Source organism: Emys orbicularis, chromosome 4, assembly GCF_028017835.1.
Source record: "Emys orbicularis isolate rEmyOrb1 chromosome 4, rEmyOrb1.hap1, whole genome shotgun sequence".
NCBI classification, from domain to species: domain Eukaryota; kingdom Metazoa; phylum Chordata; order Testudines; family Emydidae; genus Emys; species Emys orbicularis.
The window spans coordinates 101778137-101922315 of NC_088686.1; the positions used below are offsets into that span (position 1 = coordinate 101778137).

At 47.1% G+C, this 144179-nt stretch overlaps 1 protein-coding gene across 1 annotated transcript; it reads right to left on the reverse strand.

Moving 5' to 3' along the window:
- Positions 1-22746: 22746 nt before the first annotated feature.
- ZNF143 (zinc finger protein 143) lies at positions 22747-108246 on the reverse strand. Its single transcript, XM_065403089.1, has 16 exons — positions 108184-108246; positions 84881-84999; positions 83980-84072; positions 83318-83401; positions 82994-83074; positions 73019-73215; positions 70432-70506; positions 64516-64635; positions 62134-62209; positions 58955-59080; positions 45234-45413; positions 34583-34810; positions 32846-32994; positions 29208-29369; positions 27954-28097; positions 22747-23505 (listed from the first exon to the last, which is right to left on the reverse strand). Exons 2-16 carry the CDS (start codon positions 84990-84992, stop codon positions 23422-23424), a joined length of 1911 nt encoding a protein of 636 aa, XP_065259161.1. The 5' UTR covers positions 84993-84999; positions 108184-108246; the 3' UTR covers positions 22747-23421.
- Positions 108247-144179: the final 35933 nt, after the last annotated feature.

Here is a 144179-nt window from a genome sequence, read left to right on the forward strand (position 1 = left end):
TTAAATGGCGCACAAAATGTGTGTAGACAAGGCCTCTTTTGCCAGCAGAGCAGATAAATCTACTAGGATAGGGTGACCAGACAGCAAGTGTGAAAAACTGGGACAGGGGGTGGGGGGGTAATAGGAGCGTATATAAGAAAAAGTCCAAAAAATCAGGACTGTCCCGGGACATCTGGTCACCCTACATTAGGATATGAGAGGGTAATTATTCCTTTTGTAAGTCATAAACAGGAACACTTCCATAAAATATCAAACTTTTACATACTTCTCATGTTCTTTAGTGTGCTTAGAGTTGAAGTCTCCTTTTATTTACCGAAAGGCACAGTACAGGTGGTGTCAAACCACAGAGAGCCTCCAGAGGACAATCTTTAGAAGATGGAAACTTTGGGCTAATATGAAGGTAAACTATCAACAACAACAAAATAAAAATGGCCTGTTAATATATATATTTAAAGTACTATTAAAAGGGCAAATCCTGTACTAGGAAGTGAGGTAACATTGTCTCCATTCATTAGGCCATTAGTTTAATCTGTTCTTGATATGTGGGGGGTATTGGGTGCCCATATTTGTGTTTAAAACAGCCTACCTTCCTGCCTACAGCTCCTATGCCACATCCCCCGTAGCTAGCATAAGGGGCCTGATGATCCCTGGCTGCTGGAGTGTCCTTTTGGGGCTGCTGGCACTGGTGCAAATTGGAGCATGTTAATGGTCCCAAGATGGGGGGGTGGGGGTGGAGGGGTTCAAAGGTGGTTTACAGCCACCTGTGTACTGACCCCAAACTCCTAACTTGTATCAAGTGTTCCTTAGCCAGATCCCAGGATCCAACCCAACATATTTACATTCCCTTATGACTGTAGATCAGTGAATGCATTTATTAATTTATTTGGAAAGCATTCACTTATTCATTTGTTTCTTTGCCAAGCAAAGAATCTCATCTTCTAATTTTCACTGACAATGATTTTTTTTGTTTTTGTTTTGTGTAAATTGTGAGAAATGTAACCATTTTCCAAAGTTCTGTTTCACTAAGACAAGAATTATTTGATCAAATAAAAAAAAACCACTGAAAATCGACACACTTCTTGCTTCAGTTTCCCATCCTGTTTCTGCCCATCCTGTTAGTATTACCTTCTCAAAGTAAAAGGAGGTTTTAAAAGATAATCTATATTAACTGCTAAGAAACCATTAGCAGTATTGGATTAAACAGCTTTTAAATCATCACAATACTGGATAAAACAAAGATTGATATAAACAATAACATCTTGGTAAATTCCGTTCCGCATGCTTCCTAGATCATGGGTTTGCTGTCATTACTAAGGCTAGGTCTACACTACCCGCCTGAATCGGCGGGTAGAAATCGACCTCTTGGGGATCGATTTATCGCGTCCCAACGGGACGCGACAATCGATCTCCGAATCGACGCTCTTACTCCACCAGCGAAGGTGGGAGTAAGCGCCGTCGACAGGAAGCCGCAGAGGTCGATTTTACCCCTACAGCGGGGTAAGTCGGTTGCGATACGTTGAATTCAGCTACGCTATTCGCGTAGCTGAATTTGCGTATCTTAAATTGACCCCCCCCTGTAGTGAAGATGTAGCCTAAGAAGTTTGCTCATCCACTTTAACAGTTCAGGCCACAAGCATGATCTTATGCTCTAAGATTTTCCCCCATAGAGAATGCAGAAAAACCTGTAACTGCAAACAAAGAAGTGAAGAGTTCGTCAAATGGGTGTAAAACACAAGCTCTTTGGATTTTTGGATGTCAGAGTGAAAAAAACAACAATATGCTTAAATAGAACAGCATTGTTTCTCCATATGATACCTTTGTTAAATTGAAGAATCTCATTAAAAGTCTTGTATTTTTCTTTCCCATTCTTTATTCATGCTTCAGTCAACAAAGACTGTTCTTGCCACAAATAGCCAGTACATTGTGTTAAAATGGTGCGAAATTACACTGTAATAACTTTGAACAAGATATTCAAATTCACTTTACAGAAAAGGTCTGACCATCATGACTCACAAGGGCCAACGGAAAGGGCAAGTCATGTAGGCTCTTTTTTGAGGGAGAAATAAAAAATAGGAGGCTCAGTGCAGATCTTTGTGCAGAGGCCAAACACCTAGCCCATATGCCAGCTCTTACCTGCGTGACATTTTCAGATTCAGCAGAATTTAAGTTTTTGATTAAAATAAGAAATAAGTTTATAGCCCTCACAATTGCAAAGTTCCCCTTCCAAATTTGGCCCAAGTGTAACCAATAGTGTTGCCTTCCTGAGTCTGCAGGCAGTCTGGAATAATAGCTTGTAGAGGTGTAAATGGCCTCATACCCCATTAATCCATTGAGGTATTTTTACTTTAAAGCCTAATTACAATACTTTAATGTAAGCATTAACTGTTTAATTGCTGACTAGCAGAGGGAATGTGGTGAATAATTGGCAATTGCTGCAGGAAAAATAGAGGGGAGACCCAAAAAAATATGGATGAGTGAGAGGGAAAAGAAAGAATGGTGAGAAAGGAAGAGAAATAAAGGGGAAAAATAGCAGTGGTCCTAAAAGAAAGCTTATTTTTCCACTGAGTGAGGCTGAATGAAACAATGATGTACTAACCAAATAATGATAATGGAAGGTTTGTTACTACATGTTAGTCATATATAGACACTCTGTACTTTGTGCAGACCTCCCCTCCCAGTGAGACTCAGGAGACTATGTAGTCCTACATTTATATACCTTGCCCCATTAATCATAATTAAAAATGGAATTTGACCATCTCCACAGAATAAGTTTTGACACTCTTGCCCTAGAGGATAGATTCCACATAAAAAAAGCTACTTCCACAGTTTGCACCCCTGTTGACAGCTTCAGCAAAGGCACCATAGAGTGAATGGCCTAAACCAATGGTTTTCAAACTTTTTTTCTGGCAACCCAGTTGAAGAAAATTGTTGATGCCCGTGACCCAACGGAGCTGGGGATGAGGGGTTTGGGGTACGGGAGGGACTGAGGTCTGGGGCAGAGGGTTGGGGTGTGGGAGGCGGTCAGGGCTCTGGGCTGCGGGTGCAGGCTCTGGGGTGGTACCAGGGATGAGGGGTTTGGGGTGCAGGAGGGGGCTCTGGGTTTGGGGGGGGCTCAGGGCTGGGGCAGGGGGTTGGGGTGCAACAGGGGGTCAGGGTTCTGGGCTGGGGCTAGGGGTGCAAGAAGGGGCTCTGGGTTAGGGGGAGCTCACGGCTGGGTCAGGGGATTGGGGCACGGGCTTACCTCGGGCAGCTCCTGGTCAGCGGCGCAGCAGGGGTACTAAGGCAGGCTTCCTGCCTGTCCTGGCACCGCGGACTGCGCTGCGCCCCAGAAGTGGCCAGCAGCAGATCTGGCTCCTAGGTGGAGGTGCACAAGCAGCTCTGTGCGGCTCTCACCCACAGGCACAGCCTCCCCACCCCCCAGCTCCCATTGGCCAGCAGAGCCAGTGCTCGGGGTGGGGGCAGCACACAGAGCCCCGTGGCCTCACCACCTAGGAACCAGACCTGCTGCTGGCTGCTTCTGGGGCTCAGCATGGTGTCAGAACAGTTAGGGACTAGCCTGCCTTAGCCAGGCAGCACCGCCAATGGGACTTTTAATGGCCTGGTTGGCAGTGCTGACCAGAACTGCCGCAAACCAGTGCCTTACATTCCAGGTTGCAACCCGCAGTTTGAAAACCACTGGCCTAAACCATGGAGATTGTCTGAAGGTCATTGTGAGCTGGAGGCAGTGCTGGGGAAGCTTGCACTGTGTTGTGCTTAGTGGACCAAACTGATCCCAAATTCAGTGAACCCAATTAAATAAATTACCCCCAGATAAATTGAGCTCTTTGGCCTTGAGGATCTTGCAGTCTAAGGCCCCAGTCCTGCAAACAGATGCACTATTAGTGTTGACCTTTATGTTCATGCAGTGTCCCACTGAAGTTCACAGGATTCCAGTAGTGTAAGGGTCTGCACCAATGCATCTATTTGCAGGATCAGGGCCTATGTTTTTGCATATAAGTTTAAATCAATTTTGAAAAATTAAACAATATTGGAGCATGGAAGCCTTAATAACCAGACATGCGTCTCTGGGCCTCCACAGACTTGCTGACAAATGCGTGCTTTTAATTATAGGTTTTGAAGCTCAAAGGGAAAACTTTGTTACTTCCTTCTGTGGGTAGAAGAGGAACCCTAATGATGCCAAAAGGGAAGGGAAATATGTGAAAAAATTATTTGTGCTGTAGGGGGAAACTGACACAGAAGTGGGTGTGGTGCCATCTTGTCAAGGTTTTCTGCATTTACAAGATCAGCCACTGTCCCTAAAACCACTTATGGCTAAATTAGAGGAGCTCAACCAAGGTTTGGATGGTGTCCAGTCCACAGCAGCCAACATGGACTTAAAACTGGTTAAACTGGTGAGAAAAATAAACAGCTTCCAAAAAAGAACAGCTGGAGAGCCAAATTGCACAAGTGAGAATCAGAAGCAAGTAGAGGAAAGCAGGACAACTCTCAACCCTGATGACTAATGTAATGAAAGAAAATAAAACAAAATGCTATGCTTTATAGTGGTTATGCTTGAAAAGCAAGTTAAGATGCATAATCTAAACAGCTGCCTGACATTTTACACATTGCTATAAGCGATGACCCTGTTTTCATTGAGCAATAGACTACTCTGTCATAACCACGCAGCCTTGACTAAGGCCTGGTCTACACTACGAGTTTAGGTCGACTTTAGCCGCGTTAAATCGAATTAAGCCTGGACACGTTCACACGACGAAGCCCTTTCTTTCGACTTAAAGGGCCCTTTAAACCGGTTTCTTTACTCCACCTCCGACGAGGGGATTAGCAATAAAATCGGCCTTAGGGGGTCGGAATTGGGGTAGTGTGGACGGAATTCGACGTTATTGGCCTCCGGGAGCTATCCCACAGTGCTTCATTGTGACCGCTCTGGACAGCACTCTCAACTCAGATGCACTGGCCAGGTAGACAGGAAAAGCCCCACGAACGTTTGAATTTCATTTCCTGTTTGCTCAGCGTGGAGAGCACAGGTGACCACGCAGAGCTCATCAGCACAGGTAACCATGATGGAGTCCCAGGATCGCAAAAGAGCTCCAGCATGGACAGAACGGGAGGTATGGGATCTGCTCGCCGTATGGGGAGACGAATCAGTGCTAGCTGAACTCCGAAGCAGTAAACGAAATGGCAAAATATTAGAAAAGGTCTCCAAGGCCATGAAGGACAGAGGCCATAACAGGGACGCACAGCAGTGCTGCGTGAAAATTAAGGAGCTAAGGCAAGCCTACCACAAAGCCAGAGAAGCAAACGGAAGGTCCGGGGCAGAGCCGCAAACATGCCGCTTCTACGCGGAGCTGCATGCCATTCTAGGGGGTGCAGCCACCACTACCCCAACCGTGTGCTATGACTCCTTCACTGGAGAAACACACAGGGAAGCGGGTTCGGGGTACGAGGAAGATGAGGATGGAGAAAATGTAGATAGCTCACAGCCGCAAGGAAGCGGAGAAACTGGTTTCCCCAACAGCCAGGATATGTTTATCACCCTGGACCTGGAACCAGTAACCCCCGAACTCACCCAAGGCGTGCTCCCAGACCCTGAGGGCACACAGGGGACCTCTGGTGAGTGTACCTTTGTAAATATTACACATGGTTTAAAAGCAAGCCTGTTTAATGATTAATGATTAATTTGCCCTGGCAATCGCGGCCAGTACAGCTACTGGAAACGTCTGTTAACGTGTATGGGGATGGAGCGGAAATCCTCCAGGGACATCTCCAGAAAACTCTCCTGGATATACTCCCAAAGCCTTTGCAAAAGGTTTCTGGGGAGGGCTGCCTTATCCCGTCCGCCATGGTAGGACACTTTACCACGCCAGGCCAGTAGCACGTAGTCTGGAATCATTGCATAACAAAGCATGGCAGCGTATGGTCCCGGTGTTTGCTGGCATGCAGACAACATCCATTCCTTATCGCTCTTTGTTATCCTCAGGAGAGTGATATCATTCACGGTCACCTGGTTGAAATGGGGCAATTTTATTTAGGGGACATTCAGAGGTCCCCGTTCCTGCTCTGCTGAACAGAAATATTCCCCGCTGTTAGCCACGCGGTGGGGGGGAGGGGTGAAGTGATCATCCCAGAGAATTGGGTGTGTGGGGGAGGGGAGTTAGTTGGGTTTTTGCTGCATGTTAACCCTGAAACCGCAGCCCCTCCTTTTACATTGCAAACCCATTTTAAATGGCCAACCCAACGGGGGCTTGGTATGGGAAATGAGAGCACTACTGTTTGAAACCATTCCCACATGTTAAGAAGGTTAAAAAAGCCAAAAGACTGTGTCTTACCATGGCTGCCTGCAAGCTGAAATCTGTGGCCTGGCACTGCGTGAGTGATCTCTCACACCAAACCGGCAGGCCCTCAATATAAGAAGAAAAATGCGACCTTGTAACGAAAGCACATGTGCTGTGTAATGTGAACAGCAAAATTTAACGTGAAAGAGTGTACCCATTGTTCTCTAAAATGTGTCTTTTTTAACCACCTCTCCCTTCTCCTCCACCAGCTGCAAATGTTTCTCCTTCACAGAGGCTAGTGAAGATTAGAAAGAGAAAACATAGGACGCGTGATGACATGTTCACAGAGCTACAGATGTCCTCCCACGCTGACAGAGCACAGCAGAATGCGTGGAGGCAGTCAATGACTGATTACAGAAAAGCACAATATGAATGAGAGGAGAGGTGGCGTGCTGAATCACGGGCTGAAAATGATAGGTGGCGTCAGCTTGCAGACAGAAGGCAAGAGTCGATGCTCCGGCTGCTGGAGCATCAAACTGATATGCTCCAGCGTATAGTTGAGCTGCAGCAAAGGCAGCAGGAGCAGAGACTGCCGCTACAGCCCCTGTGTAACCAACAGCCCTCCTCCCCAAGTTCCATAGCCTCCTCACCCAGACGCCCAAGAACACGGTGGGGGGACCTCCGGCCACCCAGTCACTCCACCCCAGATGATTGCCCTAGCATCAGAAGGCTGGCCTTCAATAAGAGTTAAAGTTTTAAACTGCAGTGTGTCCTTTTCCTTCCCTCCTCCCCCACCCATCCCGGGCTACCTTTGCAATTATCCCCCTAGTTGTGTGCTGAATTAATAAAGAATGCATGAATGTGAAGTAACAATGACTTTATTGCCTCTGCAAGCAGTGCTCGAAGGGGGAAGGGGAGGGTGGGGTGGTTGGCTTACAGGGAAGTAGAGTGAACCGGGTGGGGGGGGGGCGGAGGGTTCATCAAGGAGAAACAAACAGAAGTTTCACACCGTAGCATGGCCAGTCACAAAACTCGTTATCAAAGCTTCTCTGATGCGCACCGCGCCATGCTGTGCTCCTCTAACCGCCCTGGTGTCTGGCTGCGCGTAATCAGCGGCCAGGCGATTTGCCTCAACCTCCCACCCCGCCATAAATGTCTCCCCCTTACTCTCACAGATATTGTGGAGCGCACAGCAAGCAGCAATAACAATGGGGATATTCTTTTCGCTAAGGTCTGAGCGAGTCAGTAAGCTGTGCCAGCGCGCTTTTAAACGTCCAAATGCACATTCCACCACCATTCGGCACTTGCTCAGCCTGTAGTTGAACAGGTCCTGACTCCTGTCCAGGCTGCCTGTGTACGGCTTCATGAGCCATGGCATTAAGGGGTAGGCTGGGTCCCCAAGGATCACGATAGGCATTTCAACATCCCCAACGGTTATTTTCTGGTCCGGGAAGAAAGTCCCTTCCTCCAGCTTTCGAAACAGAACAGAGTGCCTGGAGACGCGAGCATCATGTACCTTTCCCGGCCATCCCACGTTGATGTCGGTGAAACGTCCCTTGTGATCCACCAGGGCTTGCAGCAGCATTGAAAAGTACCCCTTGCGGTTTATGTACTCGGTGGCTTGGTGCTCCGGTGACAAGATAGGGATATGGGTTCCGTCTATCGCCCCACCACAGTTTGGGAATCCCATTGCAGCAAAGCCATCCACTATGGCCTGCACGTTTCCCAGAGTCACTACCCTTGATATCACCAGGTCTTTCATTGCCCTGGCAACTTGGATCACAGCAGCCCCAACAGTAGATTTGCCCACTCCAAATTGATTCCCGACTGACCGGTAGCTGTCTGGCGTTGCAAGCTTCCACAGGGCTATCGCCACTCGCTTCTCAACTGTGAGGGCTGCTCTCATCCTGGTATTCTGGCGCTTCAGGGCAGGGGAAAGCAAGTCACAAAGTTCCATGAAAGTGCCCTTACGCATGCGAAAGTTTCGCAGCCACTGGGAATCGTCCCACATCTGCAGCACGATGCGGTCCCACCAGTCTGTGCTTGTTTCCCAGGCCCAGAATCGGCGTTCCACGGCATGAACCTGCCCCAGTAACACCATGATTTCCACATTGCTGGGGCCTGTGCCTTGTGAGAGGTCTATGTCCATGTCAATTTCCTCATCACTCTCGTCGCCGCGCTGCAATCGCCTCCTCAGCTGGTCCTGGTTTTGCTTTGGCATGTTCTGGCTCTGCATATACTCCAGGACAATGCGCGTGCTGTTCATAGTGCTCATAATTGCCGTGGTGATCTGAGCGGGCTCCATGATCCCAGTGCTAGCTATGGCGTCTGGTCTGAAAAAAGGCGCGAAACTAGTATCTGACGGACCAGGGGAGGGAGGGAGGGAGGGGCGAGTGACGACATGGCGTACAGGTACAGGGAATTAAAATCAAGAAAGGTGGCTGTGCATCAGGGAGAAACACAAACAACTGTCACACAGAATGGCCCCCCCCAAAGATTGAACTCAAAAGCCTGGGTTTAGCAGGCAGTTGATTTGACGGAGGGAGGGGGAAGCAAATGAATACAGAACAAATCTATTTTTTACATCTTAAGACGACGGTGCAGCATGACTGATAGCCCTCGGCATCTTCTGGGTGCTTGGCAGCAAATACTGGGCGCTTGGCAGTTAGTGTACTAAGACTGATAGCCACATTTTTCCTGTATGACGACGATGGCCTTCAGGCCTATTGCACGATCTGCTGCTCAGGGAAGACTCTGCTAATGTGTGATGATCCAACTTGTAATAGGAAAAGACTACGGTTACCAGTCGTAATACACCATCTACTGCCAAAAGGCAAAAGGCTGGTGCAATGCAGCCCTACGGCTGCCAGCACCCAGATCGCCAATGAAGGCTACCAGTCATGCTGCACCGTCTACCGCCAAAAGGCAGTTAGCTGCTGCTGCTGTGTAGCAATGCAGTCCCACGTCTGCCAGCACCCAGATGACATATGGTGACGGTGAGCTGAGCTGAGCGGGCTCCATGCTTGCCGTGGTATGTTGTCAGCACAGGTAACCCAGGTAAAAAGGCGCGAATCTATTGTCTGCCGTTGCTCTGATGGAGGGGGAGGGGCCTGACAACATGTACCCAGAACCCCCCGCGACACTGTTTTGCATCATTCGGGCATTGGGATCTCAACCCAGAATTCCAATGGACGGCGGAGACTGCGGGAACTGTGGGATAGCTACCCATAGTGCAATGCTCCGGAAGTCGACGCTAGCCTCGGTACTGTGGACGCGGTCCGCCAACGTAATGCACTTAGAGCATTTTATGTGGGGACACACACAATCGGCTGTATACAACCGATTTCTATAAAACCGGCTTCTATTAATTCGACCTAATTTCGTAGTGTAGACATACCCTAAGACTGTTACTGCTAGAATTACTGATGTTTCAGATAAAATCTGAACCCTACAAGCTGTGCAGAAAAGCGCACACTGTGTAATAGCAGCAAAATTCTTATTTTTCCAGATCTTGATCATAGACTGCTCTAATTTATTCCAAGTATTGGCCCAACCCTGCAATCAAACAACTATTAAGATAGCTTAAAGAAATCCTCACCTCTCCCTCTGTCTTGCACCAAACACAGCTCACATAGACAAGAAGATCTGGCCTTCTGACTCACAAGTTCTTGGTGCTGAAACTTAAACAGCTTCAGACAGAATTCCACCCATTTGGAATGTGCTGAGTATAGAGAAGGCTTCTAACTTTCACAGAAATCCTTAATATTACTCAGTACTGTAGTACAAAATAATTATATGGTGGTTGAGATTTTCTAGTAGTTTTATAAAGCCTTTATTTTTTACCTTTATGCATCTTAAGATCTGATCCTGTCACTCTTACTCATATGAGGAGTCAACATGAAGTCAAGATAAAAGTTAGTGAGTAAGAATAATTGAAAAGAATTATTGCTCTAACATCAACAGATACTGTGACTATAATATAGAGTTAAGATGCTTTATTCCTTTTTTAAATGATTATGGTTATAATGATTTAACATAAATGGAAATCAGCATTTTGTATCGGTAATTAAAAATTATTAAACAATTTCCCAATGCAAGCTAAACAAATCTAAGCAATCACAGTAATTATTTCACTAGCTGTTAGTAATAATTTTTCTTAGTGTATGTAAAACCCTAAATAATTCCTCTATCTTCTTGGGGTTTTCACGATTATTATGTTTGTCCCTTTAGCCATATCTTATACATACTATACAGATTGAAGGCCAGATTTTTAAAGGTATAGGTACAGATAGGTGTCTAGTAGGATTTTCAAAAGTGCCCAGGCACCTAACTCCCACTGAAATCAATAGGAGTTAGACACCTAGGCACTGCTGAAAATCCCCCAAGCTCATATCTGCATCTTTAGATGCCTAAATATGTTTACAAGTTTGGCCCTTAGGTCTTCTAATCTTTGCTCACAAGTCAGTCCCTTTCCCAATAACTTTGTTGCAATTCTCTGAACTCCGTCCAATTTGTCAATAAGGAGGGGACCAGAAAGGAATGCAATAGTCCACATAGGTGTAGTCACACCAAAAAGGGGCCTATTTCCTCCCTCCTTCATGACATAACACTTCTGCATAAGCAGCTCAGAACTGCATTAGTCTTTTAGGCTGCCATATCATATGCAAACTCATCACATTGCCTAGTCATTATCACTTCTAGATTTTCTTTTTAAAATTACTGTTCCAAGTTTCTCCTTCCCATTGAATATCTGTGCTTCAGATTATTTTTCCTTAGATGTACTAATCTGAATCTCATTTTATGTTCTGGGTATGCTTCTAACATAAGTACCTTTGTATTATGTCCCTGTCCTGAATGGCATTTGCAGTTCTTCCCATTTAATATCTGTGAATTTTGTTAGCACGCTGTTTACCATCTGTTCTAGATCTTGAATCCTGAGTCATGCTGTTCTGGGCATTAGTATTCAAAACAAGGAACAAAAATCAATGTCCTGTATAGTAAAGAAAGTACAAATTCTATTTTTAAATTCTAAATTGTAGCAGGATGAAATCCAAAATACATACAACAGAGGGTCATATCATATAATTTATTATTGAATATTTTATATTTATCTTATAGTAGTACCCAGAAACTGCAACAGAGTTCATGGTTCCATTGTACTAGGCATAGTAAAAACACATAGGAAAACATGGGGCCCAGATCCTCAGCTGGTATAAACTGCCATAGCTCCATTGACTTCAACTGAGCTATGACAATTTACACAAGTTGAGAATCTGAATCATGGTCCCTGCTCCAAAGAACTCAACATCTTAGGTTTAGTGTCTACACACAAAAGTTGTACTACTTTAACTATACCAGTATAGTTAACACAGTACAACTCCCCTATTGTGGATGCAGTTATACCAGTATTAAAGTGCTTATACTGGTACAGCTTATTTCTGTATAGGAGGATGCTCCTTAGAAGGACTTACACACACTGAACCAACAGTTATACCAGTACAAAAACTGTGTGTAGACTAGGCCTTAGCTAGCCCTTCTAATCCTGCAAACACTTATGCATGTGAGTACCTTTACACATGTGAGTAGCCCCAATGAATTTAGTGGGACAATTCATACGCGTAAAGATGCATATTACTCAAGTGTGTAGGAGTTTGCATGATTGGGCCCTAAGAAGGCAAGCAATATACGAAGAATGGGGGGGAAGAGGGATACAATCAAATATATATATTTTATATACATTTTGACATTTTAAAAACAATTATACATGAAGTAAATGCCAGTTAATCCCATCTGCCCCTCAATCCATATTTAATTGGCTGATTTCTCAGAGGCATCACAGCATATATTCAAATCATATGATACTGACCACTAGGCTAACTCTCTGTCTGAATTACCTCTATACCAAAGGGAGAAAAATCTAACAGAAATAATTTTATAATGTCGCTATTTCTTGTGCAGTTTCCAACAGCTTAATATTAGCATTCTGCCATGACAGGAGAACAGATAGGCCTCAGGCCATCAGGGGCTGGGACAGATGACCTTGCCTTGAATTACTCAGCTGTATATTGAGATCCCACTCAGCCAAGTATCACAGACCATTGGGACTTAGGGTATGTCTACACTGGCAGAGTTACAGCGCCGGCAGTTACAGTGCCACTCAGAACACTGAAGGGAAACCGCTGTTGTGTGTTCACACTGTCAGCTGTCTGTGCAATAGCGTGTTCGGAGCGGTGCACTCTGGGCAGCTATCCTACAGAACATCTCTTCTTCTTCTTCTGCTAAGAATTGTGGGAAGGCAGAGGGGGTCGCAGGACATCCTGGGTCCTGTCCCAATGCCCTATGATGCATTGCTTCACATCCCTGTGCTTCTGTCTGCATTTGGTGCCATCTTTAAACGGTTTGTGTACTGCACACTCTGCCTCTTCGGGCTGCAGGAATGGATCCCACACTGTTGACCAATATGATGCTCACTCTCACCAACACGTCACGAGTAGCAGTGGAATTATTCCTTAAACTACAAAGGCAAGAGGAGTGCGACATTGATCTTGCCACATGTAGTAGCTACGACACGAGATTGCTTGTGGCATTCACAAAGGTGCTGACCACAGTGGAACACTGCTTTTGGGCTCGGGAAACAAGCACTGAGTGGTGGGATCACATCATCATGCACTTCTAGGATGACGAGCAGTGGCTGCAGAACTTTCGGACGAGGAAAGCCACATTCATGGGACTGTGTGAGGAGCTCGCCCCGCCCTGCGGCGCACGGACACAAGAATGCGAGCTGCCCTGTTGTTGGAGAGGCACGTGGCAATTGCACTGTAGAAGCTGGCTACTGCAGACTGCTACCGATTAGTCACTAACCAGTTCGGAGTGGGAAAGTCGACTGTTGGACTGGTGTTGATGGAAGTGTGCAGGATCATAAATTTCATCCTGCTCCAAAAGACCGTGACTCTGGGCAACGTGCGTGACATTGTGGATGGCTTTGCACAAATGAGCTTCCCTAATTGTGGAGGGACGATAGATGGCATGCATATTCCAATTCTGGCATCAGACCACCTAGCCACCGAGTACATTAATCGGAAGGGGTATTTCTCAATGGTTCTCCAGCTGTTCGTGGATCACCATGGGCGTTTCACGGACATTAACACAGGCTGATCCAGAAAGGTGCATGATGCATGCATCTTTGGGAACACTGGCCTGTTCAGGAAGCTGCAAGCAGGGACTTTCTTCCCAGACCAGAAGATCACCATAGGGGAAGTCAAAATGCCCATTGCGATCCTGGGAGACCCCGTCTACCCCTTAATGCCGTGGCTTATAAAGCCATACACGGGACACCTTCACAGCAGTAAGGAGTGGTTCAACAACAGGCTGAGCAAGTGTAGAATGACTACTGAGTGTGCTTTTGCCTGTTTAAAGGCCCGCTTGCACTGCTTATATGGGAGGCTGGACCTGGCCGATGACAATATTCCTAGGCTTATAGCCGTGTGCTGTACGCTCCGTAATATTTGTGAAGTGAAGGGTGAAAGCTTCACTCAGGACTGGACCGCTGAGGCTCAGCACCTGGAGGCTGAATTTGAATTTGAGCCAGAGACCAGAGCTATTAGAGGGGTGCAGTGCGGGGCCATAAGGATCAGGGATGCCTTGAGGCAGCAATTTGAGGCTGAAAGCCACTAATATTTGTTGCTATGCTTGGGAGTGCAGTGCTTGTAATGCTAGGAGGTGATTGTGATTGATGCACTATGAAGGTGTAAGAAAATTGCCTGTTGCTTTGCAGGGCTCTGTTTGCTTTCAATTAATGGAATAAAGATTGCTTTCAAACCAACACAATTATTTTATTAGAAAACAACAACCAGAAGAGAGAGAGAAACAAAAAACCACATCAGCACTGAGGGGGATGGGGGAAGGGAGGGTCCCAGGAGGAGGTGGGGTCCCAGGACAGTTAAAGATTTGTGTATGTCCAGGTATCATAACCAACCTTCTCTTTTGGAGTACAGTGCAGTGGGTACTGTACTTCAGCAGCACTAAACTGCAGAGGGACGGGTGTTGAGTACAGTGAGTAGTGGGAATCCGCAGGGCTGGACTGTGACGAGGCAGGAGTGGAATGCGGCGGGTACAGACTGGAGCCTAGAGGTTGATAAGATTGTGTTGGTGGTGTCTGGGAGGCACATGGGAAAGAGTTTTGCAACAGCGGCTGCAGGGGAGGGCGGGCACAGAGCTGCTTGGTTTGCAGTGTTAGTATCGCCTGGAGCATGTCCGCTTGGCACTCCATAATGTTTAAGAGCCACTCCATGGCTTTGTTCCGGCATGCCGCATTTTCCTTTCGGTCCCTCTTCTCGCTGTCCTGTCACTCCTTCAATTCTTGTTTTTTTGGCCGCGGAGTGCATCTTGACATCACGCAGAAAGTCCTCCCTAGTTCTTTGTGGCCGCTTTCTTATTCTGTGCAGCCGTTCAGCCAGCGATAACAAAAAGGGAGGCTGGGTTCCCAAGGTCATCTCTGTGAAGCCAAAATGCAACATTTTACAGAAGCAGTATTTAAGTATACACAGACCACTGATTTAAAACACAGCCACTATTCACACACTTGTCACTAACTGGCTGACCCCAGGCAAGCACACATGAGCCACAAGACCCCCAAAATGGTGATCAACCGCAGGAGCAGGGGAAATCAGTGTTCCAGGACCATACTGTACACTGGGCACATGGCTCTTGGGGAGAGCTAGCACTGTGTGTGGGGGGGCTTATAATCATTCCTATCCCCACATTTTCCACAGGCTGTGTTCATTATGGAAGATATCTCGCTGCTGAGGGTGAGCAGGGAATCAAGGAAGGGTCTTCTCCAAGACTGCGGCTTCCGTCCTGGCCCTTATGCGGCTCGCCTGTGTGCAGCAATGGTCCCCCTGCCTCCCCAGTGACGGCAGAGTGGTGCGGGAAAGTTACCCTTAAAGGGGCAAGAAACAAAGCAGCTCTGCCAAAGAACCTGCGGCAGCGGATTGCCCAGTATCTCCATGAGAGTTTCCTGGAGATCTCTGAGGCAGATTCCTGTGAAGTGAGGAAGACAATCAACACCCTTTTCCACCGCTCAGACTAGGCATGGTGGTACGCACATCATACAGACACAAGCCTGCTTTCTGTAACCCTCCTGCCCCCAACAACTCGCTTCAGCGATTCTCAAAATCAATTCCACTTACCAGGGGCCTCCTCTCCTGTTTGCGCTTCACCAAGATCCGACAGCAGTGACTGGCTAGCTTCCTCCGGGGTAGGGAAGAGCTCTTGGCTGCATGCATCTCTGACATCCGAGTCGTCCTCTGCCTCTGGGTCCCCCTCCCCCAGCACATCCTCGTCCAAGATTTCATCCTCTTGGCTCGGTCCACTCTTGACTGGCACGCGAGCCAGTCACTGCTGTGGCCACAGTGGCCTTCACAGTGGCGGTGGGGTCACCACCGAGTATTGCATCCAGCTCTTTGTAGAACCAGCAGTTCGGGGGCGCAGCACCGGAGCAGTGGTTTGCCTCCTGCGCCTTGTGATAGGTGTTCTGCAGCTCCTTCACTTTGACCCTGCACTGCAGTGTGTCCTGGTCATGGCCCTTTCTGTCACGCATTGTGAAGTCTGTCCGCAGGTATCATAATTCCTACGGCTGGAGTGCAGCTGGGACTGTACAGCCTCCTCTCCCCAAATGCTGATGAGGTCCAGCAGTTCGGCATTGCTCCAAGCGGGGGATTGCCTGGTGTGTGGAGCAGGCATGGTCACACGGAAAGAAGTGCTGAGACCACCGAGCAAACAGGAAGGGGACTTTCAAAATTCCAAAGGAATGTGCGGGGTGGGGATGACGGTTGGTCACCTGAAGGCAGGGCAGTAGAGTTCAAACCGATGACCAGAGAGGCGAGAACAGGCATTGTGGGACACCTCCCAGAGGCTAATCACTGTTGTAATCGACCAGGGTGTCTACACTGGCACCGCAGCGCTGTACCCAGGGCCGGCGCAACCCATTAGGCGACCTAGGCGGTCGCCTAGGGCGCTGCGATTTGGGGGGCGGTGACCGCGGCGGTATTTCCGCGGCGGGACCTTCCGCCGCCTCTGTGGGGGGGCGGCATTTCGGAACGGGACCGGCTGTACCCCTGGTGCAGAAAGCTGTATACCTCTTGTCGGGGTGTTTTTTTTACAGCGCTGCAACTGCGCAGTTTCTGCACACTAAGTGGCTTGGCAGTGTGTACACCTCGGGAGTTACAGCGCAGAAAGCTGCTTTACTGCGCAGAAAGTTGCCAGTGTAGACAGGGCCTGAAATACTATGGTGATGTGAGGGCCATAAAATTACCTAGACAGACCAATAAGATTAGGTAGACAATAAGAGAAGTTGATGGACTCTTAAATCTCAATCATTCCTTCTCAGCCAGAAGGTCAGTGAGGAATTTAAAGGAAAGAATTAATGAAATCCTCATAGCTTTGACAGAGATGAAAAAGACTCCTTTCCTCAAGGTAAAAAGCATTCAATTATGCCAGTGGAGCTATAAATATTTTATCATTCCTTTGAGCAAAATACTTAAATAATCTCAACAGAACAGAAGCAAATCAATACACAAAACTCTGTTTTCGCTTCAGAACCTGAAATGGGATTTAAGAGAGTCACATTTTCATTAGAGAGGAACATACACAGAGAATTTAGGACCAAATGCTTATGGAAATGTATGTTGCTGATATATCCTTGTACCCTTATTGGGTTAATAAAAGCATCCTCTGAATATACATTTCAGTTGAAGAAGTCTTATATCATACTCCTGAAGGTTTAAGTGTCAGGCAGTTATCATTTTTAAGGCCTAATTGCATTAATGTCAGATGCTCCCTTCCCTTTGAAAAAGCAAACTCTGCTGGCAGAATCAAGAACAAAGAGCAATGTCACAACTGGGGGCAAAACCTAAGATAAATTCTTAAATCAAGATGCGACAGGAGGAAATGTTTGTTTGTATTGCTTAAGTGCAGTATAATTTACTGTAATAAAGGTGTGACACATCAGAGTTCTGGCAAGAGACTGCTCTTTATTTTCTGGCTACTGATATATGCCATGGGCCAGAGTTACAAAAAGATTATATCCTTATCACACAGCAGGGGTTATTACCCATTGACTACCGTTACATTTACTACCATCTTTAAACATTATGTGGAACTGCAGGAAATGTAAAATTTGTCAACATTTTGTAAATCATTTTCTGGCAACCATATTTTAAACTTGAGGACAACTCTATTTTAAATGTTAAACCACTATATAAATCCACCTGGGAACAGCTTCCGCTAAACGAACATATGCACTATTGGGAGTTTCACCTTAATATCTAAAGGCAGATCCTCAGCTGGTGTAAACTGTCATATCTCCTTTGAAGTCAATGGAGCTATGCAATTTACACCATCTGCGGATCTGCCTCTGGAGATTATATCCCCATGTTACAAAAAATGACCATACCTCATTATTATTTGTGCTAACTTGGACCTCAGGTTTTACGCATTTGCAAACCCAATGCAAATAATTATCTAACTGCACTTAGTTTATACACTTATTTTATACATTTTTCCAAGACAGTGAAGGGGCAAACTGAGTACATTTTTTAAATGCTAACAATTGAAAAGTAGTATCTGAACCAGACATACTGGTCAGGTACAACCCACCACACACCTTCTGTCTGGTAACGATTCCCATTCCCTAACCAGGTAAACAACAAGTCTCCTCTCCCCCAACTACCAATGAAATATTTCAGAGTTGCTTTTTTTTTAAATAGCTGTAGGGTTTTATAAAATATTTCAGTCCTGTCACTCATTTGGGGTAATGTCTAACAGTAGAACTGGAGTAGAATTCTATCAAAGAACTCTCCTGCATCAGAGCTAGTACTATGTGGCTGAGCTATGATAGTCTATGTAACCCACAGGCCAAATCCCAGGGCCAGCATGAGTGAGCTCCATGGCTGTTGAAGCTGCCAGATGCGGCGGAAAGAATCTCACCCTTTCCTTACCAGTGGCTACATAATGATCCAACCCACCTGTGTCCTTGAGGATGTGGTTGGGGAAGCACTGAGCATGCTCAGTGCCTCAACACTCACTGGCCAAAAGACATCTGTCTCTGGCACATGGGCACCATTAGTGGAATGTGCCTGTGGACAAGCACTCAAAGGAGAAGATATGGATTCTTCCATGTTGACTGACAAGCAGCCTCCGAAGAACTTTAAAGGGTGTTTCACATCCCTTACAGGTCTCCAAATCAGTGTCAGCCAGTAAAGAACACAGGGCCCTTAAGCCAAAGAAACGCTCCCTCCAATGCAGTTGGGGGATGAGGCATGGGGAGAACTACTTTCCAGGGTGAGCCATAAGAACATAAGAACGGCCGTACTTGGTCAGACCAAAGGTCCATCTAGCCCAGTATCCTGTCTACCGACAGTGGCCAATGCCAGGTGCCCCAGAAGGAGTGAACCTAACAGGTAATGATCAAGTGATCTCTCTCCTGCCATCCATCTCCACCCTCTGACAAACAGAGGCTAGGGACACCATTCCTTACCAATCCTGGCTAATAGCCATTAATGGACTTAACCTTCATGAATTTATCCAGTTCTCTTTTAAATGCTGTTATAGTCCTAGCCTTCACAACCTCCTCAGGCAAGGAGTTCCACAAGTTGACTGTGCGCTGTGTGAAGAAGAACTTCCTTTTATTTGTTTTAAACCTCCTGCCCATTAATTTAATTTGGTGGCCCCTAGTTCTTGTATTATGGGAATAAGTAAATAACTTTTCCTTATCTACTTTCTCCGCATCACTCATGATTTTATATACCTCTATCATATCCCCCTTTAGTCTCTTTTCCAAGCTGAAAAGTCCTAGCCTCTTTAATCTCTCCGCATATGGGACCCATTCCAAACCCCTAATCATTTTATCCTTTTGTAATATATAGACTATATCCCCAGCCCTTTCTTTCTCCACACCGGAGAAAAGCAACGGACAGCTGCAGCAGCCACTGTGGCTTCAGTGGGATTCAGAAGATCCAGGAGCCACATAGAGTTGCTCAGCTCCCAAATGCCCAAACAGCTCTTCCCCTTGTCTCTGCCCCTTCTCCTTCACACTGTGCCTGAATAGCTCTAGTATTAGTGGTGCCAAGAGTAACTATGCAGCAAGCAGGGCCGGCTCCAGGCACCAGCCGAGCAAGCTCGTGCTTGGGGCAGCAGATTGTACGAGGCAGCATTCAGCCCAATCCTAGGGCGGCACGGCCGCTTTTTTTTTTTTTTTGTTCCGCTCCGGCCGCCCTGTAGGGGACGGCCGTGCAGAGGAGGGGAGCGCCCTCCAGCAAGCCCAGCAGGGCAGCCCGTGTCCTTCCCTCCCAGCCGACCGCGGCGCGGAGCCCTCCCGGCAGGCAGCTCGGCGGTTGGGGCCGCTGACAGCGCCCCACTGAAGCCCTGGCCGCCCCCTTCTCTCTCTCCCCCAGCTCTCTCCCCTGCTAGCCGGGGCACCAGCGCAGGGAGTCCCCTTACACCCTGGCTCCGGCCGCGCCGCAAGTTTTTTTTTTTTTGCTTGGGGCGGCAAAAAAGCCAGAGCCGGCCCTGGCAGCAAGAAGGGACTATTGCTCCTTTTACAAGAGTGTAACCAGGCCTAAAGCTTGGCCTCATAAGAGCAAAAAGAAGGTAGCCAAGCCCCAGCCTATGCATGCATGCTTCGGAGTTCCTCTTCAAGGCAGGGAGACACTTTGTTATGTGTACAGTGCCAGCAGGACTGGAGCACCAACGGTAACCACCTTCCCCATCTTGGGGAAGCAGGGCTCTTAGAAATCCTAGAATATCAGGGTTGGAAGGGACCTCAGGAGGTCATCTAGTCCAACCCCCTGCTCAAAGCAGGACCAATACCCAGACAGATTTTTGTCCCAGATCCCTAAATGGCCCCCTCAAGGATTGGGTTTAGCAGGCCAATGCTCAAACCACTGAGCTATCCCTCCCACCCTCTTAAGGGAGAGAGATGCTAGGCTGCTGTGAAAGGAAGCTTAGCCCATGTGATGAAAAGGATCTTGGGATCTCAGAGGAGAAAATGTGATTGTGTGTTGGGAGGTGGGGAAATTGATTTTGAAGAACAATGATATATTTTAGGGCAGGAGTTGGTTTTGTAGGGGCAGAACTGATTGTGTGGGATGGGGATTCAAATCTGAAAGTGAGAGGAAATAATGCATAGGGCATACTTGGATAATAGGGGTGATTGTTGGGCAGTGAATTGTACAGTAAGTTATTTTGTTTGTGAGGGAGCCATTCATAAACGGTCTCCCTGTCCTCGGCTTGTACTAAAGAGTTCACTTCACTATGAGGAGGAAGGGACCTCCAAGGAAAGGGAATAAGACATAAGGGACAGGGCAAGATATTCCTACTCCTAACTGCCCAATTTTAAAATGCCACTCCTACCTCCCATCTGATTCCCTCATTCCCAAATGCCCCATTCCTTCTCACTGCTCCAGCTGCAATTCCCAGACTCTCCTACTGAATTTCTTCTTGCCAATCCCTCCCTCCAGCAACCCAATTCCGTATCTGATCTGTCCCATACCAAAGAATCTTCCAATTCCAACAACATCTGATATCTTCTCCTAGTAAAGACAGTTCACCAAAAACATTCTTCTGGCTCTTAGTGTAAAAGCAGAGATTAAAAGAACATTCATCTCTTCACTATGAACTGAATATCATCCCATATGCAGACTTGATTCCCATGCAGGCCCCATACATAAAATGTATGTAAACACCATTTCTCCTTCTCTCTCTAACTTGTAGAGGTAGCCTACCTCTTTCCATCTCCAGTTTATTCTGTACACTGAACTGATTTTTTTTTTTTAAATAACTGGTAACAAACAATACTAAAGCACACCTAAGAACTTTCAAGTTTCATAAAAGCTATGAAGATACTTCCTATGACATATAAGAGAGATTTCTTAAGGGATAATACTTTAAACAGCCTTCTGAATAGTGATAGATTAAGAGGCTGTGCAACAGACTGAATAGTAGAAATAGGAAAGCATTAATCAAATTTGGGTTGTAGATAATGTACAGAAAATAGAGCTGAAGCTATTCCTGTCCCAGTCCTCTTACTTCTTCAAAAAGATGTTAACAACGAAGATTAAAAACAACAAAATCTCTGGGAGTTTGTGCCAAATGCCATATTTTAATTTTTGTATAAAGGGACAAATTTTAAATGCTTGTGAGAAACTAGCCTAGCTGGCAGGCAGTTTATCCCTCCATGCCAGATAATATTTACTTCTGTGTGATAATAGGAGTTACACAGCACACTAAGGGAAGACTGGGGATAACATTTTAAAAGCAGCTCAGTGATTTAGGTGCCTAAATCCCATTAAAAGTCAATAGGCACTTTCGAGAATTTTGCCCTAATCTCAAGGATATGCTAAATCAATGAGAATATTCTTGTATTCCCAAACCTACTCCATATTACAGTACTTGTTCATTACAAGTGGTTTTGGTCATATGTATGAGCAACCTGAAAAGATACAACCAGTTTAGAATCAGTAACCCAGAACAACATTAATTAATCACTGATTTGACTATTTGCACCTGGGTTCTTTGAGGTCAAATGCCAGAGTGAATAATGAGGCACAAGATTGTTATGTTACTTTTTTGTCACAATACTTACTAGGGACTGACTATTCCTTTACAGCTTTATCCTGCAAGTGCTGACTGCCTTCTATGAGAGGAGAGTTGAGGGCTCTTAGAACCTCATATGACCGGTTCTTTGAAGAGAATATTAATCTAAAACAAGCATAAATTCTTATCTTAAGACAAAGGTTCTTTTTTAGCAAGTCTACTAACCAGACTAAATTAAAGGCACTTTTTGGTATATAAAAAAAGTTTAAAGGTTCCTTTTAGTATCTCTTTCCACATGCAACTACAATGAATCCTCTACAGAATGATGTATGATGAATAGTGGTGTACTTACAATACCAGGAATTAAACCTATTTCTAGTGATTTCTGGCCTGATTTTCTGAAGTTCTGAGCATCCATAAATCCCATGTAAATCAAGAGGAGCTGCAGGTGCTCAGCACCTTTGAACAATCAGACTGTAAATGCTTGTCTATATTATAACATTTTAAAATTAAAAAATGTTTTATTATGGTCAGAGTTTACATTTTTGGTAGAATGTGTTAGCTAACCTGCCATCATAATCACTCTTGTAGTGTCTCAGAATTTTTTTAAATGAAAAATGTATACTAAATGTTTAATACACTATGGTAGCTGCTGGTCAAAATTAGTATACCACAGAATAAAATTCATGATAAACTCACTTTGGAACAATTTATACAAAGCAGTAAATAAATAATTTGCACTTCAGTCTCATTAAAAAGTAAAACAGTACTTCACACCACAGTATCATCCTATCTAGATAATATAAACTTGTTATCCTTTATTGCATCATAATTTGAAGATAACATTTTAAGATTAAGTAAAATATGTAAAGAAACAGAATAATTAGATTTACTTCCTTTAATATTGAACAACCAAAGTTTCTCTTTTGTACATAATCCATTTTTAAGATAATATAATTAGCACTTCCAGCATTAACAGTCTGTATGTACAATGAATGAGCTGGGCGGGGAATCTAAATAAGAAGAATCTTCAAATCTGTATGAAATGCAAATCAAAATGCAAAGATTTACAGTAGGCTCAACTCCAAGATTCTTCTATTTATGGGAGACAATTAAAAATGCTTACTTTCTTTATTACCTGTAAGGGTTCCTGAAATGATTTTGGTATAATGTTTTAAACATTTGAAATCTTCAATAATGCCTTCATTATTTTGCACATTATATTAAAAATTCATTCCAATACTTCTACATCAGCTTTTGCTTTTTTGTAGACTGGTTGAAATCTGACGAAAGGATAATGAGGAAATTTATTATGTAATCCTAATTTCATATTCCTGGATATACAATGGGTTGAGAAGATTGTGCTGGTCTATTCCACGGGTCATGTACACAAAAGTTATGCGCGTTTTAAAATGTTCTTCGCTCTTGCATAAAATGTGTACAGAGTATGAATGAGCAGGAAAACATCAAAGTTTTTATGGATTGCAGCTGGCATGGACCTTTGTTGATTGAAAATAAAATATTATTTGCTCTATTGTTCTTGTAGCAGTATTAGAAGTTAATCATCAATCCCTGGTGTTTCACCCTGTTGTATTCTGGAGGCTATTCTGATGGCTTCTTCCAAAGACTGCTGCTCTCCAAGCTGAAACAATGGTATGTGAAAAACATAAATTGATCAAAAACGTTGCATAAGATAGATCACTGTTTTCTTATGAGAGAAAGGGGGAAAAGCAAAAACTATACCAGTCAATCCTCCTTTCTGCAGTAATTGTGATAGCCAGTATTGTCACATTTTTCTGAATAATATGTACTAGCAGTTATCTAATCAGTTATCAAAATGAAAATACACCCGAGGAATTAAGCTCAGTTTGCTGAATGGCCTTCAGAGTCTTGGTGCACTGCAAACAAATTTCACCACATGCATTAGAGATAATCTTTCAACTTGGCAGATATTAAAAGAAACTGCTAAGATAAGGTTTTCAGCAAGCAAGGCAGGTGCTAAATAATGACCTATTAATACTCACAAGCCAAAATGTATGATACCACTTTTCTTTAAGTTTTCAGCATATAAACAAGACTTTGGGAACAATGGCATATTTTTTTTTTTTATATATATACAAGTGGCAAAATTCAAGTTGATGGAATCAAAAAGTTGGAAAATAGTGATGACAGTGCTCAACACTGCAGCAGTTTAAAAAAAGAAGACTCTTGTGGCAGCAGCTACAGGACCTTCAGTATCACTGTTAGAAGCCATTCCATCAAACTCTGATTTTTTGTTGTTGGAAATGGTTTTCAAAGTATTCTATATCAGTGAACTCAGGGCTGAAAAAGTAATCTTTAAATTGTACTAACCTGCCCATTAGCCATTACCAAGTTGCAGAGAGGGTGAAGACAAAGTGAAGAGACAAAACAGACTACATGACAGATGACTAGATCTCAGAGGATAGTTCCCTAGTCCAAGTAAATGTGGTTTTTATCGTCACCAGGTGAGAAATACTGGCCATACTGCAGTCAATGAGAGCTTTGCTGTTGACTCCAACAGGACTAGGATTTCACCCTGGACATGTATCATTCTACTGGCCTCATTAATATTTAGAAATCAATGGAACACATTTATTAGTATAGAGGGATGGTGGAGGAATTGTTCTTAAGTGGTAACTATAGAATTTTCTACCTTTGCTATTTTGATATATATTTGAAACTTTTATTAATATAGATTTTCCTCTGCATCTAAAGACTATCAGAAATTATGTACTACTGATAAAGGCTATGAAATTAGTGAAAGTAAGATGTTCAGAAAGAACATGATACAACAGAAGAAATAAATGGATTTGCCTATAAAAAGGCCAGTAAATAAATATTATTAGAAGCCTGCAAACCTGACACTTTTGCCTCACAATGTGATCAATTTTCTTTTTCTCTGTCAGCACATGGTCAATTTGTTACCTGGCGTGAGCTGAAAAATGTACACACTCCTGAATCCTAATTAACTTTTGATTATTGCAAATTCCGAATATTTATTCCATCCAGTAAACATGGCACTGAGAGTGATTTTCACTGTATCCCAAATACTGGCAGTTTAGAATATCTGATAGACTATGTTGCTAAGAGACACTGGCTGGCTGCTTATGCACTTTCATGTTCTTGATAAGCAGTTAAGGAAATCAGTAAGACTGGGCATTGTTTCAAGTTTCTGTGTAGAAAGGAATAATACATTTTCAAGTACGGAAGTGTTCAGTTAATCCTGCTTTCCATATGCCCTGCCAGTTCTAGATATAGGAAAACTAACAAAATTTAGGAGATCATAGTATTATTATTCTTCATTAAGTATTTAAGAGTAATTTTTCAAAACTAATTTACAGCATATGAGACATATTTTATGGGGATACATTTTCAGCCCGGTATGTGGGAATTTAGACATGCAAATCCTATTTTATATACCTTTTTGGGGGGGTTGTTATACCTTAAATTTAAACTAGTTCGGTCTAACTAGTATTACTGGAAATGTAAGTCTAGTATTAATTAAACAGACTTTCCTACACTGATTTGCCAGTGTACTTCAATTCTGACCCAGAGTGATAACTTCTGTGAGTGAAAGGGCCATTTGTTTTCCTTGCCCATTCAATCACTGGATGCTCTGCTGAGGGTGCCAAGATGGGCTTATTACTCTATTGCTTTTTGTTATTTGTATAACTAATTTCAGAGGGACCATTCAATTCCCTCACATAGTACCCAATTTTAATCAATACCAATTTAGGCAAAATTAGAACCAATGTCTTAGAACTGAAAGGCTCTGTAATTCATTACCATGCAAATTGTGTTCCTTTCCTCATGAACCAAAGTGACAATGATATACTCTCATACTCAGACCTCCAATGGAAATAAAAGGAAATAACCTGTAATAAGAGCTCTCTGAAAGATGTATGCATTTGAGAAAACAGAATATAGTTCTCATGGGTGTGTCACCTTCTTAGTTTGGAAGCTTTTAATCTCTCTGTTAGCTTTATCAAATATGTATAGTTTTGAATGGTCAAAACACTTCTGAAGAGTTACTGATTGTGACCCAAGGAGCCTCTTAAATACCAATTGGCAGAGGGCACACCATACCATAGCTCTTATCAGGCCTGACACACTCATTGCCCCCAACTCACTGTTGTCATAATCTGTATCTAAAAGTTACCATGTAAGATGATGTCATATGCAAATTGGTCACATGCTGGTCCTCAATATTATTGTGTGATGTACATACTGGCAGTGTATAAAGAATTATAGACGTGTGCTAGAAATTTGTTCCTAAAATGTGTTTCGTAGGTAGTGCCTGAGCCCAGCCCATCTTAGACAAAGGAATGTTGTTTCGCCCAGCTTGACAATGTCTCCAATGTAAATTAACCAAGGTGAGATCAAAGACAATGAAAAAGGCATTTACGTGTAAGGTAAACAAAGTCATCAGGTGAGCAACTGGCAGAAGATGACCACTTAACAATCACGACAGGGGATTGTGGCTGCACCACCCAGACGCCTTCCTGCCTCTTGAAACAAGATCAATGAACTTTGGGAAGATATAAGCAGAAGCAAAAAGCCATTTTGTGATCCATCATAGGACGGAGACAAAGGGCCAGAGCTCTTGTAATCTGAGAAAGTTGGATCCTTCAACCAAGGGGGATGAAGTGTCTGGGAACTGACTCTAGATGAGGAACCTGCTTAAACAGAGATTAAAAAGTTTTAGTCACTACAAAGCGTGTTTTGTTTTGTTTTACTTGTAACCAGCTCTGTGCCTTCTATTCTTACTTACTATCACTTAAATATCTGTTTTTTGTTAATAAACTTGTTCTTGTTTATTATGAAACCATCTCAGTGCTGTATATTAAACTGAAGGGTAAAATCCTCAGCCAAACTACCAGACTGGCGTGTGTGTGTTCAGTCTCTTTGGAGGCAATGACCAAAATAACTTCTGTGAGGGACCAGTGAAGCTCTGGACACTACAAGGAGGATGGTTTTGGAGAGACTCGGGACTGGGAAGGCTGTTGGAGTAACCAGGCCGGTGGAAGCCAGGCTGAGGCCATTGTGCTGTGAGCAGGCTGCTGATGTCAGGGCTCTGAGCCAAAGCTGAGCAGCACAGAAGCACCCAGTATTAAAGGCAGGCGGTGACACAACCCATTACTGGTCTGGGTGATCCCCCAAAGCATCCCACTGATACACTCAGGTAAATATCACAAAATATATTCTGCACGATCAACATGAAACTGACAATGAAAATGGCATTTACGTGTAGGTAAAGTCATCAGGTGAGCAACTGGCAGAAGATGACCACTTAACAATCAAGACAGGCTTATTCAGTATTTCCTTTCCATGCATTACTAATTACTAAAATATTTTTTACCAATATTAATCTTAATTTCCAGGTACTTTCTCTTCCTTTTACCTCATCTATTTGTGATACCTATTGCTGAAATAACAAACACCCTTATTTCCTTCTGACTCTGCTGCTACCCAAACTATACTTGTTACGTGGATAAAACAGAAGATGCGATTTCTGGAGATGTCAATCCTGCACAAATCTAGATACGGATTTCAATTAGCGGTTTCACTATTGGTATTTCAAGCCATAAATAACATAGAATCAGTTTGCCAGGGGAATCATTTCAATCCGTTTATCTAGTCCTGGCAATGTAAATTAGGGAGTTTGGCATTTCTGACCATCCCAAAATATAATCTTGAAGGATGGATGGCAGGGCTTCTCACTGAAGGCCTGTGCCTCTGGAATACTCTCTCTATCAATATACATGAAAATGTATAAATATGGCACTTTTCCAGGTATGGCTCAATCTGCCTCAGTATTTTTAATTAATTTTACAATTTGATGGGTGCTACTTTTATGTCTGAAAGAAGGAAATAAGGATGTTTGTTATTTCTGCATCCACGCTAGTATTTTTTATTTATTTATTTAAGTATTGGGCCAGACTGCCCTTTATTTTTTTTTTATTTTTTGGGAGGGGTGGGGATGGGGGAGAGAAGTTTATTAGTTATTTCATTAGGTGCCCAGAGACCATTGGACACAGGGCACACACTAAATAAAAATGATTATCTTACCTGCACTGCAATTTGCGTTCCATTGGATGTAGCCAACAATGTAACAGGCCTGGTTTCTGTAGTCACTAAGTGATGCCCATGTTGCTGATGTCCCATTTCTGATGAGGCACTATGGAATGCTAAGTCTTGAGCCACTATAGCAACCTTTAAGGCAAAAGAAAAAATCAAAACTAACTGAAATTTAAAATCTGTTTCAATAATCTCAGTTGAATGTTAACTTCAGGGCCTACCTAGGACAATTTACTATTCTAACTTGATTCAGCAAAGCAATCTAAGAGACAGACAAATATGATCAACTTTTTTATAAACCAACACCACCATCATCATGTTCATGCTCTTCTTCAATCTTATCTGTCGTGACCTCTGAAAAGATTAATATCCTCAAGGAGCAAAACTCAGAATTAAGGGAGATGCTATGAGCTAGTCATCAGATGTTACCTCTTTCAGTCCTGAGAAATACAAGACTGAATTCACATTTAAATTTAAATCTCTCCTTTGGCAACCTAATAAGGTACCACAGAAAAGCTCAAATGCTTTTATATTTTCAAAATTTAAATAGAGAAGACTGCATTATTTGCACATAGGTTTAGTATATTTGCTTAATTTGTGATTATTAGCTCCATAATTCTATAATAATTAATAAATATTCTCATTTGCAAGCACACCTTTAAAACAGATATAATAGGGGGTCGTTTTACAACATTTGAATACATTCTGAAAAACAGGGATTAGGGAATTTCATAACTAAATTTCTATACATCTTTCTGAAAAAAAAATCTAATGTTTTGCAGATTAAAGGCAAAAAAGTACAGCAAAATTTGCCAAAAACCAAGTATTTTTTACTCTGCTTAAGGAAATGTTGTCCCTTAATGGGATTTGCAGGAGACTAAGAGCCAGTACTAGTTCTGGATTCTATTCCCAGCTCTGTCACGGGTTTGCAGTATGACTTGGACATGTCACAACCTTTCTGTGCCTTATTTTACCCATCTGTAAATTGGTTCTCTCATCACTATTCACAGGTTGTTTTGAGGTTCAACTAATTAATGTATATAAAACTCTGAGATCCTTTCATGTAAGGCAGTGGAGAACAATGCATTACCATGTTATTATGAGGGGAATGATATAGTCATGTATGGAAAGCTCTGCTCTAATCAGATATGTTTGTGTGAAGCAGATAATACTTCAAGTGTCTTTGTGTATATACTTAAAAATATCTTAGAAAAAAAGACACAGGTATGCAGAAAAACATTTTACCTGCTGTCCTTCAGTGCCCTCTGCAGTTACCATTGCAACAGAATGTGTTCCTGCAGAAGAAATGACTGCATCATGGGCAGGGACTGTGATGGTGGTGCCATCTTGTGTTACCATAGTAATAGTATTTCCAATGGCCTGCATGTCAGCCTGAGATATGTTGACCTGAAACACAATGTAATTTTTGAATTAAAACAAGTTTATTTTAATTGCTGATTGAGTCTTAAATGAGTTTTAACTTTGGGTCATATGGCAGTGTGTTTTCAGACAACAATCCAAGATTTGTAAATGTTTCCAAATAAGAGTTTAAATAACACAACAACACAAACTTAAAATGCAACAGTTTTTATAAAATACGCTTCTGCTATCTGGTAGCACAATTTCTTTGTCAATGAACAACAAGCCAGAACTATCCTTGAGAAGGCAGTCGATTCTCAGTAGCATTGAAGAATTTACTTTATCCAATCATCACATTTAAGCTAAACTGGCTATAGACTCTAAAAGCCACCACCACTCTTCCTGCTCTGCTTGTTCCTGCATTTCCTCCAAACCACTTTTCTTCCCCAAGCCTTCTTGGACAAAAAGTGTCACCATCCCAGCTCTTTTACTGGTTGGAATCCATTATCCCACAATCTTTCAGATGTTTCCTAATTCATAATGCACGTTTACAGAAATAAAACTAAACTGCAATGGATAGGTAACAGCAGCATGTATCCTCTTTCAGTCAGAGAACTGCTTAGTAGTTCTGTTTTAATTAGATCATGTCCAAATTAACCTCAGACATTTAGACTGTCCATAGAAGTGTCTTGCATGAGGAACAGTATAACTAAAAGTTTCACTAAAAGTGTTGGAGATGTGAACTCAACATACCATTTTACATTTGTTTTGTCTTAACAGAAGCGTCAAACACACCTGCATTTTCATTTGGCTTAGAACATGCTGGTAAAACATCATTGTAATTTTTCTTAAGAATTCGAAGACATAAGTATTTATTTTATGTTTTCAGTCTAATATGCATTACCAAACAGAAAAGAAATCCAAAAACGAAAGTCAAGTTGAGGTATAAGAACAAGTGCAAAGAATTTCTGTGTTAAGGCTGCCACACTCATTCACCTTTGGGCAGGACTGGCTCCAGGGTTTTTGACGCCCCAAGCGGCGGGGGGAAAAAAAAAGCCGCGATCGCAATCGTGATTGGTGGCGCACCAGCGGCAGCTCCACCGCGCCGCTTTCTTCTTCGACGGGAATTCGGCGGCAGATGCTTCCCTCCAAGAGGGACCCGCCACCGAACTGCCGCCGACCAGCCCGATGTGCCGCCCCTTCCCCTTGGCCGCCCCAAGCACCTGCTTGCTGGGCTGGTGCCTGGAGCCGGCCCTGCCTTTGGGCATAAAAAATACACGACAGTAATGGTCTCAAACACTACAATAGTGTTACTGCAGTGTTAAGGCAGAACTGTATATTTAATCTTTGATTCAGATTTGGGAGGTACTTTTCAGATCTAAATACATATATCAACTGTTTGCCCTGCTGAAATATAAAAAGATGTGTCTTGTTGGTGTTGCAGGCCCCAAACAAGAAATAAAACAGATTAACCTCTTATGGCAAGGTCCTATTTCAGCTAAGTTCCTTATTTACCACTTAAATGAAAACAGACTTTCTGTAGAGATCTTTGTGCTGAGGTAGTATCAGTGCACTTCTTGTTCCTCTCTTGGCAGTGACTGAAGCCTGCCCTAGTTAGTAGTGATGGGAACTGTCCAGCAGCACTAGAGCTGGCAAGCCCCTGCATTCAGAAGGTCAGAAGTCTGGACAGATACAGGAGAGTAAAACCTGGACCTGTGAGATCATAACAGCTTATTAAGGAATTTCAGGAAGCCTCAGAAACCAGGCTCTATGCAAAGAAGTTCTTATTATGGGGTGTGGCAGTGGGGGTGAGCAAAATGAGCCTGCAAAGCTTCTAAGGCCTTCCAACCCTGAGAGAGGGAACTGGTCAAACAAACAGTAATAAGTCACCAGGACCAGATGGCATTAACCCAAGAGTTCTGAAAGAACTCAAATATCAAATTGCAGAACTGCTAACCGTGGTATGTAACCTCTCTCTTAAATCAGCCTCCGTATCAGATGACTGGAGAGTAGCTAACATAACATTTATTTTTAAAAAAAGGCTCCAGAGGCGATCCCGGCAATTACAGGCCAGTGAGCCTAACTTCAGTACCAGGCAAATTGGTTCAAACTATAGTAAAGAACAGAATTATCAGACATATAGATAAACACAACACGTTGGGGAAGAGTCAATACAGCTTTTGTAAAGCGAAACTGTGCCTCACAAGTCTATTAGAATTGTTTGAGGGAGTCAACAAGCATGTGGATAAGAGTGATCTAGTCAATATAGTATACTTGGACTTTCAGAAAGCCTTTGATAAGGTCTCTCACCAAAGGCTCTTAAACAAGGTAAGCAGTCATGGTATAAGAGGAAAGATCCCCAGTAACTGGTTAAAAGACAGGAAACAAAGGATAGGAATAAATGGTCAGTTTTCACAATGGAGAGAGAGGGGTAAATAGTGGGATCCCCAAAGATCTGTACTGGGACCTGAGCTGTTCAACAGATTCATAAATGATCTGGAAAAAGGGATGAACAGTGAGGTGGCAAAATTTCCAGATGATACAAAGTTACTCAAGGTAGTTAAGTCCAAAGCTGACTGAGAAGAATTGCAAAGGGATCTCACTGAACAGGGTGATTGGGCAACAAAATGGCAGATGAAATAGAATGTTGGTAAATGCAAAGTATTGCACACTAGAAAACGTAATCCCAACTATACATACGAAATGATGGGTTCTAAATTAGCTGTTACCACGCAAGAAAGAGATCTTGGGGTCACTGTGGCTAGTTCTCCAAAGACATCTGCTCAACATGCAGTGGCAGTCAAAAAAGAGAACAGAGTGTTAGGAACCATTAGGAAGGGGATAGATAAGAAGAGAGAAAATATCATAATACTACTATATAAATCCATGAGACACCCAAACCTTGAATACTGTGTGCAGCTCTGGTTGCCCCATCTCAAAAAGGATATATTAGAATTGGAAAAGGAACAACAAAAATGATTGGGGTATGGAACAGCTTCCATATGAGGAGAGATTAAAAAGACTGGGACTATTCATCTTAGGAAAAGAGATGACTAAGAGTGGATATGATAGAGGTCTATAAAATCTTGAATGGTATGGAGAAAGTGAATAGGGAAATGATTTTTGTATCCCTTCACAGAACACAGAAACTAACGGTCACCTGGTGCAAATAATAGACAGCAGGTTTAAAACAGATGTAAGGAAGCACTTCTTCACACAACGCACATTCAACCTGTGGAATTTGTTGCTATGGGATGTTGTGAAGGCCAAAAAGGCTTTGTATTCATACTCTGCTCAGAACAAACAAACAAGGCCTAACCTGTGTATTCCAGAGGAAGCCCATTCTTAAACTTATTTTTATTCTGATCCAGCTGTGAAACCTGGCCCTAATACATACAAACATCCATTATTCAGGGATTTTAACTCTAATGTAAGTAGGCATAATGGAATATCTGAAGATAAATAATAGCTTTAATTCTGAATATCCTCTTGTTAGCAAATTCTTTACCATGGTGAATACTTACATGCTGGGTCCCATCCTGGGAAATTAATGCAACTTGTTGACCAAGCCCTGACTGAGTAACTGTAGCAACTTGTGCGGAAACGACATCCTCTCCATCTACACCTGTGACATAGGTTATCTGGGAGCCTTTTAGAACATCTTCACCTTGACCTATTTCATAAAAGGAAGGCAGAAGGATATGTTACATACTGCAAATACTAATAGTAATAAGAGTAAAGCTAAAAAGAAAAAAGCAACTTTCTGGATAAAAAGTTTTAAATTCTGGGTTGTAAAGAGGGGAGGGGAAGAGAGAGAGAGAGAGAGAGAGAGAGAGAGAGAGAGAGAGAGAGAGAAGGAAATGGAAACTGCTATTGAAATCAAATAAAAATGCCCCAAATGACTGTTTTACTAGGTCTGGGACATACTTTTTAAATGGAGAATAATGCATATAAATCCTGTGCATTGAAAAGAAAATAGACATTTTGGTATTTAAGGCATATTTACATAGTTTTATAAGCAAAGATAATATTAAAAAGGGTGACAAACAATACTGTGATTCATTTAATTAAACATTAACCTTTACATACTAAGGTTTGTAATCACAATCGGCAGCCCATTAAAAGAATTATTCATTAACGAACACACTGAACCGCAGAGGAGTAGAGTGGCATCATTGTGTGAGGACTGATATAACAGTATATTATCTTAATAAATGTTTAACCTTGGCAAATAGAAATCTTCCATTCTAATCTTTGCTTTGTAAGTAGCAATCAGAATGCGGCAATTTACTTAAGAGGGGTTTCACTGCAGTCTCCCATATACAAATAGTAAAACTGCTTTTCCAGTCAGGATAGATCACTTATTTACATCTACCCTATATCCAACCCCAACACCAGCTAAAATAAGAATGTAAAAAATGTTTGTTTTCTTGCAATAAGAAAATGCATTTTTTCATACTCCAATCAGTCTGACTTTTTACTCTGACTGGATTTAGTCTCTAAAGTACCGTAAAGACCGTTTTCTACATAGTGCTCCTACATACAGAAAAACTGCTTGCCAACAGTAAATGGACATCTTGTATGGGCTGTGCTGGGGGCAGATCCATAGAGCATAGCACTGTGGGCATTCTCAACAGCCCCACTACCCCTAAGGCAGCCCAGAAAGGCTGTTGTAAAGGCAACTTTGGTCTCAGAAGTAGTTCAAAATCAGGAGGGTGCAAAGATAGTGTGAAGCCACTTTTTTCCCTCCCTTCTCCAGGGCTGTGCCTTTAAGATCAGAGCACAGACTCTCACGCATGGTGTTTTATATACTTAGAAGAATCCTTTAGGATGTAATATAAACATTTTGTCTATTTTCGGGCCTGCTTCAATATGATATTCATAGACGGTGTGATCTAGTGGTTAGAGCACAGGAAGGCTGTTTCTCTGTTTTATTCTCAGCTTTGCCACTGACTTGTTTTATGACCAAGTCAATTACTCTCTCAGCACCTAATTACTCATCTAGATGATGGATATAGTAATATCTACCTATTGTGCCTCACACGGGTATTTTGAGGTTTACTTAGTGTTTGTAAAGCACTTTAGTACTCTCAGATAAAAGGTGCTAGTTAGTACAAAGTATTACTGAAGAAAATATCACACCTGTCTTTTAATTCCCCTGACTCTGTGGAATACTGATAGTCATAAGTGTGTGCTGGATGCAATCTTTTATTTTGCTACTATGGGAGGAAGATCAGAGACTGGGAATACCAAACACAAACCTGGAGGCGGCTCAAAGAAAGCTTCCTGCTCTTCTTCAATTGGCTCTGTGTCGTTGTGCGCTGTCCGCTTGTGCATAGCAAGTGTGGAAATCTGCTTGTATGTTTTCCCACAGTGATTGCAGTTGTATGGTTTGGAATGAGTATGTACAACATGGTGTTTGTATAAACTGGAATATTCTGTGAAACGTTTGTCACAGCCAGGAACCGTGCAGACATAGGGCTTCTCGCCTGCAGGGAAAGACAAAAGGGATGAAGAAAATTATAACCAGGATATGCAGGAAAACCCTGACAATAAATATCCTGCCACTTACACAGACATTTAATGACACCGTTTTACTACCACCCAGATCAGTCATGCGTTCTCCACCTTCCTTTCCTAACGCAGCAATGGCCACAATGCAATGCATGGCTTTCCTTTTTAATACCGATGTGCTGCTACAATAGGCTGGCCCTACCGTGCTGTCTGAGGAGGCTATTCAGATCAAGAAGGACCATGCATGCTGGATCTCCTAATTTTCATGTGCCAGATATTCATACTAAAGATGAGGGAAGCTGCAATCTGCTCCACTATCTGAAAATAACACGTGGCTCTCCAAGCTCCTGGCAAGATGCCAATATAGCCCTCACTTTGGCACAGTATTCACAATTCTGCCCTAACTCTTTACATTAGCTGCCCCTCTGACTTCATACGAAGTTCTGCACTTATCCTCCCTCAAAGATGAAATGTGTTATTTGGTCTGGTAAGTTAGAGTCCCAAACCTCAGTCTCTTTAGCTCTACAGGAATTTTATGGGATTTATATATATATATATATATAAAAATGATTAAAGCTAAATAGAAGTGACATTCTTCACTTAAAATCAATATAACATACACTCAAACCCAAAAATCAGTTCAAGAGGTATACAAAATCTTCAACTCCAGGAGATTTATTCATCCCTGCTAACAATGAAAAACAGGAGGATACAAAAAATCATGGCTACAGGGCTGTAGGACCCTGCACATGGATGCAGTGTTACTTCTGCTGATTCAGCCTAGCAGTTAGACCAGGTGGATCCTGTTAGGTCCAGAAGAGGAGGTTACTCACCTGTGCAGTAACTGACGTTCTTCGAGATGAGTGCTCCACTCCAGGTGTTGGCGCGCCATTGCGCCTTTGCTCGGAGATTTTTACAGCAGTACTCGCACAGTCCCGCACATGCGCGGTGCCCAGGGCCGGTGCTACCAATACGGCAAACTAGGTGGTTGCCTAGGGCGCCAAGATTTGGGGGCACCAAAAAGCGGTGCCCCAAATTTTTTTTTACAGCATTCCCGGGCTGGGCTGCCGGTGGCGTGCTGACACGTGCGGCTCAGACTCCCTCTCCCAGCGGCCGCTCCACTTCTCCCGCCTCCCAGGCTTGCGGCGCCAATCAGCTGTTTGGCGCTGCAAGCCTGGGAGGAGAGGAGAATTAGAGCGGGGGCGGCGTGCTCGGGGAGGAGGCAGAGCAGAGGTGAGCTGGGGTGGGGAGCTGCCGCACGGCTCCCCGGGCCGGAGGGGTGGGGAGCTGCCGTGGGGAGGGGGGTGCCTCAGGGCGGGGGAGGGGGGGGGCTGCCGCAGGGCTCCCCACCCCAGTTCACCTCTGCTACGCCCCCTCCCCGAGCACGCTGTTGCTGCTCCACTTCTCCCACCTCCCAGACTTGCGGCGCCACTCAGCTGTTTGGTGCCGCAAGCCTGGGAGGGGAGGAGAATTAGAGCGGGGGCGGCGTGCTCGGGGAGGAGGCGGAGCAGAGGTGAGCTGGGGTGGGGAGCTGCCGCACGGCTCCCTGGGGCAGGGGGAGCTGCCGTGGGGGGGCGTCGAGCTGCCCCAGGGCTGCGGGGGGGGGGGGGGGGGGAGGTGGAAGTTTCGCCTAGGGCGCAAAACTTCCTTGCACCAGCCCTGGCGGTGCCTACCTCATGCGCCGACTGTCTCTCAATAGCGTGCGCAGCCCAGGCTCCTCAGTTCCTTCTCTACAACGGAGACCGCTCCAAAGTAGAGGGGAGGAGGGTGGGTAGTGGAGCACCCAGGGACACTCATCTTGAACAACGTCAGTTACTGCACAGGTGAGTAACCTCCTCTTCTTCGAGAGATGTCCCTGTGGGTGCTCCACTCCAGGTGACTGAAAAACAGTATCTCTTAAGGAAGTAGGGACTTCGGATCTGATATGAAAACTGTAGACAGCACACCTCAGCCCATTTGCAGGTCGATCAGGGGACCCTGAGTAAGAGCATAATGTTAAGCAAAGGTATGCTCTGAAGCCCAGGTGGCGGCTTTGCAAATATCTGTGAGGGGAACGTTACTTAAGAATGCCAAGACGTTGACACAGATCTGGTGGAGTGTGCTCTAACAGAAGTTGGAGGTTTATCTTCTTTAGTTGGTAGCACAGGCGGATGCAGTCTGCTATCTAATTGGATATTCTCTGGGTAGAGATGGATTTGCCTCTGGATCGTTCTGCGATTGAAATGAAAAGTTTAGGGGAAGCCCTAAATGGCTTAGTCCTATTGAAATAAAAGGACAATGCTCTGCGCACGTCGAGTGCGTGCACTGCTGATTCAAAAGTGTTCGCATGCGGTTTAGGAAAGAAGGTTGGTACAGTGATAGATTCATTGAGGTGGAAGGAGGAATGCACCTTTGGGAGAAATTTAGGATGTGTTCGGAGCGTCACTTTGTCCTTAAAAAATATAGTGTACAGTGGTTCAGCCATAAGCGCTCCAAGTTCTCCTATACATCTGGCAGATGTAATGGCAACTAAAAATGCAGTTTTCATGGATAGATGTAGAAGGGAGCATGTTGCAAGTGGCTCAAATGAATGGTGCACCACAGATATGAGGACCAAGTGCAGGTCCCAGGGTTGAGTGGGTGGTCTAATGTCCAGGTATAGCGTCTGGAGGCCCTTGAGGAACCGCGTTGTGATGGGGTGGGCAAAGTGAGTAGTGGCGCCGGTCTTATTGTGAACCGCCATAATTGCCATTAGATGTACCTTTATGGAGCTAAAGGAGAGCCCAGATAGTCTAGCATTAGTGAAAGAGGGGCGGAAGCAGGAGCGGTTTGCTTGGCGGAGCACCAGTGAATGAACCTAGTCCATTTATGGAGATAGCAGAACAAAATCCACATGTACCACCTATGTAATAGTACTCTTTGTACCTGTTAAGAGCAGTCTAGTTCCTCATTAGAGAGCCATTGAGGAGCCATGCTTTGAGGCACAGCATTGTTACACTGGGGTGGTGTAGTTGACCCCTGCATTGTGATAATAGGTTTGAAAGGGGGGGAGGAAGTGGAATCGGCAGGCAAACTGACATATTCGTTAAAAATAGGTACCATGCCTGTCTGGGCCACGTAGGGGCTATTAGTATGACCCTGGCCCTCTCCGCTCACCTTTTTTGCAATACCCTGTGAAGAACTGGTATCAGGGGGAATGCGTATAGGAAATTGTCGTTCCATTTGATGATGAATGCGTCTCCCACTGAGTGCTTTCCTAGGCCCGCTCTGGAACAGAATTTCGGGCATTATTGTTGGTTACAGTTGCAAAAAGATCCAGTCGCGGGTAGCCCCATATTTTGAATATGTTGTATCGTTTATCTCCCTGTAGCGGGGTTGTTACCCTGCTCCTGCCTGGGGGGTCTAAAACAGCCCTGGCAGAGGGCTGGGGCAAAGGGAAAAGCTACTGGGCTGATTGGGGAAGTAGCCCCAGCTGGGCCACGCCCCAATCAGGCCCCAGCTGGCCCTATATAAGAGGCTGGGAGCCAGGCAGCTCAGCAGTTTCTCTCTGCCTTCAGAGGGAGAAGGGCCTGGCTGCAGGGAGCTAGACAGGGTACCTGTAGTGGAGCAGGGCTGGGGAAAGGCTGAGGAGCTGGGGAGCTCCAGCCTGGATAGCCAAGGGGTACTGGGGGTTGCAGAGGGCAGCCCAGGGCTAGGCCAAGGCAGCAAGTCCAAACCCAACCTTGCCAATGATGAGTGGCCTATACTGCAGTCTGCCCCAGAGAGTGGGGGCTAGATGGCGACTGGCAGTGGCCTAGTGCTGAGGCAAGGTGGGGATAGTGGGTGGGGTTCCCCTGGGAGGGGAGACCTAGCATGTGGGTACTGCCAGGGGGCAGCACCCAGAGCAAGGGGCACCGGGGTCCTGGGAGGGACACAGGAGCCGAGAAGGAGAGGACAGGTGGATCACCGGCCTGCAGAGGGCGCTCCAGAGGCTGGAGAGCTAATTCCCTGGATGACCAGCAGGAGGCGCCGCAGGGGTGAGTCCGGACCTCTTACACTCCCATTCGTGATCTACGGGAAAAGATCTGCTGAGCTCATCCGCAGTGGTGTTTAGTGAACCAGGTATGTAGGAGGCTGAAATTTGGATACTGTGTTGGAGGCACCAATTTCAAAGTTTCATAGCCTCCATGCAGAGCGAGTGGGATCGAGCTCCCCCTTGTCTGTTTATATAAAACATGCAGGCAATGTTGTCGGTCATGAGTCTGATATGTTGATTCTGGATGTATGGGAGAAATTGTATGGGAGGCAGGCGTTGCGGACCGCTTGGAGCTCTAAAAGATTTATGTGTAGTGAGGCTTCTGTAGGCGACCAGAGTCCATGAGTGGTGTGGTGTGCCATGTGTGCTCCCCAGCCCTTGAGGGAAGCATCCATGGTAATTATAACGGAGGGGAACTCCTGCACGAACGGGACTCCGAAGCAGAAGTTGTGTGGACAAGTCCACCATGTGAGTGAGTCCTTGACTTTGGTAGGTATGGAAAGAAGTATGTTTAGGCCATGCACATTCGGTCTGTAGACAGTGGTCATCCAACTCTGCAGGCACCGCATGTAGAGGGATGCATTCTTGACCACAAAAGTGCAAGAGGCCGAGAAGTTGCTGACAATCCTGGACAATTACCTGCGGGCTGTTTTGCAACTTGGCGACAAGATTCTTTATGGTACTGAATCTGTCGGATGGGAGATATGCAAGTCCGGTTATGGAATCGAGGTGAGTGCCTATGAACTCTAGTCGCTGAATAGGAGTTAATGTGGATTTGTTTTTGTTTATTTGTAGGCCAAGACCCTGGAAGCAGTCGATGGTCATCTGTGTGACTTGGATGGCCTCCTCAAGAGTCTGTGCCTTGAGCAGGCAATCTTCCAGGTAAGAAAAAATTAGAAGTCCTTTTTTCCATAGGTGTGCTGTTGCCACCACGAGAATCTTGGAAAAAAGACGTGGGGTGCTGTTGAGAGGCCAAAGGGCAGAACCTAGTGATTTGAGCCCATGACAAATCTGAGAAAACACCTGTGGGCAGGGTGTATAGTTACATGAAAATAAGCATCCTGCAGGTCAAGGGCTGAAAACCAATCTCCCTGCTCCAGCGCTGGAATTACAGTTGTGAGGGTAACCATTTTGAATTTTTTCTTTTTGACAAACTTGTTGAGTCGCCTGAGGTTGAGAATGGGTCGCCATCCCCCACTTTTCTTTTCTGTTAAAAAGGAGTGGGAATAAAAATCCTTTCCCCTGTACTACTTGGCCACCATCTCCACTGCTCCTATTTGTAGAAGATCTTGCACCTCGTGAGAGGGGTCCCTGAAGAGGGACAGAGTGGACAGTGGATGGGGGGTATGGACAGGAAGGGGATGGAATAGCACAATCGGATGACCTCTAGGGCCCATCTGTCTGTAGTGATGGCTCGCCAGTTGTGGCAGAATGGGAGCAAATGGTGACCAAAAGATTGGATGAGAAGTATAAGTGCTGGAGTGGGTGGGAGGTCTTCTATACTCTCGACCAAGGCTTTAAATCTGCTTATTAGGTGGAGGGGGTTGGGACGGTGCCGATGTTATGAGGCGTCGTCGTTGATGCCTGGGTCTCTGGCAGTGTTGCTTCTGGTGGTCATATGGCCTCGGTTGTTGTTGTGTGTAGGCCAAGTATTGTGGGCGTTGGGTAAGGCTGATACCTGTGTTATCTTCTTCTAGTTGCCGGTGTATGGATGCCTAGGGATCTGAGCGTCGCTCTGGAATCCTTCACGGTGTGCAGTACCTCGTTGGTTTTTGCTGCAAATAATTTCTCGCCATCAAAGGGGAGATTCTCCATGGTGTTTTGTATCTTGCGTGGGAAAGAAAAAGAGGTAAACCATGAAGCCCAATGCATCACTACGGACGTCACGGTGGACCTGGCAGCTGTGTCTGCAGCATTGAGGACAGCCTGCAATGCCGTGTGGGAAATAATCTGTCCTTCAGAGACTACTGCTTTGAATTGTTGTCTCTTGTCCTCTGGGATGTCATTAATAAAATCCATGAGTTTCCCGTAATTTCTGTGATCATATTTGGCCAGTAGGGCCGCGTAGTTTGCGACTCTAAATTGTAGCGTATATGATGCATAAACTTTGCTGCCGAGTAGGTCCATTCTTTTGCTGTCCTTGTCAGAGGGAGTGGACAGGAAATGCTGCTGTTTGTTCAATTGGTTGGCTGTTTCTACTACCAGTGAATTTGGTGCTGAGTGCGTGAAAAGGAATTCTGAGTCCCTGGAGGGGACATAGTATTTCCGGTCTGCTCTTTTGCAGGTAGGGGGTATGGTGGCTGGGGTTTGCCAGATATTCTTGACAGGTCCATAATGGCTCCATTAACAGGTAGGGCGATCTTAGAGGAGGTTGATCAGCTCATGCTGAGTCTCCGATACCTCTAGAATGATCTTGAGCTCATTAGCCACTCTTTTGAAGAGGTCCTGAAAATGAGTAAAATCATCTGTTGTTGTGGGGGGCGGGGGAGGGGCATAATAGCCTTGTCCAGTGAGGTGAATGAATTAGTATTATTTGGAGAGGATTCAGGTGCCTCCTCGTCTGCGTGCACCATTGCCGGTTGCTCCTGTCCATCCGTCGCCGAAGCGTGCACAGGAACAGGAGGAGATCTAGTGTCGCCTTTGCGTGGGCTGTGCTGGCTACTGTGGTGCCTGCTGTAGGACCCCCATGGGTTCCAGTAATGCCATTGTCCGGGGAAGGGCATGGGTGGTCCCATCCACAGGTGTCCATACCAGGGTGGTAAGTCCCTGGAATATGAGGACCTCGGTCTCCTTGGTCCCATGCTAGCAGAAGTGTGAAGGAGAGAGGAATTGTGTGGTGAAAAAACTCCCTCCACTTCATCGTCCTTATCACTAGAAAAGTGGGAGGGTACAGGGGACAGCTGTCGGTGCCGTGCCGACTTTTCCAGTGAGAGATCGGTACCAAGTAGTGGGGAATCTGGAGTTGGCGAAATTAGCAAATTGCGGGAATGAATAAATTGTAGTGCAGAGGTAGAAGGAGCTGGAATATATTGCGCTGGGTGCACCAGCGGTGCCGCAGTGTCGGCCAGTGCTGATTGGTGCGGCGCCGTATGCGGAGTAATAGGTGGTTGAGGTGTCGGTGCTGGGACAGCAACCGTACTTGTGTGTGGCACAAGCAGGCTCAGCTGAGTTGGCACTGAGTCCTTTGCGGCGCGGTGTGGTGCCATATTAGAAGAGGCAGGCAACTTTAAGCCCATAGCCTCGGCACCGGAGTGGTGCGTACCGGCAGCAGCTGGGGTACAGACGGTGCTGGAGGTCCCCAGAGCATCGTATGCGCTGAGCCGTGGAGCAGTCAGCACTGACGAAACAGACCTGATCGGAGACCGTTTGGATGCCCGCTGGTCTCTGTGAGGTGATGAAGCTGGCCATTTTTTTGCTGTTTTCTTGTCCTTAGTGGACTTAGGAGGGCTGTATCTCAAGTAGGACTCCTGATCTGGGTCAGAGGCAGGTCTGAGGGACTTCATTAGAATTAACTTGAGCCTCAGGGCTCTATCCTTTCGTGCACTAGTCTTCAGTTTACTTAAGTGGGCACATTTTTGGGAGACGTGGGTCTCCCCCAAACAGAGAACACACTGAGAATGACCATCAGAGATAGGGATGGCCTCTCTGCACGTAGTGCATCTCTTAAAACATGGTGAGCCAGGTATAGTATAAACCAGGGGTGGGCAAACTTTTTGGGCCGAGGGCCACATCTGGGTGGGGAAATTGTATGTAGGGCCGGGGCAGGGGGTTGGGGTGCGGGAGGGAGTGCAGGGTGTGGGAGGGGGTGCGGTGTGCAGGAAGGGGCTCAGGGCAAGGGATTGGGGCAGAGGAGGGGCAGGGGTGCAGGAGGGGTGCGGACTGCAGGAGGGGGCTCAGGGGGTTGGGGTGCAGGGTGCGGCGGGGGCTCAGGGCAGGGGGTTGGTGCACAGGGGTGCAGCAAGAAGCTCAGGGCAGGGGGTTGGGGTGCAGGAGGGGTGCGAGGTGCAGGCAGGGGGCTTAGGGCAGGGAGTTGGGGGGCGGGGTGCAGGAGGGGTTCTGGCTCCGGCCCAGCGCAGCTTACCTAAAGCAGCGCCGGGGTGGCAGTGGCACGCACCGGGGCCAGGGCAGGCTCCCTGCATGCCTGCCCTGTCCCCAGCCCCGTGCCGCTCCAGGAAGCGCTGCGGCCCCTGGGGGAGAGGGGGCAGAGGGCTCCGCGTGCGCTGCCCTTGCCGCACCTCCAGGAACCTCCCCCGAAGCTCCCATTGGCTGCTGTTCCCCATTCCTGGCAGGGCCAGCACCAGCGTAGCAAGCTGGATCCGGCCCACGGGCCGTAGTTTGCCCACCTCTGGTATAAACTGTCTAACTGACAGCAAAAACTAGGAAGGAATTTTTTTTTTTTTTTTGGAGATGAAGGGAGAAATGAAACTTGTCTGACTAAAAAAACTAGGTGAACTGCATAAACAACTATCTTAAGTGAAAAATAATTGAGTGAGACTGCTGAGCTCAGTCTCAGGCCGCGGACGGTAGAGAAGGAACTGAGGAGCCCGGCCGCGTGCGCACTATTGAGGCACAGTTGGTGCGTGAGAAAGGGGCAAACAGTGAGGTGGCAAAGTTTGCAGATGATACTAAACTGCTCAAGATAGTTAAGACCAAAGCAGACTGTGAAGAACTTCAAAAAGATCTCACAAAACTAAGTGATTGGGCAACAAAATGGCAAATGAAATTTAATGTGGATAAATGTAAAGTAATGCACATTGGAAAAAATAACCCTAACTATACATACAATATGATGGGGGCTAATTTAGCTACAACAAGTCAGGAAAAAGATCTTGGAGTCATCGTGGATAGTTCTCTGAAAATGTCCACGCAGTGTGCAGAGGCGGTCAAAAAAGCAAACAGGATGTTAGGAATCATTAAAAAGGGGATAGAGAATAAGACTGAGAATATATTATTGCCCTTATATCAATCCATGGTACGCCCTTATCTCGAATACTGCGTACAGATGTGGTCTCCTCATCTCAAAAAAGATATACTGGCACTAGAAAAGGTTCAGAAAAGGGCAACTAAAATGATTAAGAGTTTGGAACGGGTCCCATATGAGGAGAGATTAAAGAGGCTAGGACTCTTCAGCTTGGAAAAGAGGAGACTAATGGGGGATATGATAGAGGTATATAAAATCATGAGTGATGTGGAGAAAGTGGATAAGGAAAAGTTATTTACTTATTCCCATAATACAAGAACTAGGGGTCATCAAATGAAATTAATAGGCAGCAGGTTTAAAACAAATAAAAGGAAGTTCTTCTTCACGCAGCGTACAGTCAACTTGTGGAACTCCTTACCTGAGGAGGTTGTGAAGGCTAGTACTATAACAGAGTTTAAAAGAGAACTGGATAAATTCATGGTGGTTAAGTCCATTAATGGCTATTAGCCAGGACAGGTAAGGAATGGTGTCCCTAGCCTCTGTCTGTCAGAGGGTGGAGATGGATGGCAGGAGAGAGATCACTTGATCATTGCCTGTTAGGTTCACTCCCTCTGGGGCACCTGGCATTGGCCACTGTTGGTAGTCAGGATACTGGGCTAGATGGACCTTTGGTCTGACCCGGTACGGCCTCTCTTATGTTTCTTATGTGAGGCAAGCACCTCGCATGCATGGCCCATGCGAGTACTGCTGTAAAAATCTCTGAGTGAAGGCGCAGGGATGCACCAACACCTGGAGTGGAGCACCCACATGGACATCTCTCGAAGAGCAGCAGAAGATGTTGATTCTTTCCGCAAGGGAGGGGGAAATAAGGGCAGGGAGAGAGTGGTCCAAGAGAGAAAAACTCCAGGAACAGCCAACAACAGACTGAGGTTTGTGCTTTACAGTACTTAACAATAAAGGCGAAGCTCAGGGACTAAGGGTTTGATCCAAAGCCCTTTGGAAGCCCTGGCTGGGATGATTTAGTTGGGGATTGGTCCTGCTTTGAGCAGGGGGTTGGACTAGATGGCTTCCTGAGGTCTCTTCCAACCTTGATATTCTATGATTCTATGGCAATAGAATCTGTCTGTCTTCAAATGGCTTTGGATTAGGCCCTAGATACAACTGTGTTGAGAGCAGGATGAGAAAAATCACACCTCCTCTTAAGCAGAAGTTTGGTCATTTGGTGTGGTCTTCTGGGGCAAACCAGTCTATCACAGGGGTCCCCCATTGATGGAATAATGGCTCCAGGATAGACCCTACAGTGACCATTTGTGGCTGGTCAAAGGGGAGAAAAGGGTTAAATAAAATAACAAAAACCATGACACATCACTATAAGAAACTTTCTATCCCAGTTCTGATGTGCAGCAATAATCGGTCCACCAAGGAGAAAATCACAGCAGCTAAAAAAGCAAATTGCTCTTCAAACAAAATGTCACTCACGTACCTGTATGTATTCTCACATGGTTCTTGTAATTGGTTGCACTGGCAAATGCTCTCCCACATCCTGGTTCTGTACAGTAATAGGGTCTTTCACCAGTATGCGTCCTGATGTGAACTTTTCTAATATTGGATGTTGTGAACGACCTTCCACAGCCTTCAAAGGGACATTTGAATGGTCTTTCACCTGGAACAAATATAGAAATGTATATAGGTAAAGTTATAAACCACTACAAAAATAAGTAACTGGATTTAGATTAAATTTAGGATTCTAAAGTGCCTGATTAATGATTTCTCATGTATTTCTTATATGTCATATTTTAGCCCAGTCTTACTGTGAAAGAAAACCTCACACAGAAAACATTTCAAGACAGGACATCTGGTGCAAGAAAAGAATGGTTACTTCCCCTCCAGTAACTGTGGTTTTTCAAGACACTGTAATCAGTGTGGATCCCGCTGTTGGTTCACATGTGCCTTATGCATGCAGAGCTGGAATTTCTTTGAATAACAGTGTCCTTCGGGACAATGCATATACCCTGTGCCGCCTCATGTTCCCATACAAGGGCATAAAGGGCAGGAGAGCCATCAGCCTCTATCAGTTCCCTCACAATTCAAAGCCCATGTTGCTGAGGACTCTGAAAACCGGGGATGTAAGATAAGTTATGGGATCCACACTGACTACAACAGCTCAAAGAGCCACAATTACTGTAGGTATTCTTTTTAGAGACTGTCAGTGTCCTCTCTGGATGGTGGGAATGAGGCGTTCCAGTTATATCAGTCAAACAATGACTGTAGCACTGCCTCCTGAACTTGGCATCTGCCCTGGCTGCCATGTCAAGGCAATAATGTTTAACAAAAAAACCCAGTGGGTTACTCCACATTGCAGCCATACAGATCTCAGAGACTGGAATGTTCCTGAAGCAGGTGGTAGATTCAGTCTATGCCCTAGTGCAGTAGTTCTCAACCAGGGGTCCGCGGCCCCCAAGGGGGCCTCGAGCAGGTTTCAGGGGGGCCTCCAAGCAGGGCCAGCATTAGACTTGCTGGGGCCCAGGGCAGAAAGCTGAAGTCCCACTGCATGGAGCTGAAGCCCAGGTCCCTGAGCCCTGCCACCCAGGTTAAATCTGAAGCCTGAGCAATGTAGCTTCATGGGGGGCCCCCAGGCAATTGCCCTGCTTGCTACCCCCTAATGCCGCCCTAGTTTTTATATGTAGAAAACCAGTTATTGCGGCACAGGTGGGCCGTGGAGTTTTTATAGCATGTTGGGGGGGCTCAGAAAGAAAAAGGTTGAGAACCCCTGCCCTAGTGGAGTGTGCGTCAATGAGGCTTGCCAGCCAGCTGACAGCAAGTGGAAATGCACTTTGAGATCCACTTGGAGATTCTCTGTGATCAGATGGTTTGGCCCTTAAATGGGCTGGAAATGGCCACAAAGAGGCGGGAAGATAGGAAGTGTTGGTCTTTTAAGGTAATACATCAAAGCCCTGGCAACATCCAGAGTGTGACTTCAGGAAGAAGACTGGCAAGGCAATTGATTGGTTTAAGTGAAGGATTCAGATTACCTTAAGGATAAATTTGGGATGTGGTCTCAACACCACCTTGTCCCTACAGAATGATGTGTAGGCCACACTACCCATGAGGGCTTGGAGGCTCTCTGACTCTCTGGGGTTGAAGTGATGGCCACCAGAAAGACCACCCTGATTGCATGGTGTACTGAGTAATTCAACAGTGGTTAAAAGGGAGGTTCTGTGAGTTGCAGGAGGATGACAGAGATTCCACAAAGGAGTAGGGTCTCTAGCTGGAGGGTAGGCATGAAGCAGGCCCTTAAGGAATTTCAATACCATTGGATGCAAGAAGATAGACTGTAACTGTACCAGGGTGTACATACTGATATTGCTGGTAGGTGGACCTTGAAAGAGTTAAAATGTCCAGCTTGTTTTAGTAGCGGTGTATAGTCAAGGAACTTTGGTATCTGTACCTCTACTGGGTCCATATTATTTTGGAATACCCAGATGGAAAATCTTTTCCATTAGGAGGAAGTAAATCTTCCTGGTGGAAGATTTCCTGCTTTGGATGAGGATTTTCTTAACCTTCAGGGACCAGTCTCTTGTCAGCAGTGCTCACCCAGCCAGTATCCAAGCCATCATTGTAACAACTGCAGGTCTGGGTGCAAGTTCTGATCTTGATTCTAAGATATGTCCAGGCAGGCTCAGAGGAATGGGGAGGCTGCATGGACATCTGTATCTTGTTTGACAGCCAATACTGCTTTAGCCAGTCAGGGGCTATCAGGATGACCGCAAATTTGTCTCACCAGATCTTGGATATTATCCTGGGGATTACAGGAATCAGTGGAAAAGCATATAGCATCCCTCAAGACCACCAAAAGGAAGAAAAAGCAGCTGTAATGAGCCAAGACTCTCACCTTCTCTTAAGCAGAAGTTTGATCATTTGGTGTTGTCTTTTGTGCCAAAACAGTCTATCGCACGGTCCCCCCATTGATGGAATAATGGCTCCATGATAGACCCTACAGTGACCATTTGTGGCTGGTCATTGCATGCCTGGTTAAGAAGTCTGCCAGATCATTGCCGACCCTTGGTAGGTATATAGCAAGCTGGGTAATCTTGTGTTGGGGACACAACATTCAGAGTCTGATGGCTTCCTGGCAGAGATGGGAAGATCAGGCACCTCATTGTTTGGTATGTATATAGTGCATAGTGGACATGTTGTCAGTCAGGATTTGCATTGTGGTGTTCTGCAGAACAGGCAGGAATGCTCTACAGGCTAGTCTGATAGCTCTCAGCTCCAGGACATTCATATACAAAATTTACATCATCCAGAGACCATGTTCCTTGCACCTGCAAATGGCTCAGGTGGGCACCCAGGCTGTTCCTGCAATGTGTGTGGCAAGTGTCAGCTGGGGAGGGAACAAAGAAGGGAACCCCTTTCCACATGTTCACTGGGTCTTAGCACCGAGGGATCTCTTGTAGGACCAGAGGCAGGACAGTGGCCCTCCTGTTCATGTGATGTCTGGACAGGGAGTACATGGACCTCAGCCACAGCTATAATGACTGGAGGTGAAGTCTGGCAAACAGTGTCATGTACATGCACACAAACCTATGGCCAAAGAGTCCATGTGTGCACCATTTTGGGGTTCAATTTTAGGGTGTTTGCCACCCACTGGAGAAACTGGAATTGGTCTTCTGGTAGGCAGGCTCTGGCTGATGTGGAACTGATCAAAACACCTATAAACTCTATCATCTCCCATGGTTCAAGGGAGGATTTCTTCACAAGGAGTCTTAGTTGAGAGAACAGGAAAAGGATGTATCCCAAAGCCGTTGCAATCTCCTGTTGGGAACTGACTCTGAAGAGCCAATCATCAAGGTACAGGTAGACATGGATTCCCTGCCTCCTTAAATGCGTTGCCACTACTGCAAAGTATTTAGTGAAGGCTCTTACTGCAGAGAAGAATCTGAAGGGTAGGATCCTCTCTGATTAAATGGTTGGGCCTCACTGTGCATCTTAGATTCTTCTGGGGGGCAGATGGATAGCTATATGGAAGTATGCATACTGTAAGTACAGACCTATGAGCCAGTCTTGAGCTCAGAGAGATGGAGCGATGGAAGCAATTGCTACTATATTGAGCCTGAGACAACAAATGTATTCATAGAGTCCCCTTAATAGCATGAAGACCCCCTTTCTTCTTTGGAATGAGGAAATACTAGGAATAGAACCCTCTTCCCCTGAACTCTACTGGTATTTTGGTGGTGATAAAGAGCGTTGATATTGCTCTGCCCCCAGATCCGATTCCTCATGATATTTAGGCATATGTGGTCTGGCAAGAGATGCTGATAGGTAGAGTGACCTCTTCCTCAAGTTTGGCAAAGACTGGCTGGTGGGCCCCAGTAACCCTATTTAGGCCCTGTCAGCATAACAAGTACAGTTTGTTCACCAGGTGCTGGCTAGTACAGTGCCCTTCCTTATGAATCAGTGGTGGTGCAGGCCTGCAGGGAAAGCTGATAGACCTTTCCATGGTGTTGACCAGTGACCTCCCTGGAGAAGATTTTCTATTTGAAGATAGGGAGAACTTTTGCTCCGCCAATGGTGAGGAATAGATTTCCTTCGGGATGCTGCCGAAGTGTGTGGTGCTCTCAGTTCCAGAGTCTGTACTGGCACTAGCAGGTGCTTTGGCACCAATGACTGTTCCAGTTCTCCCCAGGCTTATTCTGTGTTTGACATCAACACCAAGGGGTGCACCACTGGAGCCAAGATCAGTGCTGACACGGTCTTTTGCACTTTAGGATACTCCTCCTCTCTAGCCCTTGAAACTGAGCAGGGCCTGGTGGATTTCCCTCCAAAGGATTTGCAATGTCTGTCCTTACATCCAAGCTCTACCTGGAGCAGTCCCTTTTGGTGTCCCATTCAGAGTGGTCCCTTGTGTCAGATGTCGACAATGGAGGTGTTAGTGCCCAAATCAATGCAAGGGATGTTGGGATCAGCTTTAGTGCTAGTGCCTGGCCCATTCTCGGCTCCATTTTCTCTGCATTGGTATTCAGTGTAGCTTGTCTGGTAGACAGGGTGCTGGATAAACACTGGCTTGTCCATTAGGAGGATACCTTGGAGCTCATCTCCTCAAGGTTCAAGGAGACCTTCATGGATCGTTCCAGAAGACAGAGTTTCAGCCTCATGTCTTGTGACTTATGCATCCCAGCAGAGAATGACAGGCCCACTGAGCATATGTCATTATGTGTGACTCTCCTAGACAGACGAGGCACTTACTTTTAAGGAAATTAGTCAATTGCAGGATGGACACGGCTTAAAGCCTGCAATTTTTGAGATTGCCATGTTAAGAAGTATTGTACAGGGAGTGCTTGGGAGATGAGGGAGGAATCTAGTTGTTAGTCAAGATAGGCCTAAATTATCACAGCAGTTGAAAAATCAAGGTAATCCTAAGACTTCTGAAGATATTAGATATTATATTTAGAGGATCTTCAAGAAGGTTTAGCCAAAGCTAAAATTAGCAGGTCAGACACTGCCAGGTTCCATCTTTTTGCTATGGGTGGTAAGAAGGAACTGAGGGAGCCACACTGCCCTTTATGCCCTCATACGGGGGCATGAGGAGGCACAGAGGGCATGAGTGGCCCCCGACAGACACTATTATTCAAAGAAACTCTGTTTTCTCACACCAGGTGCATGAATACATACAGTGGGATTCACACTGATACATACTTGAAGAATATGATTTTTCTACTATTAAAGACTGTATAAATGCATGATGACACAATGAGGTGCAAAGAGGTGCAAATATTACAGAAGACACAGAGAAGACCAGCATTTTATAGAAATAAATTAATCAACAGTGCTCACTTTATTTCATAAAATTAATTTAAGCTTTTAATATGTGAACTTTTACATGCAGCATAAGCTGATTTTGAAGAGTTGTAGCACAAAGCAATTCATTCCCTTAGTCAATCATAATTAGAGCATTTAAAAATTGTGTTCTTTTTTATAATGATTTGCTATTTAAGAACTAAAACTGTGTCCTAAATACTACAGGAAGGAAAGAAATAAATGTATACTGAAATATGTAAGAGGCTGGCAGTCTTTGCCTGAAACACTCCACTCTGTCAGCAGGTGTTAGTCCTGCTGGGAAAATAGTTAAATTGGTTCTGCTGAATTACTGAGGGAGATGATTTGTAACTTCACCTATATTAAAAAAAGAGAGGATTTAGAATGTGGGCTGACCCCTAGAAGAAGCCAAGTCTGGGAGAAGGTTTGAACAGAGTTTTATTTTGATTTTTACTGTCTTTGGTCCTGTTCTTGTAATCACATCTGCCTGGGTGGATCCAAATGACCACTAGGAGTCACATGGGCCCAGGGGTTTTACCCACGTGGATGAAAATTGCAGGATCAGGGCCTTTGTTAATAAAGTTAACATCACGTGAAGGGGTTAGGGTTTGATTGTACACATTTTTCCAAACATTCTTTTGATAAACAGTATACAGACAACACAATATCCTGCTGTATGAAGGATTTGCAGAGAACTGCAGCTATGCCCTCAACAGTTAAATATTGATATGTTTTGTGTCCATTTTACAAGATTTATTTGGAACTGTTTTATATTATTTTTTAACCAATATGGTACCATGAAATTAACTATTTTAATTTATTTTTGTTATTATGGAGCTCAACTGGTGTGCCCAATAGAACCACATAAACCCTTAAGAAAATGTTTTAACATTTTAGGGCTTGATCCTACTATCTGAGTATTGTGGGTGTTCCAAGAAAATGATCCTACATTTTTATGGAATCCTTCATCTTGAAACAACCAAACATGCGTTATAAATTTAGCACCAAATCCTGCCAACCTTACTCAGTCACTGGGACTACTTGTGTAAAAAGGGACTTCTCGCATAAGGATTGCAGACCTGGGTCCTTAAAATAAGTATACAAACTATAAGCATGGATAGTCCATCACTAATATGTAGCCACCTCTATGGGTAAATATGGTAGCTATATAACAGCACATAGCACTACTATACATCAGTTTAGAACAGGAAGTCAATGATGTTCTACTGAACAACAGGGGCAGTTTAGATATGCAGAATTCAATTACTCTAGCATGTACCTGCACAACAGAGAATGGGGTTCAGTCTTTCATTTGGAATATATATATATATTATTTTTAATTAGACACATACTGCCAACTGCTTACTGGTATTTTAAAAAATTTGTTAGTATTTTCTTAAAATTGCTCTGCCTATAATCCTTCTCAATTTTGCAACCAGCATCAAAGTGATAGATTTAGAATACAAAAATATTTAGAATCGTTGGCCCTTACAACACATGGAGTCTCTTCCACAGCTCATGATAATATTGGGAAAAAGTATTTTATGGAAATGCATTCTGTGGCTTGAACACAAATATCAGGAACATATTGAATTAACAAATCTTCTGCTGAGACTAGCTGAATCATTGTTACTAAATACTTAGCTGAAACTGGGGAAATCATATAGCCTTTCAGCAAAATTCTCAAAAATGGTGTAAATATTTAGATTAAAGGTATTACAAATGTGTATCATTTATTCAATAGTTTTTAAGGACGCCTACCCATTCAAAGCTCTTTAATATGTAAATAAGCATTTAAACTATTTAAAAAACACATTATCAAATGTAAGCATATTATACAATTTGTACATTTATAAGCTGAAATTGACAAAGTGTCAAAAATGTTTTAGTGATTTAGCATATAATTGGATTTTTTTAATTTAAAACTTTTTCATAGTCAAAACTCTTTAATAAAAACTATTACTCTGCATGGGCAGAAACAACTTTCTAAAGATAAATATCCCTGACATTTTAGTTTATTTCTTCAAAATACCAAAGCAAATTCATTACAGACATGGCTGCCTTTATTTTTTTTTTAAACAAATCTATTTTGTGTAATAGAACTTTAAACACGGCACCTTAGAATAGGTTTCAGAGGGGTAGCCGTGTTAGTCTGTATCAGCAAAAAACAACGAGGAGTCCTTGTGGCACCTTAGAGACTAACAAATTTATCTGGGCATAAGCTTTCGTGGGCTAAAACCCACTTCATCCGATGCATGGAGTGAAAAATACAGTAGGCAGTATATATATTACAGCACATTTAAAGATGGGAGTTGCCTTACCAAGTGGGGGGGGGGGAGGGGGTCAGTGCTAATTCACCCCTTCTTGTCAACTATTGAAAATAGGCCACTTCCACCTTGATTGAATTGGCCACATTGATTTTTTTTTTTAATCATGTAATAAATTATTTATATTGGTAGCCTCCCCACATGCTGAGGAAGGGTTTTTTTTTGGGGGGGGGGGGGGGGAAGGGAGGGGCAGAGATCATTATTGTAAGACAGAAATAAAAAAAAGCCCTGACAGAGACGTTAACTCCCAGGAAACTTCAGAGCAGTTAGCTCTTTGGCAGAGGAAACTGTAAGTAATTCTTTAAAGCAACAGTTCTAGAAAAGTTTGTCAGTTTCCTGCCAAAAGGATGTATGTGTGTGTTTTAAATGTGCATGTCGCAATGTAGTGTTGCCATGGTTTCTACCATTCTTCCTTGAACACTGCACATCAAATTACAGGTAGAAAAGAGCAGAGTTGGAGCCAGACCTGCCCAGCAACAGTGTTTTCTTAAAGTCAGGTTTTTTTAGTGCAAGTGTAAAGAATGCCTGCAGGAATGTCACATAACCTGTTTGTGAACCCAGCCCTTTGTGTTTCTAATTTAACTGTTAGAAAACAGACCGTTTCCAGGTGGCTGGAAGATGGCTATTTCAAAGGCAGAGCGCAGGGTTTGCTGGGTTAGCTAGTCTACGTTAGTCTAGTTTAAAGAGGGTTACAGTAACAGAAACATAAAGCAGGTCAGAACTGTTTTCGAGAACAAGACCTGCTCTCCTCCCCACTACCAGAAACCATTATTAATTCCTGGAGATATGCCCTTCCAGCTGATCATCTCGCAACTACTAGTTTTCAACCAGACCAGGGAGGTCAGGGAAGACCCCTGTGTAAGTGGAGAAACCAGTCTGGCAGCAATCAGTGGGCCTGGGGGAGAACTGGCAACGAGGAAGAGGGAGAATCAGGTTGAGGCAGTTTGGGGAGCGAGTTGCAGTAAGACTTCAGTAACTCAGACAGAGGTTATGGGTATATTACAGCAATTGGTGGGTGAGGTTCTGTGGTCTGTGATGTGCAGAGGTCAGAATAGATTATCACAATGGTCCCTCTTGACATTAAAGTCTATGAGTCTCATCAGGGAGAAGGAAAAGAAAAGGCTCAGTATTTATAGGGAGGGTTTCCTTTCTATATAGGTTTTTATACAGCACTCATCACCGTAGTATCAGAACACCTTTCAGTAGTGCATTAAGCCACATGGCTACACATCTGTCACATGTTGTTTGTTCTCTCATCCTCTCTCCAGAGGGAGAAGCACTTGCAGTGAAGTGCCCTGTTTAGATAATGTGTGGCTTTATTTTTAATAAAAATATACCTGGTGCTACGTGTTTATATTAGAGAAGGCAAAGTCAAAGAAATGTGCCTTGGACTTGGAGTGGATTGGTGAGATTTGTGATCGTCCTTAGTTTCTGAGGGAATTCATTCCAGTCTTGGATCACCCCGGGAGAAAATTCGGTCTCACGCACAGACGAGCTTTACTTTTACTGTTGAGAGTTCCACTGGGCCAGAGGAGAAGAGTTGTCCATCATGGTCTTCATCCCAGAGCTTTAGGAGATCTTTTGGGTAACCTGGACCCAGGTCATGGAATGCTTTGAAGACCTTGAACTTGATTCAAGATTTTATGTGAAGCCAATATAGAGAGTCAAGGAGAGGTTTGAGATGTTCCAGGTAGCCTGTGATTTTGAGGAGATGCGCTATAGCATTCGGTACTAACTGGAGTTTTCTAAGTGCTGAAGGGATCATGCCCAGATATATTGCATTGCTGTACTCCAGACGAGAGGGGAAAGCATGAATAACTGAGGCTAGGTCTTAGTTGGCCAGGATGGGATGAAGTTTCCTAGCCAGACGGAGACGGTAGAAAGCATTACTCTTGGATGCTGCTATGTCAGAATTCAGCACCAGTGAGGGATCAAAGAGTACTCCTACACTACAGACTAAACTGACAAATTGTGGATGTGCATCTTCAACCCATGAAGACTACACCATGGTTATTAGCGCTTCAAAATACTCCCCTCTGCCCACTGGCATCACCTCTGTCTTGCTCAGGTTCAGCTTCAGCCAACTGTTCTTCATCCAAGAACTGATCTCATCCAACCACTGGGCCATCTTGGTAGAAGTAGTGTGGTTGTATGTGGTAAAGGATAGGTAGAAATGTGTATCATCTGCATATTGTTGGCACTTGAGTCTATGTCATCTAACTAGTTCACCTACTAGTTGCATGTAGATGTTGAAAAGTACCAGAGAGTAAATTGATCCTTGTGGAAGGAACTCCACAAGTGAGGGTCTAGTGACAGAGCTGCAGTTTCCCATCACTACTCACTGGAAACATCCTTCCAGGGAGGACTCAAGCCATTTTAGTGCCTTATCCTAGACTCATGTCACCCCTCTCAGGCGAGACAGCAGAATCTCATGGTCAACAGTGTCAAATACTGCAGAGAGGTCCAGCAGGATGAGAATGGATGCCTATCCATTGAAAGGAGGAGATCATCCATCAGTGCCGATAAAGCAGTTTTGGTTCTGTGTCCTGCCCTGAATACAGACTGTGCTGGGTCAGAATGTTAGGGTCAGTTAGATGAGCATGGTCAGCCTTTTGCTAGCTCTTCTCTGATCTTGCTTAAGAATGGGAGGTTTGATGCAGGATGGTAACTGACTAGGACTTAAGTATCCAGGGTGGGTTTTTTCAGGTGTTAGTCAAACTATTGGGCGTTTGAAGGAGCAAGATTCCTTCTCTAAATGAGGCATTGGCTATTTCAGTCAGGAGTGGCACCAGTTGTTCACAACTCTTTTTCACAAGCAAAAAGGGCATGGGTCGGAGTCACAAGGCTTGCGTCGAGTCTCCTTTAGGGTATACAAAACTTCTTCAGTGAATGTACTGAATTCTGGAAATGCAGGTGGGATGTTGGTTGGTGAGTGGAGGTGGAGCAGATCCATGCTGCTTGAGACGGCTTCTCAAAACGTCCATGATCTTTTCAGCAAAGTGGCATTCTTTGCAGTGTTTGGTGCTTGGCTCTGTTGCAGGTTGGCATTCAGGACTGATGAAGAGGTTTACCACAATGGATAGCTCTTTGGGGTGAGATTTAGCAGCTTCAACAGAGGTCTTGGCCTGTAACAGCCACAGCATAGGCTTTGAGGAATTTTTTTTTTCATGCTATCTGAATCAGCCTTTGTTGTCCACTATCGGCACTCAAGTTTCCACCACTTCTCCCTTCATCCAGAACAGAGTGTGTCAGAAAACCAAGATCTGTATGGGTGATGGGGAGAAGGGGATCAACTGAGGGCCAGCACAGCAGTGGCTGAGACCACTGTGGAATGGCAATGACTCACCAGGTCCTCAACTGCTCATTCTGCAGGTGGGGTACTGTTGTCCTTTAGAAGGCTATGGAATTTGTTGGAGTCCAGGAGTCTTCATGGTTGAATCAGGGTCACTAGTCTTTCTTGTTGTGTGGGCAATGGAAAGTCTGAGACCACTGCCCTAATGATACAACGATCTGTCCAAAATAGTGGCTAGGTTGTGATGTTCTCTATCCTGACATAAAGCCTGAAGGTCAGGTCCAGGATGTGACTGGATTTGTGGATGGAACCAGAAATGACCTGTGATCACCTTCGGGAGGGAAGTGAGGAGATGAGTTTATGGGCTTTGGTATCAGTGGCCTTGTTGAAATCTCCCAGGATGACAAGTCTGGAGTATCTCTCCATCATCTCTGGCAAAGTATCAGTGAACTCTCTTGTGAACCCTTTAGTCTGCGGTGGTCTGTAAGTGAGCATAAAATCTATGTTAGCTTTGGCTCTGGTTTCTACTGTGAGATGAATAAGTTCAAATGAAGTGGTCTTACCTGAGGCACATCTCTTGCATTTCAGGTTTGCAGAAAAGATGAATGCAGTACTACCTGCCTTCTTGTGCTATCTAGGTCTGTGATATATGGAGAAACCTGGGGGAATGAAGTGCACCAACCCAGGGCTTGTGGAGTCATCCTTCCCTGTTTTGGTGATGCAGACTATGTCAGGTGCCTCATCACTGATGAAGGCATGTGTTTTTTGTTGTTACCAGCAGATCGTGCATTGATCAATATCAGCTTTAGTTCGTAATGCCAATCAGGGTTGAGGGACTCTGGCATTGTCTACAGAAGAGAACTGCACTGTGCAACTTGCACTGGTTCAGTGCATCCACATTAGTCATCCTGTTTTGCGTGCATCACTCTGTTTATCCACAAACAGAACTCACTGCAACTACTGCTGAGCCTGTGTACTGTTGCATATATTCATAATTCCTGGCAAAGCATCCAATGTCTGTGGCAGAGGTTCCCAAACTATGGTCCATGGACCATCGATGAACTATGAAAGACTTGCTGGTGGTCTGTGAAGAGCTGGTTGGTTACATGGTGCTGGCTCAATTCCTTAGTTGCAGATGCTAAATTGCATTAAAATACATAACATTCTTTACTAATATGACTTTTCTATGTAAGCAAATGCTGTAATTGTCAAATATATGTGATTGCAAAAATGAGAGGAGGGGCAGTCCACCGGACAATTTTTCTATTAAGATGAGGTCCATCCTATGAAAAATTTAGAGAGCCCTAATCTATGATATCTAAATGTGTATTTGTCTGCACTGTGTAATGACTGCATTAATATGATTCAGTTCTCAACAAAGATCTGCATATGAGCTGGGAGGAGAAGGTGATGAACATTGGTATGCCCTCACACAGATATCATTGTGAAGAATCACAAGTGTCCCCTGGCCCACTGGCAGATTGACTTTGGATCTGGAAGCTCAGGAAGATGGAATGATTTTATTCTTTCAATAGTTTTTATAATTGTTGTTTGCCCGTGGTTTTGATTCTCTTTTCTGGATCTGAAGTACAACTAAGGGTTTCCTTCCCTCTCTCTTTTTTTAATCTCTAAAATCCAGAGATGTGAGAGGTCAAGGCCAGGGTCTGGAGGAAGAACGTCCTCCATGTGGTCCAACAAGCTCCCCGCTATTCCACCCCATCTAATAAACTGGGGGCCCACTCTTCTCTCTCTCTTCAAGGGTATTTGGTTGGGGGAGGAAGAACAAGGAGGTGCTGGAGCACTATCCTGAGGTATTTAGTGGCATGAGAGATTGAGTAGGGGTTAGGTGGTAATCCTGGCTGTGTATTTTTAAATTTATGTCCCTTTTTCAGATCTCAGGAGTGAAGGTGACATTCCATAGAGGTACAGACTGTCAATACAACAACTATTATAGTAAGTGGATGGTGTGTGCATATAGTGCTTCCATGCATATAGCTGCTGCTAATAAGGGATTTTTGTTCTTTTTAGTTTTCAAGTGATCCACCTCTGTATGGGACACACCAAAAGATTTTATTTTTTACACAACTGAAAAGTTTTAATAAAACTGTTTTTTTTTTGTTTTTTTGCATGATCTTTTTGTGTCCTTCCCTGCTGCTCTGAGGGTGTTGGGGAAAAGGAAGAGCCAAGACAAGCGGAGTACCACAGTTCTTGGTCCTGCACACAGCTGGTAGGCAAGATATTTGACAGCTAGCTCTGAAATGACAAAACTGTCACTGGAGGATGAGTAGCAGCACTTAGAGTTGGCACTGGGAGGAGTAATTGCTCTGCTGCAGCTGCAATTCTAGTACTTTTTATCCACAGTGGCACTGCAAAGGTGCAGACTGACTCAGTCAGTGTAAGATGCAATGGTGATGCACCTGGTTCAAAGATAGTGCAACTGCAATAGCAGTGTGAAGGCCTATGCACTGTTCCAAAAAAAATTGTATGTTGAGATGAGGAGCATTATTATTGTGCTAAGGACTTGCAACGGTGTTTGCAATGCTAAAACACTGTTTTGTCAAGTAGGCTTCAAAGGGGACTTTTGAGAGCAGTTGTGGGCTAAGGCAGAGTATACTTATTCTGATTTCACAAGTACAAGTCACTCAACAAGCAAAGGGTTAAATTCCTTCTATAGTGTGTCTATCTAAATAGATTTTAATTTAAAACAAAGAACCAAGAAAGCAGAGAGAGAGAGAGAGAGAGAGCGACCGTTGTAAAGACTCCTTGTACCTGTGTGGGTTCTGATATGTTTCTGCAGGTCCCCAGAAGTCTTGAATGACTTGGTGCAGTTCTCCTCCGTACACCGATAGGGCTTCTCTCCAGTATGGGTTCGGACGTGGCTTTTTAATCCATAACCTTGAAGACAATTTTCAAAGTCGAAAGGTGGGGGGGGGGGGGGGGGGAGAGAAGGCAAACAAAATCTTAGTTGTTACAATACTGCAATAGAAATATATCTAATACTCAGAATGTATCTGGTCACAAAAGCTGTGCTAACCAGTCCAGTTATGAAATCCTCTGATCAATCAGTAACAAAAATCAGTTCTTCTATTCATCTCACTCTCCAAACACATCATTGGTCACATAACCAGATCAACAAAGCACTGCTTGCATTTTAGAAATCCTCTTTCACTTTATTTAAGAAAAAGTGTACTTTTTTCAAAATTTTCTCCTTTTCCTCACAATGGGACAAATTCTGGTGATTATACCAAAGTGGTCAAACCTTTGCTCAAACTTCTGTAAAAAAAAAAAAAAAAAGTCCAGAACAATCTGTGCTTTCTCTCTCTTAGCAGCTACTCCCATCATAATAGTTTCAGACAGAGCCCAATCCTGCTCCCACTGAATTCAGACACAGCTGGCATGTGGCTCCCATTTATTTATTGGCTTCTTATTTTACAAACGACTATTCTGAGTTATAAAATTGCACCCATCAGTCAAGCCTCCGGGTGCTATTTCATTTTTTAGAAACACATTATGCAATAACCACAGACAATCTCCCCTTCTAAGACAAATATCAAGAGCAATAATCCTGTGATAAATAACAATACTGAGAAATTTAAGGGCCTAATCCAGAGGCCACTGAACTCAATGGGAAGACTCCCATTCACTTCAATGGTCTTTGGATTAGGCCCTAAATAGACTGCCTTGCACTGTGCCCTGAAGGGACAACAAAATAGGGGTTTTGGTGAAGTGACAAGGTGGGGGCTAGTTTCTGAGCAGAGGACCCTCCACTGAGAGCATCCTATCTCTAGTCCCCTAGAAAAATGTGGAACCAAAGAACCCAGAAAGAGTTGCTGAAGACAGACTAACATGCATCTTCCCTGGCCCCATAGTGATATACACATTTCTACTAAGCAAAGGCCATGGATTCTCAGAATGTGGTTCCTGATTTAACTTTACAATGTGCTACCGTTATATCTCCATAACAGTTGAAGTTTTGATTAAAAAACACTATTTGAAAACACGAAGGGAGTCTACCAAGTTAGCCAATCCCCTAACTTGTGTTCTTTCTTACTTCTACAACACAAATACAGCCTCAGAATCCAACTCAGAAAAGCTACTACTATTTAATCTAGGTCATTTAATCCTTGAAGATGCATTTAAACATCTGCAGGGTTTGCCAGGCTCAACTGGTACAATAACTGACCTAAAATACACTTAGACATTAATAGGAAAAAAGGTAATATATTTGTCCTTCTGTCTGTTGCAATGGTATACAGCAGGGATGGCCAAACTGCGGCTTGCAAGCCACATGCGACTCTTGCATAGTTAAAGTGTGGCTCGCAGAGCCCCCCACATTCTCCACCTACCAGACTGGCAGGGAGAGTTCAGGGCTTCTGCCCTGCAGTGGGGTGAGGGGCTTCTGCCAGAGATGACAGGTGGCTGCTGAGAGTGGGGGGACAAAATGTAAAGGTTCAGCCTCCCCAAACGCTTGAGTCACAACCCCCAGGTACATCCCCCCCTCTTACCCTCAGCGGCCCCTCCCTGCAGCTCCCAGGTGTTAGCTTCGCATGGAGAGGCAGCTGCAAACAGCTGGGAGCTGCAGGGACAGGCAGCAGCAAAAGCAGCGGCACTCCCTGTAGTTCCTAGCTGTTTGCTGCTGCTTCTCCCCATGGTCACAGCTCTCAATTTGCCAGCTCCAGCAGCTGCCATGCAGGGAGGAGGCCCGGCGACACTATGAGACTGAGTGGGGTCAGCAAACCCTAGCAAAAATTGGGCAGGGAAATGGGGGAGGAACGTGACCCCACAGGCCCTCCCCATGCATCACCTCTGACTTCTGCCCAGTGGGGAGGGGGATCTCAGGGCTTCAGCCCCACGGGGAACACCTGCCAGGGCTTCAGCAGGAGCAGGACTTCAGCCCCAAGGAATGGGAGGCACCTCCCATGGGGCTGAAGGCCTGAAACCCCCTTCCCCGCAAAGCTAAAGCCCTGAGCCCCAACAGATGCTTCTCACGGGGCTGAAGCTCCGAGTTCTGGCAGGTGCGCCCCAGCTCTCAAACTTCTGAAGATTGTCATTTGCGGCTCAGAGGGTCAATACATTTGGCAACCCTTGTACTATAATTTTAAAATTGCTTTACAAACACGGTGCAACTAAATTTATGTGAAGTCACTGAAGTGCAGTTGTTTCTGTGTTGGCCTTTCAGCCGAGTATTGCTTATATTAGTATGCCTACAGGCTTTCTATATTACAATGGAAGGAGTTCTTCATGCAATCTTCTTAATCTTTCAAGTTTCAGGGTTTTTTTAACCCCATCTCTTTGTTTCTATGTATTAAAATCATGTTCAAAAAACAAGAAAAGATTGTTTTGAAACAGCAACTGCTTGTTTTACTATCCTCCATATTTTACTTACTCATCTTATCACTTCATTTTACAGGATCAAATGAAATGTCATGCATAAATGGACTAGTCTGTATGAGCTGTAAAGTTCACTTACTTTATGAGAAATGTTACTGCTTGATGTGATTGTGAAAAAGAACCAGATCAATCACACCGCTTGAAACAGAGTATCTCCTATCAAAATTCTTTTCAACTGGGGATCAGAGGCTCAGATATCCTTGTCTGCAGCCAGCAAATTGAGCCTTTTTATTTTCACCTCATTTAACTCATGGAACTTATTCCACATTAATAGATTTTTCTGTCTATAGTGTAGAAATTGATAATAGGATGCTAGATTACACATTTTCTTCTTTATCTCTTTGTTTCATTACATTTCTGCTTCAATAACTCTTTTCCATAAGCCTCATTCCATTTTTACTAATCTATCTTAGCTGAAAATATGCCCACTTCTCATAAATAGATTGAAATCTAGCCTTTTTGCATAGCAGTTTAAAAATTGCATTAACAAAAATACGTCTTATAAGGAGACAGACAGGCCCTAGCAAACAGGAGAACACACTCCCACAAAACATTACCTGTTGCAAATGCTTTGCCACAACCAGGATGTTCACACTGATATGGTCGATCTCCTGTGTGTGACCTTTCATGCACCTGTTAAAAGACATCCACCACACTGATATAATACAGTATTTTGTTTGATTTCTTGAATATAAAAACTATTTCATTGTCAAAAATTATATGTTTAGTCTCTCTTCTTAGAAGTCACTGCTTAAGAAGTGTTCTTTTTTTAAACAGTAATAAAGATTTTTTAAAAATAGGATAATGATGTGTTCTGGAAAAGTAGTAATTTCTCTGTTTTCAGGATCTGACTTGATGCCCTGATCACTTTTATTGAAACAGGTGATTTGTCCTATTTTTGTAAACATGCAGAATAGCCAACTAAAGGGGTCACTAAACAGCTGAATTGGCAATATTGACAGTAGTCTGGCTGTGTGCATGTGTGTCTCAAGGGCTACACTCCACCCCGATAGGGTTGCTAGGCATCCGCTTTTCGACTGGAATGCCTGGTTGAAAAGGGACCCTGGTGGCTCCGGTCAGCACCACTGACCAGGCCATTAAAAGTCCGTTCAGTGGCACAGTGGGACTAAGGCAGGCTGCCTGCATGCCCTGACTCCGCGTGTCTCCCGGAAGCAGCTGACATGTCTGGCTCCTAGGCGCAGGGTCAGCCACAGGGGCTCTGTGCGCTGCCCCCGCCCCGAGCACTGGCTCTGCAGCTCCCATTGGCCACGCCACCTGGCTAGAGCCTCACACCCACCTGCACCCCAACCCCCTGCCCCAGGTCAGAACCTACTCCCGCAAATTCCCTCCCAGAGCCCACACCCCAACCCCCTCCCAGAGCCCGCACCCCAACCCCCTACCCCAGCCCTGAGCCCCGCCCTGAGCCCCCTCCTGTACCTCAAACCCCTCATCCCCAGCCCCACCCCAGAGCCCACAGCCCGAGGCGGAGCCCGCAGCCCCTCCTGCACCCCCTACCCCAGCCCTGAGCCCCCTCCTGCACCCTGAAACCCTCATATCTGGCCCCACCCCAGAGCCCACACCCCCTCCCGTACCCCAATCTCAGGCCCCAGCCCGGTGAAAGTGAGTGAGGGTGCGGGAGAGCGAGCGATGGAGGAAGGGAGGATGGAGTGAGCAGGGGGTGGGGCCTAGGGGAAGGGGTAGGGTCAGAGCTTCAGGGCAGGGGATGGGGCAAGGGTGTTTGGTTTTATGCGATTGGAGTGTAGGGTTGCCAACTTTCTAATCTTCCCTCAATACCTATGAGGCCTCCCAGTGATCCTCTCCCTGCTGCATGAGACATCTAGCCAGTACTCCATCACAGGATTAGATTCACATGGAGCGAGAGACTGATTCTAGACTGCACTATCACTGGCAAGGTTGCACCCTCCCCCATCTGCAAGTGACTAACCTAGTTGGCATCTGTACTTCTCTACATGTTCCGTGTACCAGAGCTAAGCACGGGATTGAGAAAGGGAACCAGGGAGTGAGTAGAGAAACAAGAGCTGTTCCAACTTTTCAACTCTGAATATTTGATCACTCTAAAGAATTAAACATCACAATACAGCAATATGGGAATTCACATGATAGAGCAGAGCTTCCCATCATATATAAACATGGAAATTAAATTCTAATTGTAGCATCTCTAGGCTACTGCTGATGGTGGCTATCTTGAGGGAAAAAGTGACATACTTTTTGATACTTGCAATATAGGAACCTTACACAACTGCATTCATTCTGCTTTGACAATCAGAAGATTGACAACCTTTACATTCAACCTTTTTTCCTGCTGGTCTTTCCAGTTCTCAGCTGTGATGCATTTGTTTAATTCATGTTTTCTGGCAGCGTTTCCCAAAGTGTGGGGTGTATTTTGCTGGCCCACTGATAACAGTCCATTACCTGTGGCACCTTAGAGACTAACAAATTTATTTGGGCACAAGCTTTCGTGGACTTGGTATCCTACTGTTAATTGAATTGTCTCATTAGACTGACCTCACACTTGGTAAGGCAACTCCCATCTTTTCGTGTATTTATACCTGCTCCTGTATTTTCCACTCCATGCAACTGATGAAGTGGGTTTTAGCCCACAAAAGCTTATGCCCAAATAAATTTGTTAGTCTCTAAGGTGCCACAAGGACTCCTCGTTGTTTTTGCTGATAAAGACTAACACGGCTACCACTCTGAAGTCCATTACCTGTTCAACTTTCTAAAAAGGGCCTCATCTCAGAACACTAAGCATGACAGTTTGGAGGAACTGCGGCATCAAGAACATCCTACTGATGGAGATTTCGTAAGATAAAAGAATGCTCTTGTGTCTGACTTCTTGTACGTTTTCATTACTTTTGTCCATGTAATTGTGTAACCAAAGAATGCCTGCAATCCACTGACCCTCATTCTGCAATTACCTTAAGATGGTGAGCTGTTGTGTACAATTTTCCACAGCCATCATATTCACAGCGAAAAGCCTTCTCTCCACTTGGCTGAGATTTAGCTGTCACTCTTGTTCCATGTCCTTGCAAGACAATCTAGGATAAAACAAATATGACAACATGGAAGTCATTTAAGACTTTTATAACCAGTTAGACAAAAATCAGATTTTCAAAATAAGAAATAACAAGAGTTAATCCTAGTCGATGTCTTTTGACTCAGTCCACCCTGCCAGTTATTGTGTTTGCGGATTCTCCTCCTGAAGCTTGCCTTCCTTCCAATCTACTCTCCCTAATGTCCCGTAAGATTCATTTCCTTCTCCTGTTCTTGTCTTCATGCCTTCTTCAATGCAGCTCCTGAAATTGGAATTTCCTCTCAGACTGGTCTACCAAACAACTTTATTTCTCTTTATTCAAATCATTCCTTAAAACACACTTCTTCTGTGAGGCTTTTAAATATAATAACCCCTCAAATAATTAATATAGACTTAAAAACAAACAATTTTTAAAAAAGCATTTCTGGCTTGAAGTTTAGACCTTACGCCTCTATCCCTGCATATATGGACTGTGCAATCTTTGTTTTGGTTAAATTATAAATTCAGGGCAGGGCAGGAACTGTCTTTTTCTAGCTTTATATGGGGCTGGAATACAACCAGGGCTCAATAAATAAGAAACAATTATTCAAAAGTTAAGAGTAACATTGCACTTCAGTCTGCAAAATTTTGGCCAACAGAATTTTGTGGTGAAAGGAGGAAACATAAAACAGAAGCCTGTGAAATTAATTTATTTTCAGCTAATAAATGATAATGGCATAAATGAATAATCAAAAAACAGTGAAAAGAAAGTTAACATGAAAAGCGAGTCCAGAAAGAATGTGAATAATCTAGTGGAAGTGAATGGGTTGTTAGACTATAACACTTGTCCAAATTCATGGGAAGGCTGCTAAAGGAAGTGCTTCTCTGAACACATTCAGATGTTGTGCTTCATACTTTCTACTCTGAAAGTGCCTGCTATCTCTAAATTACAATACAATATATATATATGCAACTGCAGACACTCGTAACTTTTATTTTAAATATTAATCAGTAACAGAAGCAACTCCCAATTTACCTTTTTAAAATACGATATTAAATATCAGGTCAAGTCAGTCCAGTTAGGATTTACTTTTTTTTTTAAAAAAGGCTTACATGACCAAATATTAACTAATATGGTTTATTTTTTAAATTATTAGTATTTCAGTGAAAATGCTGGATCTAAATATTCCCCGGCAGTATTTGCAACCCAATGGAACAATGCACTGCACTGGTGAATAAGAACTAGAACATGAAATAGATTTGAAATCCATTATAAACAAAAGCAAATTTAACTAATCTGTTTTCTGTGTCCAATCTGAAAATGCAAAAAGTAAACAAATCAGGTTAATTGGAAAAAGTAAATTATATTGTTAAAATTATTTCATTTTAATCATTTAAGATATTAATATTAACAAATTTAAGGGAATATTTTTGTTAAAAATTATTTTTATTCTGACAGTGTCCCTTTAAAGTCTAAAATCAGTGTGTCCTTGGGAAAAGTATCACTGAAATACACAGCTGGGTTTAAGTTTCCTTTTTCAAAATGCTGATGATAATGGGCTATTTTATCTTTACACACATGAAATAAGATTCTCTATGTGCAACACAGATTATAAGTAACAGAACACACCTGACATCAAAATTAATCCAATCTTTTCAGTCAATAACTCACTAATTTTAAGTACTAAACTTGCGACCACCAGAAAAATAGCTATATAATAACCAATCTAATGGCTCAAAAAGGTGCCTCATTGGACAACTAATGCCCATGATTATCTACTAATGATTATCTCTCATGCATCATATTTTTATTATTTAGCTGAGGATTTCAATTATCATTCCTCTAATAAACATGCAGACACCAACCTGAATCTAAATGAAATCATGGTCAAGTGACTAGTGATTTTTTGGGTGTCTCAACTAGAGACACCTCAAAGAGGCCTGATTTTTAGAATGGGTAGTCAGCACTTTCTGAAAATCAGGTCTCATTCTGGGTTGGAGTATGCTGCGCCCTGGCTCTCCTCAGCTGCCATATGTTTTTTTGGGAACCAAAGCCAACCTGTGCAAAGTTACAGCAGACCCTGAGTTGCTCTGTGTTGAGGCTGGGGCGGAGAATCAATTTTCTTCTTAACATAGTTGCCATTGGGGGCCACAGGTTAGACACCACACCCATAGACTGTCTGAAAATATTGGTGCCAAGAAACTACCAGGCTGAGCACTCACAAAAGTTTACTACTACTAAGTATAACTAAAATTAATAAGGGGACTTCAGAAAGTGAAAAATAAATTGTTTTCAGCATTTTGCCTCTCAAGCAAGTTTGCTATTGGAAACCGGTTACTCTGCTACCCTGCTATGGCCTCCTCTCTGAAGAAATTCTGGTAATGAAATGGAAGAGTATCATTCAGCTGACTGTACACTGCTACTAATGATCAAACAGAACTGTCCTTAACTGTTGAAACAGAGGTCCCATACCAGCATCCATGAAGTCCTGAACAGTAGAGTTTAGAGTGATGGATAACATGGTCCATGTGGCTAAAGGTTCAGGAGGAGGTCTGGTGAGAGATGAAAGAATGAGGTTGAGGTCCTATTGAGGTCTTGGCTTCACCAGTCGTGGGAAGGATCTAAGAAGTCCCTTAAGGAATCTATTTGTCGTGGGATGAGTTGACAGGAAGATGAAAAGCACTGATTGCCGCTAAATGACCCCAAAAGGAGCTAACAGAGAGACCCGATGCCTTAAGGATAAGTAGATATTCTAGAATAGCAAGGATCCCAATGCTAGGGAATTCTGCACAACTGGTAACTATGCCACAGAAAGGGTTACTTGATGTCTGATATATCAATTCCAGAGGTTGACTGTCTCTACACACAGAGGAAGGGATATTGTTCCTCCCTGCTTGTTTATATAGAAGACAGTTAACATACTCTCTGACATTATCTGGATATGTCATGACTGAATGAGCGGGAGGAAAGTGTTGCAGACCCAACAGACCACTGTTAATTCCAATAAACTGATATGCAACCTGGACTCCCGAGGGGTCCAGTTGCCTTGTGCAGTATGCTTGTTCATATGACCTCCCCCATGTAAGAGGGAAGTATCTGTAATGATACTCCCCTCAGGTGTAGGTGTGAGGAAAGGAGTCCCCACTTGAACTTTCTCCGGCTTTGTCCATCGGACAAGAGAGGCTAGAACCTTGGATGGAACTGTTAATTGGGACTGATGTTGATTTTTTCTGGTGAGTAGATGGACTGAAGCAAGGTATGCAGATAATGGAGATGGAGCCTGGCAAATGGCATCAGGTGTGCACATGAGGCCATGTGGCTGAGGCGGAAAAGGCAAGTCTAACTGAAGTCCGAGGGTGACCTGTTTTATGAGATTGCCCATGGCATGGAATCTTTCAACAGGTAGCTAGACGTTTGCTGTCATTGAGTCTAAGATTGCTCCTAAGAAGTTTTAGGACCTTGTGGGTGGTCAAAGTGGACTTTTTGTGGTTGGTAAAAATTCCCAGGGAATGTAGTATACAGAGGAGGAATTAGGTTGGCAACTGGACCTCCTTGTATGATCTGCCTGTCAAAAGCCAGTGAGCCACAAAAGCCGCAACTGAGGGATCCATACTCTTTCTGGTCACCTTCTCCTGCTGAGGAGGTTTACTCTGGCAAAATCTAGAGGACCCATGTGTGAGGACTGTTCTGACCTTGAAGGAGTCAGAAAAGGATCTCTTTTCTTGGGGGCATCCTTGGAAGGAGGTTTGTCTCTATGCTTGTAACAGTTTCCTTTACTCTCATGAGAAGCCTTCTTCTTAGTCTTGGAAGTCTTAGCCTCGACTCCTGAGCTCCTGGACTGCCTGTTGACTGAGGCTCATGTACAGGGGGTCTCCCCAACCCAGATCTAATTGGAGACTCATGGCTTTCTCCATCAGATGTTTTCTAAGCCTTAGCTCTTCACCATCATCTCTGGGAGGGAAGGAGCAGCAAATCCTGTACTTCACTGAGATGTGAGCCTCACCTAGGCAGCAACAGCAGAGTTGGTGTATGTTGCTCACTAAAAAGTAGCAGGGACAAGAAACGTAATTTTTGAACCCCAGGACTCTGGACATAATCCTAACTCCGACAGTGAAAAACAACTAACCAACCACACTAGTACTTAAAACTGAAAGAGTTAAATACTAAAACTATTTAAAATATATTTACAGATTAACACAATTGTAGAAGAAACTGGACAAAGGTTCCAACTCAGGCCATCTGGCAGTAACGAGGAACTGGAGAGATGCCAGTTCCCTTATACCCTCAGTTCAGAGAGAGAAGAACAACTGCATGTGTGTGGACCACTGGACACTGCTTATTAAAAATATCTGAACTAAAGATGCATCAGGCAAGGTATTTCCAATAGAGACAGGAAAGTGTTTGTTTCATTATGCAAGGCACTGGTGAGACCTCATCTGGAATACCATGTGCAATTCTGGTCCCCCATGTTTAAGAAAGATTAATTCAAACTGGAACAGGTGCAGAGAAGGGCTACTAGGATGATCCAAGGAATGGAAAACCTACCTTATGAGAGGAGACTCAAAGAGTTTGGCTTGTTTAGCCTAACCAACAGAAGGCTAAGATATGATTGCTCTCTATAAATTCATTAGAGGGATAAATATCAGGGAGTTATTTAAGTTCAGTGTCAGTGCTGATGCAAGAATCAAGGGATATAAACTGGCCATCAGTAAGTTTAGGCTTGAATTTAGATGAAGGTTTTTAACCATTAGAGGAGTGAAGTATCAGCCTTCCAAGGCGAGTAGAAGGGGTAAAAAACCTAACTGGCTTCAAGACTGAGCTTGAGAAATGTATGGAGGTTATAGTATGATGAGACTGCCTACAATAGCATGTAGCTGATCTGCAACCGCTAGTAGCAAATATCTCCAGCGGCTGGTGATGGGACACCCGATGGGAAGGGCTCTGAGTTACTATAGAGAATTCTTTCCCAGGTGTCTGGCTGGTGGGTCTTGCCCACATGCTCAGAGTCTAACTGATCATCATGTTTGGGGTCAGGAAGGAATTTCCCCCCAGGTCAGACTGGCAGAGATCGGGGGGGAAGGGGGGAGGAGGGCTGCCTTCCTCTGCAGCATGGGGCACAGGTCACTTGCAGGTTTAAACTAGTGTAAATGGTGGATTCTCTGTAACAAAGTCTTTAAATCATGATTTGAGGACTTCAGTAACTCAGCCAGAGGTTATGGGTCTGTTACAGGAGTGGATGGGAGAGGTTCTATGGCCTGCAATGTGCAGGAGTTCAGTATAGATCAGGGTTCCCAAACTGTGGGCCACAGCCCAAAGCTGGGATGTGACACAGTCCTAGGTGGCCTGCCATGGGCAGAGTTGGAGGGGGCACTGTCTCCCCAAACTGTATACATTGGTGGAGTGGCAGCTGGTGATGGTGATTGAATGTAAATGTTTTTTAAATCTCATGAATTATTCTTCTATAAAGGGAGAAATGGAGCCTGCCATCTGCACAGGTTTGGAGTCAGAGAACTCCTGATAGGCAGCCCAAGGACCTGGCTCAAAGCTAAATATTTGGCACATGAGTGCTGGAACAATTTGTATAGTGGGGATGCTGAGAGCCATTGAACAAAACTGTAAACCCTGTATATAATGGAAACCACTTCAAGCTAGGGCGTGCTGCAGTACCCCCTGCACCCCTAGTTCCAGCACCTATGATTTGGCATGCTTCCAGCTGTTATGAGGAAGGTGAACACTTGCACGGTAAAGACTGTTGGGCATAGAAGAGACAGAGAAAATAAAAATCCAGTGGATCCAATTATATTGTACAGTATTACATACCTGCATTTTTTTCTCTTGTTCATTTTCACCTATCATTCCTGAGCTACTAACACTTTCATTTCCATCAATAGACACCTGAAAATAATATGAAAGAAAAAAATTAAAATTATTTACCAGATGCTTTTCTTCAGTGAATAATGCAAAAGGGAAAGGACTCAGCTTCTGAGGGTGCACACTCATTCATAGCTCTGTTACTCCATCATCTTGAAACATGGCTACCATACGGTATATTAGCTCTTAAAAAATGTAAAATCCCTCTGAAGTCACCCATGTTATAACAAAAGCCTTGTATAACTACCAAAGTGCTGAACTTCTTAAGGTTGTATTAAAATAAGGAGGGAGAGCAAGGACCAAATTTGTCCTTGATTTAACTACAGTGACTTCAAGAGCTAGTTCTGTCACCAATGACTTCAATGAAGTTAAATTAGGGATGAATTTGGTTCTAAATCTTTCTTATTAGCAAACAATTTCCAGCATTGTTATGTGCATGGAGTTCCTGAAACTATTAGTAAAGGGGACATGATGGCATATTTAAAACTACAGAGCCAGATCATGCCCTTACAATGGCCCCTTTGAGCTATTCCGAAGGTACAAATGGACAGTAAAGCCAGCTTAACCAGACAGCAAAGGATTCCTTCAATGTGGGAGAATCCACCATAACCATTTCTACATTATCCCCAAAGCTCCTGGCACAGAAGCATGCCGGTACACGACCGGAATGCTACAACCCTTGGGGACCAGTGCAGATCTTTGCCCCTACTTAGCTGTGCTAAAACACAACTCAGTCTGGGATAGATTTCATTCTAAGAAAGAAACTCTAAGAACAGTTAAACTACCAGTATAATTTAATATTACACACCCACACACAAAAATATGTTAAAAGAACATTAAGGTTGTACTCTAAGTTAGGAAATGCCAGAATTAAGGTTGTCTTGCTCTACTGTCTCTTTGCCAGTGCAGTACAAGTACCAATGGTTATCATCCAAGAGCTGGGACACTGGAAGACGGAAAACATAAGAAAATTGCTGCTCCTACAATTAGTTTGTCCCTCATGTTTTAGTTTTCAGCATAATGTGAGATTTTATCTAAGCAGAATCTCTGAACTGCTATGCTCCATTGCAGCTTCTGTGCATAAATGTCAGCTTTTCATTTTTAGGATTAAAAAGCATCTCTTCAAAGGACCTCCTGCCAAACTCAGTAGCTGTCTAGTTACCTCTCTTTCTTTAGTGCCTCATATCATGTCACCATCATCAATCTATACACTGGATCTTTCCATTTTGCACTCAAAAAAGGATCACTAACACTACTCACCTCATCAGCACTTCTTCTGAAGAGAGTCATTTTACTCCTCCCCACTTTCAAATTATTGTCCTGTCATGGCCCTCCCCTTCTATCAGCAAGTTCTGGGGGGAGGAAGGGGGAGTAATCTTCTCTTACCTGTTCAATCACCTCTCAAGTCAGCCTGGCTTTCAACCAGTTCATTCTACAGTGTGCACTACTTCATGGGGTCAGTGTCTACTTTCTGATACTGACAATGGATCCCTCATTCTTCTTATCCTGCTTGGTATCAGTACCATTTTTAATACCATTAATTCTCTATCCTCCTTGAGTGCTTTGAGTAAAAAGGCGGCGTCTCCAATACTCCCCTTTTTGCCTGGAATCCTACTTTCTATCTATTCTTCCTTCATTTCTGGTGGAGGCTGTTTGCCTTGCCCTCATCCTTTCTACTACAAATAGTTAAATTGATGGTCCATTTCCCCATATAATGACATAGTCAGGGACATTTCACTGGAACCTTCAACGTTGGACAAAACTCTTATGATGACAACAGCCAGCTCTGTATCAACTTCAGCTCACTCTCCAATTATCCTATTTCCCATCAAACCTCCTGCCTGGACTCTGACCAATACAGATTACATCTTGATTTCTTGTATCAAATACACTTCTTTGCTCTCTTCCATGTCTCTTATCACTCTGCTTAACTTAACCTCAATGACAGAAAAACTGAATTGTCCTGCATCTCATGCTCTTCCATTCCATAAATCACTTGTCTGTAAAGATCCCTCATCATCATCTCTGGAACTTTAGCAGACTTCATCCTTACCCTAACCCTTCCAACAGCAAGCTCATGACTTTATCTCTTGTCTCAACCACTGCAATTCCTTTTTCTATAGTCCTCCTACATCCAATGCTTTGTAAACTTCAGGGAGTTCCTACTCTCCATTACCTTCACTGGTTTCCAAACCACCTTTTAAATTATTCAAAATCACTCTTATGGTTTTCCATATATTTGCTTCTACTATACCCCTCTGATTTTCTATCCACTTACACATTTGCTATCTCACTCTGCACCTTCAGTATTTAACTTCATGATCCCTACCTGCAACGCGACACAGTTTGAAGTTACATCTTTTATTTGTGAGGCCTTGTCTATTAGGAATTCATCTTTTCCATCTTCCAAGCTTCTGAATAATTCCTCTAATTAATTCTCATCATATATCTTAGTTTACAAGATCTCTGTGTAAAAATGTATTGTAATGCTATATATTAAAGAAATTACGTACAGATAAAATGTACTATAATGTACCTTGGCTGCATACTGCTCCAAAGCACTGATGGTATCTGGATCAATTGTAGCATCTCCTGTATGAAGGCCTGCTACTGTGCCATCAGCTTGAATAGCTAAGATGGTATCTGACTGTGGCATTTGAACTGTATGGTGAATGTAAGCAGTGGTTCCATCTTCCAGCTGGACTGCCTGTAATGCACTCTGGTCATAACTGTCTAAGAAATAATATTAAAAACACTTAACACAGGGAATGAATATCAGAATCTGCATTTCTCCAATATAAAGGAATCACATATGTGAAATTATCAATACACATTAAAATGCTACTGATGAATACAATAGTTTAGAAAATTGCTATCAATACCACGGGTTGAATTTGTTGTAAATGATTACTTACCCCAAAACACTTCTATTTCTGTCCAATTATAAACAGCATTACAATTAGCCTAGCTCTTACTTACAAAGTATTACACCATACACTTTGAAATTTCTACTCTCTAGTGATCAATTAATTGTTGATACTGTCAGTTTTAGGATTTGTATACCTGCTTCCTGTACACTAAGAACCCAAGCATCCTTTCAACGGCTAAAGCAATGTTTTGCCATTACTTTAAAATTACATAAACGTTTAAACACTTTGCATATGGCATAGTTTACAGAAATGAGTAATCTGTGGGAAACTAATAAGCAACCACAACACTAATTTCAATATTAAGCTCATATAAAGATGTAGGGCTTGAAACATTAACCCAACATCTACTAGCCTGAGAAGTAAGTCTTCCAACCAGGGTGAAAATACCTGTGCTGTCACTCCCCTCAAAGTCATTGTGACACACAGTCCCATTGGGGATTCACTACTCTGTGTCAGCAACTCTTGTTAGGCCTGACATATTCACTACACCTAACATTGCTGTGATGATATATACCCAAACAACATCATGTAATACATCATTGGAAAACTAATAACTCACTGATTATTAATCTTCTTGTGTGATGTAAAGAGTTATAAATATGTGCTAGAATTATGTTCTTAAAAGGCGTTTGGCAACCAGTGCATAAGCACTGTCTACCTTAGACAAAGGAACGTGTATTTGCTTGTCTGACCAGCCTGGTCGCCAGGCAGAGACAATGAAGGCACATTTATATAAAAGGTAAAAAAACCATTAAACTAACGAGTGTGGGAGAAAGCCTCTTAACTATAAAGACAGCGGGATCTGAACCTCAAATATAAGCAGTTGAATCAGCTGATTGTATACAATATTACTGTATTATAAACATGTATTGAGTAAGAGGTTTTATGAAAGCCTGTGACACACTAGTGATTAATATCAATGTAAAACGTATGCATTAACACTATATAATGAATTATAGGCTAGGTCTACACTACAGCAGGGGTCCGACCTAAGATACGCAACTTCAGCTACGTGAATACCGTAGCTGAAGTTGCGTATTTTAGGTCGGCTTACCTGGCGGTGAGGACGCGGGAAAGTCGACCGCTGCTGCGCTGCCGCCGACTCCGCTGCCGCCTCTTGCCGAGGTGGATTTCCGGAGTCGACGGCAGAGCGATCAGGGATCGATTTTACCGCGTCTTCACTAGACGCGGTAAGTCGATCCCCGATAGACCGATTGCTACCCGCCGGATCGGCGGGTAGTGAAGACAAAGCCATAGATATGTGATGTTGCACCCTATAATGCTTTATAGAAATATGCATATGAGTGTAAATATGACATAACTGGAATATGTTTTATGCAAGATATGCCATGTAACATATCTCTGCAAAGGTTATGATCTACTGATATATTCATCCTATTTACATGCATGTATCATTTTTGTGTTCAAAGTTAAGTACATAGCCAATATTCATGTTTAATTCTAAGTAGCCTCAGTGAAGCAGTTGGTCAGCTTCTTGAGAAAAGACTATTCTCAGTAAGTGCCCAATCAAGAAACACTTAAGCTAACAATGAACTTTGAGAGACGCCAATCCACATCTGAGCTTTCCTGGGAACGTGACATCGGCCTGTAAAGTTCTGAGTCATGCATGGACATGTGACTTGCCCATGTGACTCCAAAACTCCATCTTGCAACTGGATTCTGCATAGGAGAGGAGAAGGGGTTTCCACCCACAAGAGAAAGTCTATTTAAGCCCCTGGAAACCCCTCCATTTTGTCTTCAGCTGGCTCAACTCCAAAGGATACCTGAAAGAAACTGGAACAAAGGACAGTAACTACAGGGGTGTGAGTGTTTGCTGAACCCAGACTAGAAGGAGGCTAGTCTGTAAAAGAGGCTTATTGGAACATCTCTGAGGGTGAGATTTACTTGCATTTAGTTTTTTACTGTATTAGGCTTAGACTTGCTTGGTAATTCACTTTGTTTTGTCTGTTATTACTTGGAACCACTCAAATCCTACTTTTTGTTTTTAATAAAATCACTTTTTACTTATTAATTAACCCAGAATAAGTATTAATACCTGGGGGGGGGGGGGCAAATAGCTGTGCATATCTCTCTATCAGTATTATAGAGGGCGAAGAATTTATGAGTTTACCCTGTATAAGCTTTATACAGCGTAAAACAGATTTATTTGGGGTTTGGACCCCATTAAGAGCTGGGTATCTGAGTGTTGGAGACAGGAGCAATTCTTAAGCTGTTTTCAGTTAAGCCTGCAGCTGTTGGGGGACGTGGTTCAAACCTGGATCTGTGTTTGCAGCAGGCAAGCATGTCTGGCTCAAACAAGGTAAGGTACTGAAGTCCCAAGCTGCCAGAGAAAACGGGCTCAGAGGTAGTCCCAGCACATCATGTGGCAGTCCCAAGGGGGTTTCTGTGACCTAACCCGTCACAAGATACTCATTGTTCTTATGTTTTAAAAAAGTCTGTGACCACACACAGGGAGAAACAGGTTTTCTCCCAGACAGGAGGGAAGGCAGCTACCTACTTGTCTCTAATGTAAATTAAGCAGTGTGGAATAAAAACAATGGAAGCCCAATTTCCCTACAAATCAGCAGGGGGGATGGAGACTGCACCCCTGGAAAGCCTTCCTGCTTTGTGAAGCAGGGCCAATGAAATTTGGGAAGATAGCATGGTGTCTAAATCCCAGCAGGACTTACTTTCCAAAGAATACATTTCAAAGGTTTACTGGACTATAAAAGGAAAGGGGGAAAGAACCCCATAGCGGTCCATCACTTGGCGGATTCAAGCTGAGCTCTTGAAATCACAGCAATCTTGAGTCCTTCAACCAAGAGGGTTGAGGTCTCTGGGAACTGAATATTGGTGACAATCCTGCTTAGGCAAGAATTAAAAGTTAACTTTAGCAAGTACCAGTCTCTGAAGTGTATTTTTACTTTTTAAATTAAATTTAAATTAATGGAGATATCCTATCTCCTAGAACTGGAAGGGACCCTGAAAGGTCATCAAGTCCAGCCCCCTGCCTTCACTAGCAGGACCAAGTACTGATTTTGCCCCAGATCCCTAAGTGGCCCCCTCAAGGATTGAACTCACAACCCTGGGTTTAGCACTCAAACCACTGAGCTATCCCTCCCCCCTTTTGTTTGTTTGTAACCATTTCTGTCTTTATTCCTTATACTTGATATCACTTAAACCTATGACTTTTTGTTTAATAAGCTTGTTTGACTTTTACTTTAAATCAATTCTATGCTGTGACTGAAATAAGAGAGTTTGTCAAACTGCGGTGAAATTAATGAACTGCTGTTTATTCTCTCTTTGCAGCAGCAACAAACTTAACTTCTGTGAGTGTTCCAGAAGAGAGCTGGACACTGCAGGGAGATGTCTCAGGGAAATTCAGGAGTTGGGGTTCACTGTTACTCGTAAGGCAAAGTTTGGACTGGCAGAGTCCTGAGGAGTTTGCTGGCAAAGCAGACAAGCTGGTGTGGCAGGGGAATTGTCACACAGCTTAGCAGTAGCAAAACTCTCACTTGCTGAGGCTCAGAAGGGTAACACAGTGACTCACAATTCTGGGAGTCTCAGCAGATTATCACACAGGGGGACGGTTTTGGGTAAATTTGGGACTGGGAGGGTGTTTGGGTCACTGCAAAAATAACTGGGTGGTGGAAGCCAGGGTGTGACCTGGATGCTTGTAAGGCTGGCTATTGGTGTCAGGGCTGTGAGCCACAGGAGCATAGCACTGAAAGCACACAGAGTTGCAGGGCAGGTTGTGTTACAACCACTCATTGGTCTGGGTTAAAATGTCACACCCACAATGCAATTTAAAGGTATAAAAGTACTGTATACTATGTACTATATGTAAATCACACAGATAACTAACTTCCATAGATTCAGGGTTTTTAGTAGCAAAGTGAAACTAGCAAGACTCTGGTAAATTTTAACTGTGGTGTATCTTGGGAAAGCCATAAGCAACAGCAGAGGCACAGCTATCTGCACACTCAAGAAGCCAGCAAAACATCAGTTTATACTCAATCCATATTTTTTTCTTCACAACCATAAGGTCTAGAAATAGTCACTCTCCTGTGTCAGATTTGGAAAGTATATTGATACAGGAAGGTACGACTTCTAATGTGATAATGAAGGAGAGGGAAAATTGTACATTGTCCAAGTCCTTTGGTGAAGTACACCAGTACTGGTACGACATTATTTTTCCCTTCTTTCAAAGGCCAATCTAATGCTTAGGCCTGGTCTACACTAGGCGTTTATGTCGAATTTAGCGCCGTTACATCGAATTAACCCTGCACCCGTCCACACCATGAGGCTATTTAGTTCGACATAGAGGTCTCTTAAATTCGACTTCTGTACTCCTCCCCAACGAGGGGAGTAGCGCTAAATTCGACATGGCCATATCGAATTAGGCTTGGTGTGGATGGAAATCGACGCTAATAGCTCCGGGAGCTATCCCACAGTGCACCACTCTGTTGACGCTCTGGACAGCAGTCCGAGCTCGGATGCTCTGACCAGCCACACAGGAAAAGCCCCGGGAAAATTTGAATTCCTTTTCCTGTCTGGGCAGTTTGAATCTCATTTCCTGTTTGGACATCGTGGCGAGCTCAGCAGCACTGGCAACGATGCAGAGCTCTCCAGCAGAGATGGCCGTGCAATCCCAGAATAGAAAGAGGGCCCCAGCATGGACTGATCGGGAAGTCTTGGATCTGATCTCTGTGTGGGGCGATGAGTCCGTGCTTTCCGAGCTGCGCTCCAAAAGACGGAACGCAAAGATCTATGAGAAGATCTCTAAAGCCATGGCAGAGAGAGGATACAGCCGGGATGCAACGCAGTGCCGCGTGAAAATCAAGGAGCTGAGACAAGGCTACCAGAAGACCAAAGAGGCAAACGGACGATCCGGATCCCAGCCCCACACATCCCGTTTCTACGAGGCACTGCATTCCATCCTAGGTGCGGCCGCCACCACTACCCCACCACTGACCGTGGACTCTGAGGATGGGATATTGTCCACGGCCGCTTCCTCGGACATGTTAGCGGACGGGGAAGATGAGGAAGGAGATGAGGCGGACGAGGCAGTCGACAGCGCTTACCAAGCTGATTTCCCCGACAGCCAGGAGCTCTTCATCACCCTTACAGAGATCCCCTACCAACCCTCCCCAGCATTTAACCCGGACACAGATTCAGGGGAAGGATCAAGCAGTAAGTGTTTTAAACATCTAAACATTTATTTTTAACAAAACTGGAATATTAAGAATAAGAACAATGTATTCTTCATGATTTCTTAACCCTGGGCGCTTAAGTATTCAGTTCCAACTATTTAAAAAAAATCTAACAGTGTCCGGTTGTGCATGATTCTGCTGCCCAAGCTGCTCCACTCTTTAGTCCCTGCCACTGCAGCTATATTAAAATCCGGTCTATATGTCCGGGGATAGAGCTGAAATCCTCCACGGACATCTCGACGAAGCTCTCCTGGAGGTAATGGGAAAGCCTGTTCATCAGGTTCCTGGGGAGAGCGGCCTTAGTGGGTCCTCCGAAGTAGGAGACGTTCCCGCGCCAGGAGATCCTCAAGTACTCCGGGATCATTGCCTTGCACAGCATGGCGGCATAGGGCCCTGGTCTTTGCAGGCTTTCCCGAAGCATCCTTTCCTTCTCGCTGTCCGAGATCCTCATGAGTGTGATGTCGCTCATGATGACCTGCTTTGAATTAGGTAGGGGACTGTTAGTATTGGGACTGCTTGCCCGTTCCTTTACAGAACTGTAACCGCTGGTTTACAGCCACGCGGTGGAGGCGGGAGAGGGGCAGCATACAGGGATCTTTCCCTGGGACATCCGCGAGGGGGTGGGACAGGGCCAGAGTTCATGCTTGGCCGATTGCTGGCAGCAGAGACTGGCATTGCTTTCAATGTGAAAGGAGGCCAGTGGTACTACTAAAGTTTTAAGCAGCCACAAGTCTACGGCTTACCATGTCTGCCTGCTACAGAAATTCCGGTGTCCTGCCCCGCTTCCCAGATCGGCAGTGCAAGACCCCAGGCACTGAAGGCGAGGTCCGAAAATTCGACCTTGTCCTGAGTGCGCATGTGATAGGTGCGGTGCATGGTCTTGTTCACAGAGAAAGACTATGTTCTTTGTTCACAACTACATTTATGTTTCGGAGGAATTCACTACCTTTTTCTCATACCCACAGCCACATCTGCGACTGTCTCCCAACCCAGCCTGGCATCACACTCCCAGAGGCTAGCGCACATTAGGCGGAGTAAGAAGACGACGCGAGAGGACATGTTCTCAGAACTAATGGGCTGCTCCCGAGCCCAGGCAGCACAGCAGAACCATTGGAGGGAGAATTTGTCCCAAATGCACCGGACACACATGGAACGTGAGGAGAGGTGGCGGCAGGAAGACCAGCAGGCGACTCAAATGCTGCTTGGACTTCTGAGGGAGCAAACGGACACGCTCCGGCGCCTTGTTGATGTTCTGCAGGAACGGAGGCAGGAGGACAGAGCCCCGCTGCAGTCTATCAGTAACCGCACTCCCCCGCCACCAAGTCCCATACCCCCCTCGCCCAAAGTCCAAAGAAGGAGGTGCGGCAGAGTCCGTGAAAACTCTCACTCCACCCCTGCAGACTGCTCAAGCACCAGAAGGCTGTCATTCCCCAAAATTTGAAAAGTCCTTTCCTGCCCGCCTCACCCAAGCCCCTGTCCAAGTTTCACCCCCCAGTTTCATGTGTGGTTGTTAATAAAAAATACGTTTCTGTTCATTACTGTTTCAATCATGTTCTTTTGAGGGAGAGTCTGTCTGAAGGGGGAGAAGGGGCTTGGTACTTGGACAGGACAGTCACCTTTAGCAGGGTACAGAGGCGGGGGCAGGTCCAGCAGCAGGGCACATACACAGTGCAGTGACTAGTTACCCTGGTCAGTCTGGGAGGTGGTTTTCATGTTCTGTGCGTGGGGGGGGGGGGGTTGCTCTGTGACTTTGTGGCGGGGGAGGGCAGTTACAGATCTTATGCAGCGGTCCTTGTCCTGGATCACAGAGCCACGCAGCAGGGGATCTGTAACCCTCCTCCCCCTGCCATAAAGTCACATAGTCCCCACATACACGCAGTCCCGCTCAGGAGGGCTGGCAGGCTCCGTTCAAACAACCAGTCCGCCACTGCGAATCCTGTGATTCCTGGAGTTTAGAAGCGTCATTTGCATCAGTACACTACACCCGCTCCCCACCACAGTCTGCGTCCCAGGTTTAAAACATTCCCGCGAAAACAGTAATAAAGACAACGGTGTTCATTAACAAAATAAAACTGATTTTATTTTTTTGGAAGGGGGTGGAGGGGGTCTGTAACTGGAGAGGATAGTCAACATTAACTGGGTAAAGAAACGGTGGCAGGTTCAGCTTCTCTGTACAGAAACTTAAAAGTCACTGGTTACCCTGCTCACTGTGGAACCTAGCTTTCAAAGCCTCCCGGATGCACAGTGCGTCCCGCTGGGCTCTTCTAATTGCCCGGCTGTCTGGCTGGGCGTAATCAGATGCCAGGCTATTTGCCTCAACCTCCCACCCCGCCATAAAGGTCTCCCCCTTGCTCTCACACAGATTGTGGAGCACACAGCAAGCTGCTATAACAATGGGGATATTGGTTTCGCTGAGATCACAGCGAGTCAGTAAGCTTCTCCATCTCCCCTTGAGACGGCCAAAAGCACACTCCACCACCATTCTGCACTTGCTCAGCCGGTAGTTGAACAGTTCTTTTTCAGTGTCCAGGGCGCCAGTGTAGGGCTTCATGAGCCAGGGCATTAGCGGGTAGGCTGGGTCCCCAAGGATCACTGTAGGCATCTCCACATCCCCAAGACTTACTTTGTGGTCCGGGAAGTAAATACCTTCCTGCAGCCGTCTAAACAGACCAGAGTTCCTGAAGACGCGAGCGTCATGAACCTTGCCCGGCCATCCGACGTTGATGTTTGTAAAACGTCCCCGATGGTCCACCAGTGCTTGCAGCACCATTGAAAAGTAGCCCTTTCTGTTAATGTACTAGCTGGCCTGGTGCTCCGGTCCCAGGATAGGGATGTGAGTTCCATCTATAGCCCCACCGCAGTTTGGGAATCCCATCGCGGCGAAGCCATCTATGATGACCTCCACGTTTCCCAGGGTCACTACCTTTGAGAGCAGTACCTTAACGATTGCGTTGGCTACTTGCATCACAACAACCCCCACGGTAGATTTGCCCACGCCAAACTGGTTCGCGACAGACCGGTAGCTGTCCGGCGTTGCAAGCTTCCAGAGGGCTATGGCCACTCGCTTCTGGACAGTCAGGGCTGCTCGCATCCGGGTGTCATTGCGCTTCAGGGCAGGGGACAGCAACTCACAAAGTTCAAGGAAAGTCCCCTTCCGCATGCGAAAGTTTCGCAGCCACTGGGATTCATCCCAGACCTGCAGCACTATGCGGTCCCACCAGTCCGTGCTTGTTTCCCGTGCCCAGAATCGCCGTTCCACAACATCCACATGACCCATTGTCACCGTGATGTCCTCGGCGCTGGGTCCCGTGCTTTCTGACAGGCCTGTGCTACTCTCAGACTTCAGGTCCTCACCGCGGTGCCGTAGCCTCCTCGCCTGGTTTATCTGCATCTGCCTGTGGTAAAGGTGGATGATAACCTGCGAGGCGTTGACAACGGCCACAACTGCAGCGATGGTCGCAGCGGGATCCATGCTCGCAGTGCTGTGGCGTCCGCGCTGGCACTGACCGGAAAATTGCGCGAACTGATTTCCCGCCGGCGCTTTCAGGGAGGGAGGGAGGGCGGTAGTGACGGACGGATGATGACAATTACCCAAAAGCACCCTCAACACATTTTTTTTACCCAGAAGGCATTGGCGGCTCGACCCAGAATTCCAATGGGCAGCGGGGACTGCGGGAACTGTGGGATAGCTGCCCACAGTGCACCGCTTCCAATGTCGACGCTTTCCCCGTTAGTGTGGACTCACAAAGTCGAATTACTGTCCTTAGTGTGGACACACACGTTCGAATTTGCAATATCGATTCCACATATTCGATTTAAGTGAAATCGAAATACCCTCGTAGTGTAGACATACCCTTAATTTAAAATAAAATAAATGTGCATACTTGACTGTCAACTATGGTGTTCTTTGTGTGTTACACTGATAGGTCTTCCAAAAAGTACCAAATCTCACTCACGGGGTATTTAAAATATCCCTAGAGCTCAAGAATCTAATTCAAGTGATGTCTGCTTTTTTCTGGTTTCCTTTTTTCATTTCCAGATCCAGTCTTTCCTGAAATTAATACAAGGGTTTAAATTCTCTAGAAGTAGCATGCCTGTTTCTTTGTTAAGATTCCAGGATAGCACACAGAAATGCCCAGCAATCTTCTGATCCAGCCATTCACTACTACATTCTGAATGGGAAATCAAACCACTCTCAACTCAGCTGTATCTAGATGTTTCTATTTAAATGCACCAAGTCATTTACAACAAGAATACTTGTAAATATGGTCATAATCTAAACATATTGTCAGAAGTGGTACTCTAGAAGATAGATTACAATTAAAATGTTTCATAATATAATGAATCACACTTCAAAATGCAGTTTACCTTTTGAAGCATGATGAATAAATGCAGTAGTTCCATCTTCCAGCTGAACTGCCTGTCCATCTTCCAGGCGCAGACTGTCCCCTGTTGGGGGTGGGGGAAGCGGGGGGGGAGAGAGAGAGAGAGAAGGAGGAGAAGCATAACTTTAGGCATGACCAATCATGAATGTATTTGATCCACATTCAATAAAAATATTAACCTTCAAATAAAAGTATATGTATTAGACATCTGAAATTATTGTAACAATGTTTTATAGATTCTAACAATACCATATTATATCAATGCAGTCAATATTTTAAAACATATTCATGGATGTAATACACTTACTACTTTTTGGCATGGATACATGTTGAACATAGGCAGCAGAGCCATCTTCTAGTTGAATCACCTGGCCATCCATTAATTTACCATCTGGAATACATTATATTTATGTAAAGTATCCTATATGACACATCACATTTTAAACCATACCACTGAAACTCTCTGGAATAAAGTATTTCATAGAACAAAAATACAGTTTAACAAGTATTAACCACAGTATTAGGACATGTAAAGTGCTTTGAGATCCTGGGATAAAAACACTAAATAAAGGGCAAAGTGTTGTTATTACAAACACACCAAGTTTAGAAAACTAAATTTTTCAGGCTTTTCAATATGTAGGATGTCACTATTTAGTATCGAACTTTAAAGAAAGGCCATCTCTTTTTCAGTTGACTTCCCTGTTCTGTAATTAGTATTGGTTTTTGTACTGGTACTAGTATAAGTAAATATTTAATTTATAGTAGCACTCAAAGACCCCAGTTGGGATCAGATCCCCATTGCACTGGGTGCTATACAAACAAGCAAATGAATACACTGAATACTCTGAAGCACCTGGCATTAGCCACTGTCGGAAGACAGGATACTGGGCTAGATGGACCTTTGGTCTGACCCAGTATGGCCATTCTTATGTACAGTGAAGAATTATTGATTTTTAGTAAGGCACATACCTTTAGAATTGTGCTGTATGTAAGCAGTGGAGCCATCAGCAAGCGTAACTGCCTGCAAACTTACACCTTCCATGTTTTCTAAATTGTCACCATCTATTGGGGAAAGAAGTTTATTTAAAGTATTGCCAACTTCATACGCTCTAAAATCGTGAGTCAAGCCCCAAAAAATCATGAGATTGACTTAAAAGCTTTTTATTAGCCTTTTGATTTTGAACCTTTAGCATACACTGAGGTCACATTGTTAAGTTTTTATCCATAAGCATGAGAACTAAAATGTTTTATTTTAAATAAAAGCTGAAATTCTCATGAAATAAAATGGCTTGAGAACTGGGGCTTTAAGAAGAACACCTAACATCGAAGACTCACAATAAAATCATGAGAAATGGCAGTATTACATGCACATAATGTTAATCATTGTTCTGTGCACCATCAATCATTAAGACATACAAGACCATTTTGAATAAAATATAGTAATTAGGCAAAAAGTTTTATACTTTTATAAATATTAAGCATGACCCAAAAAGCATCAACATGTTAATTTAAATCCTAAAACACCATTCTTTCTGTAAATCTGAGTCTATGTAATTCAATTTATATGTAAATGATGTACAAAATAATCTAAAATCGTAATGCTATATTTTAATTTGATTGGAACCAAATTTTATACTGCAAACGCAATTGTTATTTTAATTAAGCAATAATTTCATTTCAGAATTAAATCAAATTTCAGATTAATCAAATACACTATCTAAAAACAATTTGGTCTTTTTATTATTTTCTCTATTTGCAATACACATCACTCCAAAGTTTAGAAGTTCAACAGGGTACATAGTCTGCTTTTTCTGAATGCAAAACTGCAAACTGCATGATGATGTGGCGATATTTTAACCTGAATGCTCACCTTGCACAGCTACTGCTTCTGTCAAACAGAGAGTTACATGCTGAGCCTCCATCCCTCCTCCAGAAAACTCAGTCATTCCCTGAGAGTCTCGATTTATCTGGGCTAATAACATGGTTTATCTAGAAACAAATAGCAAGTTTACAAAACATAAGGACTCAGAACCATAAGAAGTACCATCAAGAAATTTTGTGAAATTTTATTCCATTTTCTGGATGATGCACAAATCCTAGAGGTTAAAAACAATCCTACTTTAACCAGAATTTCACTTAGCATGTTACGGACATTTTGTCTTACCTGCCTCATAGAGATGGTACAAATATTTATTAGTTTCGGGAAAATGCTTAGAAGATGAAAAAAAGGGCTAGATGAAATGGCCAACTATTATTTTCATGAACTTTATCACAGAGTAATTGCTAGATTTTAGGTGGGTCTGACTCTATTTATACTTCAATTAAACTTTAGGAATTATACCACTAATTAAGGCTTACTATGCTATAAAAAGTATTTGGGCCAGTTTACACTGTACTGTAATTTCTTTTCAGACTTAAAAACAACAACTTTAACAAATCACACATGGCCATATGGAGAACTCCTTGTGAGTCCTATTAAAGTTAATGGGACTACCCATGCAAGTAACTGCTCAACAGTAAGACTAAGCCCTGGTCTATACTATGAGTTTAGGTCGAATTTAGCAGCCTTAGATCGATTTAACCCTGCACCCGTCCAAACGACGAAGCCATTTTTGTCGACTTAAAGGGCGCTTACAATCAATTTCTGTACTCCTCCCTGACGAGGGGATTAGCGCTGAAATCGACATCGCCGGGTCGAATTTAGGGTAGTGTGGACGCAATTCAATGGTATTGGCCTCCGGGAGCTATCCCACAGTGCTCCATTGTGACCGCTCTGGACAGCACTTTCAACTCAGATGCACTGGCCAGGTACACAGGAAAAGCCCCAGGAACTTTTGAATTTCATTTCCTGTTTGGTCAGTGTGGCAAGCTGATCAGCACAGGTGACCGTGCAGATCTCATCAGCAGAGGTGACCATGGAGTCCCAGAATTACAAAAGAGCTCCTGCATGGACCGAACAGAAGGTACTGGATCTGATCGCTGTATGGGGAGAGGAATCCGTGCTATCCGAACTCCGTTCCAAAAGACAAAATGCCGGAATATTTGAAAAAAATCTCCAAAGGCATGAAGGACAGAGGCTATAACAGGGACCCGCAGCAGTGCCGCAAGAAACTTAAGGAGCTGAGGCAAGCCTACCAAAAAACCAAAGAGGCAAACGGCCGCTCTAGGTCAGACCCCCAGATATGCCGCTTCTATGATGAGCTCCATGCAATTCTAGGGGGTGCCCCCAACACTACCCCACCCCTGTTCCTGGACTCCTGCAAGGGGGGAGTCTCACGCAACAGGGATGAGGATTTTGGGGACAAGGATGATGATGATGAGGAGGAGGTTGAAGATAGCGCACAGCAAGCAAGCGGAGAAACCGTTCTCCCCAACAGCCAGGAACTGTTTATCACCCTGGAGCCAATACCCTCCCAACCCAGGCTCCTGGACCTTGAATGCGGAGAAGGGACCTCTGGTGAGTGTACCTTTGTAAATATAATACATGGTTTAAAAGCAAGCATGTTTAATGATTAATTTGCCCTGAAGACTTAAAGAAGCCAAAAGACTGTGGCTTACCATGGCTGCCTGCAAGCCGAATTCTGTTGCCCGGCCCTGCGTGTGTGATCTCCCACACTAAACCGGCAGGCCCTCAATATAAGAGGCAAAATGCGACCTTGTACTCTAAAATGTGTCTTTTTAAATACTACTCTCCCTTTTTTTTCCTACCACAGCTGCAAATGTTTCAACGCTCCCCCTATCACCTCCGTCCCAGAAGTAGCGCAGATAAGGCGGCGAAAAAAACCACACTCGCGATGAAATGTTCTCGGAGCTCATGCAGTCCTCCCGCACTGAAAAAGCCCAGCAAAATGCATGGAGGCAGACCATGTCAGAGTCTAGGAAAGCACAAAATGAACGTGAGGACAGGAGGGACGCATGAGAGGATAGATGGCTGGAGCAAGAGGAGAGGTGGCGGCAGCGTGATGAAAGGAGGCAGGAGGCAATGCTGAGGCTACTGGAGGATCAAACTGATATGCTCCGGCATATGGTTGAGCTGCAGGAAAGGCAGCAGGAGCACAGACCACCGCTTCAGCCCCTGTGTAACCGACCGCCCTCCTCCCCAAGTTTCATAGCCTCCTCACCCAGATGCCCAAGAACGCAGGAAGGGGGGTTCCGGGCACCCAACGACTCCTCCCCAGAGGACTGCCCAAGCAACAGAAGGCTGGCATTCAATAAGTTGTGAAGTGCAGTGTGGCCTTGTCCTTCCCTCCTCCACCACCCCACCCGGTGCTTCCCTCCTCTCCCACCCCTCCCGGGCTACCTTGGCAGTTATCCCCCTATTTGTGTGACGAATTAATAAAGAATGCATGAATTTGAAACAACAATGACTTTATTGCATCTGCAAGCCGTGATCGAAGGGGGGAGGGGAGGACGGTTGTTTTACAGGGAAGTAGAGTGAACCAAGGGGGCGGGTTTTCATCAAGGAGAAACAAACAGAACTTTCACACCATAGCCTGGCCAGTCATGAAACTGGTTTTCAAAGATTCTCTGATGTACAGCGCGCCCTGCTGTGCTCTTCTAACCGCCCTGGTGTCTAGCTGCGCGTAATCAGCAGCCAGGCGATTTGCCTCAACCTCACACCCCACCATAAACGTCTCCCCCTTACTCTCACAGATATTGTGGAGCACACAGCAAGCAGTAATAACGATGGGAATATTGGTTTCGCTGAGGTCTAACCGAGTCAGTAAACTGCGCCAGCGCACTTTTAAACGTCCAAAGGCACATTCTACCACCATTCTGCACTTGCTCAGCCTATAGATGAACAGCTCCTGACTACTGTCCAGGGTGCCTGTGTATGGCTTCATGAGCCATGGCATTAAGGAGTAGGCTGGGTCCCCAAGGATAACTATAGGCATTTCAACATCCCCAACGGTTATTTTCTGGTCTGGAAAGTAAGTCCCTTGCTGCAGCCATTCAGACAGACCAGAGTTCCTGAAGATGCGAGCGTCATGTACCTTTCCCGGCTATCCCACATTGACGTTGGTGAAATGTGTCTTGTGATCCACCAGTGCTTGCAGCACCATTGAAAAGTACCCCTTGCGGTTTATGTACTGGCTGCCTTGGTGCTCAGGTCCCAAGATAGGGATATGCGTTCCGTCTATTACCCCACCACAGTTAGGGAATCCCATTGCAGCAAAGCCATCCACTATGGCCTGTACATTTCCCAGAGTCACTACCCTTGATAGCACCAGCTCAGTGATTGCGTTGGCTACTTGGATCACAGCAGCCCCCACAGTAGATTTGCCCACTCCAAATTGATTCCCAACTGACTGGTAGCTGTCTGGCGTTGCAAGCTTCCAGAGGGCTATCGCCACTCGCTTGTGAACTCTGAGGGCTGCTCTCATCTTGGCATTCTTGCACTTCAGGGCAGGGGAAAGCAAGTCACAAAGTTCCATGGAAGTGCCCTTACACATGCGAAAGTTTCGCAGCCACTGGGATTCATCCCAGATCTGCAACACTATGCGGTCCCACCAGTCTGTGCTTGTTTCCCGGGACCAGAATCGGCATTCCAATGCATGAACCTGCCCCATTACCACCATGATGTCCACATTGCCAGGGCCCGTGCTTTGAGAGAAGTCTGTGTCCATGTCCTCATCACTCTCATCACTGCGCTGCCGTCGCCTCCTCGCCTGCTTTTGCAGGTTCTGGTTCTGCATATACTGCAGGATAATGCGTGAGGTGTTTACAACGGTGATAACTGCCGCGGTTATCTGAGTGGGCTCCATGCTTGCCGTGGTATGGCATCTGCAGAAGAGCAGAGTTGCTGCGGAAGCGGTGGATGACGGAATAGATATTTATAGAGAGATGCCACGAGAATAGATATTTATAGAGAACGACGAGAGGACCTGTGAGGTGGATTCATGAGAGCAGGAGAGCAGAGTTGCAGCAGAAGCGGGAGTCCATGACAGCCAACATGGAGAAATTCGCTATCGATCGAGACAGGTGAGCAGAGTGGCAGCGGAAGCGGTGGTTGGAATGCCAGTTTTTCCGACCTATTGCACCGTCTGCAGCCAGAGCAGGAGAGCAGAATGGCAGCGGAAGCGGTCGTTTGATGACGACGGTTAGCAGTCCTACTGCACTGTCTGCTGAAAGCAATATGGCGCCCGCACGGAAAAAAGGTGCAAAATGATTGTCTACCATTGCTTTCACGGAGGGAGGGGCGACTGACAACATGTACCCAAAACCACCCGCGACAATGTTTTTGCCTCATCAGGCATTGCAAGCTCAACCCAGAATTCCAACGGGCAGCGGAGACTGCGGGAACTGTGGGATAGCTACCCACAGTGCAATGCTTCGGAAGTGGACGCTAGCCACGGTACTGTGGATGCACTCCGCCTACTTAATTGCTTAGTGGGGACACACACAATCAACTGGCCTGCTGAGTGACCATGGACAAGTCACTTCCCTCCCAGTGCGTCAATTTCCCCATTTGTAAAATAGAGATAGTGATACTGACCTCCTTTGTAAAGAGCTTTGAGATTTAAAGATGAAAAGCGCTATCTACAAGTTAATTAAATTAATTATTATTAATGGTGATGGTCTAAATTCTTAGCACTTGCATAGTGCTTTACATAATGACTGGAGAAACTCTGAGTAACTAATTAATTTTCAAGGCACCTCTCTCAAATAGGTTGCTAAGTAACTATCCCCATTCTACAGATGGGAGGACAGAAGCAAGAAAGTTACTTATCTTGCCCATGACTACATTCTGAATCTGGCAGAGATTAGAATGAAGGAGGTCCTGGCCACCAGCCCGGGACTCAGTCCACTGGATTGTGTTGCCTCTCTTATATTTATTCATACAATACATCCTTTAAAAGGCCTGCAGTAGCTGAAAACTGGAAAGTTGCTAATATGGTATCTGTCTTTTAAACAGGGCTTTGGAGCTGTGCTCCGGCTCCGCTCCAGCTCCAGGCAAAAACCTGCAGCTCCACTGCTCCGGAGCTGCTCTGTGCTCCAGCTCCAGGCTCCGCTCCAAAGCCCTGCTTTTAAAAAAAAGTCAAGGGAGATCATGAGAATAGAGTTGGATTACAGACAGAAGAACAGAACACTTAAATAAGAAGTATAGCCTGACAGGGTCAAATCATCATGCCTGTTGTACAAGAAAACGTCTGCTTTTATCTGCAGAAAAAAATAAATTTCAGTAATCTAGTCACAATTATTTACTTGAATTTTCAAAATATTCAAAATATTTTATTAAGTTCCTCCACAAGAGGACAAAGGGAAAAACTACAGTGGATTAAAAAAAATTAAAAACAAAGAGTCAGTGAACTTCTGACTACTCAGTGCAGACTGAGGTTAACAGCAAGGGTAACCTAATGGTTGTTACAGAAGCCACCACTGTTTAATATACTCAATTAGGCCTGGTCTACACTACGAGTTTAGGTCGAATTTAGCAGTGTTAAATCGAATTAAGCCTGGACACGTCCACACGACGAAGCCCTTTTTTTCGACTTAAAGGGCCCTTTAAACCGGTTTCTTTACTCCACCTCCGACAAGGGGATTAGCGCTGAAATCGGCCTTTGTGGGTCGGATTTGGGGTAGTGTGGCCGGAATTCGATGTTATTGGCCTCTGGGAGCTATCCCACAGTGCTTCATTGTGACCGCTCTGGACAGCACTCTCAACTCAGATGCACTGACCAGGTAGACAGGAAAAGCCCCGCGAACATTTGAATTTCATTTCCTGTTTGCTCAGCGTGGAGAGCACAGGTGACCACGCAGAGCTCATCAGCACAGGTAACAATGATGGAGTCCCAGGATCAGAAAAGAGCTCCAGCATGGACCAAACGGGAGGTACGGGATCTGCTCGCATATGGGGAGACGAATCAGTGCTAGCTGAACTCCGTAGCAGTAAACGAAATGACAAAATATTAGAAAAAGACTCTAAGGCCATGAAGGACAGAGGCCATAACAGGGACGCACAGCAGTGCCGCGTGAAAATTAAGGAGCTAAGGCAAGCCTACCACAAAGCCAGAGAGGCAAACGGAAGATCCGGGGCAGAGCCGCAAACATGCCGCTTCTACGCGGAGCTGCATGCCATGCTAGGGGGTGCAGCCACCACTACCCCAACCGTGTGCTTTGACTCCATCACTGGAGAATCAAGCAACAGGGAAGCAGGTTCGGGGTACGCGGAAGATGATGATGAAGACAATGAAGATAGCTCACAGCAAGGAAGCGGAGAAACCGGTTTCCCCAACAGCCAGGATATGTTTATCACCCTGGACCTGGAACCAGTAACCCCCGAACTCACCCAAGCCATGCTCCCAGACCCTGAGGGCACACAAGGGACATCTGGTGAGTGTACCTTTGTAAATATTACACATGGTTTAAAAGCGTGTTTAATGATTAATGATTAATTTGCCCTGGCAATCGCAGCCAGTACAGCTACTGGAAAAGTCTGTTAACGTGTATGGGGATGGAGCGGAAATCCTCCAGGGACATCTCCAGAAAGCTCTCCTTCATGTACTCCCAAAGCCTTTGCAAAAGGTTTCTGGGGAGGGCTGCCTTATCCCGTGTGCCATGGTAGGACACTTTACCACGCCAGGCCAGAAGCATGTAGTCTGGAATCATTGCATAACAAAGCATGGCAGCGCATGGTACCGGTGTTTGCTGGCATGCAGACAACATCCATTCCTTATCTCTCTTTGTTATCCTCAGGAGAGTGATATCATTCACGATCACCTGGTTGAAATGGGGTGATTTTATTAAGGGGACATTCAGAGGTGCCCGTTCCTGCTCGGCTGAACAGAAATGTTCCCCGCTGTTAGCCACGCGGTAGGGGGGAGGGGTGAAGTGATCATCCCAGAGAATTGGGTGTGTGTGTGGGGGGGTAGTTGGATTTGTGCTGCATGTTAACCCTGAAACCGCAGCCCCTCCTTTTACATTGCAAACCCATTTTAAATGGCCAACCCAACGGGTGCTTGGTATGGGAAATGAGGGCGCTGCTGTTTGAAACCATTCCCACATGTTATGAAGGTTAAAAAAGCCAAAAGACTGTGGCTTACCATGGCTGCCTGCAAGCCAAATTCTGTTGCCTGGCACTGCGTGAGTGATCTCTCACACCAAACCGGCAGGCTCTCAATATAAGAGGAAAAATGCGACCTTGTAACGAAAGCACATGTGCTGTGTAATGTGAACAGCAAAATTTAACGTGAAAGAGTGTACCCATTGTTCTCTAAAATGTGTCTTTTTTAACCACCTCTCCCTTCTCCTCCACCAGCTGCAAATGTTTCTCCTTCACAGAGGCTAGTGAAGATTAGAAGGAGAAAACGGCGGACTCGGGATGATATGTTCTCGGAGCTCCAGATGTCCTCCCACGCTGACAGAGCACAGCAGAATGCGTGGAGGCAGTAAATGTCAGAGTGCAAAAAAGCACAATATGAACAAGAGGAGAGGTGGCGGGCTGAATCGTGGGCTGAAGAGAGCAAGTGGCAGGCTGAAGAGGATAGGTGGCGTCAGCTTGCTGACAGAAGGCAAAAGTCGATGCTCCGGCTGCTGGAGCATCAAACTGAAATGCTCCAGCGTATGGTTGAGCTGCAGGAAAGGCTGCAGGAGCAGAGACCGCCGCTACAGCCCCTGTACAGCCCTCCTCCCCAAGTTACATTGCCTCCTCACCCAGACGGCCAAGAACGTGGTAGGGGGGCCTCCGGCCACCCAGCCACTCCACCCCAGATGATAGCCCAAGCATCAGAAGGCTGGCCTTCAATAAGTGTTAAAGTTTTAAACTGCAGTGTGTCCTTTTCCTTCCCTCCTCCCCCACCCCTCCCAGGCTACCTTGGCAGTTATCCCCCTAGTTGTGTGAAGAATTAATAAAAAATGCATGAATGTGAAACAACGACTTTATTGCATCTGCAAGCAGTGATCGAAGGGGGGAGGGGAGGACGGTTGTTTTACAGGGAAGTAGAGTGAACCGGGGTGGGGGTGGGGGGAGGGTTCATCAAGGAGAAACAAACAGAAGTTTCACACCGTAGCCTGGCCAGTCACAAAACTAGTTTTCAAAGCTTCTCTGATGCGCACTGCGCCCTGCTGTACTCTTCTAACCGCCCTGGTGTCTGGCTGCGCGTAATCAGCGGCCAGGCGATTTGCCTCAACCTCCCACCCCGCCATAAATGTCTCCCCCTTACTCTCACAGATATTGTGGAGCGCACAGCAAGCAGCAATAACAATTGGAATATTGGCTTCGCTGAGGTCTATCCGAGTCAGTAAACTGCGCCAGCGCGCTTTTAAACGTCCAAATGCACATTCTACCACCATTCGGCACTTGCTCAGCCTATAGTTGAACAGGTCCTGACTACTGTCCAGGCTGCCTGTGTTCCATGAAAGTGCCCTTACGCATGCGAAAGTTTCGCAGCCACTGGGAATCGTCCCACACCTGCAACACGATGCGGTCCCACCAGTCTGTGCTTGTTTCCCGGGCCCAGAATCGGCGTTCCATGGCATGAACCTGCCCCAGTAACACCATGATTTGCACATTGCTGGGGCCTGTACTTTGTGAGAGGTCTATGTCCATGTCAATTTCCTCATCACTCTCGTCGCCGCGCTGCAATCGCCTCCTCACCTGGTTTTGCTTTGGCATGTTCTGGCTCTGCATATACTCCAGGACAATGCGCGTGGTGTTCATAGTGCTCATAATTGCCGCGGTGATCTGAGCGGGCTCCATGATCCCAGTGCTATGGCGTCTGGGCTGAAAAAAGGCGCGAAACTATTGTCTGACGGAGGGAGGGAGGGGCGAGTGACGACATGGCTTACAGGGAATTAAAATCAACAAAGGTGGCTGTGCATCAGGGAGAAACACAACCAACTGTCACACAGAATGGCCCCCCCAAAGATTGAACTCAAAACCCTGGGTTTAGCAGGCCGTTGATTTCACGGAGGGAGGGGGAAGCAAATGAATACAGAACAAATCTGGGCCATCTATCATTTACATCTTAGGCTGGCAGCAGACGGTGCAGCATGTCTGATAGCAGAAGATGCTGTATTACGACTGCTAGCCATCATCGTCAAGATAGTTCAATAGGACTGCCGGCAGGACTGAGTCTCCAGGAGACAAAACATGTCTGCCCAGGTGCCTCTGACCGAACTCACTGAGGAATACGACGACGATGGATACCAGTCGTAATACACCATCTACTGCCAAAAGGCAAGGAGCTGCTGCTGTATAGCAATGCAGCCCCACGTCTGCCAGCACCCAGATAGCCGATGACGGCTACCAGTCATACTGCACCGTCTACTGCCAAAAGGCAATTAGCTGCTGCTGTGTAGCAATACAGTACCACGTCTGCCGGCACCCAGATGACATATGGTGACGGTGAGCTGAGCGGGCTCCATGCTTGCCGTGGTATGTTGTCTGCACAGGTAACCCAGGTAAAAAGGCGCAAATCGATTGTCTGCCGTTGCTCTGACGGAGGGGGAGGGGCCTGACGACATGTACCCAGAACCCCCCGCGACACTGTTTTTGCATCATCAGGCATTGGGATCTCAACCCAGAATTCCAATGGGCGGCGGAGACTGCGGGAACTGTGGGATAGCTACCCACAGTGCAACGCTCCGGAAGTCGATGCTAGCCTCGGTACTGTGTGTGACGTTGTGCAGTCTACATGGTTTTATAAAAACATGATAAGTGAATATAATGTAACTGGGATAGTTTTATAAAATTTTTTATAATAAGTGACTATAATGCAAATGGGATATGCTTTGTGCAAAAGGTCTCTTGTAAGGTATCATTACAAAGCTCATAATCTACTGAGTGTGATCATCTGATTTGTAGAAATGTACCACTCTTGTATCTAAAACTAGAAATATATAATGTAACTCTGAGGGCCTATTGTAATTATGTAAAGTGTGGGCCATTAATGATGGTTTGGAATCTTGATGACTCCCATTGTCTGCAGATGGCTGTTTACCTGTGAGTCTCCCTGTATATGTGTGTGCTGGCAAGTGGGTAATGAAGTCTTGCAGTGACATGTGATCATGTCACCTGAACTGGAATCCATCTTTAACCTGGTGCTTTTCCAGTGAGGGGGGGGTGGAAACCCAGAGGGACAAAGGGTTCCCGCCTTATGCAAAAGATATATAAAGGGGTGGAAGAGAACAGAGAGGAAGAGAAGCCATCATGAAGAATCCCCTAGCTATCACCTGAGTTGGAACAAGAGCTGTACCAGGGGAAAGAATTGTGCCCAGGCCTGGAAGGTGTCCAGTCTGAGAAAAACTTACTGAAGCATCTCTGAGGGTGAGATTATCTGTATTTAGTTTGATTAGACATAGATTTGCGCATTTTATTTTATTTTGCTTGGTGACTTACTTTGTTCTGTCTGTTACTACTTTCAACCACTTAAATCCTACTGTCTGTATTTAATAAAATCACTTTTTATTTAGTAATTTACTCAGAGTATGTATTAATACCTGGGGGAGCAAACAACTGTGCATATCTCTCTATCAGTGTTATAGAGGGCGAACAATTTATGAGTTTGCCCTGCATAAACTTTATGCAGGGTAAAACGGATTTATCTGTGTTTAGACCCCATTGGGAGTTGGGCATCTGAGTGCTAAAGACAAGCACACTACTGAGAGCTGTTTTCAAGTAAACTTGCAGCTTTGGGACAAGTGATTCAGACCCTGGGTCTGTGCTGAAGTGGACTGGAGTGTCTAATTCAGCAAGACAGGGTGCTGGAGTCCTGAGCTGGCAGGGAAAACAGAAGCAGGGGTAGTCTTTGCACATTGGGTGGCAGCTCCCAAGGGGGTTTCTGTGATCCAACCCGTCACAGTGACGGTGAGCTGAGCGGGCTCCATGCTTGCCGTGGTATGTTGTCTGCACAGGTGACCCAGGTAAAAAGGCGCGAATCGATTGTCTGCCGTTGCTCTGACGGAGGGGGAGGGGCCTGACGACATGTACCCAGAACCCCCCGCGACACTGTATTTGCATCATCAGGCATTGGGATCTCAACCCAGAATTCCAATGGGCGGCGGAGACTGCGGGAACTGTGGGATAGCTACCCACAGTGCAACGCTCCGGAAGTCGATGCTAGCCTCGGTACTGTGGACGCGGTCCGCCGACTTAATGCACTTAGAGCATTTTATGTGGGGACACACACAATCGACTGTATAAAACCGATTTCTATAAAACCGGCTTCTATAAATTCAACCTAATTTCGTAGTGTAGACATACCCTGAGACACAAAAAAACCCTAAGTGAAAAGATCACTATTAGGGTTGCGAAGTCAAGCACTCAAAAGTTAGAAAATGCCAGAGTTAGGGTCGTCTCTGCATCCTTAATTCAGGTTCCTTGTGCCTATGTATTATTATAATGTTCTAATTACATAATCATGTATTATTGTTTCCATAGGACCCCTGCGCCTCATGCATTGCCCGGGATGGGCAGTACTCAATTGAAGAGTAGCTATTCAATATTTTGGTTTATCCTCATTTTTTAATGTGTGGCCTTTAAGCCTTATTTGCTACATACTACGCTCAGAAGACAGAATTAACTTCCTCATGGGCTTTTTAATGGCATTCTTCACTTAGTAACAGGGTACATCTACACAGAAAACAATAAAACCCTGACTCCATGCATCTGAAGAAGTGAGGTTTTTTACCCACGAAAGCTTATGCCCAAATAAATCTGTTAGTCTTTAAGATGCCACCGGAACTCCTTGTTGTTTTAATAAAACCCTGTGACAGCAGTGAGTCTCAGAGCCCAGGTCAGCTGACTCAAGCTCCCTGGGCTGGTGCTGCGAGGCTAAAAATAGCAATATAGATATTTGGGCTCAATTTGGAGTCTAGGCTCCAAGACGCTCCTTCCCCACTGGGTTTCAGAGCCCAGTCTCCAGCCTGGGCCCAAAAAACTACACTGCTTTTTTTAGCTCCAAGGTGTGAGCCTGAGTCAGTGGAACCAGGCTCTGAGACTCACTACTGTGGGTTTATTTCAGTTTTTTATTTTGCTGTGTAGATGTATTCACAACACCCCCATCAGGAGTGTATTAGAGATGGGGAACTGTCACAGGCCAAAAGCATCCAGTAATTGTGGGTGTCCAAACAGATTTCTAGGACCTGATTTTTCAGAGTACTTAGCATTATATAGTACCTTATTTGGTCAAATCAGTGGGAGCTATGCTTTCAGTTACAGCTGTGAGCGCTCAGCATTTCTGCAAATCAGACCCCAGGTCTCAAGCTGGGAACCCAGAAAATGAGGATGACACAATTAGTGATCACTTGTGAAAAGTTTGGTTTAAGTCATCTGATTAGCATTGCACCAAGAACTCTGAGGCAGAGGCAGGGATAAAATCCAATTATTCAGGGCAGCACTGAACTTGCCAGGGCCTTAACCATGAGACCATCCTTTCTGTTCCTGCAACTCCCTGCCTCATTCACTACACACCTTCCAATTTCTGAAACAAATAAGGCAGGAGGCCTAAAGTCAACAGTCTCCTTCACTGTATAACTCTGATTCATCCCTAGAGCACGATCTGTCCTCAGCATTGAATGAGTCAAAAAAATAGTACACTAGAACCTCAGCGTTACGAACACACCAGGAATGGAGATTGTTCGTAACTCTGAACAAAGCGTTATGATTGTTCTTTCAAAAGTTTACAACTGAACATTGACTTAATACAGCTTTGAAACTTTACTATGCAGAAGAATAATGCGGCTTTTAACCATCTTAATTTAAATGAAACAAGCACAGAAAGTTTCCTTACCTTGTCAAATCTTTTTTTTACTAGTTTATGTTTAACACAGTACTGTATTAGCTTTTTTTGGTCTCTGCTGCTGTCTGATTGCATACTTCTGGTTCAAATGAGGAGTGTGGTTGACCAGTCAGTTCATAAACTCTGGTGTTCTACAGTATGTGATCATATAATTAAAGACTGTATCATAATGCATATGCACAAGTAGGCCAAATTAAGGTAGCAAAGGCAACCTTAATTCTGACATTTCATAACGTTTGTTTGCTGGACTTCATAACCTTAATAATGTTCTTTTAACATAGCTCTGTGTGTGTAATTTGCTAGGTTTCTAAAAAGCAAGTTGGGAAAAAAACCAAAAACCCCAGAAATTTCATCATGTGGCATCATACTGACACCCACAATTCATGAGCAGGGCTGGAAACTTTAGATTCTCCACACAGACCTCTGCTACTCGAGCCAGCTGATAACAGTAGTAGATTATCATTCGCTGTGTGGACCAACACTAGAGGCAGATGAAACGTACACTTTGCCAGTGGGTTTCAAGGATATTTGCTGACAGCAGAGAAATGGGGAGACTGAGGAATCTTAGGTACCATTCCACACTCTGGAGGAAAGTGGGTTCTAGTGGACACAGGCTTGTTTCCCCACAATCTTCAGACTTTCTGCCCAGTGCCCTCCAACCCGCCCAGGTCCTGTTTTTCCCCCACTCCTGGCTCCCTATCACGGTCACAGACTCCCTGTCTACTCACTCCCACTCTTCAGGCTTCTCATCCCAGTCTCCTTGCCCAGCCAATCCTAGTCTCCCTCTCTGGGTTCTCTGTCTGAGTCCTCATCTTCCCTCACAACTCGCAGTCCCAATCACCAGCTACCAGCTCTTTGCCTGAACTGTCTCTTTCCCACCCCAATGGCTCCTAACTAGTCTCCCTCATTGGGTTCCTCATCCAACCTCATTCACCTCATCCCCTCCTTGTGTCAGTCTCTTTGTCTGGCCAATCCCAGTTCTCCCCACAACGTACACCCCAGGTCCTTTTTAATCTGTCTCTCTTCTTCCCCTACCCCTGATCCCCCTCACTGGTGCCTCCTCCAGCCAGTCCCAGTCTCCTCATCCAATCCCAGTGTTGTCCCCATCACCCCATCAGATGTCCATTTCCCCCCATCCATTTACCCTCACTGGCACCCAGTCCTAGTCTCCCCTGCTCCAGTGCCCTGCTCAACCCCAGCCCAGAGCCTGTGAGAGAAGCCATTACAGAGAAAGCCTTTCTGAGATTCTATAGCTTTGGACTAAAGCATGCTTAGTCGCTGTCGTTGCTATGAATGTGCAGTCCAGTCACACGTAGCCGTGAGGGAATGCAGCATGCTCAGATGCTCTGTGAGGGTGACACATAGGCAGTCTGGTCAGTTCTAGGAGCTAAGAGGCTTGAACATGCACAATGAGAACAAAATCTTCACAGATTTTTGTTGTTAAGCTCTAGCAAGTCTCTACTGAGTGTTTGAACTGAATTTTCCAAAGGCTTATAACTTAGCCAAATTTGAGTTTATTTTTACAGCAAAAGACATGTTACTCACACAAAGGCAACCCCTTCCAAATTTCAAGCCCCTGCTATACTGCATGCTACTTGATCATTTTAAAGAAAAGTCCTCACAAAATTTTTAATAGGGGCAAAACAATGTATTTTTCCCTTCTTTCATTCTTGGAAACAGCTGACCCATTTTGTCTGAAATTTTCCCAAAAAATTCAGCCTGAGACTTTACATGGAAAATGTTGGTTAAAGTTTGGCTAAGCAACTGAAAACACAATCTTATAATACAATGTGTCTGGAAACCTTAACAAGAGGCAGTAAAACCAGCCCTGCCTATAATGATTTGGAGGCAGAACTGGCCAGTGAATGAGTAAAGTCTGCTGCTGGCACTATGGGGGGTTCAGTGTAGAAAACCTACAGAGAAATGTAAAATCCAAGTGGACTTAAACACTGGCAACTGATGGCAGACAAAATTTACCATCCATAAATGTAGAGCAACGAACATTTTATAAAAAAAACAAAATGAGCTTTGAACTTGCATTAAGTTGGAGGAAAGAATTATTGGATTTATCATGAATAATGCAGAGTGCAGCAGCAGTCAAATAAGATGCCTATGTAACATGCTTATGTACTCAAACAAGCAGCAGAATATTTTGGGTTCTTTTCCTTTAGTTGGAGAAGGGATGAAATGTTTAAATCAGATGGTTCTATGGGAACTGGAAGCAGCAGCTGGCATTGGGAGTGTCAGCTGAGCACTGGGCAGCAGAGATCAGGAGTAGCAGCTGGAATTTAGGCAGTTGGGAGCAACCGTGTTAGTTAGGAAATGGACATCTGGGAATGGGAGTGGCAATTGGGTTATGAGCACCTGGGAAATCAGCAGCTAGGAACGTGGCTGGAGGGAGGGAGGCAGTTGAGAACTGGATGAATGGGAATGACAGCTGACAAAAAGAGGCAGTTAGGAATGGGAAGGTCAGTTGAGAAATGGGAAGCTGGAATTTGGCATCTTGTGTTGCCATAGGGAAGTTAGACAAAAAAAATTGAAAAAAAGGGTAATGACAATAGCAGGATCCCCCCACACAGAGAGGGGAAACAAGGCTCATTTATGGTTTTATGATAAGTATGAGCGAGGGTGGTGAGTTTGCATGTTGTTGATTTGTTTAGGTAGCAAGTAATGTGTGTATGCTGCAGCGACGGGCTGTGTGTGGTGGTTGCACTGCTTTGTGTCTGGGTAGTAGTGCTGAGGGATTCTGTGTTGATTTGCATGGTGGAGAATGAGCAATACGTGCTGCAGTGAGGGGCTGGGTGTTTTGGGATTATTGTGTATGCTGTTTGTGTTGTGCTTCGAGGTTTGTGCAGGCGGCATGTGGAGTGGCAGTTCGACCAAGGAATCCACCACATTCGCAGTCTCCCTGATACAACCTGGTGCATGCAAATTAGCTGCAGAGTAAGGATAGTGATTGGCTGAATTACCTCTGCTATTACAATGGTCTAGGACTCTTGGCATGACATAGGTAGCTGCAAACCACACAGCTGTAACTCGTAAAATTAAAATGGCTAAGAATTTAAAAATTGGATGGTGACAGACTGTCAGTCTGTAACCCTATGTTCACCCCTTTTTCAAAACTATGATAAATGTTGTACAAACTCTGCCTTGTAAGGTATCACTTGAAAACTCCGAATTTGCTGATCATTATTGTCCTGGTAAAATGTGTGGCAACATTGTATGTAAAGTTACAAGATTCTCCTGTATGATGTTACTAAGGGTTTGTCTACACTAGCACTTTACACTGCTGTAACTTTCTCACTCAGGGGTGTGAAAAAACACCCACCTGAGCGCTGCAAGTTTCAGCGCTGTAACGTGGCAGTGTAGACAGTGCTATAGCACTGGTAGCCACTCCCCTCACACAGGTGGGTTTTTTTACAGTGCCATTACTACACAGCCACATTAAAGCGCTGCCGCCGTGGCTAGTGAAGATGTGCCCTAAGACATATTTCAAATCTGTGGAAGCAGCCACAAACTAGTTCCTCAAAGACAACAAAATCCAACCATCACCTTGTTAAGTGGCCATTCTTTGGCAGGAAAAAGGGTGAATGAGAAATTTACATCTTGGCAAAGAAACAGCAGAAGGTTTCCATCCCCCCAGACTTTGTCTCCTGAACCCCAGCTGGAGATAATTCTCAAAGAGGAGGAAAGTATAAGAACAGAGAACTGACACCTCAAGTTATTCCACCCTTTCTCTCTACCCATGGCAGTCACAACACCTGAGGAACAAAGATACAGCTTTGGACTGAGGGAGGGATCCTGTCTGAAAAGAATTCAGCCAGTGAGGCTGCTGAAGCATATGGTGAGAGAGACCTTTTGCTTTGAATTCACTTAAGCTTGTTAAATTAGGTATTAGTTGTGTTTTACCTTTTATTTCTTTGTAACCAAATTCTGACTTTTAGGCCTCATTATTTGTAATCACTTAAAATCTATCTTTCTGTAGTTAATAAACTTGTTTTATTGTTTTATCTAAGCAGTGTGATTGGACTGAAGTGTTTGGGAAACTCTATTTGAGATAACAGGATTTGTACACATCATTTTCTATTAATAAAATAACAGACTTTATATGAGCTTGTGTTGTCCAGGAGAGGGCTAGGCAGTACAAGATGCACATTTCTGGGGGAAAGTTTGGGACTGGGAATTTGCTGGTGTTGCTCTGCAGTGTAATTCAAGAGTGGCTGGCCATAGCACTCATACAGTATAACGAAGTAATTTACATGGTGGAGGCTGTGCTTGAGCAGACCAGGAGCAGTTGCTCCCACAGTGAAGCAATGTAAAAGGCACCCCCAGCTGGAGAATTGAGAGGATATAGCTGTTCAACAGTCCAGATTGTACCCTTGGTAATGTCACACAGACAGTAAAACCCAGTTATGTTTTAATTTGGTGATATTCTGAATAAAAGGAGCCCTCAAACACGCTTGTAGCAGTTTCCATTGCTTCACACTGACTCTACAGACATAAAATAAGCTTCAGAGTGACACACAAGAGTGCTAATCCTGAAATTGTACGATATAGATCATAATACTCCAGACCTTCATGCAGAAGGTCAAGACTGACAATTGCTTGGAGAACTCAATGACGCCTAAGAGTCTGGAATAGAGGCTGCCTCAACACAAGTTATAAATTATACATAATATCTCAAAACAATATTATAGTTAGCCATTGAAAAATTAAGAAATGCTAGAATTAAGGTTGTCTATGCAATTTTATTTCAGTTTCCTGGTGTATGTATATATTATGATAGCCTTGGCTAACATTGCATAGAAAGTCTGTGGCAGAGCAAGGAATAGAATCCAGCTCTCACAGATCCCAATCTAGTGCTCTGAACACAAGGAAATATTCCTTCTCTTCTTGCAACTCTTTGCCTCATTAGATGTCTAACCTGTGCACTAAATGTGGCATAGGTCCTGTGAAACAGATAGAATATGATTATGTAAAGACTATATAGCACATATGCACAATGAAGACAAAATAAGTTTGCACACACATCCTTAATTCTGGTAGTTCCTCATTTCTGAGTCCTTGACTTTGCAACCTTAACTTTCTTTCAACATAATTTGTGTATGTAATTTCCTAGGGTTTTATAAAGCAAACCAAAAAGAAACAGAAGTTATCACATGGAACCAGACTGATCCCTTGCGTGGATCATTAATAGGATTGTAATGCATAATTTTCAAATCCACAGCACAAACCACCAATTGAGCTAAAGGAGAAACTGGTAGCAGTACTTGGCTGTTAACCTCTATGTAGACCAGCAGTTAGAGGGAGGGGAGACATGCATTTTGAAAAGTGTCTTACACAACTATTTGCTAGACAGCAAAGGAATGTTGGGAATCAAGAATCGTGGGTATCGATTTCTGGCTCTGGAGGTCACTATGGTTTCAGACTATACTGCCATGCATATAGGTATGGTACATTCATTCTGAAACTCAGTGTAGCTAAGTGGATGAGAGTTAGCTCTGCCATGTCAGAGACTCTGGCCAAATTCTAGATCACATTTTGGCCTTTGTATGGCACTTCAGCTTTTTTGCACAACAAGTTGAGGCTTGTTAGTTATAACAATGCTGCTAGTTTTGAGATTCCCCTGCAAATAAGATACAAGTACAAGACCAAGGTTATCATTGCCATAGGCGGCTGCACCTTTAACTTCAGTGTAGTTACACCTGCTTATGAGAGCAGTGATAATGCCTCATAACCCTTTGTGCTTTCTTACCCTTCTAGCAGTCATACTTTTAACCCCAAACACAAGTGGAGAAAAACATGGCCATTTTACATGTTCAGTTTAATGTTTAAATCATCTTTAATAATGAACATAGCCAATCCTTGCATTTTATACAAAAGAATCTTATTAACCAGTTTGGTTACACAACAATTGATATTTTAAAAGTTTGCTTTTCCCTGATATTATTGTTATAGATTGTAAGCTGTATAGGCACGAACCATCTTTCTGTCCTGGGTTTGTACATCTAGCACTGTGTGGTTCTGATCCATGACTAGGGCTCCTGGGTGCTACAGTAATACAAATAATAATACATTCTGGTGAAATTTTGCACTCTGGTGGCACCCAGAGTGCCCTTTAGAGTGTGTGACATTTAAAATAGACTGTAGGAAGGTTAGAAAATAATGCTGAGAATGTGCATAAGATTCAGGATGATCCACGTTAAGTTGGCTTACTCAGCACTATTCCTGAATATGTACACTTAAAGCAAAGGATGGTTAAAGACCTAAGTGAAATTATTTTGGTGGTCTTGATACAGTTTAAAATGGGTAAGCTATTCATCACAAAAAACACCATCCTAACTGGCAACCTTGTTAGCAGAAAATTGTACTGTTGGTAACTGAATGAGTAGGACAGCACTGAAGAACCAAAAATGCAGCACATTCACAAGAGCAGTGCTGTTTAGTCAGTTAGCACAATAACCACACTTGTGCTGGTACTTCACCATTTCAGATGCACTGTTTCTGGATAACTATTCCACAGATCCCAAAATAGCTTCCTGAAGCAGTGGCTTCTGGAAGATTTTGAAAGGCTTTCTAAAAGTCAGATTTCAAAAACCTCCTGGGGAAACAACATGATGTTGAGGTCCCTGGAGGGTGCAGCTTCAAGCATCCTTGACCCCTGTGCTGTAGAGTTCAGAAGGTATAATAGGCACTTAAGTAGTGGACTGTGGGATAATTAATAGGAAGACCATTTTCACCGTTAAGATAATTATGCCAGAGATTCTATACAAACAGCATTACACTGGTGGATTTGGCATGAGACACAACCACTTCTTGGTCAGTCCAACTCAAAGCTAGTCTAATTCAAAAGGTGGAGCAAGCACTTGTGCACTACTGGGAATACATGTGCAAATACAAGATATGTTACAGGCATAGTAGGGGTGATTAGCACGACAAATTTCTCCAGCATAGACATGGCCAACAAGCACAGTGAATCATTCCTTGACTCAGAGGGACCACCTCTAGAATTAAAAAGCAGAGAGAGATTGGTGGGACAGGGTGGGAAACTTACACTGCCATGGCACGGTGCACCTGTCCTGGGAAGAGGATTGTTTCCGGAGCTGTCAGATGGCCAATAAATTCACAGATATTTTTTAAACATACTCAGTCAATAAGTCAGTAGAGAAAATATTGGGAGAAAGGAGGTTGTAAATCTTTTGTGAAGACTGGAAATAAGGGTAAACGGGCTGCAGCTCCGGTAGTAACTGGCTATAGCATTATCTGCTGAAGGGCATGAAAGTTATGAATTTGAGGGTTCTTTGTCAGCCCCTACCTGCTCATGCTGAAGCATGCCAGGATGAAACGGTTTTCCCTAGGTCTGGCCTGAATACGGAGAGGCTGAGCTGAAGGAGGAAATGAGACAGACTGAGTAAGAAGACTGGTACTGGCTTGGTAGAAAGACTGGAACTGGGAACTAGGGAGAAAAGACTGAAAGTAGCTAGGCAGAGATATTAGACTGGAAGGGGAGAGACTGGGAGCAAGGGGTAGACTGAGACTGGGCGCCAGCAGGGAGGGGAAGAGACTAGGAGCGGCTGGAGAGAGAGGCTGGGACTGGCTGGACAAGAGAAACTGGGAGCCAAGGATAACTAACATTGGGCAAGCCACCTAAACCAAACTTTTCACAAGTTGTCAGTAATTATGTGTTCCTCTTTGTCTGGATGTCCAGTCTGAATCCCTGAAGTCTGATGTGCCAAAGTGCTGAGCACCCACAACTACAACTCAAGTCAATAAGGGCATGTCTACAGTGCAATTAAAAACATGTGTGGTTGGCACACGCCAGCTGACTCAGACTTACGGGGCTCACACTAAGGGTCTGCTTAAGTGCAATGTAGATGTTTGGACTTGGGCTGGAGCATAGACATACCCAGAGAGCTGTACTTTGGACAAATAAAGAGCTATGTAATGCTGAGTACTCTGAAAAATCAGATCCGAGACATCTCAGTTTGGACACCCAAAATTAGTGAATGCTTTTGACCTTAATCTCTTTGAGCCTCAGTTCCCCATCTATAAAACAGATATATTACCACTTTATCTCACCAGGGTATTATGAAAATAAATTAATGTTTATGAAGTATTCAGATTCTACAGATACACATATGCACACTAAATCAAATGTGAGTAGACCCAATGAAACCTACAAGATTATTCATGTGATAAAGCATTATTCAGTGAACACTTAAGCATGTGTATTACTTTATAAACTAAACCAGAATAATAATTCTTTAGATAGTCTGTTAAAAGTAAAATGTTATTCCACAACTATCAGAAAGGTAACTTATATGGACTGCAATAAACTCTGGGGATGGTGCTCATCAGTAAAATAAACTAAGTAAAGCATTAAAATTATCTATATGGTATCCTTTAATTAACATGAATTTATAGTATTTCACTGCATCCTCTTAAGTAAATAGTTCTATTTTCTTTACTGAAAGTTGAAAAACTCTGCTGTGAAAATAATACTCAAATTCTTATTGCTCTAGACAATGTGAAAGTCTTGGAGGAAATCTAAAAAGCTAAGCCATTAAAGCACGCTTGTTTTATTGTACCTTAGAAATTCTAAAAATAGATCTTGATAACCAAAGACTCATTTATGCAGATACACCAAATGCATATTCCTGTACTCCTGGGAAACAAACTATTTAAGATAAATAAATTTAACTGTCTATTATCTACCTGAAACAACATGACAAAAACTCCTCTAATTTAATGGGAGATTTATAACACTGGAACCAAAATTTTGAGAAATACCCTAGAAAAGTATTTATTTACAATTTTTAAAAAAGAAACCAAATTCCTATAAAAGGAATCTTTTGAGAAGTATGTCACACTTCGCAAGTTACTAAAGATTTAAAATTTGCATTATCTTAAAATTTAAGCAATAGATTTTGTATATAGAACACAGATAACTGCTAGGTTTTCTAAAAAAGCCTTAATTTTCACAAGATGATCCATCTTAACAAAATCATAAAGCAGCTTAATTATGAAAATATATTGTAATCTATTGTAAAAGTAATGTTTTTTCTATAGTTGGATCTTCTAACTGTATATATGCTACTACACATTCTGGAGAGAAGAAAGTGCTAAGAAAAGAGAGGTAATGCTATTTTAAAAACATAGCTGTATGTTATTTTTATGAGCAGAGAAAGTCTATTTTAGTTTAGCTGACACAATGCAGGGACCCCATCTTGTGTTAGTGAAGCAGTATGTATGCTTATGACGCTATAAATACTACTGACAGAACAGCATCTTCTCCACGAAGGAGCGGCTTCCCAACTCTCTTCAATGCGGGAGACCCCTTCACGGGGGTGATTCCCTTTAACGCTCTTTTGTAAACCTTTCCCTCTTAAGCATGGAGTACTGTTTGTGTCATTGACAGATTTAAGAACTCCCTCCTTCACTGTCACTGCAGCAACCCTCCTAAAAGTGACTTAAAGCTTCCAAATTAGCTCCAGGTGCAAGTCATTTTTAAGAAAGGGCAACTGAAGCAAGTTGGATAAATCCCCTTTACATGTGGTAGCAATTAACACACACACACCCCCAAACACGCCCCCAATACCTGCAAAATTTTATTTGCTATGGGTAACTTTTGCAAAGGCAATTAAAAGTCATGGGGACTAGGGAGACTCCATCCCTTAGACACGGCAACAGTAAAACAAAACCAAGCAAACAAGGTGTTTGCAACAAGCCCCTTGAGCATGAACACCACTACCGGGCCTGCATCGCAATACAAACAAACTCCGAGGCATGTGCGATGGGCGCCTCCTCTGCCCCCGCATCTGCGGCTAGGGGCGGCGCTGGCGGGACACCTGCCCGCGAAACAGAGCGGCGCGCAAGGGAAAGCAGCTGCTGCAGCGTGCGCGGGGGAGCCGACACCCGCCCGGACCCAGCGCCGGACAGGGGAGCGACCCCGCTCCCAGAGTGACGCAGCACGCCAGAGGCGCGGGCCAGGACAAACCCCCGGGGAGCGGCGGCGCTCAGCCCGTCCCGCGGAGCGCGGGCGGACCAGGGGGGAGCCGCTCCGGCCTAGCCACCTCCCCGCGCCCCAGCCGCGTGTTTGTCACGGAGCTCCGTAGCGGCGTCGGCCCCGAGCGGCATCCCGAGGCGGCGGCGCCAGCCAGGAGGAAGCTGGTGCAGCTGAGGCGGCGGCTATGGAAAGCAGGATGGGGGAGGGGAGGAAAACGTACAAGGCGGGCGGGCAGCAGAACCGCGGCTTTATTAATGTCAGTCGGCGCTGCCCCGCTGCCCCCGCTCGCTGGCTGCCCCGCTCCGCTTCCCCGCGCGCGGCGCGGAGGGGCCGGGCCGGGCCCGGCGGGTCGGCGAGGCGGCCCCAGCCGGAGATGGCGGTGGGTAGAATAAGGCACACTGGGTAAAAACACATTTATATACTAACCTCGCCGAGAAATTTTCCAACAATTCCTCCGTCCGACCACCATGCACCAGGACAGGAAACGGCCGCCTCAGCGCCCGCCCGCTCCAGCGCCGCCCAGAGCCGTGCGGGCGGGCCCCGCAACCAGCATTTGCCGAGCCGCCATTGGACAGCCAGCACCACAAACCGCCGCCCGCACACTCCATTGGTCGCCGGAGGCCCAGCGCCAACCCCGATTGGCTAGGCGCCGCGGGCCCTGTTCCCCGCGCCACGGCCTCTCAGCTATGCTGGGTTCGGGGCCGCCACCGACGCCATTTTGTATCACGGCCAGTGAGGCGCCTGTGCGTCAGAGAGGGAGCGAGCGAGTTGGGCGCCATTTCCCCGCAGAGTCTGGGGAGGAAGACGGTAGTTAGCACCGCTTCAGGGACTCCGAGCGCTGGGCTCGCTCCGGGGCGCTATGGCGGGCAGAAGCCTGCGGATTCTCTTATTCATCCAGCCGGGGCGGACGCGCTCGCAGAGAGGAGGCTAGTAGTTTTCCTGCCAGCCCCATGGGCCACCTGGTGCTATAATGGGGGGCACAAGCCTGCTCCGTCCTGGGGCCAGGGTTGCTCCTAGCTCAGGAGCCGATCCCTGCCGCATGCAGTGTAGAGCATCAGCCTGTCGCTCCACACACACCGGGGAGAGCCCTGGGCTGCCCCCCCCACACACACACACAGGGGACAGCCTCAGCCTAGACCCCGTCCACTCACGGGCTCAGCACCCTGACCCCCGCGCCGGGCACCTCCGGGGTGGAGACCCACTTTGGCTTCCCCTCCCCCACGCAGCCTGGAGATTTTGGAGACCCCTAGCTTGGCCCCTCCTACGCATGGGCTCAGCAGCCTCACACACACGGGGGAGAGTCCCCAGCCTGGCTCCGCTCCGCACCCACTGGGCTCAGCCCCCCACTTCCACATGGGGGGAACCCCAGCCTGGCTCCTCTCAACTGCAACTCTTTGGGCCACGGCCTTTTCTTACCGGCCCCGTTCTTGGGATGTAGCCCCTACCTGCTCAGGGACTCCAGCTTGGCGGGTCCTCCTGTACCCGCTGATAGGGGCCAGGGCCAGACTTTAATCTTCCCTTGACATTAACAACAGTGACAGGGGAGATGAGCCCTATAGCAAGAGCTGCTCTGCAAAGGGACCTTGTCTGTTCTGTCCCTACTCTGGCTGCTGGCACTTGTGGATTCAGTTGGAGTAGGACAGCTTGTCAGGTGGAAATTGACTAACAATGAAAGGGGAAGAAGAGAAGGCCCTCCCAACCCACCCTGATTCTTCACACATGTCTCCTACCTTAACTGTATTTTCTTTACCTTTCCTGTCAAAGGTTTTAGAAATTCAGAGAATAGGATCCCATTTTCACTGTCAACATTCAGCTCTTAAAAACTTTAAATTGAGGTGGTAAACAAATAATTGCTAGCATATTTACTATTAGGTTTTTACCAACTCTTGTAGGCACACACTTGTCTCCAGTTATATATGTACAGTTATTTTAAACATAAGCATTTCAATTTTAAAAGATTGAAGGATCCAAAAATGAGATTTTCAAACAAATGAGGGAAAGGAACTAGTTTTTAACTACACCTCTACCCCGATATAACGCAATCCCCAGGAGCCAAAAAATCTCACCGCCTTATAGGTGAGACTGTGTTACAGTGGGTTCAGTTTGGTACGGCATACCGGCAAGAGCTGGTACGCCATGCTGGCCTGGACTGGCTTCCCTAGCCGTGATTTAAAGGGCCCGGTGCTCCAGCCGCTACGGGAAGCCCCGGGCCCTTTAAATCACCGCTGGAGCTTTGGCAGCAGGGCTCAGGGGGGGATTTAAAGGGCCCGGGGCTCCCCACAGCAGCTGGAGCCTCTGGCCTTTAAATCACCACCGGAGCCCAGCTGCCAGAGCCCCGGCGGGGATTTAAAGGCCCCGCTGCTTTACCGCGTTGTATCCAAATTCGTGTGGAGCCCCGGGCCCTTTAAATCATCGCTGGGGCTCCAGCAGCTGGGCTTGGGTGGGGATTTAAAGGGCCCAGGGCTCCACACGAATTTGGATACAATGTGGTAAAGCAGCGGGGCTCGGGTGGCACTTTAATAGGCTTGGGGCTCCCCGCTGCGTTACCGCGTTATATCTGAATTCGTGTTATATCGGGTCACGTTCTATGGGGTAGAGATGTACGTGTAGTTTTAAAGCCATTTAATAAGTTACTTGATTAGGGAAAATAACCCATGTTAACACATCACTAAGATTTTGAGATAGAAAATTTTCCCCTACTGGTAAACCTTTGCTATCAAAGAGATTATAAAATCTATAATACGTCATGAATATTAAATATTTGGACTGCTTCCCATAACACCACGCCAAAAAAGTATAGCTAAAATAAGCTTTTTAAAAATCCTCAGGGGTTTTCTACACCTGGTGTTATTCTGGCATAATTGTTCCTGAATAACTACACCCTCTGGCCTGGTCTACACTACGAGTTTAGGTCGACTTTAGCCGCGTTAAATCGAATTTAGCCTGGACACGTTCACACGACGAAGCCCTTTCGACTGAAAGGGCCCTTTAAACCGGTTTCTTTACTCCACCTCCGACGAGGGGATTAGCGATAAAATCGGCCTTAGGGGGTCGGAATTGGGTTAGTGTGGATGGAATTCAACGTTATTGGCCTCCGGGAGCTATCCCACAGTGCTTCATTGTGACCGCTCTGGACAGCACTCTCAACTCAGATGCACTGGCCAGGTAGACAGGAAAAGCCCCGCGAACGTTTGAATTTCATTTCCTGTTTGCTCAGCGTGGAGAGCACAGGTGACCACGCAGAGCTTATCAGCACAGGTAACCGTGATGGAGTCCCAGGATCGCAAAAGAGCTCCAGCATGGACAGAACGGGAGGTACGGGATCTGCTCGCCATATGGGGAGATGAATCAGTGCTGGCTGAACTCCGAAGCAGTAAACGAAATGGCAAAATATTAGAAAAGGTCTCCAAGGCCATGAAGGACAGAGGCCATAACAGGGACGCACAGCAGTGCCGCGTGAAAATTAAGGAGCTAAGGCAAGCCTACCACAAAGCCAGAGAAGCAAACGGAAGGTCCGGGGCTGAGCCGCAAACATGCCGCTTCTACACGGAGCTGCATGCCATTCTAGGGGGTGCAGCCACCACTACCCCAACCGTGTGCTATGAGTCCCTCACTGGAGAAACACACAGGGAAGTGGGTTCGGGGTACGAGGAAGATGAGGATGAAGATAATGTAAATAGCTCACAGCAGCAAGGAAGCGGAGAAACCGGTTTCCCCAACAGCCAGGATATGTTTATCACCCTGGACCTGGAACCAGTAACCCCCGAACTTACCCAAGACCCTGTGGGCACACAGGGGACCTCTGGTGAGTGTACCTTTGTAAATATTACACATGGTTTAAAAGCAAGCGTGTTTAATGATTAATGATTAATTTGCCCTGGCAATCGCAGCCAGTACAGCTACTGGAAAAGTCTGTTAACGTGTATGGGGATGGAGCGGAAATCCTCCAGGGACATCTCCAGAAAGCTCTCCTTCATGTACTCCCAAAGCCTTTGCAAAAGGTTTCTGGGGAGGGCTGCCTTATCCCGTCCGCCATGGTAGGACACTTTACCACGCCAGGCCAGTAGCACGTAGTCTGGAATCATTGCATAACAAAGCATGGCAGCGTATGGTCCCGGTGTTTGCTGGCATGCAGACAACATCCATTCCTTATCGCTCTTTGTTATCCTCAGGAGAGTGATATCATTCACGGTCACCTGGTTGAAATGGGGCGATTTTATTAAGGGGACATTCAGAGGTGCCCCTTCCTGCTCTGCTGAACAGAAATATTCCCCGCTGTTAGCCACGCGGTGGGGGGGAGGGGTGAAGTGATCATCCCAGAGAATTGGGTGTGTGGGGGAGGGGAATTAGTTGGGTTTGTGCTGCACGTTAACCCTGAAACAGCAGCCCCTCCTTTTACATTGCAAACCCATTTTAAATGGCCAACCCAACGGGTGCTTGGTATGGTTAATGAGAGCAGTACTGTTTTAAACCATCCCCACTTGTTAACAAGGTTAAAAAAGCCAAAAGACTGTGTCTTACCATGGCTGCCTGCAAGCTGAAATCTGTGGCCTGGCACTGCGTGAGTGATCTCTCACACCAAACCGGCAGGCCCTCAATATAAGAGGAAAAATGCGACCTTGTAACGAAAGCACATGTGCTGTGTGATGTGAACAGCAAAATTTAACGTGAAAGAGTGTACCCATTGTTCTCTAAAATGTATCTTTTTTAACCACCTCTCCCTTCTCCCCCACCAGTTGCAAATGTTTCTCCTTCACAGAGGCTAGTGAATATTCGAAAGCGGAAGCGAAGGACGCGTGATGAAATGTTTACAGAACTACAGACTACCTCCCACGCTGACAGAGCACAGCAGAATGCGTGGAGGCAGTCAATGACTGATTATAGAAAAGCCCAATATGAGCGAGAGGAGAGGTGGCGTGCTGAATCGTGGGCTGAAGAGGAGAGGTGGCGTGCTGAATCGCGGGCTGAAGATGAGAGGTGGCGTCAGCTTGCACACAGAAGGCAAGAGTCGATGCTCCGGCTGCTGGAGCATCAAACTGATATGCTCCAGCGTATGGTTGAGCTGCAGGAAAGGCAGCAGGAGCACAGACCGCCGCTACAGCCCCTGTGTAACCAACAGCCCTCCTCCCCAAGTCCCATTGCCTCCTCACCCAGACGCCCAAGAACACGGTGGGGGGGCCTCCGGCCACCCAGTCACTCCACCCTAGATGATTTCCCGAGCAATAAGTGTTAAAGTTTTAAAGTTTTAAACTGCAGTGTGTCCTTTTCCTTCCCTCCTCCCCCACCCATCCCGGGCTACCTTTGCAATTACCCCCTAGTTGTGTGATGACTTAATAAAGAATGCATGAATGTGAAGTAACAATGACTTTATTGCCTCTGCAAGTGGTGCTCGAAGGGGGGAGGGTGGGGTGGGTGGTTTACAGGGAAGTAGAGTTAACCGGGTGGGTGGGGGGGCGGAGATTTCATCAAGGAGAAACAAACAGAAGTTTCACACCGTAGCCTGGCCAGTCACAAAACTAGTTTTCAAAGCTTCTCTGATGCGCACCGCGCCCTGCTGTGCTCCTCTAACCGCCCTGGTGTCTGGCTGCGCGTAATCAGCGGCCAGGCGATTTGCCTCTACCTCCCACCCCGCCATAAATGTCTCCCCCTTACTCTCACAGATATTGTGGAGCGCACAGCAAGCAGCAATAACAATGGGGATATTCTTTTCACTAAGGTCTGAGCGAGTCAGTAAGCTGCGCCAGCGCACTTTTAAACGCCCAAATGCACATTCCACCACCATTCGGCACTTGCTCAGCCTGTAGTTGAACAGGTCCTGACTCCTGTCCAGGCTGCCTGTGTATGGCTTCATGAGCCATGGCATTAAGGGGTAGGCTGGGTCCCCAAGGATCACGATAGGCATTTCAACATCCCCAACGGTTATTTTCTGGTCCGGGAAGAAAGTCCCTTCCTCCAGCTTTCGAAACAGAACAGAGTGCCTGAAGACGCGAGCATCATGTACCCTTCCCGGCCAGCCCACGTTGATGTCGGTGAAACGTCCCTTGTGATCCACCAGGGCTTGCAGCAGTATTGAAAAGTACCCCTTGCGGTTTATGTACTCGGTGGCTTGGTCCTCCGGTGCCAAGATAGGGATATGGGTTCCATCTATCGCCCCACCACAGTTTGGGAATCCCATTGCAGCAAAGCCATCCACTATGGCCTGCACATTTCCCAGAGTCACTACCCTTGATATCACCAGGTCTCTCATTGCCCTGGCAACTTGGATCACAGCAGCCCCCACAGTAGATTTGCCCACTCCAAATTGATTCCCGACTGACCGGTAGCTGTCTGGCGTTGCAAGCTTCCACAGGGCTATCGCCACTCGCTTCTCAACTGTGAGGGCTGCTCTCATCCTGGTATTCTGGCGCTTCAGGGCAGGGGAAAGCAAGTCACAAAGTTCCATGAAAGTGCCCTTACGCATGCGAAAGTTTCGCAGCCACTGGGAATCGTCCCACATCTGCAGCACGATGCGGTCCCACCAGTCTGTGCTTGTTTCCCGGGCCCAGAATCGGCGTTCCACGGCATCAACCTGCCCCAGGAACACCATGATTTCCACATTGCTGGGGCCTGTGACTTGGTCTAGGTCCATGTCCATTTCCTCATCACTCTCGTCGCCGCGCTGCAATCGCCTCCTCCTCGGATGGTCCTGGTTTTGCTTTGGCATGTCCTGGCTCTGCATATACTCCAGGACAATGCGCGTGGTGTTCATAGTGCTCATAATTGCCGCGGTGATCTGAGCGGGCTCCATGATCCCAGTGCTAGCTATGGCGTCTGGTCTGAAAAAAGGCGCGAAACTAGTATCTGAAGGACCAGGGGAAGGAGGGAGGGGCGAGTGACGACATGGCGTACAGGTACAGGGAATTAAAATCAAGAAAGGTGGCTGTGCATCAGGGAGAAACACAAGCAACTGTCACACAGAATGCCCCCCCCCCCCCCCCGAGATTGAACTCCTAAGCCTGGGTTTAGCAGGCCGTTGATTTGACGGAGGGAGGGGGGAAGGAAATGAATACAGAACAAATCTATTTTTTACATCTTAAGAGATGGTGCAGCATGACTGATAGCCCTCGGCATTTTCTGGGTGCTTGGCAGCAAATACTGGGCGCTTGGCAGTTAGCCTTCAGGCCTATTGCAGGATCTGATACCCACTGCAGTATGATGATGACGGATACCAGTCATAATATACTATCTACTGCCAAAAGGCAAGGGGTTGCTGCTGTGTAGCAGTGTAGCCCCACGTCTGCCAGCCCCATGTCTGCCAGCCCCCAGATCGCCCTCGGCCTCTTCTGGGTGCTTAGCAGAAAATACTGGGCGCTTGGCAGAAAATAGCATACTACGACTGATAGCCATCATTGTCAAGACAGTTCGATAGGACAGAGCATGTCTGCCCAGGTGCCCATGATTGACAGCCACTGCTGTACGACGAGGACGGTTACCAGTCGTAATAAACCATCTACTGCCAAAAGGCAAAAGGTAAGGGGCTGGTGCAATGCAGCCCTACGGCTGCCAGCCCCACAGCTACCAGCACCCAGATCGCCAATGAAGGCTACCAGTCATGCTGCACCGTCTACCGCCAAAAGGCAGTTAGCTGCTGCTGCTGTGTAGCAATGCAGTCCCACGTCTGCCGGCACCCGGATGACATATGGTGACGGTGAGCTGAGCTGAGCGGGCTCCATGCTTGCCATGGTATGTTGTCTGCACAGGTAACCCAGGTAAAAAGGCGCGAATCGATTGTCTGCCGTTGCTCTGATGGAGGGGGAGGGGCCTGACGACATGTACCCAGAACCCCCCGCGACACTGTTTTTGCATCATCAGGCATTGGGATCTCAACCCAGAATTCCAATGGGCGGCGGATACTGCGGGAACTGTGGGATAGCTACCCACAGTGCAATGCGCCGGAAGTCGACGCTAGCCTCGGTACTGTGGACGCGGTCCGCCGACGTAATGCACTTAGAGCATTTTGTGTGGGGACACACACAATCGGCTGTATACAACCGATTTCTATAAAACCGGCTTCTATTAATTCGATCTAATGTCGTAGTGTAGACATACCCTCAGAAAAGTCCTGATTGTGTATATGACAACTGAATAAATGGATCTACATGTTTACTCTTCCATTAGGAAGAGATTTGTCCTTTTTCATTTCTTAGTTGGAAAAACAACACTTGATTCTAGATTTATCAACTTCTGTGTTTTGTTATACACAGACATCTAATTAGTAGTAAATGTAGAGTCTTATTCCTGGGCAACTTCGTGTCTCTCACAAATTCATGTGGCCAAAAAATAATTCAGATAGGGATCGTTCACCTAGAGCTCTATCAAATCCTATAACCTGGTCTTCTTTGTATTTGTTCTGGTTAGTTGTCCTTGTCTCTGCTCACTCTTCTTTCATTAATTTTTCTAGAGCCAAGGTGGGTGAGGTAATACCGTTTATGGGACCAACTTCTGTTGGTGAAAGAGATAAGCTTTTGGGGTACACAGCTCTTCATCAGGTCTTGATATTGCCTCACCCACTCTGTCTCAGATCCCGGGACCAACACAGGTAAAACAACACTGCAAACCTTAATTTTCCTCTCTTTCCCCACCACATGTAGTTGTGTTAAAAAAGACCAAAAACCCACCTTCATTTTCAACCTGAGTTAAGATACACCTGCTAGTTGCTGCACGCTGCAAGTCAAAATCCAGACCAAGATTTTTTGTGATGGGGTTTTTTTCCCCCATTCTACACCACCCTTTTTTCATAGTTTGATTTAATGCATTTTATGTAATGTTAAGTTACATAAAGCATTCATCTTGAAAAATCCCAAAGTATCAACAATTGATATATGTGCACAGAAATAGAGAAGATCATCCGTTTTGGAGTGAAAATTGATATCTACCTGACACATATCACAACAGGAGGAAGGGGGGGAATTTTGCTTTAGGCCAACCAACCAAAATCCTCATCTCTGTACTTTGGGACCCTTAACATCCACACAGAACTGGCAGACCCTGATTAAGACCTCATCCGAAACACATTTTAGCTGAGTTGTTGCAGTATCAAATCCTTTTTTATAGTACTTCCAGACTGTGTCAAACATACATAATTAACTGGGTTGAGAATTACTTAGACAAGTTAGATGTCTTCGGTCAGTAGGGCCTGATGAAATACATCCTAGAATACTTAAGGAACTGGCTGAAGAGACCTCTGAGCCTTTAGCAATTATTTTTGAGAACTCGTAGAGACAGGAGAGATCCCAGAGGACTGGAAAAGGGCAAATACAGGACCTATATATAAAAAGACCAATAAAGACAACCCAGGGAATTGTAGACCAGTCACCTTAGTACCCAGAAAGATAATGGAGCAAATAATCAAACAATTTGTAAGCACCTAGTAGATAATAAGATGATAACATAGTCAACATAGATTTGTTAAATTTCAAACCAACCTTCTACCCTTGACAGGGTAACATGCCTTGTGGATAAGGGAGAAGTAGTAGTTGTGATTTATGTTGACTTTAGTAACTTACACTTTTTTAAACTGTCTTTTGTGACCCCCTCATAAGCAAACTAGAGAAATACAGTCTAGATTAATCTACTATAAAGTGAGTGCACAACTGATTGGAAAGCTGTACTCACAGAGTAGTTATCAATAGTTCACAGTCAAGCGGGAAGGGCGTATCGAGCGGGATCCTGCAGAGATCTATCCTGGGTCCACTTCTCTTATTTTCATAAATGATTTGGATAAAGGCATAGAGAATACACATATAAACTTCGTGGATGATACCAAGTTCTGAGGGGTTGCAAGCACTTTGAAGGACAGGATAATTCAAAATTTCTTGACAAACTGGAGAAATGGTCTGAAGTAAATCGGATGAAATTCAGTAAGGACAAATACAAAGTACTACACTTAGGAAGGAATAATCAATTGCAGAAATACAAAACGGGACATGATTGTATAGGAAGGAGTACTGCAGAAGAGAACTTGGGGATTACTTGGGGACTAAATATGAGTCAATAATGTAATACTGTTGCAAAAAAGTGAACATAATTCTGGGACATATCAGCAGGAGCATTTTAAGCAAGACACAAAAGTAATTCTCTATTATTCAGCACTGGTAAGGCCTCAACTGGAGTACTGTGTCCAGATCTGAGCACCACACTTTGGGAAAGATGTGGACAAATTGGAGAAAGTCCAGAGGAGAGCAACAAAAATTATTAAAGGTCTAGACAACGTGACCTATGAGGAAAGATTGATAAATTGGATTCACTTAGTATGGAGAAGAGAGGAGTGAGAGGATATGATAGCAGTCTTCAAGTATGTAAAAGATTGTTATAAAGAGGGTGATAAATTATTCTCATCCACTGAGGACAGGACAAGAAGTAATGGGCTTAAATTACAGCAAGGGAGATTAAGGGTACGTCTTCACTACCCTCCGGATCAGCGGGTAGTAATTGATCTATCGGGGATCGATTTATCGCGTCTCATCTAGACGCGATAAATCGATTCCCCGAACACGCTCCCCGTTGACTCTGGAACTCCACCAGAGCGAGAGGCGGAAGCGGAGTTGACGGGGGAGCCGCGGCTGTCGATCCCGCGCCGTGAGGATGCAAGGTAAGTCGATCTAAGATACGTCGACTTCAGCTACGCTATTCTTGTAGCTGAAGTTGCATATCTTAGATCGATTCCCCCCTCCCCCAGTGTAGATCAGCCCTTAGGTTAGATATTAGTAAAACCTTCCTAACTCTAAGAGTTGTTAAACACTGGAACAAATTACCTACGTTGTGGAATCTCTATCATGGAAGTTTTTAAGAACAGGTTACACACGCCTATCAGGGACTTAGTCCTGCTTGAGTGCAGAGGACTGGACAAGACAAGCTATTGCGGTCCCTTTTTGTCGTACATATCTGAGATTCTATGAGATGGGAAGAACAAGAGTATGAAATTTAATACCACACAAATAGCATGCTATTTGCATTTTGATAAAGCAATAGAAAATGAACATATCCTCCCTAAATAGGTGTCCATAAGTAATTCCATCAAGACATTGTGGTGATAAATTAAATGAAAACATGAATAATTTGTGACAAGATATAATTTGTAATGGAAGACATGTATGGTGGGTGGGGTTTGATAGGACGGCTTCAACTACACACAATAGTTGCACCAGTCTAAAACTGGTTATAGTTGGTGTAAATCTTGCATGTGGTACTCAAATCAATTAACAACTGGCTTATCTTGATTTAGAAACTGGATCTTATCAGTTCTTCCCTTTGGGGATCTTGAGCCCCAGCTTTTATCATCTAACATACAATTAGAGAAAAAGTGTAAGGGAACATTGAGAGCCCAAAGCATTTTATGGGGAAGATGCATCAGAAAAGATGCCAGATTTTCCCAAGTCATCATTTACCTAACCAAGAATCTGGCATGTGGGGTGCTGCAGTTTTCCCTTTAGAGGAGTATTGGGGAGTTTTGCACTTAGGTGTGGCAACGTTGAGCATTGTAATACTTAGCTTTTAGGTGTCCTGTTGCCGAATGGAATCCTCAGCACCCTAGGTCCCGCTATACGTGCATAGGGGGAAGTAGGCATCTAAGAAATAGATTCACAGAAACCACCAAACTGAGAGGAAAACCATTTTAACAAGCCAGTAGGAAATGCCAAGGAGAGGGTGGGTAGCCTGAGCTTCGGGGTATTCTGGGACACAGCCAGCCATCCAGATTCCTGATCTGGCTGCCCCCAGATAGGTTTTGGGCAGGTTAGGTATGCCCTGAGCATAGCTACCAGATCAGACACCACAAGCAAGACAGGTCAGGGAGCACCTAGTATGGGCTTAGATGTGAGCTAAGGCACCAGGCAGTTCATCAGCATTGGGATTTAAGTGGTTTTATGTATGCCCTCTGGTAGAAACTTAAGTATGTACAGAGTTAGGTGTCAGCTAAGTGGAGGTTTCAATGATTTTATTGGCACCTAGAGTGGCAGGCCCCTATGTCACTTTGTGCATCTAGGCCTTAACCCCTGAAAAGACCTTGACTAGTGAGGATCAGAAAATTTGTTACTGCTAATTTTCTTTCTGATAGTGTTTCCCATAATTCAGGACAGCTGGGCTGCTCTTCTCCCTCTAGCTCCTAGAGGTAGATCAGTATTTTGGAGCCGCGTGGTTTGGCCATTCCACTTCTGTTCCTGCTGGCTACCAGGCGCATTTTCCCCCAAGTTTTGTAAAACTTGCTGTTACGCTGGCAGACCAGCCAACTTGTGTCTGACCTATAAGAATTTGACAAGAGGCATTACAATTGTAATCAAGACAATTCACTTATTTATGAATCAAAGAAATGGGGATTGCTAGCCTAATTAACAACCAATTCATTTGTAGTAATAGGAATCAAGGGTAGATGCTAAATGGTTTTGTCTGTTTACCTATATCCTGTTAGAAGTTTAACAACGTAACCAAATTAGCTTGTAGCTGCTAATTCCCTTTCATGTCTTAATTGCTTTACATTATATATGTGACAGTGTCCAGTTAACCTTAAGATCAAAGATGTGAGATACTGCAGGAAACTAATAGTATTATCTACATTGTCTTTGTCTTAACTGCCTGTTATTTTTGTCTTAACTATCTGTTATAATGAATGACTGGCTGTTGTCTTATAGTGTAACTAGATTACCTGTGTATGCATAGGAAATAGAAGATTCAAATTTCAAAGCACTGGTCCATTGTCTATTCTTCCTTGGAGGAAAGCACTGCTCTGACAGTTGCTATGAGGAGGCTTGTCAGCCTGCTTGAGAGCTATAAATAAGAAGTCTTAGGCCTGATCCTGTCATCTTTATGATGCTTAAACTTTGAACAGGGAAAGTGTAAGTCGTACAACTAAGATCTTCTAAATAGTTATTTGGAATACCCTGGAAAATGCGTGCAATGACTATTAGACTCTACATCTAAGCTGCATTTGGATTCAAACTTTTTGGGATGATTCCAGAGACTTTTACAAATCAGCAGCCTTGCCATCTCTTTTATGAAACTGACCTTTACACTTAGTTGTATGTATATTGATCTTTTAACCATTTATAAATCTCTCTTTTTCCTTTTATTAATAAACCCTAGATTTAGTTATTAAGCATTGGCTGTAAGCATGTATTTAGATAAGATCTGAGATTCATATTACCCTGAGGATAAGTGTCTGATCCTCTGGGATTGGTAGAACTTTATGTATGGTGTATAGGGTTTTCAGTAACCCCTCACTATATTAGGGCTTGTCTACACTACAAAATTAGGTCGGATTTATAGAAGCCGGTTTTATAGAAACCGGTTTTATGCAGCCGATTGTGTGTGTCCCCACATAAAATGCTCTAAGTGCATGAAGTCGGTGGACCGCGTCCACAGTACCGAGGCTAGCGTCGACTTCCGGCGCATTGCACTATGGGTACCTATCCCACAGTTCCCGCAGTCTCCGGCGCCCATTGGAATTATGGGTTGAGATCGCAATGCCCGAATGATGCAAAACAGTGCCGCGGGGGGTTCTGGGTACATTGCGTCAGGCCCCTCCCCCGCCGTCACAGCAACGGCAGACAATAGATTCGCGCCTTTTTACCTGGGTTACCTGTGCAGACAACATACCACGGCAAGCATGGAGCCCGCTCAGCTCAGCTCACCGTCACCATATGTCTTCCGGGTGCCGGCAGACGTGGGACTGCATTGCTACACAGCAGCAGCAGATAACTGCCTTTTGGCGGTAGACGGTACAGCATGAGTGGTAGCCTTCATCGGCGATCGGGATGCTGGTAGCTGTGGGGCTGGCAGCCGTAGGGCTGCATTGCACCAGCCCCTTGCCTTTTGGCAGTAGATGGTTTATTACGACTGGTAACCGTCCTGTCAGTATTGTCTGCTGAGCACCCAGAAGAGGCCGAGGGCGATCTGGGTGCTCAGCAGATCTGCAAGAAGAGCTTTCCTCAGGTCTGAAAGCAAGTAAATTTACAGGTTGCCTGAAATGCTCATAGATTATTGTAGCCTGAGCGCCTTTACCGATCCTTCTGGCTACTGTACAGCAGCAACCCCTTGCCTTTAACCGTCCTCGTTGGACAATGATGGTTACCAGTCGTAGTATACTATTTTCTGCCAAGTATTGTCTGCTAAGCACCCAGAAAAGGCCGAGGGCGATCTGGGTGCTGGCAGAGATGTGGCTGGCACACGTGGGGCTACATTGCTACACAGCAGCAACCCCTTGCCTTTTGGCAATAAATACTATATTATGATTGGTATCCATCATCGTCATACTGGTATGCGCCCAGTATTTGCTGCCAAGCACCCAGAAAATGCCGAGGGCTATCAGTCATGCTGCACTGTCGTCTTAAGATGTAAAAAATAGATTTGTTCTGTATTCATTTCCTTCCCCCCTTCCTCCGTCAAATCAACGGCCCGCTAAACCCAGGCTTAGGAGTTCAATCTCGGGGGGGGGGGGCATTCTGTGTGACAGTTGTTTGTATTTCTCCCTGATGCACAGCCACCTTTCTTGATTTTAATTCCCTGTACCTGTACGCCATGTCGTCACTCGCCCATCCCTCCCTCCCTCCCTTCTTCCCCTGGTCTTTAGATACTAGTTTCGCGCCTTTTTTCAGACCAGACGCCATAGCTATCACTGGGATCATGGATCCCGCTCAGATCACCGCGGCAATTATGAGCACTATGAACACCACGCGCATTGTCCTGGAGTATATGCAGAGCCTGGACATGCCAAAGCAAAACCAGGACCAGCTGAGGAGGAGGAGGAGGCGATTGCAGCGCGGCGACGATAGTGATGAGGAAATTGACATGGACCTCTCACAAGGCACAGGCCCCAGCAATGTGGAAATCATGGTGTTACTGGGGCAGGTTCATGCCATGGAACGCCGATTCTGGGCCCGGGAAACAAGCACAGACTGGTGGGACCGCATCGTGTTGCAGGTCTGGGACGATGCCCAGTGGCTGCGAAACTTTCGCATGCGTAAGGGCACTTTCATGGAACTTTGTGACTTGCTTTCCCCTGCCCTGAAGCGCCAGAATACCAGGATGAGAGCAGCCCTCACAGTTGAGAAGCGAGTGGCGATAGCCCTGTGGAAGCTTGCAACGCCAGACAGCTACCGGTCAGTCGGGAATCAATTTGGAGTGGGCAAATCTACTGTGGGGGCTGCTGTGATCCAAGTTGCCAGGGCAATGAGAGACCTGGTGATATCAAGGGTAGTGACTCTGGGAAACGTGCAGGACATAGTGGATGGCTTTGCTGCAATGGGATTCCCAAACTGTGGTGGGGCGATAGACGGAACCCATATCCCTATCTTGGCACCGGCGCACCAAGCCACCGAGTACATAAACCGCAAGCGGTACTTTTCAATACTGCTGCAAGCCCTGGTGGATCACAAGGGACGTTTCACCGACATCAACGTGGGCTGGCCGGGAAGGGTACATGATGCTCGCGTCTTCAGGCACTCTCTTCTGTTTCGAAAGCTGGAGGAAGGGACTTTCTTCCCGGACCAGAAAATAACCATTGGGGATGTTGAAATGCCTATCGTGATCCTTGGGGACCCAGCCTACCCCTTAATGCCATGGCTCATGAAGCCATACACAGGCAGCCTGGACAGGAGTCAGGACCTGTTCAACTACAGGCTGAGCAAGTGCCGAATGGTGGTGGAATGTGCATTTGGGCGTTTAAAAGCGCGCTGGCGCAGCTTACTGACTCGCTCAGACCTTAGTGAAAAGAATATCCCCATTGTTATTGCTGCTTGCTGTGCGCTCCACAATATCTGTGAGAGTAAGGGGGAGACATTTATGGCGGGGTGGGAGGTAGAGGCAAATCGCCTGGCCGCTGATTACGCGCAGCCAGACACCAGGTCGGTTAGAGCAGCACAGCAGGGCGCGGTGCGCATCAGAGAGGCTTTGAAAACTAGTTTTGTGACTGGCCAGGCTACGGTGTGAAACTTCTGTTTGTTTCTCCTTGATGAAATCGCAGCCCCCCCACCCACCCGGTTAACTCTACTACCCTGTAAACCAAGCACCCCAACCTCCCCTACCCTCCCCTCTTCAAGCACCACTTGCAGAGGCAATAAAGTCATTGTTACTTCACATTCATGCATTCTTTATTAATTCATCACACAACTAGGGGGATAATTGCAAAGGTAGCCCGGGATGGGTGGGGGAGGAGGGAAGCAGCACACAACTAGGGGGATAATTGCAAAGGTAGCCCGGGATGGGTGGGGGAGGAGGGAAGGAAAAGGACACACTGCACTTTAAAACTTTAAAACTTATTGCACTGGAAATCATCTAGGCTGGAGTGATTGGGTGGCCGGAGGCCCCCCACCGTGTTCTTGGGCGTCTGGGTGAGGAGGCAATGGGACTTGGGGAGGAGGGCTTTTGGTTACAGAGGGGCTGTAGCGGCGGTCTCTGCTTCTGCTGCCTTTCCTGCAGCTCAACCATATGCAGGAGCATATCACTTTGATGCTCCAGCAGCCGGAGCATCGACTCTTGCTTTCTGAGTACAAGTTGACGCCACTTCTCCTCTTCAGCCCGCGTTTCAGCACGCCACCTCTCCTCTCGCTCATATTGGGCTTTTTAAAAATCAGTCATTGACTGCCTCCACGCATTCTGCTGTGCTCTGTCAGCGTGGGAGGCAGTCTGTAGTTCAGTGAACATTTCGTCACGCGTCCTTCGCTTCCTTCTTCGAATATTCACTAGCCTCTGTGAAGGTGAAACATTTGCAGCTGGTGGAGGAGAAGGGAGAGTTGTTTAAAAAAGATACATTTTAGAGAACAATGGGTACACTCTTTCACGTTAGATTTTGCTGTTCACATCACACAGCACATGTGCTTTCGTTACAAGGTCGCATTTTTCCTCTTATATTGAGGGCCTGCCGGTTTGGTGTGAGAGATCACTCACGCAGTGCCAGGCCACAGATTTCAGCTTGCAGGCAGCCATGGTAAGACACAGTCTTTTGGCTTTTTTAACCTTGTTAACAAGTGGGGATGGTTTAAAACAGTACTGCTCTCATTAACCATACCAAGCACCCGTTGGGTTGGCCATTTAAAATGGGTTTGCAATGTAAAAGGAGGGGCTGCGGTTTCAGGTTTAACATGCAGCACAAACCCAACTAACTCCCCTCCCCCACACACCCAATTCTCTGGGATGGTCACTTCACCCCTCCCCCCCACCGCGTGGTTAACAGCGGGGAATATTTCTGTTCAGCAGAGCAGGAAGGGGCACCTCTGAATGTCCCCTTAATAAAATTGCGCCATTTCAACCAGGTGACCGTGAATGATATCACTCTCCTGAGGATAACAAAGAGCGATAAGGAATGGATGTTGTCTGTATGCCAGCAAACACCGGGACCATACGCTGCCATGCTTTGTTATGCAATGATTCCAGACTACGTGCTACTGGCCTGGCGTGGTAAAGTGTCCTACCATGGCGGACGGGATAAGGCAGCCCTCCCCAGAAACCTTTTGCAAAGGCTTTGGGAGTACATGAAGGAGAGCTTTCTGGAGATGTCCCTGGAGGATTTCCGCTCCATCCCCATACACGTTAACAGACTTTTCCAGTAGCTGTACTGGCCGCGATTGCCAGGGCAAATTAATCATTAATCATTAAACACGCTTGTTTTTAAACCATGTGTAATATTTACAAAGGTACACTCACCAGAGGTCCCCTGTGTGCCCACAGGGTCTTGGGTGAGTTCGGGGGTTACTGGTTCCAGGTCCAGGGTGACAAACATATCCTGGCTGTTGGGGAAACTGGTTTCTCCGCTTCCTTGCTGCTGTGAGCTATCTATGATGTTCTCTCCATCCTCATCTTCCTCGTCCGCCGAACCCGCTTCCCTGTTTCCAGCGAGGGACTGATAGCACACGCTTGGGCTAGTGGTGGCTGCACCCCCTAGAATGGCATGCAGCTCCGCGTAGTAGCGGCATGTTTGCGGCTCAGCCCCGGACCTTCCGTTTGCGTCTCTGGCTTTGTGGTAGGCTTGCCTTAGCTCCTTAATTTTCACGCGGCACTGCTGTGCGTCCCTGTTATGGCCTCTGTCCTTCATGGCCTTGGAGATCTTTTCTAATGTTTTGCCATTTCTTTTACTGTTTCGGTGTTCGGCCAGCACTGATTCATCTCCCCAGATGGCGAGCAGATCCCGTACCTCCCGTTCGGTCCAGGCTGGAGCTCTTTTGCGATCCTGGGACTGGGACTGGGACTCCATCACGGTTACCTGTGCTGATGAGCTCTGCATGGTCACCTGTGCTCTCCACGCTGAGCAAACAGGAAATGAAATTCAAACGTTCGCGGGGCTTTTCCTGTCTACCTGGCCAGTGCATCTGAGATGAGAGTGCTGTCCAGAGCGGTCACAAAGAAGCACTGTGGGATAGCTCCCGGAGGCCAATAATGTCGAATTCCGTCCACACTAACCCAATTCCGACCCCCCTAAGGCCGATTTTATCGCTAATCCCCTCGTCGAGGTGGTGTAAAGAAACCGGTTTAAAGGGCCCTTTAAGTCGAAAGAAAGGTGCAATGTCAGTTTCCAGCTCTTGTAAAAAAAACGGTGACTTTCCTTACCCAGGAGCTGGCGTTCCTCAGGCAGTGCTGTGCCTGTAGACGTTCCACTGTAGGGGCGTGTGCACCCAGGGCACGCGAGTCGCAGACGTTTTCCAGCAGTACCACGGAGCGGTGCCTGGGCCCCTGCTTCCCCGTGCGCTCAGGCACCGGCATCAAAACGACCGTGGCGTCTTCTCCCGCCTCACCAGCAACCAGAGCCAGGGCTCCGCGCTGGACAAGTAAGAACCTCGCGGGGCAAGGAGCGGGTGGGAGGGTGAACCGAGGGCCGGCTCTAGGTTTTTGGCCACCCCAAGCAAAAAATATTTTGGCTGCCCCCACACCAGCCCTGGGCTCTCACGCCCCCACTCCCAGGGCAGGTATATCAGTCTCACAGCAGCAGCTCAGTCTGCTCAACATCACTCCAGGGCCAGGAACTCGCTCCTGCCTGACATCGGCAACAGTCTTAGCCTGCTCCAGCCCTGTTCCTAGTCCTACTGCAGTCCTGGTCTCGCTCCAGCCTTGCTCCACCCATGCCCTGCCCCGCCGCCTGAGTCCAGCTTCAACCACTAGGCCTGACCACCTCCATCACCTTTGCTGACACCATCACTTCCATAGGAAATGGCACTGAGGTTGCCGGGGGAACAGGCATTCTCAGGGTGCCAGGAGCCATTGTTCTATTTGCCAGGACAGTCCGATGCCAGGACAGTGCCCCGAGCGCTGGAGAGGACTAGGGCTGCATTAGGACACCTGAAGTTCAGCTGCTGGCGAGTCAGCAGAACCGCCCGGAGACAGCCACGCTTGCCTCCCAGCCCGGGAAGCCCAGAGACCCAGAGCGTAGACATCTCTCAGAGCATCTCTGCCAGCAGGAGACATTGGGTGAGGAATAGAGCCGTCCCGCCTTCGGGCAGGAGCCATTCAGGAGACCCAGCGTGGGGGGAATCGGGCTGTGTGCGTACAATGTCTAGCACTGCAGGGCCCTGATCCGGGACTGAGCCCTCTGGTCACTGCCGAAATACAAAGGAGAACAGCAGGGCTGGAGGATTTACCGGCTCCGTGTGAGGAGGGCTGGTTGGGTTGAGCCAGCAGTGAGTCCCCAGTAACACAGAGCTGCGCTAGTGATGGAAGATCTATTTTGTCTTCCCTACTTAGCACAGTTCAAAACTTAGCACTGACCAGCTGCAAGGATCCTGGCGGGCCCTTGTATGGTTGTAGCAGCAGACTCAATGTTTGGGAAAAGCGAGATATGTGCAATAGGCAATGTAGTTCCATCTGGGCACCAGCCAGCTCCTGTGCCCCAGAGAGCTCTCACAGCTCACACTGAACCAGGGACAAAGGGGGCAGGAGGTTGGAAGAGAAGGTGCCATCCTGGGACCCAGGACACCCATAGTCAATTCCCAGCTCTGCCACAGATGCTCTGCGTGGCCTCGGGCAAATCCCTTATTCCCTCTGTGCTGCAGTTCCCTGTCTGTTCAGTGGGGGTAGCAGCCAGGCCCTGCCCTGCAGGGGGCGGTTAGAATAAATGCAATCGAGGTTGGACAGTGCTCTGATGCCACGGGGATGAGGGCCAGGATGGTGCCTAAGACAGACCAAAAGCAAGGGGGAGCTACAGAACCGGTGGTGAGAGGGGTTTGGCCTTTGACAGTCTGCTCTGGGTGCCTGGGCTGTCAGACCCCAGCCAGCCACTGGCATTGCCAGCCTCCCTGATCTCTGGTGCTGCTGCTCTCCCTGCTTCTAGGAGTCACTGCCTCCCCCTGGGCCGAGACTCCCGCAGCAATCATCTCGTGGGGCTGCCGTGGCACTGAGCGGCTAGCAAGGCCTGAGACTCAGCTGGGGTGGGGGGCTGCTCTTAAAGCAGCTTTTGTGTTGTTGCCGCGGTGGGAGGGGAAGCAGAGATGGGGCCATTTTACATCCTACGGCCAAGGCGCCCAGCAGCTTGGGCAGGCGCAAAGAGCCGCCCGCGTGGGCTGGGAGCTGGGGGAGGGGAGCGTTTGGGAACCCCTGTTCTGCGCCCTCACAAGGAGGAGGAACCGGGATGGAACTGATTCTCCCACTCGGGGATCCGGAGACACCCCCCCCCCGGCTCCAGCTGTATGGATGCGGGGAGGGGCTCTGGCCTGGGGTCTGCAGGAGCTGGGACTAGATGAGCCCAGCGGTCCCTTCCCCTCCCTATAGTCTGTGACTGTGGGGAGCGGAAGGTCCCTCCCATGACCCCGGTGGGGAAGGAGAGGCTCTAAAGCCCTGGCGAGGCCAGAACTAGTCTGGGCTGGGGCATCCCATGGCTGGGCAGTCACACATTGACTGGCTTGTGACTCGCCTGCCCATTGTGACACGCCCCCTGCTGGCTGCCAAAGCCTCATCCCCTCACTGCCAGGCTTGTCTCTGGCAGAGCGAGAGCTGGCACGTGCCGCTGGGAAAGCTGATCCGGCCGTTTCAGCTCCGCCACTGGTAGCAGAAAGTGGGTGGCCCATATACACGCTGGCTTCTGCCCACTCCTGACTCCAGGTAGGAGAATCTTCTATTGCCCGCCTCTGCTTTTCCATTGCATCGCCAGCCACACCGAGCCTTCCCTGAGCTCCTGGCCAGGCGGCGCATGTCTACCAAGTGCCCCTTTATCCCCCCACCTAGAGACTTAAGAAATGCATAGGGGAAACTGAGGCACCCCTACAGTATTCAGAGGAAACATTAAGAACAGTCCCACTTCGTCACAGTGAGGGAGTTGGAGAGTCTGTGGGAAGCCACCTCTCTTGTGAAATCAACCACCCCCACACGGTGCGGGCCGCTCCAGATCGGGGGAAGGGGCCAGCTGTGAATTTGGAGCCAGATCCTGGTTTGGATCTGAATCCACCGGTGCTGCGGAGCGTTCAGATGTGGGGAGCTAGCTCCCGCCCGTGCCAGATCACAAAGTGCCACTTCAGCCAGCCGCCTGCCAGGCTCTGGCAGCGCCCTGTGTGGAGCTGCAGCTGGGCCCTCCAGAGCCGAGCTGCTGCTCCTCCTCTCTGCTGGCCAGCCAGCCGCAGCGCCTCAGCACCTGCCCGCTCAGCCCCACCTCAGTGCTCCTGCCTCCCCAATTTCCTCCCTGGCGCTGCACCTCGCCCCCTGCACCTGGCATGTCAATACCCAGCGGGGCCGGGAGCCAAGCGCCCCGGGAGCCATCTGTAAGGTGCTGATTCCCTCCTGTGCTGGGCTCCAGCTAATCCACAAGCCAGGAACTGGCCTTGTGACTCCCAGAGCAGGTATATCAGTCTCACAGCAGCAGCTCAGTCTGCTCAACATCACTCCAGGGCCAGGAACTCGCTCCTGCCTGACATAGGCAACAGGCTGAGCCTGCTCCAGCCCTGTTCCTAGTCCTACTCCAGCCCTGGTCTCGCTGCAGCCTTGCTCCACCCATGCCCTGCCCCGCCCCCTGAGTCCAGCTCCAGCCACTAGGCCTGACCACCTCCATCACCTTTACTGACACCATCACTTCCATAGGAAATGGCACTGAGGTTGCCGGGGGAACAGGCATTCTCAGGGTGCCAGGAGCCATTGTTCTATTTACCAGGACAGTCCGATGCCAGGACAGTGCCCCTGAGCGCTGGAGAGGACTAGGGCTGCATTAGGACACCTGAAGTGCAGCTGCTGGAGAGTCAGCAGAACCGCCCGGAGACAGCCACGCTTGCCTCCCAGCCCGGGAAGCCCAGAGACCCAGAGCATAGACATCTCTCAGAGCATCTCTGCCAGCAGGAGACATTGGGTGAGGAATAGAGCCGTCCCGCCTTCGGGCAGGAGCCATTCAGGAGACCCAGCGTGGGGGGAATCGGGCTGTGTGTGTACAATGTCTAGCACTGCAGGGCCCTGATCCGGGACTGAGCCCTCTGGGCACTGCCGAAATACAAAGGAGAACAGCAGGGCTGGAGGATTTACCGGCTCCGTGTGAGGAGGGCTGGTTGGGTTGAGCCAGCAGTGAGTCCCCAGTAACACAGAGCTGCGCTAGTGATGGAAGATCTATTTTGTCTTCCCTACTTAGCACAGTTCAAAACTTAGCACTGACCAGCTGCAAGGATCCTGGCAGGCCCTGGTATGGTTGTAGCAGCAGACTCAATGTTTGGGAAAAGCGAGATATGTGCAATAGGCAATGTAGTTCCATCTGGGCACCAGCCAGCTCCTGTGCCCCAGAGAGCTCTCACAGCTCACACTGAACCAGGGACAAAGGGGGCAGGAGGTTGGAAGAGAAGGTGCCATCCTGGGACCCAGGAGACCCATAGTCAATTCCCAGCTCTGCCACAGATGCTCTGCGTGGCCTCGGGCAAATCCCTTATTCCCTCTGTGCTGCAGTTCCCTGTCTGTTCAGTGGGGGTAGCAGCCAGGCCCTGCCCTGCAGGGGGCGGTTAGAATAAATGCAATCGAGGTTGGACAGTGCTCTGATGCCACGGGGATGAGGGCCAGGATGGAGCCTAAGACAGACCAAAAGCAAGGGGGAGCTACAGAACCGGTGGTGAGAGGGGTTTGGCCTTTGACAGTCTGCTCTGGGTGCCTGGGCTGTCAGACCCCAGCCAGCCACTGGCATTGCCAGCCTCCCTGATCTCTGGTGCTGCTGCTCTCCCTGCTTCTAGGAGTCACTGCCTCCCCCTGGGCCGAGACTCCCGCAGCAATCATCTCCTGGGGCTGCCGTGGCACTGAGCGGCTAGCAAGGCCTGAGACTCAGCTGGGGTGGGGGGCTGCTCTTAAAGCAGCTTTTGTGTTGTTGCCACGGTGGGAGGGGAAGCAGAGATGGGGCCATTTTACATCCTACGGCCAAGGCGCCCAGCAGCTTGGGCAGGCGCAAAGAGCCGCCCGCGTGGGCTGGGAGCTGGGGGAGGGGAGCGTTCGGGAACCCCTGTTCTGCGCTGTCACAAGGAGGAGGAACCGGGAGGGAACTGATTCTCCCACTCGGGGATCCGGAGACCCCCCTCCCCGGCTCCAGCTGTATGGATGCGGGGAGGGGCTCTGGCCTGGGGTCTGCAGGAGCTGGGACTAGATGAGCCCAGCGGTCCCTTCCGGCCTAAAGTCTGTGACTGTGGGGAGCGGAAGGTCCCTCCCATGACCTCGGTGGGGAAGGAGAGGCTCTAAAGCCCTGGCGAGGCCAGAACTAGTCTGGGCTGGGGCATCCCATGGCTGGGCAGTCACACATTGACTGGCTTGTGACTCGCCTGCCCATTGTGACACGCCCCCTGCTGGCTGCCAAAGCCTCATCCCCTCACTGCCAGGCTTGTCTCTGGCAGAGCGAGAGCTGGCACGTGCCGCTGGGAAAGCTGATCCGGCCGTTTCAGCTCCGCCACTGGTAGCAGAAAGTGGGTGGCCCATATACACGCTGGCTTCTGCCCACTCCTGACTCCAGGTAGGAGAATCTTCTATTGCCCGCCTCTGCTTTTCCATTGCATCGCCAGCCACACCGAGCCTTCCCCCAGCTCCTGGCCGGGCGGCGCATGTCTACCAAGTGCCCCTTTATCCCCCCACCTAGAGACTTAAGAAATGCATAGGGGAAACTGAGGCACCCCTACAGTATTCAGAGGAAACATTAAGAACAGTCCCACTTCGTCACAGTGAGGGAGTTGGAGAGTCTGTGGGAAGCCACCTCTCTTGTGAAATCAACCACCCCCACACGGTGCGGGCCGCTCCAGATCAGGGGAAGGGGCCAGCTGTGAATTTGGAGCCAGATCCTGGTTTGGATCTGAATCCACCGGCGCTGCGGAGCGTTCAGATGTGGGGAGCTAGCTCCCGCCCGTGCCAGATCACAAAGTGCCACTTCAGCCAGCCGCCTGCCAGGCTCTGGCAGCGCCCTGTGTGGAGCTGCAGCTGGGCCCTCCAGAGCCGAGCTGCTGCTCCTCCTCTCTGCTGGCCAGCCAGCCGCAGCGCCTCAGCACCTGCCCGCTCAGCCCCACCTCAGTGCTCCTGCCTCCCCAATTTCCTCCCTGGCGCTGCACCTCGCCCCCTGCACCTGGCATGTCAATACCCAGCGGGGCCGGGAGCCAAGCGCCCCGGGAGCCATCTGTAAGGTGCTGATTCCCTCCTGTGCTGGGCTCCAGCTAATCCACAAGCCAGGAACTGGCCTTGTGACTCCCAGAGCAGGTATATCAGTCTCACAGCAGCAGCTCAGTCTGCTCAACATCACTCCAGGGCCAGGAACTCGCTCCTGCCTGACATAGGCAACAGGCTGAGCCTGCTCCAGCCCTGTTCCTAGTCCTACTCCAGCCCTGGTCTCGCTGCAGCCTTGCTCCACCCATGCCCTGCGCCGCCCCCTGAGTCCAGCTCCAGCCACTAGGCCTGACCACCTCCATCACCTTTACTGACACCATCACTTCCATAGGAAATGGCACTGAGGTTGCCGGGGGAACAGGCATTCTCAGGGTGCCAGGAGCCATTGTTCTATTTACCAGGACAGTCCGATGCCAGGACAGTGCCCCTGAGCGCTGGAGAGGACTAGGGCTGCATTAGGACACCTGAAGTGCAGCTGCTGGAGAGTCAGCAGAACCGCCCGGAGACAGCCACGCTTGCCTCCCAGCCCGGGAAGCCCAGAGACCCAGAGCATAGACATCTCTCAGAGCATCTCTGCCAGCAGGAGACATTGGGTGAGGAATAGAGCCGTCCCGCCTTCGGGCAGGAGCCATTCAGGAGACCCAGTGTGGGGGGAATCGGGCTGTGTGTGTACAATGTCTAGCACTGCAGGGCCCTGATCCGGGACTGAGCCCTCTGGGCACTGCCGAAATACAAAGGAGAACAGTAGGGCTGGAGGATTTACCGGCTCCGTGTGAGGAGGGCTGGTTGGGTTGAGCCAGCAGTGAGTCCCCAGTAACACAGAGCTGCGCTAGTGATGGAAGATCTATTTTGTCTTCCCTACTTAGCACAGTTCAAAACTTAGCACTGACCAGCTGCAAGGATCCTGGCGGGCCCTGGTATGGTTGTAGCAGCAGACTCAATGTTTGGGAAAAGCGAGATATGTGCAATAGGCAATGTAGTTCCATCTGGGCACCAGCCAGCTCCTGTGCCCCAGAGAGCTCTCACAGCTCACACTGAACCAGGGACAAAGGGGGCAGGAGGTTGGAAGAGAAGGTGCCATCCTGGGACCCAGGAGACCCATAGTCAATCCCCAGCTCTGCCACAGATGCTCTGCGTGGCCTCGGGCAAATCCCTTATTCCCTCTGTGCTGCAGTTCCCTGTCTGTTCAGTGGGGGTAGCAGCCAGGCCCTGCCCTGCAGGGGGCGGTTAGAATAAATGCAATCGAGGTTGGACAGTGCTCTGATGCCACGGGGATGAGGGCCAGGATGGTGCCTAAGACAGACCAAAAGCAAGGGGGAGCTACAGAACCGGTGGTGAGAGGGGTTTGGCCTTTGACAGTCTGCTCTGGGTGCCTGGGCTGTCAGACCCCAGCCAGCCACTGGCATTGCCAGCCTCCCTGATCTCTGGTGCTGCTGCTCTCCCTGCTTCTAGGAGTCACTGCCTCCCCCTGGGCCGAGACTCCCGCAGCAATCATCTCCTGGGGCTGCCGTGGCACTGAGCGGCTAGCAAGGCCTGAGACTCAGCTGGGGTGGGGGGCTGCTCTTAAAGCAGCTTTTGTGTTGTTGCCACGGTGGGAGGGGAAGCAGAGATGGGGCCATTTTACATCCTACGGCCAAGGCGCCCAGCAGCTTGGGCAGGCGCAAAGAGCCGCCCGCGTGGGCTGGGAGCTGGGGGAGGGGAGCGTTCGGGAACCCCTGTTCTGCGCTGTCACAAGGAGGAGGAACCGGGATGGAACTGATTCTCCCACTCGGGGATCCGGAGACCCCCCTCCCCGGCTCCAGCTGTATGGATGCGGGGAGGGGCTCTGGCCTGGGGTCTGCAGGAGCTGGGACTAGATGAGCCCAGCGGTCCCTTCCGGCCTAAAGTCTGTGACTGTGGGGAGCGGAAGGTCCCTCCCATGACCTCGGTGGGGAAGGAGAGGCTCTAAAGCCCTGGCGAGGCCAGAACTAGTCTGGGCTGGGGCATCCCATGGCTGGGCAGTCACACATTGACTGGCTTGTGACTCGCCTGCCCATTGTGACACGCCCCCTGCTGGCTGCCAAAGCCTCATCCCCTCACTGCCAGGCTTGTCTCTGGCAGAGCGAGAGCTGGCACGTGCCGCTGGGAAAGCTGATCCGGCCGTTTCAGCTCCGCCACTGGTAGCAGAAAGTGGGTGGCCCATATACACGCTGGCTTCTGCCCACTCCTGACTCCAGGTAGGAGAATCTTCTATTGCCCGCCTCTGCTTTTCCATTGCATCGCCAGCCACACCGAGCCTTCCCCGAGCTCCTGGCCGGGCGGCGCATGTCTACCAAGTGCCCCTTTATCCCCCCACCTAGAGACTTAAGAAATGCATAGGGGAAACTGAGGCACCCCTACAGTATTCAGAGGAAACATTAAGAACAGTCCCACTTCGTCACAGTGAGGGAGTTGGAGAGTCTGTGGGAAGCCACCTCTCTTGTGAAATCAACCACCCCCACACGGTGCGGGCCGCTCCAGATCGGGGGAAGGGGCCAGCTGTGAATTTGGAGCCAGATCCTGGTTTGGATCTGAATCCACCGGCGCTGCGGAGCGTTCAGATGTGGGGAGCTAGCTCCCGCCCGTGCCAGATCACAAAGTGCCACTTCAGCCAGCCGCCTGCCAGGCTCTGGCAGCGCCCTGTGTGGAGCTGCAGCTGGGCCCTCCAGAGCCGAGCTGCTGCTCCTCCTCTCTGCTGGCCAGCCAGCCGCAGCGCCTCAGCACCTGCCCGCTCAGCCCCACCTCAGTGCTCCTGCCTCCCCAATTTCCTCCCTGGCGCTGCACCTCGCCCCCTGCACCTGGCATGTCAATACCCAGCGGGGCCGGGAGCCAGGCGCCCCGGGAGCCATCTGTAAGGTGCTGATTCCCTCCTGTGCTGGGCTCCAGCTAATCCACAAGCCAGGAACTGGCCTTGTGACTCCCAGAGCAGGTATATCAGTCTCACAGCAGCAGCTCAGTCTGCTCAACATCACTCCAGGGCCAGGAACTCGCTCCTGCCTGACATAGGCAACAGGCTGAGCCTGCTCCAGCCCTGTTCCTAGTCCTACTCCAGCCCTGGTCTCGCTGCAGCCTTGCTCCACCCATGCCCTGCCCCGCCCCCTGAGTCCAGCTCCAGCCACTAGGCCTGACCACCTCCATCACCTTTGCTGACACCATCACTTCCATAGGAAATGGCACTGAGGTTGCCGGGGGAACAGGCATTCTCAGGGTGCCAGGAGCCATTGTTCTATTTGCCAGGACAGTCCGATGCCAGGACAGTGCCCCGAGCGCTGGAGAGGACTAGGGCTGCATTAGGACACCTGAAGTTCAGCTGCTGGCGAGTCAGCAGAACCGCCCGGAGACAGCCACGCTTGCCTCCCAGCCCGGGAAGCCCAGAGACCCAGAGCGTAGACATCTCTCAGAGCATCTCTGCCAGCAGGAGACATTGGGTGAGGAATAGAGCCGTCCCGCCTTCGGGCAGGAGCCATTCAGGAGACCCAGCGTGGGGGGAATCGGGCTGTGTGCGTACAATGTCTAGCACTGCAGGGCCCTGATCCGGGACTGAGCCCTCTGGTCACTGCCGAAATACAAAGGAGAACAGCAGGGCTGGAGGATTTACCGGCTCCGTGTGAGGAGGGCTGGTTGGGTTGAGCCAGCAGTGAGTCCCCAGTAACACAGAGCTGCGCTAGTGATGGAAGATCTATTTTGTCTTCCCTACTTAGCACAGTTCAAAACTTAGCACTGACCAGCTGCAAGGATCCTGGCGGGCCCTTGTATGGTTGTAGCAGCAGACTCAATGTTTGGGAAAAGCGAGATATGTGCAATAGGCAATGTAGTTCCATCTGGGCACCAGCCAGCTCCTGTGCCCCAGAGAGCTCTCACAGCTCACACTGAACCAGGGACAAAGGGGGCAGGAGGTTGGAAGAGAAGGTGCCATCCTGGGACCCAGGAGACCCATAGTCAATTCCCAGCTCTGCCACAGATGCTCTGCGTGGCCTCGGGCAAATCCCTTATTCCCTCTGTGCTGCAGTTCCCTGTCTGTTCAGTGGGGGTAGCAGCCAGGCCCTGCCCTGCAGGGGGCGGTTAGAATAAATGCAATCGAGGTTGGACAGTGCTCTGATGCCACGGGGATGAGGGCCAGGATGGTGCCTAAGACAGACCAAAAGCAAGGGGGAACTACAGAACCGGTGGTGAGAGGGGTTTGGCCTTTGACAGTCTGCTCTGGGTGCCTTGGCTGTCAGACCCCAGCCAGCCACTGGCTTTGCCAGCCTCCCTGATCTCTGGTGCTGCTGCTCTCCCTGCTTCTAGGAGTCACTGCCTCCCCCTGGGCCGAGACTCCCGCAGCAATCATCTCGTGGGGCTGCCGTGGCACTGAGCGGCTAGCAAGGCCTGAGACTCAGCTGGGGTGGGGGGCTGCTCTTAAAGCAGCTTTTGTGTTGTTGCCGCGGTGGGAGGGGAAGCAGAGATGGGGCCATTTTACATCCTACGGCCAAGGCGCCCAGCAGCTTGGGCAGGCGCAAAGAGCCGCCCGCGTGGGCTGGGAGCTGGGGGAGGGGAGCGTTTGGGAACCCCTGTTCTGCGCCCTCACAAGGAGGAGGAACCGGGATGGAACTGATTCTCCCACTCGGGGATCCGGAGACACCCCCCCCCGGCTCCAGCTGTATGGATGCGGGGAGGGGCTCTGGCCTGGGGTCTGCAGGAGCTGGGACTAGATGAGCCCAGCGGTCCCTTCCCCTCCCTATAGTCTGTGACTGTAGGGAGCGGAAGGTCCCTCCCATGACCCCGGTGGGGAAGGAGAGGCTCTAAAGCCCTGGCGAGGCCAGAACTAGTCTGGGCTGGGGCATCCCATGGCTGGGCAGTCACACATTGACTGGCTTGTGACTCGCCTGCCCATTGTGACACGCCCCCTGCTGGCTGCCAAAGCCTCATCCCCTCACTGCCAGGCTTGTCTCTGGCAGAGCGAGAGCTGGCACGTGCCGCTGGGAAAGCTGATCCGGCCGTTTCAGCTCCGCCACTGGTAGCAGAAAGTGGGTGGCCCATATACACGCTGGCTTCTGCTCACTCCTGACTCCAGGTAGGAGAATCTTCTATTGCCCGCCTCTGCTTTTCCATTGCATCGCCAGCCACACCGAGCCTTCCCCGAGCTCCTGGCCAGGCGGCGCATGTCTACCAAGTGCCCCTTTATCCCCCCACCTAGAGACTTAAGAAATGCATAGGGGAAACTGAGGCACCCCTACAGTATTCAGAGGAAACATTAAGAACAGTCCCACTTCGTCACAGTGAGGGAGTTGGAGAGTCTGTGGGAAGCCACCTCTCTTGTGAAATCAACCACCCCCACACGGTGCGGGCCGCTCCAGATCGGGGGAAGGGGCCAGCTGTGAATTTGGAGCCAGATCCTGGTTTGGATCTGAATCCACCGGCGCTGCGGAGCGTTCAGATGTGGGGAGCTAGCTCCCGCCCGTGCCAGATCACAAAGTGCCACTTCAGCCAGCCGCCTGCCAGGCTCTGGCAGCGCTCTGTGTGGAGCTGCAGCTGGGCCCTCCAGAGCCGAGCTGCTGCTCCTCCTCTCTGCTGGCCAGCCAGCCGCAGCGCCTCAGCACCTGCCCGCTCAGCCCCACCTCAGTGCTCCTGCCTCCCCAATTTCCTCCCTGGCGCTGCACCTGGCCCCCTGCACCTGGCATGTCAATACCCAGCGGGGCCGGGAGCCAAGCGCCCCGGGAGCCATCTGTAAGGTGCTGATTCCCTCCTGTGCTGGGCTCCAGCTAATCCACAAGCCAGGAACTGGCCTTGTGACTCCCAGAGCAGGTATATCAGTCTCACAGCAGCAGCTCAGTCTGCTCAACATCACTCCAGGGCCAGGAACTCGCTCCTGCCTGACATAGGCAACAGGCTGAGCCTGCTCCAGCCCTGTTCCTAGTCCTACTCCAGCCCTGGTCTCGCTGCAGCCTTGCTCCACCCATGCCCTGCCCCGCCCCCTGAGTCCAGCTCCAGCCACTAGGCCTGACCACCTCCATCACCTTTACTGACACCATCACTTCCATAGGAAATGGCACTGAGGTTGCCGGGGGAACAGGCATTCTCAGGGTGCCAGGAGCCATTGTTCTATTTACCAGGACAGTCCGATGCCAGGACAGTGCCCCTGAGCGCTGGAGAGGACTAGGGCTGCATTAGGACACCTGAAGTGCAGCTGCTGGAGAGTCAGCAGAACCGCCCGGAGACAGCCACGCTTGCCTCCCAGCCCGGGAAGCCCAGAGACCCAGAGCATAGACATCTCTCAGAGCATCTCTGCCAGCAGGAGACATTGGGTGAGGAATAGAGCCGTCCCGCCTTCGGGCAGGAGCCATTCAGGAGACCCAGCGTGGGGGGAATCGGGCTGTGTGTGTACAATGTCTAGCACTGCAGGGCCCTGATCCGGGACTGAGCCCTCTGGGCACTGCCGAAATACAAAGGAGAACAGCAGGGCTGGAGGATTTACCGGCTCCGTGTGAGGAGGGCTGGTTGGGTTGAGCCAGCAGTGAGTCCCCAGTAACACAGAGCTGCGCTAGTGATGGAAGATCTATTTTGTCTTCCCTACTTAGCACAGTTCAAAACTTAGCACTGACCAGCTGCAAGGATCCTGGCAGGCCCTGGTATGGTTGTAGCAGCAGACTCAATGTTTGGGAAAAGCGAGATATGTGCAATAGGCAATGTAGTTCCATCTGGGCACCAGCCAGCTCCTGTGCCCCAGAGAGCTCTCACAGCTCACACTGAACCAGGGACAAAGGGGGCAGGAGGTTGGAAGAGAAGGTGCCATCCTGGGACCCAGGAGACCCATAGTCAATTCCCAGCTCTGCCACAGATGCTCTGCGTGGCCTCGGGCAAATCCCTTATTCCCTCTGTGCTGCAGTTCCCTGTCTGTTCAGTGGGGATAGCAGCCAGGCCCTGCCCTGCAGGGGGCGGTTAGAATAAATGCAATCGAGGTTGGACAGTGCTCTGATGCCACGGGGATGAGGGCCAGGATGGTGCCTAAGACAGACCAAAAGCAAGGGGGAGCTACAGAACCGGTGGTGAGAGGGGTTTGGCCTTTGACAGTCTGCTCTGGGTGCCTGGGCTGTCAGACCCCAGCCAGCCACTGGCATTGCCAGCCTCCCTGATCTCTGGTGCTGCTGCTCTCCCTGCTTCTAGGAGTCACTGCCTCCCCCTGGGCCGAGACTCCCGCAGCAATCATCTCCTGGGGCTGCCGTGGCACTGAGCGGCTAGCAAGGCCTGAGACTCAGCTGGGGTGGGGGGCTGCTCTTAAAGCAGCTTTTGTGTTGTTGCCACGGTGGGAGGGGAAGCAGAGATGGGGCCATTTTACATCCTACGGCCAAGGCGCCCAGCAGCTTGGGCAGGCGCAAAGAGCCGCCCGCGTGGGCTGGGAGCTGGGGGAGGGGAGCGTTCGGGAACCCCTGTTCTGCGCTGTCACAAGGAGGAGGAACCGGGATGGAACTGATTCTCCCACTCGGGGATCCGGAGACCCCCCTCCCCGGCTCCAGCTGTATGGATGCGGGGAGGGGCTCTGGCCTGGGGTCTGCAGGAGCTGGGACTAGATGAGCCCAGCGGTCCCTTCCGGCCTAAAGTCTGTGACTGTGGGGAGCGGAAGGTCCCTCCCATGACCTCGGTGGGGAAGGAGAGGCTCTAAAGCCCTGGCGAGGCCAGAACTAGTCTGGGCTGGGGCATCCCATGGCTGGGCAGTCACACATTGACTGGCTTGTGACTCGCCTGCCCATTGTGACACGCCCCCTGCTGGCTGCCAAAGCCTCATCCCCTCACTGCCAGGCTTGTCTCTGGCAGAGCGAGAGCTGGCACGTGCCGCTGGGAAAGCTGATCCGGCCGTTTCAGCTCCGCCACTGGTAGCAGAAAGTGGGTGGCCCATATACACGCTGGCTTCTGCCCACTCCTGACTCCAGGTAGGAGAATCTTCTATTGCCCGCCTCTGCTTTTCCATTGCATCGCCAGCCACACCGAGCCTTCCCCGAGCTCCTGGCCGGGCGGCGCATGTCTACCAAGTGCCCCTTTATCCCCCCACCTAGAGACTTAAGAAATGCATAGGGGAAACTGAGGCACCCCTACAGTATTCAGAGGAAACATTAAGAACAGTCCCACTTCGTCACAGTGAGGGAGTTGGAGAGTCTGTGGGAAGCCACCTCTCTTGTGAAATCAACCACCCCCACACGGTGCGGGCCGCTCCAGATCGGGGGAAGGGGCCAGCTGTGAATTTGGAGCCAGATCCTGGTTTGGATCTGAATCCACCGGCGCTGCGGAGCGTTCAGATGTGGGGAGCTAGCTCCCGCCCGTGCCAGATCACAAAGTGCCACTTCAGCCAGCCGCCTGCCAGGCTCTGGCAGCGCCCTGTGTGGAGCTGCAGCTGGGCCCTCCAGAGCCGAGCTGCTGCTCCTCCTCTCTGCTGGCCAGCCAGCCGCAGCGCCTCAGCACCTGCCCGCTCAGCCCCACCTCAGTGCTCCTGCCTCCCCAATTTCCTCCCTGGCGCTGCACTCGCCCCCTGCACCTGGCATGTCAATACCCAGCGGGGCCGGGAGCCAAGCGCCCCGGGAGCCATCTGTAAGGTGCTGATTCCCTCCTGTGCTGGGCTCCAGCTAATCCACAAGCCAGGAACTGGCCTTGTGACTCCCAGAGCAGGTATATCAGTCTCACAGCAGCAGCTCAGTCTGCTCAACATCACTCCAGGGCCAGGAACTCGCTCCTGCCTGACATAGGCAACAGGCTGAGCCTGCTCCAGCCCTGTTCCTAGTCCTACTCCAGCCCTGGTCTCGCTGCAGCCTTGCTCCACCCATGCCCTGCCCCGCCCCCTGAGTCCAGCTCCAGCCACTAGGCCTGACCACCTCCATCACCTTTACTGACACCATCACTTCCATAGGAAATGGCACTGAGGTTGCCGGGGGAACAGGCATTCTCAGGGTGCCAGGAGCCATTGTTCTATTTACCAGGACAGTCCGATGCCAGGACAGTGCCCCTGAGCGCTGGAGAGGACTAGGGCTGCATTAGGACACCTGAAGTGCAGCTGCTGGAGAGTCAGCAGAACCGCCCGGAGACAGCCACGCTTGCCTCCCAGCCCGGGAAGCCCAGAGACCCAGAGCATAGACATCTCTCAGAGCATCTCTGCCAGCAGGAGACATTGGGTGAGGAATAGAGCCGTCCCGCCTTCGGGCAGGAGCCATTCAGGAGACCCAGCGTGGGGGGAATCGGGCTGTGTGTGTACAATGTCTAGCACTGCAGGGCCCTGATCCGGGACTGAGCCCTCTGGGCACTGCCGAAATACAAAGGAGAACAGCAGGGCTGGAGGATTTACCGGCTCCGTGTGAGGAGGGCTGGTTGGGTTGAGCCAGCAGTGAGTCCCCAGTAACACAGAGCTGCGCTAGTGATGGAAGATCTATTTTGTCTTCCCTACTTAGCACAGTTCAAAACTTAGCACTGACCAGCTGCAAGGATCCTGGCAGGCCCTGGTATGGTTGTAGCAGCAGACTCAATGTTTGGGAAAAGCGAGATATGTGCAATAGGCAATGTAGTTCCATCTGGGCACCAGCCAGCTCCTGTGCCCCAGAGAGCTCTCACAGCTCACACTGAACCAGGGACAAAGGGGGCAGGAGGTTGGAAGAGAAGGTGCCATCCTGGGACCCAGGAGACCCATAGTCAATTCCCAGCTCTGCCACAGATGCTCTGCGTGGCCTCGGGCAAATCCCTTATTCCCTCTGTGCTGCAGTTCCCTGTCTGTTCAGTGGGGGTAGCAGCCAGGCCCTGCCCTGCAGGGGGCGGTTAGAATAAATGCAATCGAGGTTGGACAGTGCTCTGATGCCACGGGGATGAGGGCCAGGATGGTGCCTAAGACAGACCAAAAGCAAGGGGGAGCTACAGAACCGGTGGTGAGAGGGGTTTGGCCTTTGACAGTCTGCTCTGGGTGCCTGGGCTGTCAGACCCCAGCCAGCCACTGGCATTGCCAGCCTCCCTGATCTCTGGTGCTGCTGCTCTCCCTGCTTCTAGGAGTCACTGCCTCCCCCTGGGCCGAGACTCCCGCAGCAATCATCTCGTGGGGCTGCCGTGGCACTGAGCGGCTAGCAAGGCCTGAGACTCAGCTGGGGTGGGGGGCTGCTCTTAAAGCAGCTTTTGTGTTGTTGCCACGGTGGGAGGGGAAGCAGAGATGGGGCCATTTTACATCCTACGGCCAAGGCGCCCAGCAGCTTGGGCAGGCGCAAAGAGCCGCCCGCGTGGGCTGGGAGCTGGGGGAGGGGAGCGTTCGGGAACCCCTGTTCTGCGCTGTCACAAGGAGGAGGAACCGGGATGGAACTGATTCTCCCACTCGGGGATCCGGAGACCCCCCTCCCCGGCTCCAGCTGTATGGATGCGGGGAGGGGCTCTGGCCTGGGGTCTGCAGGAGCTGGGACTAGATGAGCCCAGCGGTCCCTTCCGGCCTAAAGTCTGTGACTGTGGGGAGCGGAAGGTCCCTCCCATGACCTCGGTGGGGAAGGAGAGGCTCTAAAGCCCTGGCGAGGCCAGAACTAGTCTGGGCTGGGGCATCCCATGGCTGGGCAGTCACACATTGACTGGCTTGTGACTCGCCTGCCCATTGTGACACGCCCCCTGCTGGCTGCCAAAGCCTCATCCCCTCACTGCCAGGCTTGTCTCTGGCAGAGCGAGAGCTGGCACGTGCCGCTGGGAAAGCTGATCCGGCCGTTTCAGCTCCGCCACTGGTAGCAGAAAGTGGGTGGCCCATATACACGCTGGCTTCTGCCCACTCCTGACTCCAGGTAGGAGAATCTTCTATTGCCCGCCTCTGCTTTTCCATTGCATCGCCAGCCACACCGAGCCTTCCCCGAGCTCCTGGCCGGGCGGCGCATGTCTACCAAGTGCCCCTTTATCCCCCCACCTAGAGACTTAAGAAATGCATAGGGGAAACTGAGGCACCCCTACAGTATTCAGAGGAAACATTAAGAACAGTCCCACTTCGTCACAGTGAGGGAGTTGGAGAGTCTGTGGGAAGCCACCTCTCTTGTGAAATCAACCACCCCCACACGGTGCGGGCCGCTCCAGATCGGGGGAAGGGGCCAGCTGTGAATTTGTAGCCAGATCCTGGTTTGGATCTGAATCCACCGGCGCTGCGGAGCGTTCAGATGTGGGGAGCTAGCTCCCGCCCGTGCCAGATCACAAAGTGCCACTTCAGCCAGCCGCCTGCCAGGCTCTGGCAGCGCCCTGTGTGGAGCTGCAGCTGGGCCCTCCAGAGCCGAGCTGCTGCTCCTCCTCTCTGCTGGCCAGCCAGCCGCAGCGCCTCAGCACCTGCCCGCTCAGCCCCACCTCAGTGCTCCTGCCTCCCCAATTTCCTCCCTGGCGCTGCACTCGCCCCCTGCACCTGGCATGTCAATACCCAGCGGGGCCGGGAGCCAAGCGCCCCGGGAGCCATCTGTAAGGTGCTGATTCCCTCCTGTGCTGGGCTCCAGCTAATCCACAAGCCAGGAACTGGCCTTGTGACTCCCAGAGCAGGTATATCAGTCTCACAGCAGCAGCTCAGTCTGCTCAACATCACTCCAGGGCCAGGAACTCGCTCCTGCCTGACATAGGCAACAGGCTGAGCCTGCTCCAGCCCTGTTCCTAGTCCTACTCCAGCCCTGGTCTCGCTGCAGCCTTGCTCCACCCATGCCCTGCCCCGCCCCCTGAGTCCAGCTCCAGCCACTAGGCCTGACCACCTCCATCACCTTTACTGACACCATCACTTCCATAGGAAATGGCACTGAGGTTGCCGGGGGAACAGGCATTCTCAGGGTGCCAGGAGCCATTGTTCTATTTACCAGGACAGTCCGATGCCAGGACAGTGCCCCTGAGCGCTGGAGAGGACTAGGGCTGCATTAGGA

Excerpts from the sequence above, each read along its gene's own strand:
- ZNF143 (XM_065403089.1), bottom strand. The coding sequence starts at position 84,992 with ATGTTATTAGCCCAGATAAATCGAGACTCTCAGGGAATGACTGAGTTT. Across the intron at positions 73,216-82,993 it reads TATTCATCATGCTTCAAAAG|ACAGTTATGACCAGAGTGCA; the intron begins GTAAACTGCATT and ends ATTATTTCTTAG. Across the intron at positions 34,811-45,233 it reads CCATGTGAGAATACATACAG|GCGAGAAGCCCTATGTCTGC; the intron begins GTACGTGAGTGA and ends CTTTCCCTGCAG.